Genomic DNA, 144,179 nt, shown 5'->3' on the forward strand with positions numbered 1-144,179 from the left:
TTTTCAGCAAACCACGCGTGTTCAAGACCGTAAAACGATACAAAAAAATTATAAATCGATTCAAATATGATATGGATTAAAAGAACATAACTAAAAGTTTCTGAAAAAAAAAATTATTAAAATACTACAATATTTAAATAAAAATTTCGATGTTCAATAAAATTCAAAATTCATAAACTTATAAACGAAATTTAAGTACTATTTAATATTATTAAAACAGTGCTAGTTCCACAGTGATAGCTTATTTGGATGTGAAGGTATAGGCTCTAGAACATAGGCTGTTTTTTCATGTTTTTAGCTATAAAAATCTGGTTAAAAAACAATAAATAAAAAATAATAATATAATTTTTGCTGTCAATGACCTTTAAGAAGTTTATGACATACATTTCTGAACTATTTCAGCACACACATTAGGTGATTTCACATGGAATGTCCCTAGAGTGGAACGAAATATTGAAAATGTTGATAATTAAATTCTAATAGAAAAAAAAGTTGCAGTTTAGTGTCCTGATTATGGGTAAAGAAAAAAAATTTTTTTTTTTTAATACTTCAGGTCAAGAGGATTGAAAATTTTACTATGAGGTTTATAGTAAAAAAATTTTATTTTGCAAATTTTAATATATCTAGAAAGTTGTGGTCCATAATCAAATATGTGTATAAAAAATTACAATCTCAAAATTATTATAAAATTTTACGAAATTTACAGAACACATTACTGATTAGTTGTGAATATATGTTTGGTTTATTGTAGTGTATTAAATTTGTATATAAGTAAAAACATTAACTCAATTTAATTGAATTGGAATAATAACACCATTCCTTCTAGCTTGTTCGGTACAGCTGCAGAAGCTTCAATAGTGTTCGACACTGCAACAATGTTTACTTCCGTCCTTTATATAATATGGACTAACATTTGATACCATAGGAAAATTGTAAAAAAAAACAAAATTTAATAAACTTCAAAATGCTGTATAAATGTAACTACTAAATTAAAATAAGAGTTTTTTGTACTAAAATTTTTCTTTAAAACTTATCTATAAAATGGCTACCTTTAAATCATAAAAAAAAAATTGGTCGATAGCTTACGATATTTTAACTTTTGAATAAAAACACTTTATTTTTACTCTATAATATGGACTGTATTTTTATTTTATATCTTTTACATTTTATATACGAAAACTGTAGATGCGCGTAAGTGAGGCGGACTCATCATTCGCTGTCCGGTTTTCGATTAACTTACAAACAAAACCCTACGCTACACCGCCCCCCACCAATTCTATAACAAATATATCTAGCGTTTTTTCCCCAATATCAAACATGTTAATAAAAAAATTAACTTTTGAAATATTTTTTGTAATTACGAAAAATAACATAAAACACATTTTAAATATAGTTCTATATTGAAAAAATTGATTAAAAACAAAAGTATAAAATGTTATGTAGATCAAAAGTTATATTAGTTATTAGATCTGTTCCACTCTGTATATAACATCTGAATATATTTTTAAGACCTTATATTGTAATATAGTATACTTATCATTACAAGAAAACAGAACAATTATACATAATAAATGTATAGTAAATAAATTCAGTATTCCAATCACATATATGTGATTATTATGGCTCAAGTATTTGTATAGTAAAAATTATAAATATTTATAAAGTTTATTTTAATCATTCCGAATACATCGATGATAAATAGATATTTGTGTTTGTTTTTTTAACTCTAATGAATGTGTATTAATTAGAAATTTAGTTATGGAAGGATTACTCCACCCTTGAAAAAAAATATTCTTGTGGTACAGTATATACTTATGATAAATTTCATAAAGCGCCTCGGAAGTTATCCAAACAAATTTAATCAATGAATTGAACTCTAAACCCTAATGTGATTATTTACTATTTGGTAATTAAGTATAATTTGTTGACAACACTTAGATAATAAATATTTAATAATATAAATATTTCGAAAAGAATATGTTTTTTTCGAAAAAAATCAAATGCCTTGTTGCTCTTTTATAGTGTTATCCCGGGACATTATTAGATTTACAAATTTTGTATTATTATACATTTTATAATAATCATTTTTTTACAGTGTACATAATAAACACACGATGAAGCAAATTATTACAATTATAATACTAAATAAGCACCAAAAATCCTCTCGTATAATGTCTCCGAACTTAAAATAATTAATTTAAATTTTTTGTCAGTCCTTATCTTTCAAAAATATTTAGTGTGATAATAACTAGAAAAAATAAATAGTTTCAATAAATTTTTATTTAAAATATACATTTTTCCAATGAACATTTATACCAAAATGTGGAATTAACAGTAAACAGATAAAATTTGAACAAATGTATTTGGATAGATAACTTTTACACAAATGTTCATTGGAACAAATATACTTTGATTATAATATCTGTAGGAACTAACTGTTAATGTACAACGTTTATATGGAGTCGCTAAACGTTTTAAAACTTTAAATAAAGTGAATTCCTTAAGAAATAAAAACGGAATTGTATTATGTAAACAGTATGAAACAGTATTGAAAATAAAACTTTAGTAGGTGGTTTTTAATTATAAAACGTTTCAATTATTTTAAATAGGTTATAAATTAGTTACGTCAATAGATTTAATAATTTATTATTTAACTATAAACCTAGCTTTGTTTAAAACGTTTTAAGTTATATTTCTTACAAAAATGGTTATTAAGAATTTATACATAAATCCTTAATTTCTTTATTTTATTAAACTGTTTCAAAACGTTTTAGCAGTTCGTTATAAATATTATAATGATTAAACTGTTAATTGAAACCATCATTTAAGGAAACCAATTTTAATTTATAAATCCATTTCGGGAGATATTTTTTATCATACTAATAGCTCATTAATTAAGTAATTATTCTCCGGTCCGAGTATACACTCCATATCAATTATACACCTAGACATTATATTATTATAAATTGAACAATAAACATTTATTAGTTGAAGAGACAAGCCAAATAAAGGCTAAGTTAGTAGCACAGTTATTACCTAATTCATTATCTAAAGCTATTGAATATGGCGTAGAAAAAAAAATTTGAGAAATATTACTGGAAAGAAGTAAATTAAATAAGAAGTAAAATATTTATGTCGTTTTAAAATTTTTTATTCAAATTTTAGACTATAAAAAAATACAGATATTATTTTCACACTATACCAATTGAAACTTCTTTGTAGGAATTTTGGTTACCAATTCATCAAAAATTATTATTAGATGTAAGATACTTTTATGGTCAAGAATATATTATGACTACAAAACTTAATCAAGATATATTAGAAAAGTTATTTAGTTTTTTAAAAGGACTGGCCGGAAGTGCAAGCTACAATATAACTGCATTGTATTTAAAATACTGGTTAGAATTTATTTGTTTATAAGTTTAGTAAGATTACAAGGTATCATTTATAATTCAATACATTTCCTAGTTTAAGGTGGTCTATATTAGTTGAGAATTCTCACTTAGTATTCACTAAAAATACCAATACAGAAGATGATTATGAAGATAGACTGTTAAATGATTCAAATTGTATCACATCAGAGTTATTCAATAGTTCAGAATTTTCCAAGGATATCTGTAATGATATTGTTGATTCAAAAAACCGTAGTATTTGTGTAAAGGAAACAAATATTTCAAGATCAAATTTTAACTTTCTAGAACAATTTGAAGTATGTATGAGCTAAAAATGTTTAATGAACCATAAAACAACAAATACATACATTTTTTTTTTAGTTGCACATTAAAGAACCATTTGATCAAATAAAGGGAGAATATGTAGAATTTGTGGCAGTTGATGTAGCTAATCGGTTCTTAAATAAACATCCAGATTTGATAGATTAAGTTGCAGAAGAAAAAAAGTGTTGGACTAATTATATATTAAGAGACAAAAGCTCCTAAAATTTTTATTACATTAACAAATAAATTAATGTTAAGTAATGGAGAGTATAATATACCCAAAGAAGTGATAGAATGTTTTGTTAGAACAAGAACTTATATAAGGCTAAAAATTTAAATAATCAATTAATTTGTCAAAAATTAAAAAAAAAAATTTGCTTCATAAATAAATGTATATAGTAAGTAAAACTAAAACCAAGTAACATTAGGCCAGTTCACCTTAGGGTACTGTGCTGACAAACCAGCCTCTAGGCTGTAAAAAAAAAAAGTAACACTAATGTGGAGCAAATTATATGTCACATAATGCATATATACAATGCAATGCAATGAAAGCACTTCTAAATATTACGTTTACTATACACATAATTTTTCATTAATCCTCTATCCGTTATTAATTATTTTTCCACGATATTAAATATTCACGCATAAATGATAATATTATCACTATATTTATGGAAATTTCCCATACAAATATTGGGCCAATGCAATGAGGCAAATCAGCTATAGATGGGGTGAGGAGTAGGTTGAGTAGTATCACAAAGTTGCTGATATATCTATGCATTTTGTCATGCTCTCTGTATCGTTTGTGGCGGGTTGTCGTCGGCCGTGCGCCACTTGTTGGACTTTGCACTGTGGCGTATGGCACGCGTTGTTGTTCAGTCAAATACTCATAGTAGGGTGACGGCTGATAAAGATGGCACGAATCGCGAGGCATCGTGTATTACGAAACGACGATGGATCGTGTCAAATGTTGTCATTTTAATTATATACAAAAACTTTTAAAGATTTAATCATAATTTAAACTGCTTGTTATAATTCATATTTGTTAAAAAAAAAATCTCTTAATCAATATCATGAAACTTTCTTATTACTAAGACTCCTAATTAATGCATTAAGACGTTTTTTTCTGGCTCAATTAATAAATATTAATGCAATGTATAGTTTTTAATATTAATTATTAAATTTTTTTACTCGAATAATTTTTCTCTGTACAAAAATTTTAAATTCCCAATAGATTCTAAGAAAATATATGTCTTATTCTTAATTGACCACTCTCTATAAATTGGCGAAATTTCTATATTTTATAGTGCACATGACTTAAGTGCAAAGTATGAAAAAAAAATAGTTAATACTAGATTTAGTTAGTAAAATTCATAAAAATTCGTCCCTTATACTAAGGGCTGAATTTATAAATATGAAGGTCATCCCATAGTTGGACAATAAAAAAGTTAACTTGATTCCCCTTCAATTTATTTTATGTGACTTTTTTTTATGTATTACGAGCAAAAAAAGAACATATACTTATTATTTGGGGGCCTTGATCCTCACCTAAAATTGATTATACTACACAACATTTACTTACTTTGATTTAAAAAAAATATAAAATTTATTGTCATATTCTATTAATAAAATATAATATTGATGTCATATTTATTTTTTGATACAAGCAAAAATAAGATTTATTTTTACCTATTAAATATTCACATTATTTTTCAACAGCGGTGAATCCAAAAATGTAAATAAATTCTTTGGAAATTAGATGCATCAATTTTCTTGTATAAAAATTTTACCTGCTATTAAAAAAAAAAAAAATTAAGTCTTATAAATTTAATGCTATTTTGTAGTTAATTATTCTTACCTGTTATAATATATTAGTACTTTTCTATCATCTTAATAAGCTTAAATTACTATTTATGAATTGTTAGATGGTAGTTAAACAATGAAAACTTAATAATTAATAAAAATATATAACCTTATGGGTTAGTAATATCAACGTCGAATTATCGTTTAACTAAATGTAATTTAAAAGGTTATGTTAAAACTTAACATAATATCAATCAACAACTGTAAAGATTATTTTTTTTGGTCATATCACAGTAAGATTATTGTAATATAGAATTGTATCGGATCATTACTTTACGGTGAAAAGAGGATAGAAAAATTAACCAACCAGATGGACTGTGCTATTTATAATATAGTTAAGACCCGATTTGAATATATTATTATTATCTCTCAATTAGTGTGTCGTAAATTATTATTGCTATCTTATTTGTCATATATTGGTCAATATAAAATTAGTTTATGTTACACCATAGAAAAATAGTGATTTGTGTATTTAAAAACATTAAAATAACAATAGAAATTTAGTCCAAAATCATTTAACTTTAATAAGCTGTAACAGACGAACAGGCGAAAAAAAAAATTAAAACAGCAAAGTTGTTTGTATTTTTTTTTAAATCATAATATCAAATTCAAAAAGGGGTTCCAATTTAAAAAAAAACAAGTTAAGGTTTTTTAACATTGAAGATATGAAAAAAATTATATTTTAATCATAGATTTTACTGCAAAGATTTTTGAATCGTTAAATTTTTAAATAAATTCTTCAATCACATTAAATCGAATACGATAGAAATAGTAACTTGAAAGACAACATTCAAATAAAATCGTAGAAAATATTTTATCGTTTCTAGACAAATTCATCACAAAACTATTATATTTTATATTTTATTGCTAATATCATTAAAAAAAATGGCTCAATATTGTTTTTATAACAATATTTTTTAATAAATTCATAAAATTTGAAGATATTTTGATATAAAATCAATTTATTTAACTTTAATAAATTTATTTATTTATTTAACACTTAAAATTACATTAAATTTTTATAAGCATTTCGAAATTAATATTACCTAATTTAGAAAATATATATGACTTATTATAGTTTACTAATTAGTTACTAATTAATTAATTCTTAGATATGTTAAAGCTCTATCAATATTTTATTATTATTATGTTTCTTAGCAATTAACAAACAAAGTAAACAATCGGAACTAATATCATTTGAAATATTAAAAATTGAACTTATCATTTTAGTTTACGTGTTTTGTATAAATATGGCTAGAAATCTATTTGGAAATCTGATTACTGTTTTTGCTTCCATGATATATGACCCAAATGTGCAGAATCGTAGCTCTGAAATCAAATGGGAAAATGTTATGGTGCCAGTTAAGAGTATTGAAAATTATTCCATTGGACTTACTGAATGTACGATAAATTCGTCTTTACCGAAAGATATAATGACAACAATGACCAGCGATCTTTCAACTACTACTTCTTTATATACTGATTTAACTAAGTATAAGCAAAATTCATTGAAACACAAGTTGACGAAACATCGTCAGGTTAAGAAGAAAAATAAGTCTAAGATGAGGACGAAAAAGAACAAGTCTATGAAGAGGAAGAAAATCAAGTCATCTACTGTGATGTATCAGTCGGTTAAAAAAACGGTACGGCATATGTGCTCCTATTTATAATAACTAAATGATATTTTACCTATGGTCCTCATATTTTCTTGGTCGAAAATAATATTCATGTCAAATACGACAACATCATTGGTGTTGATGAAGGCCACTCCAAACAATCGCAATAACTTGTAAATTAGAGATTGACCTTGTTTTGAAAAATTTTAAAGTAAAGAATTATCCATCGAATTTTTACATTTCTTCTTTTTGTATGGTTTTTTCTTGCGGCGTTATTCGGTCACACTCATTATAAATAACCATTGTTTGAAATTTTCACTAGAAATAATTGGAGTTGTACTATTGCAACTAAAATTTAAATAATAGAAATTTTAAATTGCTCAAAACAAGGTAAATCGTCAATCTACGAGCCATTGCATTTGTTGAGTTAACCTTATAATTATGTCGTATGTTCATCATATTTAACATAGTAATTAAGGGGACCATCGTTATTAGTGTCACCAATCACAGCAAAATTTTGAGATACAGGACTCTGATAAATGGTTGTTTCACGCTATCAGTTTGGTTATCATAGTAGTTCTGGTTAGTCTATTGTGTGTTATTGTGTTGATGTTATATGTAATAAAAAAAGGATATATGATACATGGGAGGCCTGTTGAATATATCTTAAGATATTTCAAGGGTAATAGAAGATCAAATATTAACGATGAAATTCCACTTTACGATGACATTTGGATGGTTTAGTATAAAAAAATACTTTTTTCACTTTTATTAGTTCAATTTAAACTTTAATATATTTATAGACCCTAGTTTTTAGTTATATTTATATAGGTTTATTATAATGAAATTTTTTAATGCAAAATATTTTATTTATAATAATGAATTCATATGGAATAAAATATTTGAATTAGCTTTTTATGAAATCACTTTATTGTAAGGTAGATATGTGCTAGGACATTTTAATATGAAAATAAGTATAAGTATTTATTAGAAGAAATTTTATCGATTGTTCTCAATCAACTAATAAGATCTATATATTTGCTTAATATTAAGTTATAAAATTCGCATTACATTTCTGTTATAACCATTATATCATTTATTGTCAAGTCCAATACGGATCATTTAATCCGCTTTGAGTCAACTTAATGTTTTACTTCATATTTTTAACTGTGCATTAAGTTATCAACCGGAGACGGACTAATCACATGTCCCGAAATATAAATGGTTAAGAAAACCTCCCAAGTTATCAAGGTAAGTTTGACTATTCCATAATATATATAAATAGCTAAATTTACCAAATTTTAATTTGAGAAGTCATCTATTTTTCATTTACACATTTATATATCTTTTTTTTTACAATCAATCGAAATTAATTACACATAGTGGCGCATCTAGCGGAAAGACGGAAACCCTGTTTTCAGAACAAGCTTTAGGTACGGGTAAATAATTAGAGAACTAATGAAAACAAATATTCTTATATATATATATATATATATATTGTTATGCACACCAGCTTAGTCTTGTTTTATTTGATATTACTGAATCTGTTAAACAGTCGATGACGCTATTGGATTATTAAAAGTAATTTATGTATTTCGACTTTGCGTCATTAAATTTTATGTAATATTTTTCGAAATCCAAAATGATTATCACAAAGTTTTATAAATTCCTCACATATTTATGCAAGATGGGCCACTAAGTATAAATATATTCATTATTTTTTTTTTAATTTGAACCTGTTATTAAAACAATTGTCAAAAAGTTTGAAAAATAAAAGAGACCGCAAAAACCAAAGGGTTATTAAATTAAATATTTTTTTGATAAACTCTTTAATCTAACACTTTCTGATAAAATTGTTTATTTATTATTATACTTTCAATGCACTCACATAGTCTTGACATATCTAAATATTTCTATAAATTATGATAAAAAAAATACAATACAATTTTAGAAATATCTTTATATTTTATGAACCGTTCATCATACGTCTAATTGTTTTATACCAAAGATATTAATTATTTTCAATATAGATACTACTATAGAATAAAAAAATTCACCAGTGAAAGTTCACTTGATAAGGTTTATAATATTAATTATGTCAAAGAAAATGATGTATATGTAACACCAGGCCCCACTGAATAAACGCAGCGCCCGGTGGTATTCACGCGGGTTTGTTAACGTTCGTGGTTTTATTTTGTCTTAAATCTTTGGCTATATCGAGGATAAGGAATAATGTGAGTGCACTGTATGAGTGAGTAATTTTACATTATATATTTATAACAATTAAACGTATTATACAAGAATTACAAAATTTTATATACACCAATGTGGACAGAGGGAACACTTAATACTAAAGCCACAAAGGCGCTGATATAAACAAGTAATAAATTATAAAAGTGAGTAAGTCTTAAAAAGAATATAAACTAGCATTATACTTATCAGCTAATTTTAACGGCTGGTGTTAATGTTGATTATTGAAAGAATCAATTGATATCAAATGCATGCAAGTAGCTGACCATCGTGTACAATATGCTGTGAACGGTACTGTGATGTATCTCAGAAAATATATAGACTCAGCGGCGATATACTGAGTGCACAGGGTGCGACAATCGCAAAGGTGATATTTTTCTTTTTACAACAAAACGAATACAAAACTACTGACTAGCAAGCACCATAGAGCTTATAGCTAAAAAAACGCTAAGATGATGGCGACAATTCAGACATAGAGAGGACCGACAACAACTCGATGTAGCACAATAATAGCATAAATAATCACAACACAATTTCGCGACAGCATATTGATGTGTATCTAAAGTAACCAAACCCTCTAAAGTATAGAGAAGATGTACTTCTTATATCTTAAATTATAATTTGTTAGCTACTTTGGACAAATATAAGCTAAATGAAATTAAACTTATTATATTTTTCTTAAATAAGTATAAATAAATTTTTTATGACAAAAATAAAAGGATCATTAAATCGTTAAAAATACTGGACTTGACTTGGATTTAGTATTATGTTTTCTATTTATTAACACAATAGCCTGATGGCAAATTATCTGATTATGGCTGAGTATTAAAATATAATTTTCTAACACAATAAGCATCATCCAGAAAAATTTTTCGGGTGTCGGATTCCTCAAGCGGCAGCGGTATTGGTAGTGACGTCATGTCTGTATGTACTGTTACATATATTCAGACATGATGTCACAATTAGTATATAAAACATTTTATCAAAAATTGCTGTACACCGTTGCGATAATTTTATTATTATCATGAATATGATAACAGCGTTTTAAAAGCTATTAGTATTATTAGAGGTTTTTAAATAATTTGATTGAAAATTATTAAGTAAGCAAGTATGTACTTCACTCGGTTTTTGGAAATGCTTTGAGTCAAAATTATTATTACCTGATAATAATAATTTATTACATTATTCAATACCTGCGTACCCTTAAAACGCAGCGTCCTCTGGTTTTCGTATCATTCAGTTGGTTCACGATTAAGGTGTTTTATAACAACAAGAAGACAATATTAAGAAAGACATTATGACTAACGTAAGTGTTAATTTTGTTGACTTATTTAAAAAAAAATTATTATTATTATAATAATACACCAGAATACGGCGGCGAGGAGTTTTTTAATATTTTGAATAATATCAGAATTGAAGAAAACAACTCGCCAATTTACCGGGGTGTTTTCGGTAACATAATGGTTAATCCTGACAACGAATTACGAATTCAGCTGTCGTATAGTGAATACGGTGCAATAGCGAGTATTATTTAAAAAACAAAAAAATTGTATAAAATAAATGTAATAAAATAAATATTTAAAATTAATTATAGACCCAGAACTCTAATTATTCAATTTATTTTATCGATTCAATCTCGAATCTAGGCCAATAATTGAATCATGTGATACGGTAAGCGGTGATGATGAACATATCACCTCTTGAGCTCGAATATGTTTCCTGAGCTTATAAAGGAGAGACAATAAATAAACCGGTATTTTCTGATATAGGTAAGTTACTTAAATATATATATTAATAATAAAAGTACGTGTTAAACTAAAATTTGCTTTATTATTATTATTACTATTATAGATTCGGGTGGGGTGACTAGTTTAAGTAATTATACCGATTGTGTCGTGGACCATGCACCACTATTCATTCATTCGTTGAGAGAATTAAATGAACCGATTGCCCACTGGACTCAAAACAGCAACCTGAACTTGTTCGCGAGAACATAATAAATGGTAAGACACTTAAATATATGGATACAATCATGCGTGTGTTAAATTAGATGTAATATTTATTATTATTTCAATAGCCCCTAATGAATGGGGTGAAGACAATGACTGCCACACAAATTCATTCCTCATACAATCTGCAGAAACAGGGAAATGATTTGATTTCATGTAATTTTTTTAATATTTATGGATATATAATATTAATAAAGATCATTTAATCTCGACACCTTTCTTATTTATTTATAAAACATTGAAATAATATAGCATAAATAGAGAAAAAATACTTTTTAATGGTGATGTACATAGAGAATATTGTGTAAAGGTGATGGTGGTGGTGGAGGAGATGGTATTCGGTCAACACCTAATGGCCATGAGTCAACTATAAAAATGACCTGAATGTATATGATAGATTTTTACTCTAATTCATAGTTATCATTTATCGTTGAACACACATATAAACAGACATAATTTTTTCTGACTTGATATTTATTATACGTTTTTTTTAAGTTACTTATTCAAGTAATATCTTAGTAATAGTTTAATATTATTTAAGTTATTAATAGTATTAATTTTAATTATAGTAGTCTTTAAGCATTTATATGCGTTTTGTTAAATTAATCTTCCCGCTCTTATATTAGTGCTAAGTTTTTCCATTAATAGTCTTATAGCTTCTAACATAATAATAATAATATTTTAGATCTAATTTTTAATTGTTTATTTTAATTTATAACTGCTTAATTTAATTTTAACTGCTTGATTTTAAATAATCCTGGTTAAAAATGTATTCCTGTGGTAAGTGCACGAATTTTTTTACTCTAATGCAAAATTTAAGACATCACCAGAGAACCCATATCTGTCACCCATGATCAGTTTGTCAAGTGGATTTCAAGTATCCAGAAGATCTAAAAAAACATTTTAACAAACACAGTAAGTAACTTTTTGGTTCATTTTACTTAAAAAACTATTCCAAATTAAAAATGATGATATAAATATATCTTCTTCTTTCTCACCTTAATCCCAACTACTTTGGGTTGGCCACCCTTATTCTAAACTTCCACTTGGCGCGATCTCCCACATCCTCTACATTTACATCAAGTGTCCTCATATCACATTCAATAATATCTCTCTATCTCTTTTTTAGTCTTCCTCTACCTATTCTTCCTTCGACATTCATTTCTACTACTGTTCTTACGGCTTCCGATTCTTTTGCCCTCATAACATGATCAAATACGATGATATATATATATATATATATATATATAATATTTTTTTTTTCAGTCGCTAATTATAAAAAAAATTAAATACTATTACGAGATTAACAACAACTGTGACTAAGTATTATAACCTATACATCGAATTACGATAATAATCTCCGATACATACCCTCGACTTCTACATATCAAGGTAATTTAATACAAAAAAATTATCACGTTCTAAATACTAGAATATAATATACTTATTTATAGTAATAGTACCCCGAGTTATTCCAATAAATAATAATAATAATAACTTTCTTAATGAAAATGTTAAGATTATAAATTTTAACCGTTTAAAACCAATTATTATTATGTTTTTAAATTTATAAATATGTTTTACCTCATTATTATGAGGTTGTTTTAAAACTTATACAGTTTAATGATTGTTTTATATAAATACATAAATGTAATTTTATATTGCTTATTAAAAAATTATTTATTTTTTCAAAGTGGTATCCTATTGTAAAAATTTTATATGTCCATATAAAATTACAGCAATTTGAGGGAAATATAATAATAACTTAAAACCAATATTATTTTTTAAATGTTAAATAATAAATGTTGATGTATTATTTTTATTTGTTCATTGATACATCATTATTTCGGTGGCCAAATAACTATAGGGTAATATTGTTATAATGTTTCTGTAATTAAAATTAATAACCTCTTAAAATTAAACTAATGTTATTATTATAAAATGCATTTTATAATAATATTACTTTAACATTAAATTGATGTGTGGGGTATTGAGTGCGTGTACGCACTTAGTTTACTAAGTTTACTCGCACAATAGAGAATATAAACTTAAATTAAATTTTATATGAGCATTTCGAAACTCAATTTTTCTTTTCATCTTTTCAATCTAAAATAAAATTTGCTTTATATTCTCAGAAAAAAAAAGTATTTACTCAACGACGGCTCGTAGATTAGACGACGAGACCCCTTACTAAAATAATATGTATATTCTTAATTCTAGATTTTTATTAAAAATGCAAATTTTTAAATAGTACAATAGTTGTAATACATTTGTCGTATGCGAACATTTAAATTGTTACCCTCAGTATATATGGGTACGAATGCACACACTAGCAGTGTTTGGACGACCGGCAGCGTCATTCAAATAATGGTAATTTATTTTTAGAACTAACTGCGGTACGTTCGTCGTTATCTCCCTCTATATCCTATTTTCGTAAGTCCCTCAAAATATAGCCACCTGGAAGAATTTTTGGTTTTCTGGGCTTTAAAGGTAAATTATACTTAAATATACTAATTATATAAAATATAATCAAGTTTTAAATACTAGAATATAATATATTTATTTATAATGATGATATTGTAGGACCTGGAGTTATTCCAATAAGTATGGGGTGGAGAACAAGCTGATGACGAAACAAACGCCTACGGTTAAATATGGTCAAGACACCGGGATTTAATTTAATTCAAACCGCTTTCAGAGGTATGGCTAAAATATTTTATAAAAAGAATATGAATTTATATCAGCAATTTCTTGACGAGACAAAATCCGAATTAATTGACTTATTGATGGATTGTTAGTCTCTGAAAATGTGATTAAATTCGGGCTCCAATTTGAGGGTACATACAGCGTTCCATACACAATTAATGAAGAAAATAGGTCTTTTAAAACGTCTGCCCATTCACTTGTTATTGGTAATATAAACGATTTGAGTAGTATAATCGACGAGGAAATGTCTAAATTATTGTATGAAGAGGAGGTCTACTGTGGTAAGGGTTCAAATTTCACAATGGATACAGTCGATGGATTATTACTATGTGTATATAAGTTCATTCCGCTTAGCGGTTCTTTATTTATAAAGTTACCTGAATGTGTTGAAAACCGTAAGGCAATTAATGTAATGAATAATGATGATTTATGTTTAAAATATAGTATAATGACAAATAATGTTAATGCAATAAATGCTAATCTTGTTAATAATTACACAAACGTCGATGAAAAATATAATTTTTCAGGATTGACATACCCTGTGCCATTAAAACAAGTAAGCGAATTTGAAAAAAATAATCCTAACGTGTCAGTCAACGTTTACGGGTTGGAAGAAAAACGCACTGGAGAAAACCACAGAAGATTAGATTACATCGTCGTGTCGTATAGGATTAGTAAAGTGGAAGGCCCTGACCATGATTTGCTTCTTTTCACCGACGGATCAAATAACAATAGCGATAAGTATCATTGGTGTTATATTAAAAAATTTTCTCGTTTTATTAGACCTCAAATCACTAAACATTCAATCTCATTGGCCATATGCAAAGGTTATTTTAAGGGACATCATGATAAACAGGTATACCCTTACGTTTAGCTGAACATAAGAAATGATGTTTTTTGAATAAACCTCTAACACCGATTATGCCAGACCCCAATACAATGTTAAAATTAAAAAATTGGGATAATATAAATAAATTATATTTTGTTATTTATGCCGATTTTGAAGCGATGTTGATTAAATATTCGAACCAAACGCATCAATCAAAAACCATACATAATCATGAAGCAATGTTCTTTGTGTACATAGTTCAAGTTAGCGATGCTGTACCACGGGTATTACTAGAAGAATTTCAAATACAGCTTCACCCTGTTGAATATTGTGGAAGTAATAGAAACGACAATGTTGGTAAGAAGTCTGTTGAATGTATTATAGATGTATGTAAAAAAATCGAGCGATTACTGGTTTACATTATCCTGGATTACACGCAGGCGCGAATCCAGGATAATTTTTTTGGGGGGACCATTGCATATCATATAATTATCTTGGATATATATATATATATGTGTGGCGCATTCCATACCAGAAAAGGTTTTAAAGTCGACCTCTCCAATTTTTTTGAAAACTTATCATGTTTTTAATACCGCCAAAAAACACCTTCATGAATTTTTACAAATTTTTTTGATCACTCGTTTCTTAGATATTGATTATTTCCAAAATTCAAGGTTTTTTTTCAAATAGCAAAAAATACAGTTACCGGGGTTCTGTTTTTTTTCAAAATTTTTGTTTTTTAATGTTCTTTTAAGAAAAAAATGCTTCTTTGATCTTTATTAATTTATTTATAGTTTTTTTTAAGTTTTAAGCAAAAAAACTACTTTTTCGAAATGTATGGCCCTTTTGATTTTTTTAAAAAAATTCTCAAAATAAGTTTGACGGTACAGATAATAATTTATGTTTTTGTTTATTAATTAAATTGATATATCGAAATAATATATATTGTAAATAATAAATATTTCTTTACATTTTTTAGCTAAATCAACTTTCTGACACAAAAAAACTTAATAATCAAGATACATAAGTAATGCCATTTATTATATTTTTTGTATCATGCAAGTTATACATAAATTATAAAGCGAAATCTAATTTTCTATTGGATTTTGAAAATCTATCAATGACTTTAGTGACCTCTACATTAATATCACGATGAATGTTCAAAAGAGCAAGTTCAGTTAATCTTGTCTCTGACATAGTTGACCGGAGCCATGTTTTTAGTCTTCGTAGTGTGGAAAATGTCCTCTCAGCACTTGCATTACTTATTGGAAGAGTAATAAAAACAGTTAAAAGACGATTAATTAATGGAAATATTTCTTCGTCACAATTTGCCAGAATTTTCATTACACATATGGAATTGATCAAATTGTTTTCAATTTTTTCTCGATTCCATTTTTGTTTCCATAATTTAAATTCGAAACGTAATAAAAAAGAAACATCTTTTTTTTCATTTGAAAGAAGTATCTGAAATTCGTCTGCTATTGTTTTAATAATATCGTCTGATTCATTTATTGAATATGAAGTTGAATTTTCCTTTAAAAATTTTCAGGAAGTAAATATGAAAGATTAAAGCAACTAAGTGTTTTATGAAAGAATTTAAATGTTGATGACCGACATAACGACGTGTCTGTTTTCCTCCTTTTATATGTTTTGAATAAGGAAATATGTAATCTTTCGGCGGTCACCAAGGATTTTCGAGAAGCTGATGTTTTGTAAAATCATCAATAGCCTTCCCAATGTATTGACCTATATCATTAGAGTAAAATGTTTGTGGTATTTGAGTTGAAGATAGTAATGATGTCTGGGTTGAAGAAGTACATGAAGATGATGATCGACAAGGGGTTATAAAAGATGATATTTGAGACATGTTTGATGTATACAAATCGACTGTTAATTGAAAAGACGGTGTATCATTTTCTAAATTAGATTTTTTGGCAAGTAAAAAATATGAATTAATTGTCCTTTTTAATTTATTTTTCTGAGATAATTGCGCCTGTGAATAAAATAAGAGTAATGACAACTATAATAATTTATGTTAATATAGATAATTAAAATAAAATATATCCAAGTAAAACATTGATTGTTTTGTTTAAACTTTGAGGAATCGTCATTGTCACACTATACGTTAATAACTTATTATTACCTATATACAGTTTTATACAGTGACCACATGTTTGAACCTTATAAGAAAATTTGATTACAAGAATGTATTTTAAGTATTAATATCTTTTTTGTCATTTTTTAAAAATAATTATAAGGTGTGAAAGCACAAAAAATAAAATGATTTGAGTGCGTGCTGAAAAGGTTAAACTCAGAATATTTTAAAGTGGCGTTCAAGTGAAAACCCACAGAGAAGAGACCAAGAAGACATCCAAAGAAACGATTGGAAGGAAAATGTACAAAATCGAGAAGAAGAGTAGAAAGAGGTGTTAGAAGCGGCAAAAACTCTTAAAGAGCTGTGATTTAAGAAAAAATGTTAAAATTTAAAATTTTATGTTTCTCCAAATTTTTTGATTCTAAATTGAACATAAAGATAAACTATTCAACAATACTTTAATAAATAAGTTTATTATAATACTTTTACCATAAAATCATGAGTACAAACTTAAATGATATCAGGCAAATTAATATATTAGTGTATTATTTAACTCTATGTATGATTTATTATGATGATAAGAACATTTTTACCAATAATTTATACTTCGATGATATTGAAGTATAAATTATTATAGGTAAAATATACATAATATAGATTCTTTGAGTGTCATATTAATTAAAAAATAATTAATTGTATATTACTTAAAGATTTGTTTGCATATATATATTTATATAAGATAATAAAATAGACTTAGATATATTATATGATTTAATAATAATAACTTAAATGATCAAATTATAAATACATTTTGTATATTCTACAAAATATTATAAAACTACAAAAAACGAACCATTTTTAAAGATGATAGATTATACTTTAACGTTCGTATTACAAAAACATTTGTATAATGACAATGCCAAACGCATTGAACGCGTGTAAATCCAAAAATATAAAAACAAAGAAAAAGTACTAGTGATAACGAATCGTTATTAACGATTTTCGCCTGCATGTTATCAGTAGATGCGAATAGAAATTACCAAACTATAAATAAAATTATCTACTAAACAATTTATCTAATTAACTATACTAATATGTTATAGAATGTTTTTATAAATTGAAAACAATTTTCAAATTTATATAACATTTATGACTTATTATTTTTTCGCAAAATAATATAATTGCTGAATTTTATACTACAACAATAAAATTTGGGGGGGGCCATCGCCCTCATGGCCCCCCTTGTATACGCGCCTGAATAGACGGATACATATGACACGTGATGATTGAGACTTTCGTAACGAATTTCTTTGTAGCGGGTTTTGTTCTCTATGTAAAAGTACTTTTCCATCAAGAAACCCGACAGTACGAGATCTTCATCGTTTAAGCGGAGATTATCGAAAAATGGTTTGTAATTTATATAATTTAAAAATAAAGACTCCAAACTTTGTACTGGTATATGCACATAATAGTCATATAATAAAAGCTACATACTTAGAGAACTGAACTTTAGTGCGGTTGGTATAACTTGCGTTCCGAATTCCGAAGAAAAATTTATTTCATATTCTAAATTTATAAGTAACACATTTTCAGTGCGCTTTTTAGATACCCTAAGATTCATGTCTGCTAGTTTAGATACGTGAAGTTCAAATCTTTTATAAGCCGATAAATCTAAATTTGAGTTTGTTTTTTCATCGTATTAATAGAAAGATTTAGATTTGGCATTTAGAAAAGGTGTAGTTTGCTATGAGTGGATAGATGACTGTGGTTAACTCTCTCAAACCTCTCTACCCTTAATTGAAGAATTTTACAAGTATAATATATTACTGTAATTAATTAATTGAAAAAAAAATAATAATAATAAAATATATTTATCATTTTAGTTCACTATCTGAAAAACATAATTCTACGCAAGATTATGAACACGCTCAAAATGTACGGAAACGGTTCAATCATAAAACAATAAGCACAGCACCGGGTTTGTCATTTGATGCAATGTTAAAAATAACGAATGTCGAGCTAGAATTGTTAAGCGACTACGATATTACTTACTTTTTATGAAAAACAGAATTCATGGTGGTCTTACGCAAGCTGTGAAGGGATACAGCAAGGCGAGTAATCCACAACTGTCCGATTAACGCAACGAACTTGTAAGTTAAAAAAAAAAAAATCTGTATTCAAATTTATAACGAATTTTATTATGATTATAAATTATATCACATAGGTTGGGCAATGTCACAACCACATTGACTACCCCGAATCACTACATGATGCACACTCAGACTTATTTTATCTGAGCGAAAAAATTTTACCGCCGTGTTCTATCGTTCCTAAATTATGTGCTACTCTAATTAATAAAAATAATTTTATAGTACATTATTCCGTTTTGAAACAAGCGACATACGTCATAACAAGGGACCTAGGATATTGCAATTCGAGCAGAGTGCATGGTTGTCAAAATACATTCAACTCAACATGGACAAACAAAAGATAGCCACTAGTGAATTTTTATAAATGAATGAATAATGCTGTATTTGGTAATTAATAATAGTATTGTTATTATTTAATAGAAGAGAATGAAAATGAATTTAGTTATAAATGAAAAAACATTCAAACGGTTGGTTAATAAAGCAAATTTTAAAAACGTAACGATCTATGATGAAACATTTTGTGCAGTTCACCTAAATCATGATGTTGTTACTTTTGACAAACCAATATATGATGATTTTTTTTTTCAGAAAATTAAGGACCGAAGGAAAACTAGCATTTAGTAATTAAAAATTATTATTATTATTGATTTTTTTAATAATTATAAATGATTATATAATTCTATAAAAATACCACCATTGACAACTACGAGATTAGTAAAGGTTATCAATCCATCACTCAACCACCTGTTGCACACAACATATATCACATTAGATTTAATTATTTATTATTAAAGGATGGGGGGGTTATAATATTATTATTTCTGAGATTTTTTTTTAAATTACACACATATATATATATAATATACACTAACACACTCTCAGTACTTACTACTAGATCACTGGTTTTGTGCAGGCGATCCCTCCCACCTCCAGTGACTCTAATTACACTCATTACACACCAATAGGTTGGACAGTTCTCAAGTGGTATATATTAAGTTTTTTTTTAACTTAAATTTTTGTAAATTGCATTTATAACAATAATATATGTAATTACCTGTAATATGTATTGTAACACAATTTTTTTTTGTAAACTATATTCATAAAAATAATGTTTCTATAAAAATCTCTAACAATAAAATAATTTGTATAATATAATAACAATAATAATTTTTGTATTTAAAATTGTTTATTAAATTTATTTGTAAAGAAAATAATAAAGTGCAATGAATAAGTAAAAATATTTAAGTAATGAATTTTATAAAAAAAAATTATATTGTACATAAAATACATGAGTAATATATAATTAAGTATTAATTTTAAACCAATTTCTAAGTTGAAATATTTCATTAAATGTACAATGTTTTGAATTTTAACATTGTTCTCACTGGTCTATACGTCGCATACCCAAACTTTCCAAATTAAAAATGTTCGTGGTTGGTATAAACTCTGAAAGTATTTGTTGTCTTTTTACATAAATGTATTCAAATGGCATTGAGTTTAAAATTTCCTGAATTAGAGAACTTTCAAAATGTCTAACATTTTCTGACATAAAAAGTCTATGTCTATATTGTCTATTATATATATATATTCCGCGATAACCATTTATTCACATTTTAACTTTTTTCCAATTTTTGTATTGTAAATGTATGTTTAAAAATCCATTGTTGTTTTACCAAAGAATCAACATCTATTACTGATAGTTTTTTAATTAAGTAATTATTCTCCGATCCGAGTATTCACTCCACATCGATTATACACGTAGACATTATATAATTATAAAAACACACACACAAATAACAGATGTGTTTTAAGATTCACTGTACATTACTTATTATTTTTAGTATTTTGAGTTTACAATGTGATATTGTAGGTTGTTCATTGTTTATATAGGGATTGTGATGGTGCCATGTTACCATTACCGTGAGAATTATTTTAATAAAATACAGACAGCACATCGGCTTCCTGAGACTGATGAATTAACAAATAATATTTCTTGCCAAATTGACAATAGTTCTAATTATTATAAAAACCCAAAAGACCTGACCATCGTGGTCAGTCGACTCCAGTGACTTGTGTCATTCATCAGTCTCAGTACTCGGTTGTCGCTGTCTGGTTTACTACTTAAAGTAAAGTCCTTGTATTTTCCTTTTTAAACCTATCTATTCTCTTTTACAATATTTCAGAGTACTTGTGTCTTGCACTTCGTCTGCACCTCATACCTAGGTGTTACCCTTATTCCCTTCCTATAACAACAGCCTTTCGACACCCACAGCTAACCCGGAGTGTTAGCCGAGCACGGTGACTGCTGTACGACAACACGCACGTGAATACCTAGACAGCAGGCACCACATCCTCATCTTCATCTTCGTACACATTACATTTACACCACACCTTTCCATTTTATTGTGTTGCGACAGGATCTTGAATACCCTCCTCAAACTATGAGTGAAGATACATAGTGTAAATATTTTATTCACTTTTGATATTGTAAAAATTTCTGTTGACCAGTTGGGGAGATATTTTTTATCAAAATAATCCTTATGGATACTCACTCGTACTTTATCGCCGATTTTATATTTTATACGTGATTGAGGTATTATTCATTCTTTTAGTACAACACTAAATGGATTTTGTTCTGCTTCACTTGGTGTCATTGAAATTGTTTTATGTTGTATGTTATATTTGTCCGTTATAGTCTGTATAATTGAAAGCCAGTCGTATGATCCTCTCGAAGTAAATTCTTTAGTGTTCTATTAAATAGTTCTACAATACTCGTTTTCAAAGAAGAAAATATTGAATATCTTTTTACTTTATATTTTTTTATTAATTCATCGAAATATTTGTTATAAAATTTACCCCTCCATCGCATTGTAATAGAGATTGGGATTGTATTTTAAATATTTGTTCCATTACTAGAGCCACTTCTTTACCAATTTAGTTTTTAACAGTTTTGTATTAGCGAATTTCGTGAAACAATCAATAACTGTTAATAAAAATTTATACCATTTATTAACACTAGAACAAATAATGCATTTCGACCAAATATGTTTCCCAAAAATTATTTTTACTATATACATTTACTTATCTTCTTACAAAGTTACGTCTCGTACCTCTATGAAGTTCGAGGGTGATATCACGTTTCGTCTTGAGAAATTTGTTTTATAATTTTTGCTTCTAGTAATTCTCGCCAAATGTGATATAATTTTGTACGCCTGTATTACCTGAATCTTTCGAAGCCAACAATAATTTTAATTTTTTTTCACTAATTCGTTTGGATTATCCCAAAAATCGTAACTTTTAAGGGAATTATAATTATTTTGCACCGTTAAAATAAGACCTTCTCCATTGGAAAATAACGATGCAATAATCATCTTATACTTCACACCACCCCTTTTTAAACTGGTCTTTCGTTTGTTTAAATGAGTCGATGAGAGAATTTTATAATTTTTTTATCATCTTCAGTATAATTTTCAGGGTCTTTAGAGAACAATAATTGAATAATACCATTTGTTAACGGAAACTCATTATCATTTACATATATAATAGATTTTTGAACGTTAAACTCAATGTATGAATCACCAAATTTTATTTTACCAAAAGATGATTTTTTTGAAGCATAAATTTTATCTAATTTAGATGATTGAAACCATGAATTAATAGATAAATTTTCAGGAGAAATATATTCTTTCTCGGTGTGATAAACATCTTTGGTATTATTCAAAGTCTCAGCGGTTTTAATGTTAATATCTTATTTAGTCTTATAATATTAATTATTTATACTAACTAAATTTTCAAGTGGTTCTAAATTTTGTCTAATATATTTTTCTGTGTTAAAATCATTTTGTTTAATTCCGTATATTTTCGTCTAATGTTTTCACGGGCTTGTATTAATTCAGTGAGTAATTCATAACTTTTCGCTGCCATGTTTAATGGCAATAATGGATACTTTGAATAATAAACATAGTCTATATAGTTATAAAAGTGTCAACAATTAACCTAAAACGACCGTTGTCCCGTGGACAATCTTTACTTATAACAAAAAAATTATATTTCACCATGTTCCACCATTTCATACATAATTGATTGAATTCCACGTAGCTGATATCACTGAATAAATGGTCGTTATAAACATGTTTTAAATTAGTCTCGTCTTGTTTAAATGGTATTATGAAACTCGCATTGTCTTGTAATAATCGCTTATCTAAATAACTATTATGTATATATTTGTTATATTTTCTGTTGTAACTCATATTAATTGTTGAGCCATACTATTTTTAAATAAAGTCTATTTAAAAAAAAATAAAAATAATAACTATAATTTTGTGCTTAATAAATTAAATCAATGTTATTGTGTGTACCTCGAGTAAAGTAAGTTTTCACATTATGTTGGTCATTGTGTCATTTATTAGAATGAAAAACTTCTTTATTTATTGCCAGGAAAACAACTAGTTGAAAGGTTAACATTAGTTGTGTCATATAATAATGTAAAACAACTAATCGATGAGCCTGAAATTTCTTTTGGTTCGGGAGAATGTCAAGCAGCAGCTGCCTTTTAAAATTTTAAGAAGCTGCAATTAAAATGGGCTATAACTGAAAAAGTAAAATCATTGTGTTGTGATTCAACAGCTTCTAATACAGCTAGATTTATAGGTTCCTGTATATTATTGGAGCAAATGTTGGGGTGTGATATTTTGTATATATCGTTTAGAAATCATTTATTAAAAATTGTATTAAAAAGTGTTTTTGAAATCAACAATATTCAATATTAAATAAATTTCAAAAGTCTTGGCAAAATATAAATAAAAAAAATTATTTTAAGTGGATTGGAAGATATTATTATTTAGAAAAATTACAAATAATAAAAGATGATATTTTGAAATATAATTTTGATCAATTACAACAATACCAACCTCAAGATGACTATAAGGAACTTTTAGAATTGATCATAATATTTGTTGGTGAAACACCTCTGAATGAGATTTATTTTAAACTTCCTGGGCATATTCATCATGATCGATGCATGGCCAAAGCCCTTTATTGTTTAATAAAAATATTTTTGTTTAGAGACCAATTTGTATTAGCAATCAAAGAATTTAACGATATTCGTTTGTTGTTTATTTTTATTATAAGTGTATATATTAAACAATGGTTTAGTTCATCTAATGCTGCGTTAGCATCAAGAACCCCTGAATATTATTTTAAAATTGAGTAGAGTATAGAATACATAGTCGTCCGACTGTCATCGGACACAGGAATGTGCTGACCAAGGGATTAAGGGCAACCATGGGCAAAGGACTCCCACTGTAGGTACCCTACAGTCAGTCGTGATTTAGTATGCGCTAGTTACACTCATTCTACTTCATTCTACATCATTCTATATCATTCTATGTCATTATTCTATTCATTTGTATTAATATTAATAATTAACGTGGTATTGTATTATTTACTGTTCAATCAAATTTTATATTCTACATTTCTATTGAAAAGTGAGTGTTTTCGTTTTTTTTTTTTATTAAGTTTAATTCCTTTACCACAACAATATTAAACAATGGTTTAGTTCATCTAATGCTGTGTTAGCATCAAATTTAGATATACAATTTATAGAAAGTATAATTGAATATGAAACTATAGATATAGTTGTACGCACAAACGTGTACTTTTAAGTTTAAATGGAATTTATGAATATAAAAATAAAAATATTGAAGACTTCATTTCAGCGGAATCAAAAAAAAAATGTTTGAAAGATTTGAAATTGAAACTGATTTTTTAGATTTAGATACTTTATTATAGAAAGACAACAATCAATATAGAAAAGGAAAAGAAATTGTAAATAATTTAAAAGTCGTTAATGATTTGGCAGAGAGGGGTGTGAAGCTCATTGAATAATATAATAGTATTTTAACAAAAAATGAAGCATAAAAAAAATATCTACTACAGATTGTTACACAATATCTGCGTTGTTTTCCTAATTGCAATAAGAGTATTTTAAATCAAAAACGAGAAATTTTCTGAATATCTAGTTTATTTTAGCTTCGATGCGAAGCTGAAAAGGTATTGGTTTTACTATGATGTTTTTTTTTTGTCTGTTACCACTTTTTCTCAGGTCTTACCGAACGGATTTTTTTCAACGATACGTTAAATGATCACAAATCGTATCTAGTCGAAGAAATTACTCTCAAAAATTTTAAAAATTTCCCTCGTTCCCCGTAAATGGGGGAAACCTCCAAAAAAATTACAAATTTAAAAATCGCTAATTGTGGAAATTTTTTCAATTTTTTTTACTAAAAAGTGCCATAACTTTTTTAAAAATAACTAAATCAATATAATTTCTTTTTTGTAGATGCATGATATCTTTACCTATTATTTGGTATATTTTTTTTGTAAATATGACACTTACTTGCCCAAAAGGGGGGATTTAAAATGACAACTTTTTCACAAAAAATTAATTTTTTCAACTTGACTTTTGAAAATGTTCCGGAAGGTCTGACACTTTTATATATATCTTAAATTAAAGCTGATGTAATATACTTTATCATGAAAAATTTCGGACTTTATTTTGTCTTCACGGTGAAAATGGCTACCGAATGCTATTTTTGTGTGAAATTTCTCGATTTTATATATTACATTTTTAACTTTATAATGCTATAACTTATTGAAAAATGTATGGATCAACACAATTTTTTTATGAGAAATAATATTTTTTAATAATCCCTTTTTCATTCGACATACTTTATCTTAATCAGGATATTAATAAGGAACTAGTAGATCATGTAGCTTTTGGAATAATACACAAATTTTTTTAAAATTCAATACTATCTAAAGATTTGCATCGAAGCGTTTTATTTTGATAGTAATTTTAATCACTGTCAGATATTATTATACTTGATCCAACTATGCCACGTCACCACTGTGTTGGGTTTTTTTTTTATTTCTAAAGTAGTTTTTAGTATTTTATTTATATGTAGGTCTGAATATTTAATTTAATTTTTTTTACTATAACTATAAATTATTCAATGTAACCTGTAAATAGCAAATGGTAGAAAAAAATGTTAGATAAAAAATATATAGAAAATTTAATTTAAAACAACTTTTGTGTGAACATTTTTTTTCTGCATTGGACGGTTTATAAAATAAATCATTTTGAATCATACGACAATGTGAGTGCTAAATTGTTGATATAATGGGTTGGGTTTTCAATTAATATTAATTTATTAAGTAGTACAACATTATATTCAAAGATATTCCTACACTATTTGCATTATTTCCATTTATGATATATATTAACACATTTATAATTTGTATTAAAATTATTATTTATGCATTATTAATTTTATATTACTCACTATTATATCTATTAATCATACGCCTAAAATACTAGTTGTATTTTTTTATATTGTACAAATGATTAAATATTTTTCTTTATTTATTAAAAATATACTTTGTTAGGTAGTCTCTTAAATAAACTGAAATAGTTATAATGAAAAAAATATTGACATGATTTATTAAAATGTTTTTAATTATTATCACCAGTAAAAACACTCATGTTATTATGTATTTAAACTAAATATAATATAAATTTTAATTTGTAATCATTTTCATTAAAAATTGACAATTTTCAATTTATTTTGTTAATAAAAGGCAATTTTAAGATTACTAATGATTTAAAAAGTAAGATTTTACTTTTTCAGTTAAACCCCATTTTAATTGCTGCAAAGACAGCTGCTGCTTGACATTCCCCCGAACCAAAAGAAATTTCAGACATATTGAGTAGTTGTTCTACATTATTATATGACAAAACTACTGGTAACCTTTCAACTAGTTATTTTCCTGACAATAAAGAAAGAAGTATTCCATTCTAATAAAGGCGCAAGGACCTACCTATCTAGTTGAAGACATTATCCTCAAAAATTGAGGATAACGTCCTCAATTTTTTATTTATTTTGAAAAATAAACGATGTAATAACGTTCGAGTATAATCGTTTCCAAGACGAAAACCGAAACTGTGAAAAGAATACATGAAAGTGTAGGTATTACACCAATCTAATAATCTGATAAAACTTCTTAACAGAAGTATTATAATATCCGATATTATTATATTTCTGTACCTACACACTATTGCTTTCGGGTGGAACTTTATAAAGGCTATTACCTATTAATAATTAATAGACACATAGTATACAATGGAACTCGTCAAAACTGTCGACACGAGCAGGTCGCTGCCGAAAATGTGTGACGAGAATTCATCGCACTGTGCACATCGTGAAGCCCACAACAACAGTTGTCATTGATTATAGTTACTATAATCAATGATATAGTATACAATGTCCATTAATATAAAAAAGTGGGTTTTTCGTGTGCTCTACGGACTGTCGCATCTAACATGACGATATCGGTTTGCGCCTTTTGGCGTACGCGGTAAAACCTAATCGCGAAGTAGCGTTGATCGGTCAGACGGCCAACATTTTTTATCATTTTTTGAAATCGGAAAATAAAACTGAAAAAACAAAATTTGTCTTCAATTTTATTATTTTTCATTAGAATCCTTTATATTTATTTATAAAAAGAAATATTACCTTTTTTTAATGACCACTAAAAAGTAAATTTGCAATTAAATGTTATTTTAAATTTTATGTAGGGAGTGCACCATCCTCCACTTCCATTACGTGTTGTTTATACATATATATATATATATATTAAATTAAAGCTAATGTAATGCACTTAATTATGAAAAAAAAAAATTTGACCCCTGGACTTCGTGGTGAAAATGGCTACTCAATGTTATTTTTGTGTGAAAATTCTTGATTTTATTATTTACTTTATAATGCTATAACTTATTGAAAAGTGTATGTAACAACACAATTGTTTTATGAGAAATAATATTTTTTAATAATCCCTTTTTCAATAAGGATATTAATAAGAAAATAGCAGATCATGTAGCTTTTGGAATAATCCACCAATTTTTTTAAAATTAAACAGTATCTAAAGATTTGCATCGAAGCGTTTTTTTTTTTGATAGTGATTTTAATCACTGTCGTATATCATTGTACTTGATCCAACTATGCCACGTCACCACTGTGCCGCGACCCCTCTGTGCTGGTTTTTTTTTTTAAATCTACTCTACAATAAGATATTTTGAATTTTTCATAATTTTTAAATTGTTATTTTTTTAAAAATAAATTAAAAGAATATGATACCTTATGTTATTCGTATAGTTCTTAAGTATAAAAATTATTTAGAAAATTAATTAATGGAAAATATTAATTGGATCAAAAATTACTGAATTTGTCATATCTTTATGCCTCACTCTGTATATATCGATACATACATTTTAATATTAATTCAATAATAAATAACATAATATTCTTATGATATGATAATTAAAGATTATTGATTAAGATAAGATTAAATGCTGCATTTTTTTTTCTTTCATTTATTTATAATTAATATTTAGCATGAAAAGATTTCGTTTTCTTCTATCCTTTTCTAAATTTATATTATGTAATTCAAATTTTTATAAACTTTAAAATTCAACAGATAATTCACTATTTAACATAAATAAAATATTCTTTGACTAAATTTTAGCTTTGATACGAAGCAGAGAAGGTATTTGTTTTACTATTATGTGTTTTTTTTTGTATCTGTTACCACTTTTTCTCAGCTCTCACCGAAATGATTTCTTTCAACGATACGTCAAAAGATCACAAACGTATCTAGTCGAAGACATTACCCTCAAAAACTGAAAAATTTTCCCTCGTTCCCGGTAAATGGGGAAACTTCCAAAAAAATTACAAATTTAAAAATCGCTAATTTTTTCAATTTTTTTTACTTAAAACTACCATAACTTTTTCAAAAATGAACAAATAAATAAAAATTTTTTTATAGATGTATAATATCTTTTCCTACCATTTGATGTATTTTTTTTATAAATTTAACTCTTATCTGCCCATATAAGGGTATTTAAAATAAAAACTTTTTCACAAAATATTAACTTTTGCAACTTAACTTTTGAAAGTGTTCAAGAAATACTGACACTTTTATATATATTTTAAATTAAAGCTTATGTAATATACTTTAATATAAAAAAAAAAAATGTTGGACTTTATTTTGTCTTTATGGTGAAAATAGCTACCGTATTCAAAAATATGCTATTTTTGTGTTAAAATTCTTAGTTTTGTATTTTATTATAAGGGGATTACACTGATTTTCATAAATATTATTTCAATCTAATTGATATAGTATAAAAAATGAAGCATATTTTAATTTTTTTGTTTCTTTGAAGTCGAGAAAAATAACTTTAAAATTTGAACTAGCTAAATTTTCATTTTTATTAAGTGATGAATGAAACGTTCAGTTTCTGAGACGGTAACACTTCGGTCTTTCATGCCTGTGGCACTGAATTTTTTCTTCATTCTTTTTGAATTAGAATAAAATGTTTAACTCATTTGATTTTTATCTCATTTAGATTCAATAACTTCAATAAATATCAAGGATCCAATTACTGTAGTCTCCTCTCGTGAGAAGAAATTCATAATAAATATTATTTTAGTATGTAGTTTTTCTTGTAGCTATCATTTATTTTCTCAGCTCTCACTTGACCTACATTTTTGACAATTTTTTTTTTTTAAATTAAACACTATCTACAGTGAAACAACATTATTAAACATTATTAAACTGACAAAATGTGATAATATTACTTAGTGATGACATCCCTGGGTGATAAGGTCACTAGGGGTATATAAGGGAGTTTTTTCTAGTCGGGGTGTCAGTATATGTTTAGCGTTGATAATGGTAAAATTGTTTTCGAAATACATATCCACGACTTTTCATTAATTTTTTGTGGTTTTGAGTTTAATATTTTTTAGTTTTTTAAATTTATAATATTTTTAATATAGTTTTAATTTTACACTATCTACAGATTTGCATCCAAGCGTTTTTTATGATAGTGATTTTAATCACTGCCAGATATCATCTATACTGAACCCAAGTTGGGTTACCCAACTATGCCACGACCCCACTGTGCTGGGTTTTTTTATTTAAAATTTCCTAATTAGAATAAGACTTAAATTTTCAAATCATTTTTTTTCGTGATGATTTTCTTTAGCTGTCGCAATAAAAATGTTTTATTTATTTATTCACACCCATGTTAAAACCACACGCTGTAAAAGAACAATATATCATTCTTGCAAAAAAGGACGTTTAAGTGCGATTTAAAACAAACACATGTGATCATTTAAATTATTTTCGAAAAATTTGTCTTTGTTTAGTGAGTATACTAAAAAATATTTTGATTAAAAGTTCGCAAACATTACTATATTTTTAACACGCATACAATAGTTTCACATGTATGTTGTTTGTTGTTTGTAACTCACCACTCGTCACTCATCATTATCTCGCCTATCCCGTCGTCTATGGCTTAGAGACTATCCTGTCGTAACGTATTCACCACTCACCGACAAAACTATTTTCCTGTATAATTTTATTTTCGGTTTTCGTACCCGTATACGCGTGCGAGTCATCAATTATATATATATCAATTTTTTTTATTTTTGACTGACAAGGTCCCGCGTTGCTTCGTTATACACGACTCGTGCCACTTTTATCAGCCGTCGCCCTATTTTATAAGTATTTGACTGACCAACATCTCGCGTTATACGCCGTGGTGCAAAGACCAGCAAATGCCGCACGGCCGTCATCGTCCCGCCGCAAATGATACCGTAGTCTTCTTCCTGTTGTCAAAGTGACAACGTCGACAAACTGATCCGCACTCGCTCACCGTCGTCATCTACGCTGCTAACCTTTTGACGCTCGAGGATCACGCCGGACATCGCGTTGTTGACGCCAGCGAAAGTGCCGCGATATTATGCCAAGATTATATATTCCTACCGCCGCCGCTAATATTAATATATATATATATATATATACATATTAATATTTATATATACGTATATGTTAATATTCATTTATATATTCCTACAGCCGACGCCGCTGCCGCCGTATATGCCTCGTGTATAATGTTCCCCCCGCCCATAAAACACGGCTATACCTCATGAATGATACGTTTACGAACTTAAGTTGCTTTACTTGTATATATATTCTAATTACTATTAAAACTTATATATTAATACGCTTTATCCTCATTAAGAGATATGTAGTGTATTCATTCCGATTGCGGGGGATGATCCCCGTATCGTCATTTTTCGTCACTACCTCCACGTTCCGAGAGTGGGTAATTTACGCGCCTGCTGCTTTCCTTAGATGTGGTAGCCGTTTCTCAGTCTCCCTCCCCGGAATCGAAACCTGATTTCCCGTTACCCGTTACAACCATGATATTGATAGTAACTACAATCATAACATGAAACTAAAAAGTGAAAAATAAATATAACTAAAAAAAACTAAAAACACGCTTTTTAGCTATATTTATTTTATGCTATATTTCATTTCAAAATGAGTAAATAAAATTTTTCTGCGATAATCTATGAATAATTTTTATTGACGTACATCATGTGTAAACGTGTCAATTGAATTTGATTAAAACAATTACTATATTTAGTGCTTACAAATAAAATATCGTTTTTGTAAATAGATTGTTGTTCTACCATATTTAAGATTACTCAAAATTGACTGAATTGTTCTATATAAACGCAAATTATTTATTAATAAAAATTATTATTCGCGTTTTAAAGTTATATTGTCAGTTCTAGATTTTCATTACTGCTGCAATTATTATAATCCTTGAAAATGGATTTCTATTTTTATTTTGTGTGTGTAATTATCATACCTACGTTTTCAACTGGAAATGATGATACAAAAAGACTAGTATTTATAACTACTGATATTATTTTATTCTCTTATTACAATTATTTAGTTGCTTAAGTATCTTCTCTTATACCTTAACAGATTATTAGCAATTACTATTTTTTATTATATTATAATTATTATTTTATAATTAATAGTTGCTTGAGTACCTTCTTTTATACTGTAATAGATAATTAACAATTACAATTTTATTGTATTTATAATTAAATAATTATGATTTCAATAAACACCATTCTACGGGAGATTATAGATACAAAACACCAAGACCGTTATATAAAATTAATTTAAATCATAAAATAATAAATAGGTTACGTACATGTCTCTTTAAGTTTAATTGATTAACCTATAAGAATTGTCTTTAAATTAAATCCAAAATCATAATTATCCCCATCAGACACAGGCCTATAAAAGAGCGGTTTCTAAATTATTCGACACGTTATTTTTTTTTTTCTAAAAATCTGGTCATGAAGCGTCTCTGCACCAGACTTTTTCGCGATTGTGCCCTTCTCTGACATGGAAAGTTTTACACTTGGTGTCTTTTATCTGACTCTCTCAGTAATATTGTACTTTAAAAAAAGATTATTTGTTACAAATGATGAGAACAATAGAAATCCGTTTTCTTACTTACTGAAAACTCTATATATTTTACTTAAACACATTAAAAATTTAAAGATTATTAAAAATATTTAAATAACATGTATATTTATTGTTTTTCGAGTAAAATAGCACTTTAAGTAATTATTCTTATAATATCATAAATTTAATGAATTAAAATCAGTGATTTTACTTTTAAAGGAGTGTATACTAAACACGATTCGCGACGATAACAGCAAGGTATGAAATTATACTCTAAGAATGTCATAAAATATTAAGGATAGATTTCAAATAAATTATAAGACAATTATTTTTGGGAATTATGAAATTATATTGCTATGCAAATAATTTAAAATATTACCGTTTAACATTATTGATTGTTACCCTAGACACAATTAAATGTGTGCAACATGAATTTTTCATTTGAATTTACCATCGGTATAAAAATTGTTAATTGAGCTAATAAAGCTTGGCGCCCAACAATCAAACAGTCTAATTTTAAATAAACCCCCATTATTTTTTATATATAGTACAACCAATAAAAAATAACGGTAGTATAGTGGAGTCACGGCACAGTTTGGACGTGGCATAGATGGGACAAGTATAGATGATATCGGAGAGTGATTAAAATCACTATTATAAGAAATGCTTGAATGCAAATCTGTACATAGTGTTTAATTTTAAAAAAATTGTAGATTTGTAGATTCAAAAGCAACAATAACTCTTATTCCCTTAATTTTATCCCGGTTAGTTATATGATTTATAATTATAATATATGAATAAATAATAATTATAGTAATTAAATTCAGTATGAAATTGATATTCAATAATTTAATATTGTAATTTTTATGGAGATATTATAAAAATAATAATGCAGTTGTATATTATTATAATATTATTACATATTATTAAAAAATAAGCATTTGCATATAAAAAAATAATTAAGAACAAAAAAAAATTGTTTAAAATGAAAACTGATTTTGATTATTAATATGTTAAATATAAGGAAAATGACACAATTAACCTATTTTTATAATATTTTAAATTTGATTTTTATGAAAGTTTATAATAAAAAAAATTAATTTACTGCATAACTTTTAGCTCAATTTGCAAGTTTGAAATTATGTCAATTTAATACATTAAATAGACAATTTTATGAGAATTAAAAGAATTGTATCGTTATGATTAATATGCAGTCAGGAAATTTTGTAATTACTATTTATGGTAAATTTATCAGAAAAGTTCGATATTTTTGCATTTTTATTGTAATAGATCACTCAAATAAAAATCATAGTAATCATTTCCTAGTAACTTTTGGTTTTTAAAAAGATTCTACAATTGAAATATGAACTGAATTAATTTTAATGATTTATAGTCTAGAATAAATATAATATTATAGTCTAGTGGTAGCACACACAAATAGAGTAAAAAAATTATTAAATTACAAAGTAAAATCATTTAATTTTGTAATTGAAACCTATTATATCAAATTATCATATAAAACTTGATTCGTCAATAAATACTTTGAAAACATTAGAAATGAATGATATTAATTGTCTGTATGGAGAACGTGGGATAAGTAACTGAAAAAAATAGGTCAAGTTAGAGCAGAGAAAATAAATGATAGTCACAAAAATATACCCTGTCAGCTTTGCATCAAAACTAAAATCAAGAGTCGTAAAATCTTATTAAATTGCATAACTCCTGCAACTGCACTCGCGATACATGTCCCTGGAAGTGAAACTTCTTTCATAGTACTAATAGAATATAAGGTTTTTATTGGAATAAAATAAAAGAATTAAACATTTTATTTTCAATTAAAATTAATTAAATATATTATTATAATTATTAATTTTCTTATTTTACTGTCACAAACGATATAATAGGCTTATGATAACTGAAATAAATTATGTAAATTTTTGATTGAACATTATGAAGGTATCGTTTGAAAATTGTATCTATTGTGGTTGTTTAAAATATTTGTATGCACAATCAAAATCATTTGAAATCAAATGGTCTAATGCATTTTAAATAAAATTACTTAAGTTTTCGAAAATGCAGTGCTACATTATAATATAAAATATGCTTTATTAACTATTACTATTTATTAATAAAAGTACAAACAAATTGATCGGTTTATCATAAACTACTCGATTGCTCGCAAAATAAATACAATATTGGAAAAATGAAATTTGATGGCTTTTATTTACATATCATTCTTTATTTATCAGCTAATAATTACTTTTTAGAATCATCTTTTATAACTTAAAGGGGTGTTAACTTAATGTTTTTAAATGGCAACATACATGTTTTACTAGCTTACAAAATAGGAAATCATCTAATTATGAAAATTACTGATCGATAATAACTTTTGGATTAAAGAAGTTATTAATAATTTTAAGTAATGACTGGATGCGAGGAGTAGGTGCTGCCATTTTTATGACTAGTCTTTTTCCTTCCGTACTCTTCATCCCATCTAAGTATAAAAATAAGAATTAAAGCTAATGTACTTGTCCAGAAAAATTGTTAAATTTTTAACAGCTTTAACAATAGCTTATGTAACAACATACATTTAAGTTGAATTAGTTGTATGAATTTAAAAATACAAATTATTTATTTATTTTATAATAAATTACAAACAATCGTGGAACGTAAACGTTTATGGAATACTTATTTTTATCAAATTTATACGTGTTATTGGAATTATTCGTACATCGAACAATCGCTTTTTGACGGTATTCCTAATAAAATAATAGAATCTGTCCGTGACGGCCAAATGTTACAGCCGACCGCGGATCCTCTATAAACAAGTTTCACTTCAAAAAGTAGAAATAATATTCGCTGTATCAAAAGTTAATAAATTATCAACATTTGGTGGGACACACTATATACTTTTAATTAATTTATTAATTTTTATAAATATTTATTAATTTATTTTAATAATTATTATAGACAAATAAATGACTTATCATGAATTTTTGTTAGTTTCCCTTAACAGCTATTAACGCACATTTAGTAGAAATAAAATTATATGAGAATGCTGTTAATGGACTAATAAGGCTTGATACCTTGAGAAAACTCAAAAGTGATTTTAATTTAGAATTTACGAAATTTGACAATAATTTGAAGCACTATTCAGGTGTTATACCAGGTAATTAAAATTTAATTTTTTTAATCATGAATTCATACTATTATACGAATTAATATTTATATATGTATATATATAAATATTAGAATAGAACTTGATAACTTACTAATTTATCTGAAGAACTTGTTAATTCAGAATATTACGTAGTATGCGGTTTTATGAGTATGAATTGATAAAACTCATACTAATTTCACTGAATTGTAATGATAATTATAATAATTATTATACGTATATCATTTTTAATTAAAAGAATTTGTAACGTAACTAAACGACTCTAAAAGTATTATTATACATTACAGTGTAGGTTTAATATTTTATTATCATTGGTTTCAATAATTTTTGACCTGACTTTAACACTTCTTAAAGGCTCAAGACATTTAGTTACTTTCGTTAAACTAGACGGTCTGATATGCCGGTTGTTTGTAATTGGCATTGGATCTAGTCGTGTTAATTTTTTTTGTTGTTTGCACTATAATTAGAGATGTGAGTGTGAAAAGTTTTCATTGAAAACATCTACGTTGTACTTTTTTTTATAATTTTTACAGTTTTTAACTATGATAAAAGCATATTTTTTTATTATTTGACTCAAATAAGAAATATAAGGAAAATTTTTTTAATAAATTGTTGAATAAAAACGTATTTAAATGTGTTTTTAAGAAATTAGTATTAAATGCATAAGCGTATTAAGAAAGGGGTGGTTAGAGAGTCATAATTTTTTTTTTGAAAATATTTATTTTGACTTTAAACTTTTATAACTTTTAAAAAGCAATTTTTTTTTAATTTTGTGCGTTTTCTGAAGTTATGATAAAGAGATTGAGAAATCTATAAAAATCTAATTAGAAACTTTCTTTGTGCACATTTTTTTCAATTTTAATTTTACACTGTTATTAATTTCTAAAAAATGTAAAACTAGGTGATACAAGTGGAGGCCACAGTGATTAGCACACCGATACACATAAGAGTTATACAAATGTGATGAATGCCGGACCAAACAAAATAGACTTGTTTTATTTTGATAGATATAAAACTTTAAATTCATCTAGAGAATTAATTATAAAAAAAAAACGATATCACAGTAGTGGGCACGCAACAGTTGGGATAAGTATAGATCAGTGTCGATGAAATTTTAAATAATACTTATAAATCAAAGAACTTCTAATCAGGATATAATTAAAGAAATAGGTGTTAATTTTGGTTTTGGAATAATCCACCAATTTTTTAAAATTATACACTATCTAAAGATTTGCATCGAAGCGTTTTTCATGATAGTGATTTTATACTTGTCCCAACTATGGCACGTCCATAATGTGCCACAGCCCCACAGTGCTATCGTTTTTTATTGTTTGTTTTTATAAAAAAAAGTTTTTATTAGCTGTTTATTAGAGCTTTTTATACAAAAAAAAATGTAAAAAATCAATAACAATTTTAGTTCTTATTGAGATACAAGTATTTTAATACATACAGTGGGGTATGTAGGACGTGTGGGTACAGCTCATGCTGATGTATATAAGTGTTTGAATGGAACGGCCGGTTATAATGTGCGGGGTAGTTATCGTCCGGTTGGGTTGTCTAATTATGCCGGAGAAAGAAATAGGGAGTGGACTGTATATAAGAGGATGGTACTTACACTAAATAAAATAATAAGAATTACAAGACAAGGAGTTATATATTTAAGTAATAATATATATATAAACTATCATAGAATTGTGGTGGGGGGGGGGGTCACTTAATACTAAAATGGCCGACAAGGCATCTCTGAACAAAATAGATAAAATCTAATATAATAATTACAAACAAATAAAAACTTAACTGTGTAACGTACAATAGATGAAAGATGACCGATGACGGTGAGAAATGAACAGTTGGAATACTTTACATTAAAATGTTGAAGACTACAAGGTAGTCGATACAAACGGAGGCACTTGTTATGTACACAAAGGGCACACAATGGCGTAGACTGGTATAGTAATTATACACCCACGACGAATCACCAGGGTGATTAATCCATTAGTGGGACTATGAGCTAGGTGAACCATAAAACCACGTAGCAATGGTGGCGAGAACGCAAAACTCACCAAAGGGACCGATAATAGTTCGGCGAGACGCAATAATCACGTACACTAGCATCCAACGCAGTGAATCGCTCACACAACCGGTGGTGGTAGTGCGAGAGACGTTTTCGGTCATAACAATAAGATGTAGCAAAACGCCCTCTCGTAATGCGTACCCAACAATGAGAACCATGAAATTGAGACACGACCTTGGTGTGTTGCGTTGAAACTGAAATTTCTCAATTTATGTATTCCATGAGGTACATCATGTTAATACAAAAAAAAAAAATAAAAAATGGCCCTATTATAACTTAAGAAGACTATGACTTTCTAGAATACATGAAATTCTGCTATAAATTAATACATTAAGTTTATATCTAAAATTTTCATCAGACACTAGACATGTTTAACCGCATTATTGTAGAATATTTTTAGATTTACAAACTTATTGAGCTTTTAAATAATTTTATAAATCTTTCTGTAAATACATTTTACAAAATTTAATTTTCAAATTTTGTGACTTATTTTGTATTATTAAATAAGTGATTCATTTAAAACATAGTCTAAAAGAGAAAAGCTTTAAAAACAGCAATTTTTGATTTAATTAATTTTTTATTAAAAAAAAAAAAATAAAAAAAAAATATGATTTTAAGGCACTCTATGATTGTATAAAATTAAAAAAATAAATAACGCAAATTATTTAGTAGATCAAAAGTTATTAGATTTTTATGAACTTCGTGGACTATGCATAAATGTATTCATGCATATTATTAGATTTATTAAAGAGCGAAACATTTTTTTACGCTCTAATATTATTTTACCGCGCAGATTAATATTTTATATTAACGACATTTTTTTGGTAATTCCTTAGCTGGTACTAAGTATACTGTAATCGAAATTATAGAACTACTTGTTGAATCATTATTACTCCATGAAGATGATGTTTATAATGAGCTTTCTAATGTTGATGTAACAAAAACTGGAACAGTAACAAAAAAACAAGCAGAAGAAATTATATCGAAAAGCGGATTGTTTAAAGATGAATTATCAAACATTTTTATTGAAAAAATACTCAATAAGTATTCAAATAACCAAAATCAATTCAATTACAAAGGTAATTATCATAACTTTTTTAAAAAGTTTAAAAGTACTTATTAAAATTTTTCAATAATTACAATGGTAAAAATGTTATGTTTTTTTATATCGCTTATTTTTTAGACTATTTTCTGAAAATTAATAGTATATAATTAAAATACTTATATTTAAATTAATTAAGGATTTTTAGTTACTTTAATAGGCATAAACATGACGTTTGTAATAGAAATAATGTAGAAGATTTTAATGTTAGGGAAAATTTTGATAAATATTAATAAAATTTATAAAAATTACCATGGATATAATCTAAGGGTTTTCCGGGTTCACATTTTTTAATTCTGAATATTTCTGAATCATAAAATATTTTAGCTTCGATGCGAAGATGAGAAGATATTAATTTTACTATGATAAATTTTTTTTTTGTGTCTGTTATCACTTTTTCTCAGCTCCCACCGAACCGATTTCTTTCAATGATACCTCAAAAGATCACAAATCGTATCTAGTCGAAGAAATTATCCTCAAAAATTGAAAAAAATTCCCTCGTTCCCCGTAAATGGGGCAAACCTCCAAAAAAATTACAAATTTAAAAATCGCTAATTTTAGAATTTTTTTCAATTTTTTTTACTAAAAACTGCCGTAACTTTTTCAAAAATGAACATATCAATATGATTCTTTTTTATATAGATGCATAATATCATTTGGTATATTTTTTTCATATCAATAAAATTTTTTTTTTATAGATGTTTGATATTTTTAACTATCATTTGATATATTTTTTTTGTAAATTTGACCCTTTATCTGCCCACAGAGGGAGGATTTAAAATGACAACTTTTACACAAAAAATTAATTTTTTTAACTTAAATTTTGAAACTGTTCTGGAAAGTCTAACACTTTTATATATATCTTAAATTTAAGATAATGTAATATACTTTATCATGAAAAAAAAAATTTCAAACTTTATCTTATGTTCACGGTGAAAATGGCTACCGAATGCTATTTTTGTGTGAAAATTTTCGATTTTGTATTTTCCATTTTCAACTTTATTATTCTATAACTTTTTGAGAAATGTATGGATCAATACAATTTTTTCATGAGAAATAGTATTTATATACATCTTTCATTCTACATACTGTTTTTTTAAATCGGACCATTTCCCTATATACGAGGGGGTTTAAATCTAAAAAATGCATATAGAAAGTAGAACTTTTTCAACTAAACTTTTGAAAGTGTTCCGGAAAGTCTGACACTTTTATATATATCTTAAATTAAAGCTTATGTAATGTACCTTCTAATGTATCTAATGTAAGCGTTTTATTTTGATAGTGATTTTAATTATTGTCAGATATCATTATACTTGATCAAACTATGCCACGTCACCACTGTACCGTGACCCCCCTGTGCTGGTTTTTTTATATTATTTTTTAACAAATTTTTTTTTTTTTTGGTATATTTTATCTTAATATTATACTTACTTTTATCAACTTTAAAAACCTTTCCCTTATATTGACAGATAGTCATGAAGGTGGCAAATCAACGATTGTTACCTCTCAAGATTTGTCATCTTATTTTAATAAAATATTTAACTACTCTTTGATCAGGAAAACTTGAAAAATATGGCATATTAGGCGTATACAATTAATTTAGGAATAAAAATTATTATAATAATATACTTAATATGTGTTTACAAATCATAAGTATCTGTTATATATATATATATTATATATATATATATATATAGATTATATGTATACTAACTATATGTTGTGACATGTAAGATACACATTAATAATAAAGCTAGTTGCTCAGTGACAGTTTATCAGTATGATGTTATTAGTAAGTTCTACCCAACTCTACCTCAAAAATAACAAAACAATGTTCTTACATTTAATAATTTCCAATCACAATCTTTTAGACCTTATGTTTGCCAACTTATCGATGTAACTTCTATGTGTTTTCAATTTTATATATTTATTTTTGGGAATAAAAGCAAGCTCGCGTTATGTTTATATTTTTACAATTTTATTTTGTTTCAGAGATGATTGAAAACTTATTCAAAGATTATGAAAATGAACAAATTTGATACTTCGTGGAGAGTATAAGATTTTTTTTGATCTAAGATATGTTTTTAATATATCAAGAATTAAAATAATTACAAAATTGATTTTTAAATGATTTGAAAAAATAAACAAAATATTTTTTAAATATTATATACAAGAATATTATGTTATTTCTTATTGCATAAATATTATAATGTATGTATCGACATATACAGAGTGAGTCATAAAGATATGACAAATTCAGTAACTTTTGATTTAATTAATATTTTACATTAATAAATTTGTTAAATAATTTGTGTAATTGAGGACTATACAAATAACATAAGATACCATATTCTTATAATCTATTGAAAATTTATCCTCCACCGACACCGATAGGTGGGTGAGTGAGTGAGATAGAGGGATGAAACCCTTTTCTTTTTTTTTCCCTCCTTCTCGACTTTAATGTGGACCGCCCTGGAACTGCCGTTGGGCATTGCTTCAGGGCGGCCCACGTCGCCTTCGCTACTTCTTACCACCGCGCTGTGACCTGGCCCAAGTTTACACTAGGGCCGAATCCCAGCACGGCGTAGCCTCCCCCGTTAGCCGGACCCCACTAGAGGGTCCGTTGCCCGGGTTGGACCACGTGGAGGTGGGGGTAGGCCGTCTTCTTCTTTGCGGTTTCTGGTCGGAGTCCGACCTTCTTCCTTTTTCCTGCTTCCGGGGCAGTCCTTGGAAAGGTGCCCCTCCTTCTTACACCTGAAGCAGGCTTTTGACCTGTCCGGGCCTTTGCACGCGTGGGCAATGTGCCCGCGTTCTAGACACCTGTAGCACTGAGGTCCCTTGTCGAGAATCCTCAGCCTACAGGACGTCCACCCGACCCGGACTCGGCCTAGGCCTGCCAGGCGATGAGCCGTTTTGAGGGGCACCTCGCACCTCACATACCGCCCTTTACCGCCGACGTTTGTGAGGACCGTGATTGGTCCCACTTGCGGCGGCAATTCTCCATTTGGATACTTCAGGGCGGCATTCAGTGCTCGCTGGACATCGTGTTCCTCCTGCCACTCCTCCACGTCCAGGAGGAGGACGGTGCAGGACATCGAAGGTCGGTGTACCCGCTCATCCATTTCCTTTAGGCCCGCCCTTAGACTGGCAGACAGAAAGTCAGCTTGTTCAGCCGACCCCCAGACCTACAGGAGAACGACACGCGTCTGCGTCCTCCGGGTCCCGGAAACTTGAATGCCCAGGGCCTGGAGGTCTACAGCAGCCATAGCTATGCCCATTACCGTAGCATACTTCGGCCCCTCTTTTAGTGGTCCGATCACCACGGCTTCCGTGCGTGGCACTTTTGCCCGCAGTTTCACCGCTTTCTGGTTTCTCGTCGACGTCGTCTGCGGAGGTTTAGACTCAGCCGCCGTATCCTCCTTCTTCTTCCTGGTGCCCGCCTTGTGTCCTACGACTTGGGCCCACAGTGATGGTTTAGCGGGAGCAGCTCCCACATCCCCCTCTGCAGACTCCACGCCGTTTTCCCGGTTCACCACCAACCGGTCGGTTAGCGTCTCGGTGGGCGCAACGACCGAATCGGCGGCAGTACCCACAGCAGCGGGCCGTTTCCTCTTCTTCTCCGACTCCTCGAGTCCTTTTGGTATAAAGGCCGGTGGGACCTCGACGACCGTTTGCGTCCCGACTTCCTTGGCCGTTTTCGGGAGCGCTACTTCCGGTGATCGCGGCTCGGCTTTGGACACCGCTGAGGCTTCCTGGTAGATCCTGGACGGCAGAGACGCTCTTCTGCGTTTCTCCCCATCCAGGATCTCCTCCAGGTGCTTCGTCGCCATTTGCACCTCCTTGTGCACCCCCATACCCCGACGTTTGTCTATAACCCCTCGAAGCACAGCCACTTGCGCGGCTATGCCTTTGAGCATAGACAACGTGGCAGTCGCCACGTCCGCCGAGTTATGCCACTTCTTGCGGCACGGCCGCACAGCACTTCTCAACTCGCTGAGGGCCTGACACGAGAGGGAGATCTGCTGAACGAGGTACTCCAGGTGTGTGCCCGGGACCTCGTTCATCAGACTCCCCTCGATCTTAGCGGTTCTGGCGAGAGCGACAACATGGTTGAGGCCGACATCAAACGTGGCCTCGTCGTTGCTCTCCTCTTCTTCCCCCAGAGGCGCCCTCCTCTTGCCAGGATGGTGCAATGGGGGAGAACTCTCCGGCAGTGGATTCAGCGCGGGCGAGTCTGCTCGCTGGCGAGTCGATGAGCCTTCCCCAGGGGAGGATTCAGCGCTTCCACCACGGTCGCCCGTCCGCATCATCTCGTCCTCTTCTGCCGCGGCCGCAGTATCAGGAGATGACGAGACTTCCTGCTTCTCAGCGTACATCATGTACTCTGCGGCCTGTTGAAGCCCGCGCCCCATGGTCCTCATTATCCCGATGTCGTTTTAGCGGGATAAGAGCTCAGAGGCGACCAGGCGGGTGACGCCAATAAGACATTCCGCCGCAGCTTCCCCTCGACGACCAGCAATGCATCCATCGATGATCTCCGCTCTCTGCTCGATGTCTTCTACGCCTTCTAACGGGTCGTATTCCTTGACCCTTTTCGGGGCAAAGGAACGCCCGTTGTCCAAGTCCTTCTGCATAAGCTTCAGGATTGTCGACACTGAACAACAGAACAATTCGGCCGTCCTGAATTGACCACAAGGAAACGAGTCCAGCGACACTTCTCCAGCCTTCATGTCAAGCAGCAATCCGCTCCATCGAGTGAACTCCGAATGGGTCAGCGGCACGTCATCGCGGAAGCGATCGCGCACGCCTTCCCATTCGGTCACCAACTCCTAGACGGTAGCAAGGCCACCAGCAGTTACCTCAGTGACCCGAAGGTCACTGGAGGGTGCCTGCTTGGCACACTCTCCGACAGTTACTTGGGCGCGAACGCCCCTGGACCCTGCCTCACCAGTCCCACGGTTCTGGTACAGTCGCTGGATGACGACCGGGTTAGGCCTGTAGCGACACCTTTCCCAGCCAGTCCGATTCTCCTGGAGCGGTAACCGTTTTTTTTTAATGGTTTGCTTCCATGTTTGGTTTTACGGGTGTCCTTCCCTGCGTTTTACCCTTCCCGCTCGTAGAGGGATGAAACCCAACGTAAACTAACCTAATACAATGATTAATGGTGGAAGTGTGAGGATGACACCCAACGTAAACTAACCTAAGGCGAGAAATGTGAAAGGTATCCTATCGAGAGTATAAAAGTCTAATACATAAAAACACACACAAGATGATAATGGCGCCACAATACTATTTGAAACACTCCCTCTCCAAGGTTGGTAGACTTATCAGGTTTTTTTTTTTACTTTAAATTAGGGTAAACTCTATATTTTAGAGCTCAGTCGATTTTGTATACTTTATGAGTACTTACATATATTGTGCAAAATAAATTTTATAATCATTAACGTTAGAGTTGTCTATTATACATCATCATTTCTACGATAAAGTAATTTTTTTTTTTTTTTGATTAAACCAATAAAATCAAATAGTTTACGTATAATTGTTACTGTAGCACATACACCTACATGTTATGGATACTGTAAGCAAGTTTCTCGCCGGAATGATTGTTGACATACAGGGTCTATGTCTACGAATCATTCATTTTTGGTTAAAGAATTGTCCGTCATCGCCCTGGACTCTACATGTCTCTCTCATTGGGTGTTCAAACATCCAAAAGCTGTCAAGGACGATAAGAAAACCACAAACTGGCTCAAAAAGCATCATCATGGTTTGGATACCACTGTTGGGGATGTTGAATACGATGAATTACCGAGAATAATGCGAATGTTACGCTGCAATACTATTTACGTAAAGGGTGCTATCAAAAAAAATGTTTTGGAAAAGTATTTACCTAACCAGAATGTAATCGATATGGAAGACTTGGATTGTCCACCGTTATACAATCTATTCTGCTCTACGAAACCATGTTGTGTTCGACACATGAACAACTTAAAATGTGTAGCTTGTATAAAGCATTATGCTTAAAACAATGGTTGATTTACAACTCTTAAATGTATAAATTAAAAAAAAAAAAAATTGTTTGTAAAACTAATACATTTATTGTATATCACAAAAATAAATAATTATTTACACATATAAATAGAAAATTTTTAAGATTTTCTTCTATCCTAGAGCTAGATAATTTTCATTCAGATAATATTAATAACATTGTTAATATGTTTGGCCAAATTTTTGGTTTTGTTTATTCAAATTCTAGTAATATTACAAATTATCTTTTAGTAACATATCTGAACGTATTGATATAAAAAATTGTTATCTCTCAATAACTGAAGTTTTTGAGGGTCTATCGAATTTGAATATGAATATGACCGTAGGTCCAAACTTAGTTCCTGAGATTTTTCTCAAAAACTGCCGTTACTCCCTTACTCATCCAATCCATTTTCTTTTATCTTTATCTCTATAATCTGGTATTTTTTCTACGACTTGGAAAACTAGTTATGTTTACCCTACTTTTAAGCCTGGGATAAGATCTAACATACGTAATTACAGACCTATAACTAAAATAAGTATTGTATCGAAATTATTTGAAAAGTTGTTAGTACCAAAATTGTATTACACTTTTAGCTCAACACTGGTAAACAATCACATGGATTTAGAACTTCTAAATCTATAGTTACTAATTTACTTGTCTACTATTCTGATTTAATGTCTATTATTTCTAAATGTGGTCAGGTAGACGCTATCTACACTGACCTTAAAAAAGAGTTTGATAGTGTTAATCATTCTATATTAATAAGTAAATTAAGTGCTATGGGAGTCGGTAACCCTATAATAGATTGGCTTTCGTCTTATCTCAGTGGCAAAAAACAAATAGTCAAAATTGGTGATGTAATGTCTTTTACTATAGATGCTATATCTGGTTTACCCCAAGGTGGGCATTTGTCACTTCTTTTATTTATAATTTTTATAAATGGTCTTAGTAATGTTTTCAATCACTGTAAATGTTTATTATTTGCGGATTATTTGAAGTTATACTTACAAATTAACTCACCTAGAGACTTCTTTAAATTACAATCAGATCTAGAAAAATTTATATTATGGTGTTTTGAAAATGGTTTACAAATAAATAGTGACAAATGCTCACAAATCACATTAAAGTAGAGTTAAATCTTTTTACAATCATCAATATGTAATTAATGGTTTTAACCTTTCAATAGTTAATCATATAAAAGATTTAGGCATTTTTCTGTTTTATGATTTATCTTTTTAATACATATTAGGTATATTTATAACAAAACGTCGCGTACATTAGGATTCATAAGACAAAATTGCAATAAATTTCATAATATAGATTGTTTAAAAACTTTATACTTTTCTCTTGTAAGATCTAGCCTGGAGTACGGTTCTATTATTAGATTTCGTAGAACTGTTGTAAAAACTCGCCTGTTAATCGCATATTAAACTCATGTAATTCATTAATTAATTTTAATTTTAATCATGATTCGTCAACATTATTACTGTCAATATGTTGTAATACTTTCAAAGTATAATTTTAAGTGATCTTTTAAATGTTTACTTTATATTTATTTACATTCATCTTGTATATTTTTAGTTTAATATTTATAACTTCAAAGTTTTAAGTTTTATAGTTTGTAATTGTATTGATTTGTATTATTTCTGTACTGTCTGCCCAAATGGGCGTAATCATCATTTTGAATGATGAAATAACAATAATTACTTCTATATTTTTTAATTTTATATATTTATTTTTGAAAATAAAAGCAAGTTCGCGTATTGTTAATAATTTTACAATTTTATTTTGTTTCAGAGGTGATCGAAAACATAGCCATCAATTATGGAAATAATGAACTTTAATACATCGTTGAGAGTATACGATTTTTTTTTTAATTATGATATGCTTTTAATGTATCAAAAATTAAAATAATCACAAAATTGATTTTTGAATGATTTACAAAAATAAACAAAATATTTTTAAAATATTATATCTTTAATTATCATATCATAAGAATATTATGTTATTTATTATTGTATTAATATTACAATGTATGTATCGATATATACAGAGTGAGGCATAAAGATATGACAAATTCAGTAATTTTTGATCCAATTAATATTTTTCATTAATTATTTTTTTAAATAATTTTTATACTTAAGAACTATACGAATAACATAAGGTATCATATTCTTTTAATTTATTTTTAAAAAAATAACAATTTAAAAATTATGAAAAATTCAAAATATCTTATTGTAGAGTAGATTTAAAAAAAAAACCAGCACAGAGGGGTCGCGGCACAGTGTGTCGTGGCATAGTTGGATCAAGTATAATGATATCTGACAATGATTAAAATTACTATAAAAAAAAAACGCTTCGATGCAAATCTTTAGATAGTGTTTAGTTTTAAAAAATTGATGGATTATTCCAAAAGCTACATGATCTGCTAGTTCCTTATTAATATTCTGATTAAGATCAAGTATGTCGAATGAAAGTGGGATTATTAAAAAATATTATTTCTCATAAAACAATTGTGTTGAAACATAAACTTTTCAATAAGTTATAGCATTATAAAGTTAAAAATGTAAAAAATAAAAACCAGAATTTTCTCACAAAATAGCATTCGGTAGCCTTTTTCACCGTGAAGACAAAATAAAGTCCGAAATTTTTTTTTCCATAATAAAGTGCATTACATTAGCTTTAATTTAAGGTATATATAAAAGTGTCAGACCTTCCGGAACACTTTCAAAATTTAAGTTGAAAAAGTAATTTTTTTATGAAAAAGTTGTCATTTTAAATCCCCCCTGTGGGCAGATAAAGGTTCAGATTTATAAAAAAAATATACGAAATGATAGGTAAGGACATCATGCATCTATAGAAAAAAAATTATATTTTTTTAAATATATTTTAAAAAAGTTATGGCATCATCAGATTTATTCATAATACAAATTTTTTGTTAAAAGTTTTTTTTTCAACGAGTTACAGATACTTTAAGTTTAAAGGCGATAAGAAAAAAGGTGTAATTATTTTTATAAGACGGCTTCTTTATTAAGTAGTAAATTGATACATAACTTATTGTAATAAGGTGTAGAAAAAGTATAGGTATGGTGTTTTAGACGTTCTTAGTAAAACCAATACCTTCCCAGCTTCGCATCGAAGCTAAAATGTTCAGTACCCTAAAGTACAGAATAATTTTTTATTTTTGTAGAAATTTTTTTTTTTAATATGATATACTAAAAATAATTTGTTGTGAAATCATTTTTAAAAATAATCTGTTTCATAAAATGCATTAATGTCATAGACTTCTTAAAGGTCATTGACAGCAAAAATAATATTATTTTTTTTTTTATTGTTTATTACCAGATAGCGCATTTTTTTATAAATAAAAACATGAAAAAACAGTCTATGTTCTAGAGCCTATAACTTCACATCCAAATAAGCTATCACTGTGGAACTAGCACTGTTTTACTCATATTAGATTGTACTATAATTTTATTCTTAAGCTTATGAATTTTGAATTTTTTTGAACATCGAAATTTTGAAAAAAAAGAAAAGCAATGGAGCTTTCCCGAACTTAGCCATTGCTCCTAGGATTTTTTTATGAGTCCCAATAACTTAATCTACTACAGAACGCAGAATAAATACAAGAAATAAAAATTGAGCGTTGAAAATTAAGTAGTTTGTGGATTTTCCATAATACGCAAATTGTAAATTTTGTAAATTCTAAAAGTAGCGTTAAAATTATTTCTTCATCATCAAATTTTCACCAGACGTTTTAATTACCTAAAGGTAAGTACTATGTAAATTTGAAAAAAAATCGTTTAGTCACTTTTGTGTAATGAGATGATAAAGTTGGCTATTTTCAGCAAACCACGCGTGTTCAAGACCGTAAAACGATACAAAAAAATTATAAATCGATTCAAATATGATATGGATTAAAAGAACATAACTAAAAGTTTCTGAAAATAAAAAAAAAAGTTTTAATTAAAAAATGTTTTGACATTCAAATTTTGCTATTAAAATACTGCAAAATTTAAATCAAAATTTCGATGTTCAAAAAAAATCAAAATTCATAAACTTATGAATGAAATTTAAGTACTATTTAATATGATTAAAACAGTGCTAGTTCCACAGTGATAGCTTATTTGGATGTGAAGTTATAGGCTCAAGAACATAGGCTGTTTTTTCATGTTTTTAGCTATAAAAAATGCGCTATCTGATNTATAATTTTATTCTTAAGCTTATGAATTTTGAATTTTTTTGAACATCGAAATTTTGAAAAAAAAGAAAAGCAATGGAGCTTTCCCGAACTTAGCCATTGCTCCTAGGATTTTTTTATGAGTCCCAATAACTTAATCTACTACAGAACGCAGAATAAATACAAGAAATAAAAATTGAGCGTTGAAAATTAAGTAGCTTGTGGATTTTCCATAATACGCAAATTGTAAATTCTAAAAGTAGCGTTAAAATTATTTCTTCATCATCAAATTTTCACCAGACGTTTTAATTACCTAAAGGTAAGTACTATGTAAATTTGAAAAAAAATCGTTTAGTCACTTTTGTGTAATGAGATGATAAAGTTGGCTATTTTCAGCAAACCACGCGTGTTCAAGACCGTAAAACGATACAAAAAAATTATAAATCGATTCAAATATGATATGGATTCAAAGAACATAACTAAAAGTTTCTGAAAATAAAAAAAAAAGTTTTAATTAAAAAATGTTTTGACATTCAAATTTTGCTATTAAAATACTGCAAAATTTAAATCAAAATTTCGATGTTCAAAAAAAATCAAAATTCATAAACTTATGAATGAAATTTAAGTACTATTTAATATGATTAAAACAGTGCTAGTTCCACAGTGATAGCTTATTTGGATGTGAAGTTATAGGCTCAAGAACATAGGCTGTTTTTTCATGTTTTTAGCTATAAAAAATGCGCTATCTGATAAAAAAACAATAAAAAAAAAATAATAATATTATTTTTGTTGTCAATGACCTTTAAGAAGTTTATGACATAAATTTCTGAACTATTTCAGCACACACATTAGGTGATTTCACGTGGAATGACCCTAGAGTGGAACGAAATATTGAAAATGTTGATAATTAAATTCTAATAGAAAAAAAGTTGTAGTTTAGTCTCCTGATTATGGGTAAAGAAAGAAATTTTTTTTTTAAATATCTTCAGGTGCCCCAAGAGGGTTGAAAATTTTACTATGAGGGTAGTTTGTTCGTTTTTGTCTTTTATCTTTTGATCTATACTATTCACTGGAAAAATTATATAACTAAATGTTTAACATAAAAAATGTTAATAGCAAAAAAGCCGTATCTATAATATTTGTTATTAAAATAAAAAAAAACAACATATTGTTATCTATACCATTGAAATCGTTTTTATTAGTTTATTTAAATATTGCAGAGGAAATATTCAACATACAGTAAAAATGTTTATATAAAAATTGTTTAGAATTTAATTGTTTATTATTTTTGTTGTGTGTATAATTTTTTTTACCAAACGTAGTTGTTCTAATCAAGTATTGGTTTGCAAAAAAAGTCTTTTTTCCTCTAACTTAAAAGTGTTAATATGTTTTAAAATATTGGTTCACATTTTGTTATCGACCGGACATTTTTTTATTTAGATCACCCTCTATAAAAAAAAATAGATTTTCAGGAATATTAATAGTAGGGTGAAACGAAAAAAAAAATTTATTTTCAAATTTCAATATTACTAGAAAGTTACGGTCCATAATGAAATATGTGTATAAAAAATTACAATCTCAAAATTATTACAAAATTTTACGAAATTTACTGAACACATTACTGAATAGTTGTAAATATATTTTTGATTTATTGTAATGTATTAAATTTGTATATAAGTAAAAACATTAACTTAATTTAATTGAAAATATTTTTTGGAATTAAATTGAGACATAATCCTACGAGACTCAATCCTAGCCCTTATAACACCATTCCTTCTAGCTTGTCCGGTACAGCTGCAGAAGCTTCAATAGTGTTCAACTCTGCAACAGTGTTAACTTTCGTCCTTTACATAATATGGACTAACATTTTATACCATAGGAAAATTATAAAAAAAAAAAACAAAATTTAATAAACTTCAAAAAGCTGTATAAATGTAACTACTAAATTAAAATAAGAGTTTTTGGTACTAAAATTTTTCTTTTTAACTTATCTATAAAATGGTTACCTTCAAATCATAAAAAAAAATGTTAATAAAAAAATTAAATTTTGAAATATTTTTTGTAATTACGAAAAATAACATAAAATATATTTTACATATAGTACTATATTGTAAAAATTGATTAAAAAAAAACATAAAATTTTATGTAGATCACAAGTTATATTAGTTATCAATTAGATTTGTTCCACTTTGTATATAACATCTGAATATATTTTTAGGACCTCATATTGTAATATAGTGTACTTATAATTACAAGAAAACTGAACAATTATACATAATAAATGTATAGTAAATAAATTCAGTATTCCAATCACATATATGTGATTATTATGGCTCAAGTATTTGTATAGTAAAAATTATAATATATTTATAAAGTTTATTTTATTAATTTCGAATACATCGATGATAAATAGATATTCTTGTTTGTTTTTTTAACTCTAATGAATGTGTATTAGTTAGAAATTTAGTTATGGAAGGATTACTCCACCCTTGAAAAAAAATATTCTTATGGTACAGTATATACTTATAATAAATTTCATAAAGCGCCTCGGAAGTTATCCAAACAAATTTAATCAATGAATGAACTCTAAATCCTAATATGATTATTTACTATATGGTAATTAAGTACACTCTGTTGACAACACTTAGATAATAAACATTTAATAATATAAATATTTCAAAAAGAATATGATTTTAGAAAAAAATCAAATGCCTTGTTGCTCTTTTATAGTGTTTTCCTGGGATATTATAAGATTTAAATACAAATTTTGTATTATTATACATTTTATAATAATCATTTATTTATACAGTGTACATAATAAGCACACGATGAAGCAAATTATTGCAATTAGAATGCTAAATAAGCACCAAAAATCGTCTCTTATAATGTCTCCGAACTTAAAACAATTAATTTCAATTTTTTGTTAGTCATTATCTTTCAAAAATATTTAGTGTGATAATAAGTAGAAAAAATAAATGTTTATGGGAAAAAATATACTTTGATTATGATATCTGTAGGAACAAACTGTTAATGTACAACATTTATATGGAGCCGCTGGAACGTTTTAAAAATTTAAATAAAATTACTTCGTTAAGAAATAAAAACGGAATTGTACTATGTAAACAGTATGAAAAGTATTGAAAATAAAACTTTAGTTCTAGGTGGTTTTTAATTACAAAACGTTTCAATATTTTAAATAGATTTTAAATTAGTTATGTCAATAGATTTAATAATTTATTATTTAACTACATACCTAACTTTGTTTAAAACGCTTTAAGTTATATTTTTTACAAAAATGGTTTTTAAAAATTTGTATGTAAATCCTTAATTTCTTTATTTTAATAAACTGTTTTAAAACGTTTTAGCAGTTCATTATAAATATTATAATGATTAAATTGTTAATTGAAACAAATATTTATGGAAACCCAGTTAAATTTATAAATCCAATTTGATTGGAATAATAATTTTGTATAATTAATGGCTTTGGAATAAATGTAGAAGATTAAATTAGATGATATTACTACATGGATCACATCCATCTCCCAATATTATTATTAAAATGGGAAAAGTGATATTTTATTTAGACTTATAGGCTACACTGTATAAGATTATTGCTAACATTATGATAGGTAATGATTACGTTATCATATAAGTAAAAGTTCTCACGTCGTGTCGTTAAAACTGTTAATTTTTGGGAACTAAATTCTTTTCATTAAATACTTCGTATATGAAATGTAATTGTTTGTAATTTTTTAAGTTATATAAATCCAACAACTATTAGTTGGTTACTATGTATAAGGGTTCACTTAAACTTTAGAGTTTCAAAATGTTCAAGTGCAGGATCATCACTTGACTCAAAAGAAGAGGTCAAGTGGATACAAGATATTTTCTGTATACATACAGAAGTAGATATTCTCAATTGTGCATGATCGGGAATGTAAAAACAAGAGTGAGTATGCAATTTTAATAATGTCAATTGTTGTAATGGTAAATAGAGAATTTTCATGTATTTTGTTTAGAATATGTGATAAATTACCTAAAAAATACAAATTTAAGTGTTTAACAGTGTTTGTTAACCTACTAAACAATAACAAGTTTTAATTAATGTTTGTTATTATAATATTTTTGTCATTAATAATAGTGTTGTGAAAATTCAAAATACATATCAAAATAGGGTTTTAAATGTTTGTTTATTCAGTTGTATATATGCATATTGAATATTACTCATACTATTAATATATTATCAAATTTTCATTGTATAGTATATGCACAAAATAACTTTTAAAATTAGATTTTATAAAATTCTTTTGTTTTATATTGTATATTATGATTTCTTATAAATATATTACAAGTTAGTTTAATATTTTAATTAGAAGAATGAAAATACAGAACTTCTACTATTATAACACTTGTTTAATTAAAAATAAACATACATTTTTTATTTGGCTTCTTGAGTTATAACAAATGCCTTAAATAACAGCATTGGACAAATTTCTTTTAATTAATATATAGCTTTTAAATAAATATATAAAAGCTTTATATATATATATATATATCTTATTGTGTTAATATATAGGACAACAAATTATGTTCAGTTTTAAAACCTGTCTATTCTTAACTGCCAACTTAATAACATTACTTTTAAACTACTACATTTTGGAATTATTAGTTGAAATTATTTTGTAATACAAATTGAAAATATTGTTTAAAATTAAAAGTATTATTATTTTTTTTAATGATAATTATTTTAACTGAATTTTAAAAAAATTACAGTATTTCTAGTTATGTTCATGTTATTAAGATAGTTTTTGAGCTGTAATTTAACTATAATATATAACTTAATTTGAATAATATTTGTAAATCTGTACCATTACGGCAAAATCTATTCTTTGTAATTATTACAATTTTCGGTTTTTTTTTTATGAATTTAATATGTCTGAAGTTGATTATAAAAATATTATCTTACAAATACTAATATGTAATAAAAAAATATGAGATATTTCTTGTATAAAAGAAACAAAATTATTTAATAAATTGAGATTTTTCTTAAAGTCCTTTATTAAATTTTTAGTTTTGCATTCAACATTTTTAGTCAGTATGGTTCAGAAATTTGGTTTTTTGCTGTATTTAATGTTTATTTTATTTTAAAATAATTCAGAATTTATCATTTTCTTTGTAAGGATTAATACTTTTGATTACACTTTTTGGAAAATTTAAGTGTATTAAAAATATACTTTAAAATAATGTTTTATGATGTTTAGGAAAAGATAAATATGCCATTTAAATTACGTTTAAAGAAAAGTCGACAGTACAATGTTGTTTCTAAGTCACTCTATGTGATTTGTGTAGAACTATTAGACAGTACTTCCATTGAATGTACACTTTCTGCAGAAAGTGTTGGACAGGAATGTTTAGATAGTGTTTGTCAAAGACTAGGCTTGCATCAGGTATTTATTTTATATTTTATAATGATATATAGATATTTTTTATGGACTAAATATTGAAATAATGTAAATATAATGTTAAAATGTTGTAATAAATGTTTGATTCTTATTAAATAAAAAATGATAAAAATTTAAGCTTACTATATCAAATATTTTTTAATTTCTATAATTTATGAAACAAGCATGTTGATGATATTTTTATTCACTTAATACACTTAATACTTTAATACATTAACCATATTGTTCAAAATTTTTGACTAATTTCAAAATTTATACTAAACATAGAATTTTCATCATCAACATTTAAATATATATTACAATATAAATAATAATGTTTTTATAATTTTAGTTGAAATATAGAATAAACATAGAGCAAAAATTGTATTTTCTTAACAAGAAATTTTATCTAAACTTTCACTTTCATATAATATAGTGTATATCAGACACTGACAAAGGTTTAAGACCCATTTACAGAGAGTTAAGCGAGCATTCATCTTGTTTTTAGGAGTCACCATTCTTCTCTCTACTAACAAATTAACCACCTTACTCAGTAAACACATTTAAGAAACCTTCTCTTTAAAAAAATAAAATATGCTTTTAAATTGTCTAAGAACACATATATTATTTAGGTAAAAAATTACAGTAAAAAGTTATAAAAGTTGTCAGTTTAATTTGTATTAAATATTGTATAAAAGTGTAAGTTTAGATAAGATTTCTTATTAAGAAAATACAATTATTGCTTTATGTTTATTCTATATTACAACTAAAATTATAAAAATATTATTATTCATATTAGCTTCCATGCAAAGCTGAGAAGGTATTGGTTTTACTATTATGTGTTTTTTTTTGTGTCTGTTACCACTTTTACTCAGCTCTCACCAAACGAATTTCTTTCAACGATACGTCAAAAGATCACAAATCGTATCTATTCGAAGACATTACCCTCAAAAATTGAAAAATTTTCTTTTGTTCCCTGTAAATGGGGGAAAGCTCCAAAAAAATTACAATTTTAAAAATCAGTAATTTTTGACATTTTTTTCTTAACACTACCATAACTTTTTCAAAAATGAAAATTTTATATAGATATTTGATGTCTTTACCTATTATTTGGTATATTTTTTTTTATAAATTTGACAATCTACCTGCCCACAGGAGGGGGGATTTAAAATGACAACTTTTTCACAAAAAATTAACTTTTCAACTTAACTTATGAAAGTGTTCTGGAAGATCTGACACTTTTATATATATATCATGAATTAAAGCTAATTTAATGTACTTTATTATGGAAAAAAAAATTCAGTCTATTTTATCTTCATAGTGAAAATGTCTACCAAATGCTATATTTGTGTGAAAATTCTCGATTTTATTTTTTACATTTTTAACTTTATAATGCTATAACTTATTGAAAAGTGTATGGATCAACATAATTTTTTTATGAGAAATAATATTTATATCCCTTTTTTATTTGACATACTTTATCTTAATTAGAATATTAATAAGGAAATAGCAGATCTTGTAGCTTTTGGAATAATCCACCAATTTTTTAAAATTAAACATTTTCTAAAGATTTGCATCCAAGCGTTTTTTTTTATAGTGATTTTAATTACTGTCAGATATCATTATACTTGATCCAACTATACCATGTCACCACTGTGCCGCGACCCCCTTGTGCTGGGTTTTTGTAATATGTATTTTAATATTGATGATGAAAATTCTATGTTTAGTATGAATTTTGAAATTAGCGAAATTTTTTAACAAAATGGTTACTGTATTAAAGTATCAATATCGTTGAAGAACTTTAATGATTATTATAAATGATATGTAAATTATGTAAACTATTTATTGAATTTTTATTAAGGAGCATTCAGTTCTAAACAAAATTATAATAATTATATATTATTTGAATAGCCAGAAATTTTGGGATTACGCTACATATCAAGAAATGGTAATCCTCGTTGGGTTGATTTAAGTAGACCATTAAAGAGACAATTGGACAAATATGCTTGCCATTTTAGTCTATACTTAAGAGTTATGTACTATGTATCTAATGTATCTTTTATCAAGGATGAAATGACTAGGTAAGTTATAATCTTATTTATATATTTTAATATTAATCAAATAAAGTTTAAAAAAGTACACATATTCATCAAAAATATGTTTTCATCAAAATTTTATATTTTTTGGTAAATTTAGATGTATATAAAAGAATTTATATAAAAATGCTTTAATTATATTAATTGTGAAATTTTTATTCATATCTATTACTTATTAAATGTTAATCATCAAGTTTTGAATAACTATATGAGAGCAAAATTTAGAACTGTTCTACCAAATTAAACACATTTTTTTCAAAGTTGTAAAAAAAAATATAGTTGAAATTTTAAATATAAATATTTTTGGTTTATTTTATAACTATAAAACTTTAACTAACAAATAGATAATTTTATAAGGATTTAAAAAATATTAACTTTTTTGCATTTTGAGCAAAAATAAAGTGATAAAATTGCTGTTAATACAAAAAATAAATTCAAATTTCGAGAAATCGGATCAAATGCTGATTTTTTTTATATACTTTTCCGGTGTTGTTTCATTTTGAGGTAATTGAAGTAATGATATAATGTAATGTTACATATCATTTAACGATAAATATAATGGTATATTTAGATGTTACATATGATAATTGCATAATTATATATTTATATAATTATTAATATAGGTTTAATAGTGATTTGCTAAATATGCTTTGATATTTGATTTATACTTTATACACATTAGCTTACTGAGAAATATAGTAAAATCTATCATTATGTACCTTAATGTGTTATGTTGAAAATAATTAAATTTTTCTTGTTTATATTTTTAAAAGTAAAAAAAGTTTTATCAATAATTATTTGAAATTTTTTATTAACTAGTAAAAACTAGATAATTTTAATAGTTTTTGTTTAGTATAAATATAAAATTGTAGTAACTATTAAAACTGATGTAGGGGAATGTCTTATTAGTTTATTAATTAATTAACTGGCTATTTATGTTATTTTTTGGTAAAGGTAAGCTTAAATAAAAAAAACAAAAACATAATCTTAAATTGTTGTAGAAAAATGTATTTCAAGTGAATTAGAATTTTTAATTATGGAATAACAAAGATTTTATTCTATTTATTTGTAGGTATCATTTTTTTCTTCAGCTTAAAATGGATGTTATTGAAGGTCGAATAATTTGTGATGCTGATCAAGCAGTATTATTAGCAAGTTACAGTATGCAAGGTATTAAATCTAGCAAAAAAATTAATAATATGATTTTTTTTTTATAACCAAATTTTCTTTGATAGTTTTTTTTAAATTTATAATTAACCTAATTAATATGCATATTAAATATATATTCATCATTAGTACAACTAAGAGAGGGGTCCCAGGTCCAGATCAACCATGGACATAAATTCATATTAGTGAGGGATAGAGGAAGGTGAATCTCTCTACTACTCTACGTTCTAAAAGCTATCTGGACCCCCCATACAAAATTTCTATTTACACTACAGATATTCATGTAGAATGGATGATACATTTATTATGAACCACTGAAATCATCTAAATAATAAAAATAATATTCTGATTTTTTTTTTTTTGGTTTCTATTAAGTACATGTTTTTTCAATTTATCTATTAAAAAGTATTTTTCAAGTTCAACTCTTGTACCATATAAGGGTATCAATTTTATTTATTGAAATGGCAACATACATTATCAACCGGTTTATTTAATTGATAATGAACTAATTATAAAAATCACTGATTGATAACAACTATTCGATCAGTATTTCATAAGTTATTAACATGTTATAGTGAAAGCTTGAAGTCACAAGTATTGTTATTTTTTTACTAGTTGTGTTTCAATTGCACTCTTATTCTCACTTAGGTATAGAAATATCAAAAATTTCCGAAATACTTGTCTAAAAGTTGTTATCAATCAGTTTTTTTAGCTTCGATGCGAAGCTGAGAATGTATTAATTTTATTATAATGTGTTTTTTTTATTATTTTTTTTTTTGTGTGTCTGTATACGCTCAATTTTAGCTCTTGCTGTACTGATTTTGATGAACAATATGTCAAAAGTTCACAAATCGTATCTAGTCAAAGACATTACCCTCAAAATTTGAAATANCGATGCGAAGCTGAGAATGTATTAATTTTATTATAATGTGTTTTTTTTATTATTTTTTTTTTTTTGTGTCTGTATACGCTCAATTTTAGCTCTCGCTGTACTGATTTTGATGAACAATATGTCAAAAGATCACAAATCGTATCTAGTCAAAGACATTACCCTCAAAATTTGAAAAAAAATCCCTCGTTCCCCGTAAACGGTTGAATTCAACCCAAAAATTATAAATTTAAAAATCGATATTTTCAATTTTTTTTTTACTTAAAATTGCCATAACTTTTTTAAAAATAACCGAATCAAATAATTTTTTTTTTATAGATACCTTAGGTATTCACCTATTATTTTATATATTTTTGTGAACATTTGACCCTTTACAAGCCCACAGGAAGGTTTTCAAAAAAGTAACTTTTTCAACTTAACTTTTGAAAATGTTCCGGAAAGACTGACACTTTTATATATTTCTTAAATTAAAGCTAATGTAATATACTTTAATTTGAAAAAAGAAAATTTGACCTCTGGATTTGTCTTCATGATGAAAATGACTACCATATTATACCAAACCATATACCAAAATGACATCGTTTCACCCAAGTGATGTCTGGCCACGGCTGCTTTAACGAGTACTTATACCGTATTCCTAAAGCAGCCTGTTCGGATCACCCGGGAGAGGCTGACGGCGCTCTGCACACCATTTGCCGGTTTTGGAACTTTTTGGACTCTTTGGAGTCTCGACTAGGGTCCACGTTCCGAATCAGGTCCATGGTGGACCTGATGTTAAGGAGCCGGGATGCGTGAAGGCTTGTCCAGGCGTTCGCCGAATCCGTCTTATTAAAGAAGGAGGAAGCGGAACATCTGAGACAGAGGCAGCCACGCCGCCCGGCATAGGAGGACCTGAGGCGCTGGTTTAGGCCGGTGCCTTAGGTATTCGTGTTTATGTTTTTGTGAATTATTTGACCCCCTCGCAAAGTCTTGCCCCCACCTCCACGTGGTGCAACCCGGGCAACAGATCCCACTCCGGCTAACGGGGGAGGCCACACCACGTTTTGAATCAGCTCTTGATTAGTTTTGGGCTGATTCACAACGTGGTGGTGTGAGTTTTAGAGACGGCGTGGACTGCCTTGAAACTACCGTTAGGTATTACATAACGGTAGTTCCAAGGCGGTCCACACTTATGCCGGTCGAGAAAAAAAAAAGGGAGTGCTACACTGATTTGGATAAATATCATATAAATAAAATTGATATAGCATATAAAGTTAAATTTATTTAAATTTGTTTGCTTTTTTTAAGTCGAGAAAAATAACTTTGAAATTTGTACTAGCTTAAATAGCCATTTTTTTGAGTCGACAGTTGCCGAGTCGGTATAACTTGTGTTTGACGCACTTGGGGTACAAGATTCCAACCCGCCTATGGGAAAGAATTTTTTGCATTTTTTTCTTAATTCTTTTTAAGTTAGAATAAATGTTCAACTCATTTGATTTTTATCTCATTTAGATTCAATAACTTCAATAAAGATCAAGGATCCCATCATTGTAGTCGCCCCTTGCAAGAAGAAATTTCTTATTCATATTAAAATTATTTTACTATATTTTAGGTTTTAGCTTCGATGCAAAGCTAAGAAAGTATTTTTTTGTGACCATCACTTATTTTCTCTGCTCTAACTTGACCTACATTTTTCAACGATACATCAAATTACTACAATTCGTATCTAGTTGAAGATATTACCCTCAAAAATTGAAAAAAAATTTTAATTTATCAATTAAACAGTTAGTTATCCCATGTTGTCCATACAGACAATTAAAATCATTCATTTCTAATGTTTTCAAAGTATTTATTGACGAATCAAGTTTGTTATGATAATTTGATATGATAGGTTTCAACTACAAAATTAAATCATTTTACTTTGTAATTTAATAATTTTTTTACTGTATTTGTATGTGCTACTACTAGACTATAATATTCCAAATTTTTTGGTAACATGTTGTTATATAAATAATTTCTAAAAATACGATTGTTAGTTTCTCCTGAATTAACAATGGATTTTTACAATTATAATTAAACTTTATAATACGCTCAATGGAGTAAATCTTTTTAACAACTTTGTTTTGACTGGTTCATTTAGTTAAAGCAAACCATTAAAATTAATTAAGTTCTAAATATTTCAATTGTAGAATCTTTTTAAATGCCAAAATTTACTAGGTAATGATTACTATTATTTCTATTTCAGTTATCTATTACGATAAAAATGCAAAAAAATTTTGAGCTACTCTGACAAATTTACTATAAATAGTAATTATAAAACTTCCTAACTCCATATTAATCTTTAGAAAAGTATATTTTTGTTATTGATGAAAGTTCCATGTAGTCTAGTGTATTTATTCATAAGTAACAAAATTTTTTTATTAAAAAGTATTGCATCTATCCCTTTAAATTTTTATATGCATTAAAAGTATATAAATATACAACTGCTTTTTATTTTTATAATATCTCCGTAAAAATTACAATATAATATTATTAAATATCAATCACATACTAAATTTAATTACTATAATTATTATTTATTCATATATCATAATTATAAATCAAATAACTAACCGGGATAAAATTAAGGGAATAAGTGTTATTGTTGTTTTTGAAATAATCTACCAATTTCTTAAAATTAAACACTATCTACATATGTGCATCAAAGCGTTTCTTATGATAGTGATTTTAATCATTGTCAGATATCATATATAGTTGTCCCAACTATGCCACATCCATACTGTGCCGCGACCACACTGTGCTACCTTTTTTTTTATTAGTTATCATTATCTAATAAATGAACTAGTTAATTATGTATATTACCATTGAAAAAAAAATTATGACACTCTTATAAGATTTAAGGAATGAAAAAATTCTTTATTTTGATAAATTGAAAAAAACAAGTACCTAAAAGAAAATAAATAAAATACTAAAATAAACTGATAAAATATTAAGTTAATAATAATAAAAAAAATTAATTAATTAAGTTATTTGACAGTATATAAATGCTAAGTTTATTTACACAATGTGATAGGTTAGGGTGGACATATATTTTTGGGAAACCTAAATCTAATTTTTTATCACTTCAAAAAAATTTTGTTTAAAACAATTCATATTTTTCTTTTAGATCTTTTTTCTGTGGGGTATCTAAGAATCTATGCATAATATGTATCTAAATAATATAGGTAAAATGTATGTTTTATATGATTTTTAGCTGAATTTGGAAATCATGATTTAGAAAAGCATACTTCTGAATATCTTAAAGATTTTGCTCTTTTTCCTAAGGTAACAATTTATTAACCTTTATTTAAAATAGTGAATAGTTTTTGTATTAAAATAAATTTTATAAAATATTCTTAATCTATTATGTTTGTTACTATTGATAAAAAATATTTTATGTTTATTAAAATAAAATTAAAAATAGCATCTGACACAACAAGGGCGTCTGGAAAGTCTCACAGAAGCTGTTATCTGTCAACATTTAGCATTAGCTGGTTTACCCCAAGGGACTGCTGAAGAATATTATATAGTTGCTGCACAACAATTAGAAGGATATGGGCAGGAAAAATTTCAAGCGAAAGTAAATATTAAAACTAATTCTAAAGAAAAAAACGATTTTTACAAAAATAAATAATTCTAGGATGATAATGGAATAGAAGTGACTCTGGCTGTATGTCTCAAAGGAGTAACTATACTCAATCAAAACAAAACAATAACATTTTATCAGTATGTTTTTAATAAAATTACTTAAAATATATATTATTTGTGATATAATTATGTGTACTTAATATAGATGGGAAGATATAGCAAATGTCATAAACCATAAAAGATATTTTAGTATAGAAGGACGACATGACAATTTTATTCAGTTTCAATTCAATGATGTTGAAACAGCAAAATATGTATGGAATATGTGTGTTTTACAGGTCTTATATTACTTAAAAAATTTTATGTGTCTACATAAATTACCTAATATTATTATTTGTCTTTGTTATTCAGCACATGTTTTATGGATTACACGAAAAAATTGATAATCCTGATGATAATAAAGATGATGCTTTGAAAAAATCTTTAGAGTTGCAAATGGATGTATGTATATTAGTATAGTATAATATTATATTTAGAGCTAAAAGTTATATGCATTTATAAGTTTTGTTTGATTCACTTTGAAGGGTCTTGTTTGTGCAACTTTGTTGTAGGATTTTATAGTATTGTAGAAATATTTTTCGCTTTTAAAGAGGAAAAAACCCCTCATAACTCCAACTTTGTTAACAATAAATAACTAAATTTTTAAGTCAATAAAGATTTGCACTGACTGATGGTGTGTTTGGAATAACTTAACAAATTTTTTTAAATGCATATAATTCAATCATTATTACTGAATTTGGCTAAATAAAACTATAAAAAATTTTAGAACAATATTGACAGTAGTCGTGATGAATTAGATACTGTTGATACGCCTGACTCTAATATTTTAAGGGGGCCATTTCCCTTGAATGGTATTCGTGCACAATCAACATCTTGTTTGGATTTGTCATCAACTCAAACCTGTGATAAGTTTCGATTTGATAAAACTGGACATAAATCTATGTAATATTGAGCTTGTTTTCTAGTACATATTTTTGTCTACTTAACATAACTTACTTTATTAAATGATTGATAGATCTAAATTGCCATCTTATCGCTTGGCACCAGATTATGAAACAGCTGTTCAGCGTAAATATTTACAAGGAAATTATTACAACCAAACTCCAAATTTAATTCCTACCACATCAATAAGTCATCAAGACATAAACCTTCATCAAGTAATATATTTTAATTCAATTTTTATGATAACAATTAGTTAAAGTTTATACATTGTGATATTTTAAAAAAAGTACTGGATAGTTTTAGTTTTAGTTATTAATAAGGTGAACATAATATCAGATAATAATAAACTCAGACCTATTGTTCCATTGTGCACACTTCATACCGAATTGTCTTGATTCGTTTTACACACCTAAGTTTTATCACATTATATATATCATTCTATAAGGGTGGACCATCAAGTCATCCCTGTGGATAATCAAGGAGTCCTGTCTTTCTGTCGAAATTAAGTATCTCTCTAGGTCTTAGGTTTTTAATATCTTCTTTTTCAGGAAAAGGTTTACTCATGTATTTATAGTATGTTTATATGTTTATGTATGTAGTATATTTATGTATTTATTTATAGTGTGGACAAGGCTTCACATTCGCTCATTATGTAAATTGAGTCTTCCTCTCCTATTCCACATTTCCTGCACAATGGTGATTCCGATACCTCCATTGTGTAAAGGTGTTTAAGCAAGTGACTATGTCCTGTCAGTAGAACAATCAAAGTGCTTATTTGATGTTTAGTCATGCTATTAAGATCACCCAGCAGTAGACCGAGGGTCTTGATAAACATTTTAGATTGAGTTTCTCAGGTCTAAGATTTACACCCTCGATTTTGTCCGCTACTTCTCATAGTTGATCTTGCGACTCCTGGTCTGTATTTGTTGACAATGCTGTCTCTTTGTTTGTAGACGGTTCATCAAGTGTCTCGTTGTTCGCATTGAGACTTTCAAGTTTGACAATTGTTCTGCAAAAGCCGCCAGTTCATGTTCTTGTTCCAACAAGTTGTCCGTAGTATCCCTGTTTATCCCAAATTCATTGAATAAAAGTCCATCACAGCAAAGCTCCATACTATGATAAGGCTGTATACTCTATGGTGCACCAGGTGCCATAGAGGATTCCAATGGTCACTTTACCTTTCAGCTAACTACTCTGTGACAAGTTAGCAACTCATTTATTTGATATGGCTGGGTTTGAAGGCCTATTCGCTGTTAGCAAGCAGGTATGCTCAAGCCTACCGTCCCAACTAATCAGAGTCATGACCGGCTAAGAGCAGTGGTACGTGTTACCACCCTCCCCTGAATTAACTTTAATTTTTTGGGTTGTTGAGCCTGTGATCCTAACGAATTCCCCTGCAGAAATAGTACTGAATGTAATAAATAATGTATTCATTGTATTTTGTACAAATGGTGGTAACTTTCTTATTAAATTTTAGTAGAAATGTGATTACTTGTATATTTTTAAAAATAAAAAAAACATACATTTATAATTTGTTAAAGGATACTAAATGTTGTTTAGCTACACTTTATTTTTAAAATATTTTTACTTAATTTAATTTAAATATATTTAAAAAATAAAAAATTACCTGAAGTTGATATTTATTTTTTGTTTAAAATACAATTAGTTTTTGTCGTTTAACAGATATTTTCAAGATATTTAACAAAAATTTCAAAATTATAATCAACAAACACTTTGCTCCTATCTAAATTCAAAGTAGAAAAAAACATTTATTTTGAATAATAATGTGAAATAAATTATATTTTGGTATTTTCTAAAAATTTTTAATCATAAAAGTTACACTTATGACCTAATAACTGACAATATATTATAAAATAACAAAATACAATAAAAAATGTGTGTAAAATCTAATGAATTTTCTATGATTAACTTATGATATTGTTTGTAGTATACCAATGATTTCAAGCAATTTCCTGATGTAACACAAGTTAATATGTCAACAACAGTTCATCCCAGTCATGGGTGTGTACCTATTATTATTATTTTGTGTACAATAGATTAATCAATTACTATATATAATATATCAATATTTTTAGGCAAGCATCAGATTTAGATATAACCAATCGTGATTCTGAGTATGTGCAAGTATATAAACCACCTCCACCATACCCAATTAGCAACAGTACACCAGATTTAGCAAGAGCTTGTCCTTTAGGATACATGCAAAATCCAGTAAGTATTATCACAGATAATTACACATAAACATTTATAAAAAAAAAATGTTAACATATGTTTTATAATTACAACATGAATTTTTTTAGGTTAGTGGATCTAGTCCAGATCTTTTGTCTTCTAGAGGAACACATTTTCATATGATACCAAATCGTTATAATGCTAACCAAACACTATCAAATTCAGATACTCACAGAACTTATACAAATTTAAATGTTTTAGTTGGATCAAGACAAGTAATACAATTACTATAGTATATATTTATTAATCTATATAATTTAATATTTTTTTTATATTCAGAATTTAAATGAATTTCGAAATGGTTTCAATGATAATAATATGATGTATTATATGGGTCAATATGGTCCTATTTTAAATCAACCTTTTACTAGCATGCTTGCTCATGAAAGACCTCATAATTGTAGTAATGGTAAGTTTTTAAAAGCTAGAGTTGTCATAACTTCTAGACAATTGTTTAGAATACGGTGGCCCTTATCTATAAACGCAGAATTTTTTTATTTAATTTTAACCGTTTCACCCCATACTTTGTGGAAACATGTCGTAAGAGAGAAGATTTATTTTTTTTTGTTTATCACAAAAACTAAGACATTCATGACAAAAATTAAAAGAATATATTTGAAGATATAATGTAATTGTATATAAAAAGATATTTACAAATTTTGTTCTAGATTTATTATTTTTCCAAAAAAGTTAAAAACATAAATTTTTTATTTGTATAAAAAAGAAGAGTTATTTTATTAACATGATATATATGAATTACCTTTCGTTATACAAAAAAGTATTTCATACAAAAGTTGTTTAAAATTCTATTCTCCAAATTTTTCAATAAAATTTTTGTATTTTCAACTCATTCCGTGTTTTAATTTAATATACATTAAAACTACATCACAATTTATATTTATAAAACTTGATTTTTTTTTACAATAATTATATAAAATATTTATGTAGTTAAAAAAATATCACTGAGTCATTGTAATATAGTATTTAAAAAATTATAATTCATAGCTAAAAAAAAATACATGCAACTATAAGAATTATTTTAAATTAATACTATTGATTTATCAATATATTTTTTTTTTTTTTTTGTAATCACCATATCATTCGTGATAATCATTAACAACTTGTAGTAAAAATTGCTTCGTGTTTTTATCTTTGGTTAATTATACTCTTGTATTAATTTGACTCCCCTTTGACAACAAGTAATTGTGATAACATATTTTTACCTCTAATATATTCATTATTTTCAATCCAACTGTTAGGATGAAGTTCTGAAAAATCACACGACATTTGAACTCTTGAATTCTAATAATTCTATATTCACAAAATCATTAAATTCTTTTTTTGTAAAAGTGTTTATATTTTTTGATAAACTAATTTTTTTCGCAAAGGTATTAATTTCCTTTGTATCTAGAAGTTCCTTAGTTGCTTATACCAATTTAATTTTTATTTCTGATTGAACTTGATCATCAAATAATTATAGTGCAATATATTTAGGAAAAAGATACCAAAGATGAACACTAAATTTATGTACAATGGCTTTAGAAATTACAGCATCTGGATATTAAGTTAATGATATTAAAAAGTCATAATCATTATAAGAAGATTGAACAAATTTAGGTCATATAAACCAGTACTCAATATATATTTTAACCAAAAAAATACATATATTTATAATTGTATTCTCTTCTTTTGAACTTAGAATAAATTGTTTTCTAAACTAGTATAATTTAAAGAATAAATAGCTTTTGACATCCATCTAACATGACTAAAATCACCAAGGTACTGAAAATTCCATTTAGAGGAGTTGCTCTTAAAAAATTAATGAAAGCTCAAGAATTTCTTTGTAGTCATCGCGACATTTTTGAACTTATAATGTTTTTAAGTAAAAGTGAATCATTTTAAATTAGCCGTCATTAATTGAAGTACATACAAATAAATCAGTTATACCACTATCAAAAATTTTGTATCTCTATTTGGCCAATTATCATACAATTTTTTAAATAAAAGTACATAGAGACATGTTGTACTTAATTTTAGTTTTACTTCAAAAATATTTCTTTATACTAATTCCGATATATGTCTTTTACATTGTAAGTATAGAAGATTTTAGTTTATTAAATGTTCTAATAAAATACAGACATCTTTAATTTTACTTATGTTAGATGTGGTAATGTCACAGCATAATGCTTGTATTTTTTTAGTAATATCCTATTAATTTAATATATCATACATTTCATTATCATATTATTTACCTGTACTGTCTTAAATTTTTGAACATCAAGGTGCTGAGTCTTTTCTTTAAATGACGCTAAAACTTGTAATCTATTCACTTTGACTTTTCCTTTTATCAGAAAGCATTTTACCATCTCAGTATAAAAAAAGATTATCTTTATCAAACAATTAAAAACTTTTTTAATTACCTTTATTTTCTTTAAAAAGTTTTCTGTTGCATTGGATAGATGATCTACTTATTACTAACTTAGAAATATTATTACCCAACGATTCAACAGTTGCTGTAATTATATAAATTACCATACAATCACTAATTTTGCACTTATCCAAAGCAGCTTGTAGTTGAGATAGTAGTTGACAAAGTCAAAAGCTTTGAAGTTCCTCTCCTGCAAATTTTTGATAGACCTGGTTTACCAGAATCTTGATTCACCGGGATACACCCTATATTCTTCAGAATAATTAAGATTACAAACCTCATCTTATGAAGTATCACTGCTGGTCATTTCTATTCATATGGCTTTATCTGATAAAGTAGATCAATTATAAAGTGTAAAATAAAAATTAATAAAATATATAAATCGTTATTAAAACTTATAAATTTTTTCCATTTTTAAGTATGATCGTTTTTTTTTTTGTTTTTCAATTAATTTAAAATTATTATTTTTTTTTTTGATATAATTTATAATCTGTAACAAACATACAACCACTTTCTTTTTTTGCATTAGTAAAAATTGTCTGATACAGTACTAAATAATATTACAATATAAAAGATATAATATCATGATTAATAGTACAATTTTTTTTCTTTCATTATGTAAGAATGTTATTCTTAATTCAAGTCAGTATTTTAGAAAATAAAATAAAGGTACAAAAATTTTTATTGAAAATAAATTTTAGAAAATAGAATGTTAAACAACTTTTGTATGAAACACTTTTTTGTATAACGAGCAATTAGTCAAATATGTGAATAATATAACCTATATTTTAAGTATAAATAAAAAAAAAGAGTATATTTTTTACTTTTTATGGAAAAATAATTAATTTAGAATAAAACTTGTAAATATCTTTTTATATACAATTACATTATATCTACAAATTATATTATTTTAATTTTTGTCATGGATGTCTTAGTTTTTGATATAAACAAAAAAATCTACTCGAGGTTTGATTTTCAACCCTCTTATGTCTTAGAATTAAAATCAATTTTGACTAACTTTTGAAAAACGAATTTTTTTTTATTCCGACATTGTTGGTGAAACGGTTTAAATTCAAAAGTTAATAATAAGACCATCTTAGTATAAATATATTATAGAAACCTTTTTTTTTTAATAATATTTTAATAATTATTATTATTATTTAATAATATGTATATATTCATTTTTATTTAAATACAATTTATATAGAATGATTCATTTATCATTGATCACTTAATTGTAAATAAAAATAGTTTTTTATTGGTTTATTTTAGTTACAAATTTTTTCGATTTTTTAGTCAAAATATTATTTAAATATTTATTTAAAAAATCAATAACTTCTGAAATATTGGTCCAAAATTTATTATCGACTAGTTATTTTAGCATAGTTGTAACTCGTACTGGTATATATTTATAATGTATATGCCACTCATGCTCAATATGAAACTATTATGTATTAAAATAATTGTAATTCAATAATAAAATTAATTTTGTAAAAATTAACTAATTAATTAATTTTTTTTAATACTTTATAAGCCTATTAAAGCCATAGCAACCTCCCTCAAAAGAGGAGGTTTCTTAACCATTGATACTCTAGGATAGGTGGTTAATCCGTTGCCAGAGAGTAGGATGGCTACTCCAATTACCACAGAACTGATTTCTCACTTGGTAAATAAAGCAGAGTAAATATGACTGAGCTTCAAACCTGAGGCAGTACGCATCAATCACTGCCGAATTATCAACTCAGACACACCGTCCCTCCCATATTTTTATTATTAAAATCAAATAATAAAAAATATAATTTTAATATGACTAAGAATGCATAAATTATTAAAAAAAAATTACAACAAAATGTTAATTATTTCATAAGTTATAGGTGTTGTTAGTTAGATCTTTTCTAACCTATATATTGCTATAACATTTTTTTTTAAAGTTGTAGCTAAATTTACTGAGCCTATCTATGAAAATGTGCCGTTGCCATGGAATTCAAAAGAAATTCGCAGTAGAGCTTCAAGTGTGCAGTCTGCTCCAGAAATGATATCACCACCAACTAAGGTTTCATTAAAGTTACAACCAATACAGAAACCTTCAAAAGAAGATAGTATACCAGTAACAATAAAAAAAGGAACTGCTTCAGTAAAAAATTTATCATTAGATATCAGCAATACTTCAAATGTGTCTTCTCAACTTAACTCAACAACTATAAGTCATTCAGCAGAACAATCTTTTGGTATTTATAAACTTGTAATATTTTTAGAATGTTAATTAAATAGTTAATTGATTATTGTAGATTCTTCGAATCAAAGTAGTAATAGTGGAACATTGAAAAAAGAAAGAAAAAATCGTCGGATATGGGCAGGTTTATTAGGTGGTGCTGTTAAAAGTAAAACTTTAGGTAGAAATGGTAATGCTGGTACTCAAAGTGAAGATATCAATCAACGGAATTCTCGCTCTGCTACACCAACAGGACTACCCATTCCATCTACCATATCTAAGGATACAATGGTATGTATTATCCATATTTAAATTTCATTTCTGTGTAGTACTATATTTTATTTTTTTAATTTAGTGTCAATTATTGCAAAATAAACTAGAAGATGCTCAACTGTTTCAAGAATTTGATAAGATTACAAAAGTTAAACCAAATGCTGAATTTTCTACTGCATTTGTACTTGAAAATTATTCTAGAAATAGGTATATTAAAATGTTTCAGTTTCAAAAAAAAGTATGTCCAAAAATAATTATTTTTCTTTTTTTTTACAAATTAGCTTATAACTAGATAGGAAAAACAAAATTATAAAAAATATATTTTTGGACTTACGTCTTTTTGCTACTGGACATTAATATGACCTATTAATTCAAAACTAAAACAGAAAATTTTTGTTTAGACATAAAGATATTCTTCCTTATGAAGAGAATCGGGTGCGCCTATCTCCTAGTAAAGAAAACAGATTTGGATACATAAATGCTTCTCATATAACTGTAAATAAAACATGCAAGTGCTTTAAGTATATCTAAATTTATGTAAATTGTGTTTTTAACATTTCAGGCATCAGTTGGTAATGAACAGAGGTTTTATATAGCTACTCAATCTCCATTACCAAGTACTGTTAATCATTTTTGGCAAATGGCGTGGGAAGCTGGTGTTCACCTTATTCTTGACTTATCTCAACCAAAATTTAATTCTATAGATGAAAGCTTTGGTGATTACTTTCCAACAGTTGCAGATCATTCTGTACAATTTGGAGAAGTATATTATTTAAAATTTATGAATTTATAGTTTATACTTTAAATAATTATTTCTTTTATTTTTATTTTTAAATACAGTACCATGTATGGCTTCAATTTACACAAGAAACTGGTCATTGTATTACTAGTAAATTTAAACTTCAGCATAACTCATCTAGGCGATCAAGAAGTGTATGGCATTTGCAATATAACCAGTGGGCTGAACAGGACTGTCCATTAAATGTGTCACATTTTCTTGGTACTAATAATTCATATTTTATTTATTTCTCCATTATAAATAAAAATGAATATTACTTTTAGGGTTTTTGGAAGAAATGAGTTCAGTTCGTGAACATACCATAACTGAAATACCCACAGGACAAAATCGCAATCCACCAGTCCTTGTACATTGTAGTACAGGAGTTGGAAGAACAGGTCTTACAGTAATAAGTGATCTTCTATTATACACTCTAGATCACAATCAAGTATGTTTTATTGTTACATTTTATTACATTAGGTCCAGAATTTGGGGTCAATTAAAATTTAAACCATTTTAAATTAAACACCAAAATAATTTTTCTCATTAAATAATTAATTTTATTAATTTATTAGTCATTTTGAAATTAGAATTAGCAAATTTGGAAAAACCAATTTTTTTTTGATACACAATAAAGCCAAATATTTTTAAAGTTGATATCATTCGGTATTCACAGTCAAATAGTTGGTATTATTCGGTGCAAAATATTTAACATCTACTATTACATTTATTTATTAGTTTTTTAATTTATTTGATTATTAAATATTGACTAGATTTGATTATCTAGTATAAATATTAATTCTAATATGAAAATGAAAACTATATACATACTATATACATCAAAAACTACTAAATTACTTAATTAAGAAAATTATTTCTGATTTAATTTGAATTTTATTACTTATTTGAATGAAGTGACACTAAATAGACTAATTTAATTTACTTTCAAAATGTAATCTGAATATGCCTAATACCGAATAATTTTTGAATATTCAATCCATCTACTTAAAATGTATTAATTTGTTGAGTTAAGATTCAGATTTATATTAGTACAATGTATAACAATCTATAGTTCTATAATTTCCTTGGGCATCATTTCAGTATTGCATAAGACAGATTAACTTTCTCTAACTATTTTCAAAACTTAAGTTTCTTACTAATTTTGTGCTTAGCTAATCAATTATACAATTAACTAAATGTTATGTTTTATGTACATGTCAAAAATTATATTGTAAATTAAAATATTTTTAATTTTGTTTAAATATATATTTTAGGAGCTGGATATACCAAAAACTATATCATTAGCAAGACATCAACGTATGCTTTTTTTAGAAACTGTTACTCAATACAAATTTGTCCATTCATTGCTCATTTTTTACCTAAAAAATTCACGTTTAATTTAGTTTATAGTTATTATGCTCAAAATGTTAATAAATTTTACAGGGTCACAGTTATTATTGACTTAAACTTAAATATATTTATGTATATTTTACTCGTGTTTATGTTATTTGGTATTTGTTAAATGACATCCATTCATGAACAAATTTTTCTCTTATAGATAATGTAATTTATATTATGAATATTTGTATTGAAGTATTATTATTTTTAGTTTTAATTTGTATACTATTTTTTCTTAAATGAAATTATTCATTATTGTTTTAATTCTCTAACACTTTTTTATAAGTTATTATATGAATTGATAAGTAATAAATTAATTACAAACTATGCCAATGTATTTACTCAAAGAGTATATATATATATATATATATACCAAGTTTTAATTATTTTATACATTAAGTATTTTTCATATCATAATTTAAAATAATTATTAAGTTTATGTTACTTTTTCAATACAGTACTTATTTGTTAGTTAAATGTTTTTTATAGTACTTATATTTCTTAAATTAATATTTACTTTTAATCACATTGGACTTTTTACATGTGTTTAATGATTATTTATTTTCATAATGAATTATTAATATTTAATATTAAATTATTAGAACAAATTTTTACTATCATATCTTAAGGATGATTATTTGATTTTATTATTGTTAAATATTGGTGTCTTAACATTGTTTTACACCCGTTGATTATTAAACTTGTTAACATATTATTTTATATTAATAAAACTATTTTTTCCATTAAATATTATGTATATTTTATGTATTTTGTTAATCAATGTAATATATATATTTATATTTAGAAAGGTAAAATTGCAAATTAACTAATTTTTTGATATAATACATTACATAGTATTACAAGATTTAGCACTTTATTATGCTTTCTAGTTCAAAAGTGATCTCTCCTTTAAATTTAAAACCAATGGGATAGTGTAAAACATTACCTATTATAACCTGTGCTCAAATTTAAAATAAAAAAATTACAAATTAAGAAGATTTAGAGACTCTAAAAGTAGACAAATTATACTTTATACAAATTACTAATAGTACATACATGCTCTTGGATCAGAAGTTTTAGTAAACATATTTCAACTATTGATGTATTAAAATTAGAATTGTTTGTTGATTATAAAACCTTTTTTAAAAGTTTGAAATGAAAAGAATAATTTTACTCATACATTTTTTATATTCTTTTTTTGATGAATTCTATTTTCTATTAAATGATGTTAATTTAGTATTTATTAAATTATAAACAAATATAAATTATTCTATACACATTTTCATGAAAGTGTAATTTTTGAAAGTTTTTATTTGATAATTTATTATTAACATTTTAAAATATAAATAGAAAGTGTTGTTGTCGGCTATCTTTTTATGCGTCTTGTTACATACATACGAAAAGAATTTGTTTTGACTTATTATTTTAATAGACAGCAACTGGGAGTCTACGACATTTCCAAAAATTAACACATTTGATTTTGATGAAAGATTTAAAAGAGAAAGAAAAGCTACCTAATATCACTTTTATAGAACGACATAGTACCAGATAATTATATTTTATCTTAAAACCATTTGTACAAATAATTTTATAACAGATAAATAAAGATACATATATAACTAACAAAATTAAAAAACAAACTCTTACTGAACACTCTGTATATTAAATACCATTTGATAATAATTAGTTGAATATTTACCAAGTTATAAGACTTTTATTAGTTTTCCATTTTTTTTTTTTAATTATTTTCATTTATGCTTGAAGTTAATTGTAGTAATACGAGCAAAAAATTAAAATTCTGGACCACCTATAATCTTACTATATATTTTAAAGGAAAAGACTTAGAAAAGGTGCATATTCTTTAAACATTATAAAATTTTAGTAGCTCAATTTATAATTGGTAATATATTTAGTTAAAAATCTATGAAAGCATAAGAAAGTATAATTGATAGAAATAATAAATACTATAAGATTGGAAATAAAATCAATAAATTCATATGTTCAGCTATATTTTAACAAATATTTGAAAAATTCATTTATATTGATTATATTGCTATTGTATACATATGAAGCCATACAATTATTATCACTTATTTTTAGCGGAAAAGTTTAATTAAAGGATAAACCTGTAATATACAGTGACAAATGATTTTTAATATAATTATTTAAGTAAAAATAAGTGTAGTTGAACTTGTGGCCAATTTTTTTTTTTGAAAACTGAAATTGGGACGCTATTAATTCATATAAAATGTCAATTATTTCTTATCGAAACGTCTTTGATTTAACTGTCGCCAAGAGATCTATGGTCAGAAGGAGTATTATTTTATTATCAAGGCCGGTATTATAATTTTCCAGGGCCAGTGTAATTTTAACCAATAAACTCAAGTTAATCAAAAAACCTATTTTTTTATTTAATTTTTCTGCACTACCCCGAAAAATGTGTATAATGTGCCCTGGTAACACTCCTTAACACAGGTCATGCTCACTGCTATTTCAATATATCTATGTAAGAGTTACTCAACATTAAAAATCTACTTGAAAAGACTTTTTAAGCTCATTTATTTCTACAAATCTTAATATTATTTATGGTTTCAAATATAAGTCAAATAATTTTACTGGTATTCATGACATCAAAAAACTTTTTGAAAAAATAAGATAATAATCATTTGATATAAAACTATTTTGATTAATTTTACTGTAAGTATCATAATAATATTGTTATGGTTACAGAAAAATTTGTCGCTACTTTTATTGTGTAAAATTATTAGAAAATGTCTTATAATTTAATATAAAAGAATTTAATTCTTCTCGTATTATTTTGATTTTTCCACTGGTCTTAATCAGATTGACCGCAAGAATATTTGATCACACTTAACTTTTTTTAATGGAGTTCGATTTAAAATTTTACATATCACTTATGCCCACAACAATGTTTGATCACGATCATTATATAATAGGTCAAAACGGCAGAGTTAAGTATTATTACATCGATTTAATATTATATTAAATTTTACTAATGAATTACGATAATTTGATTACTTCGTGTAGCTGTTACGCCTTAAACCAAATCAATCAAACGATAATCGGCTGCGAGGCAATTGCATTAGACATTTAAATTTTTGGGCCGATGGAATTTTTCACAATTGTTGCCAAACTTTTATAAGTAATATAGTTACTAAAGGATTGATTAAAAAGTATAACAATAATTTGTATTTTTATTTTAGTTCTTAGAAAATTACCTAATAACTATTTAACAACAAAACTATTGTCTAATTTATACTTTAAATAATTAGTTCAATTAAAATTGTATTTATCCGTACAAAAAATATGTATTTAATTATATATATATATATAGCGTTGCCAATTTTTTGTAAGCCATTCATTTTCTCAGAAGCTACAGGAAATTTATTTGGTTCAAAAAATTTTACAATAATATGTGGTTAAATCTTTTCTTCGATACTTTAGGGTTAAACAAATTTTAATTTAATTATCTTAAATAAGAACCCTTACTTTTAACTTGATAATATGTCAGAAAAAAATTACAAACAATTTTGTTCTCACAATTAGTTTGTCCTAACCGTTCAACCGTTACAGTATTTTAATACATAAAGTGGGTACGTAGAGTGGATGGAGAAAACATATATGAATACGATCTTCTAACTCTAAAGGTTTGAAAAAAAATTAAGCCACATATTTATTATTGTCAGTCTTTTAATCAAATATTTATTCTCTTAACAAAAATTGATAGCCTTGTATACTCTAATAATAGACAAAATAATAAGATTTATGTTTAATACTTCTATATTACATTTATTTTCTAAGTACATGTTTCCATACATTGTTTTTCAGTTATCTTATTATAACGAATAATTTACATTATATTAGGCGCGCAACTAAGTTCTGGCTGTTTTTTTTTTTTTATGAAAATGTAACTTTGTTTAGAAAAAATATTTACATATATATTATTCAAAGTATTGTCCATCGCTAGCTAAAAAATTTTCCCGTCTTTCTGGCACAGATCGAATACGATAAAGGTGTTCTTCTTTTGAGGCTATCGACGAATCAAACCGTTTTTCTGATGTCTTCATATGAGCGGAACTGCTGATCAGCCAGACCATGTGCCATCGAACGGAACAAGAAACAATCGGACAATATCTGGGGAATGTGGAGGTTGGGGTAGGAATTCCTATTTGAGCGTTTCTATGTAGGTTTTAACGGGTTCGGCAATACGAGGCCGAGCGTTGTCATGCAGTAGAATCACTTTTCGTGTCTCTGCTCGTATTGTGGTCGTTTTTCGCGCAGCGCTCGGCTTGGTCACATCAATTGAAGTCTATACCGTTCCACAGCGATGGTTTCGTTCGGTTTCAACAGCTCATAATAAATAACGGCAATGTGGTCCCACCAAATACACAGTAAACCTTCGCGGCGTGTATATTCGGCCGAGCCGACGACGTAGAAGGTGACCGGACAGTCCCCATGGCATTTTTTTTTTCAAGCGAAAAAACGTCGATCAACGTCCCTCGGTTTCAAATCATAAGGAACCCAAGTTCCTCGCTTTTGAGTCATTCCTGACGCATGCAATCGCTTAGGAATCGCTTGACGGGTAACTTCCAATACCGAGCAGTGTTCTCGCGTTTGGCACTGATGCTCATCGAGAAATTCTACCAATTCAGCGTTTTCGAAGGCTTTTGGCCTTCCTTCACGCGGACAGTCGTGTCAACACCGAAATCGCCATTTTTAAAGCGTCGAAACCAATCACAGCACGTTGTTTCACTCAGAGCAGCATTTCCGTAAACATTTTTTAACTCTCGATTCGCTTCAGCTGCAGTTTTCTTTGAATGAAATAAGAAAATTAACACTTCTCGCAAATGACGATTATTTGTCACAAAATGTTCGCACGACTAAAAGTATATGATGTTACAATGAAATCATTAACGTGTTAATGCGGTTTGTTTACTACATGTGTCAGTTTGGTTCATGACGTTTTAGATATGTCAAAATCGACTAGCACTTTACTTCTGAAACCATCTAATGACAAACGGCTAGAACTTAGTTGCGCACCCAATATATAAAATCATTATGAACAGGGGCTATTCAGCCCCTCTGAGGGGGTTGAACCTGGGACGTTTTCGAATTCCTTTTTGGAGGACGGAAGTGACGTCTTCATTTTTTTTTTTTTGCTACCGTAAATATGTTTGAGATTCAATACAAAATTTAAGATTTCATATTAAGAAAATCAGAAATCAATTTTTTTACCAAAATATTCATTAAAACCTAGAGACATAAAACATAAATGTAAGCTCCACACATTTTTTTAAACGCTAGTGTAGGCAAGACGACCATATCTATCTCTAAAATATTCTCCTGGGCTTAATCCCTCCCACGAGTTATCTATACTTTCGATCCTGATTATAAATCATACATTAAATAAATAATATATTTTTAACTATAACTAAAAAAGATTTTTGTATAAAAAGTTCTAATACAATCGCGTAAATTAATCCAAAATATTTTTGTTAAGTTTCTTTATTGGTATCGACAGTGTCATTGTAGCGTGTGGCCCACACTGTTCGGGTAAGACATTTACCATTGCCGGAACGGAATATCATGTGAGTAGTTCACATATATGTTTATATGCTGTATACTATATATTTATTTATTTAAACACCCCGTATGATNTTTATATGCTGTATACTATATATTTATTTATTTAAACACCCCGTATGATAAAAATGACATGTCAAATTAATTGATATACTGATAAAAATACAATTAAAATTAGAGTACAGAATGCGTCACGATGATATTAACAAATTCAATAACTTTTGATCCAATTAATATTTTACCATTAGTTTATTTTTTAAATCATTTTTGTATATAAGGGCCATACAAATAACATAACATACCATAATTATTTAGTTTATTTAAAAATATTNCCATACAAATAACAAAACATACCATAATTATTTAGTTTATTAAAAAATATTTACTTTACGAAAAATGTCAATATATCCATTTTGTAGAGTAGATTTTAATAAAAAAATTAATAAAAAAAATATCTTACTAATATTCAGTAGTAAGTTATCTATAGCATTTTAAAATTTATGAAAATTTGAATATTTGTGTTTAATATTTTGATATTTATTCTGGACAGAAGAAAACAAAATATTTAGTTGTATCTAAATGTTAGTATGTAACTTTTCCCATGACAATTATTTATGAGCGCCTGTTAATTACATAAAATTTGAGTAGAAGTATTTTTTAAGATCTCATTGGTATTAATTTATTATAAGTGCATGATAATTTAACTTGGGAAATGCAAAATTATGTTTTTTAACATTGCATTATAGAGTATAAATAATTTGTATATTCTGTACATTTTTTGTTTATTAAAAAAATTATTAACATCAAATTTTCTTTAGTATTAAATATACGAATTGGTCACAGTAAATACGGAGAAGCAATTTCTAATATTAAGTTTGAAAGCCCATTTCTTATAAAGATTTATAATTGATTTCTGCCGCTAAAATGGAAATACTATCAAGCATTACTTACACATGAATAACTTTTAGAATATAAGGTATAATATTATTCTATGGAATATTAGTTGATACAAGTTTTTAATATTAAGGACCTCTTAGTCATTTTAATTTAAGCATTTTATGTAATAAATTATTTACTATATATTTGGGAAAGAAATTATTATTATATTTGATAGCTGTTTTTTAGAATTTTTTACTATAAAAATTATGTATCTATGTTGTGTTAGAGTTATAAAGTTTATATTGTTGATAAATTTTCTGAAAATAAATTTAAACTAACATTATAACGAATATCTTATTATCGAAAAAAAAGTTAATTGACATAGTTGTTGCATTATAAATTTTAATAGAACTAATATACTTATTACCCACAATCACTTTATAACATTACCAATTACACAATAAGCAATATTAAACCAATTATATTTTAATTTGAAACCAAAAATTAATTTCATAACATTTATTAGTCTAGGAAATGTTTTATTTTTCAATGAATAATATAATTTTAAAAGAAAAAAAAGTTTAAACCAATTCATTTTTTTTTTTTTTGAGTAATACAAAATATTTATATTTCATTTTGGCTTATTTTCTAAAAAAAAAAATCGTTGATTTTAGAAGAAATTAATTGTGAGTAATGTTAAATTGATTTTAGCAACTAATATTCTAATATCACCCATATGGTGACTGTTCAGTTTTATCAATATAATAATTTGGAAATAGAAAAGGTATATAATTTATATTTGTCCTATTATGTTAATAAAATTCTTATTTTTTTGATATTTTATATGAATATCATTAGATAGATTATTTGTGATATGAATTCAAAACAAATAATTTTCTGTACATCATGGAGAATTTACTACAAGAATGAAAATGTATTTAATACTATATATGGTACTGAACACCTTTTTTTCTGTTCTTTTCTCAATGCACGATGTAATGTTTACTATCATAATGTTAAACATAAAATTCAAATTTTTATAAATTTTAAAATGCTATAGATAATTTACTATTGAATATCAATAAGATATTTTTTTTTTGATAATTGTCATGGAAAAAGTTACATACTAATATTTAGCGTGAAAATATTTCGTTTTCTTCTGTCCTTTTATCGATTCATGTTTAATATCAAAATATAAAACATAAATATTCAAATTTTTATAAATTTTGAAACGCTATAGTTAACTCACTACTGAATATTTGTAAGATAATTTTTTTACCAATTTTTTGTTAAAATCTACTCTACAAAATAGATATATTGACATTTTTCGTAAAGTAAATTATTTTTAATAAACTAAATAATTATGGTATGTTATGTTATTTGTATGGTCCTCATGTATAAAAATTATTTAAAAAATAAACTAACGTACAATATTAATTGGATCAAAAGTTATTGAATTTGTCGATGTCATCGTGACTCACTATGTATATTTATAAACAGGTGATTTTTTTATCATAACCCACACAATTACTTACAGAATAATAATAAATTAAACATTTTTTTTTTCGATTATCTTTAGTTACACATCATTCATGAGTTATTAACTATGTAATACTTTTTAAGTTCATCCCTTATATGCCTTGTAAGGATGTCAACTTTGTTTTTTTAAATGGAAACACATATTTTGAATTTAATAAAATGTTTGAGTTTTTAATTTAATAGTAAATAGCATTTGAATTTTGCAGATACACAGCATTGTTATTATCTACGGTAGTAAGGTACATTGTTGTGAGTTTATTAATACACTAACTGACAATACAAAAAGTATATCTATTGATAGTCATAATTAATAATAAACAATCCGTGACTGTGACAGCAATGTTATAAAAAACCAATTAGCTACCTGTATTTGTAATCCCTTGTATATTATACCTATATATTAACTCAAAAAATTGAAACTTTAAATGTTTAAATCTAATAAACAAATAGTTATATTAAAAATTCCAATGCCATTTACTATTAAATTAAAAACTCCAACATTTTCTTAAATTCAAAATATGTTTTGCCATTTAAAAAAACAAAGTTGACACCCTTAAAAAGTATGAACTTAAAAAGTATTACATAGTTAATAATTCAAGAATGACGTGTAACTAAAGATAATCGAAAAAAAAAATGTTTAAACTATTATAATTCTTTAAATAATTGAGTGGGTCATGATAAAAAAATCACTCTGTAAAATGAATATGTTGAGAAATTTTTTAAAAAAAATTTCTATGTAAAATTTGTTTACATAGTATGTATATAAAATATACAGAGATATCCTATAAGGGCATGGGGTTGAATCATCTCCAAACCAAAATGCTGACTCTGTTTTATATTTTCACAAAGTATAAAATAATGTTTATTCGTGTTGATTTAATACATTTAATAAAAAAGAAAATAGTATTCTGTAGCTCGCACACTATGTAATGCACAAGAAACACACAGTTTTCCGTTACAAATGCACTCGACTGTTAGCACTTAAAATTTTACTAAATTATCATTTGTTGATTACTCAATTTTCTCTGGGTGTATTTAGTATAATTATTTACTGTATGACTTATGTAACATGAGTAACAGCTGTTTGCATAGAATGAAGGAATAGTCATAAAACTTTTTGAAGACATATTTGAGAGCAAAAAACCGGAAGGATTTATATATAAGATGAGCTGCGTAGAGTTCAAAGACAATCAAGTATTTGATTTGCTTTCTGTTTCGGTTCATCAGCCATCAAAAGTAAAGGTAAAAATTTCTATCTATTGATTGTTTTACCACTGTATAGTAATTCTTTTAATACTTTGTAGTGTTAAATGAAAATATAACATGTGTATGTATACTCAGAACCGCATTAAGAGAATATATTGCCCACACCAAAATATATTTAATACTCCTTTTTATCTCCCATTTTTTTTTAGGTTGATAATTTAATCTATTTTGCCCGTAGTAAATTAAACATCTAGATTAATTTTTTACTGGTACAGTAGAACTCCAATTATCCGAACTCCGATCATCCGAATCGCCGATTATCCGAATCACTTTCAGAAAAAATCAGAAAAAAATTTGTCCAAAGTCCGCGGCGTCAGTGTAGGCACAACACGTGGTAAGAGTTCCCACTCCAGTTCCGGCGCATTGCAGTCACCTGTCATTGTTTATTTTGATTAGTCAGTGAATAGGTCCCGGTCCCCATTAATTCGGATAATTGGAGTTCTACTGTATTCGTATTAGTAACAGTATACTGATACTAATATGTACATACGTGGATCTAGGGTATACTTACAGGAAAAAGAGTGGTTAATGTATAGAAAAACAAAATGTATATTTATATAAAAAGAAATTTTAGAGATGGGAAAGTTACATATAATAAAAAAATTTGTTGAAATTACTCCTATAAATTTTATTATCATAATATTGTATTAAAACGGGGAAATGTGGGCTACGTCGTACGGAGATCTTATCATCCCTCTGGTTCTGCACTTGTGTATATTTTTTATTTTAGGCGACTCCTAAAAATATAATGTTACTATTAACAAAAGATCAGTAAAATGATTTTTTCATTTTATTTTACTGTTTAATAATGTTAAAGGTATCATTTTCAGGATGTGTCCATACGGGATATCGAATCATATGCTGAGGCTGAACAAATGTTTAGAGAGGCTAACTTGAAACGAACTGCTATTAACGATAATGGATTGCTAGTACACATAGGCAGTTTTGTAGTAACAATACATATCCGAAATTTATTGGAAGACAAAGCTACTCACGCGAAGGTTGTAGACCAATAGTATTTTAGTGATTATATTTTCGGGTTTAAAAAAAACGAAATAAAATTGTTAACCTTATATACAGGATGCGTTAAAAATAAAAACGACTGGGTTTTAAAAGTCTGCTAGTCAGATCTTGGTAATGATAGCAGTTCGAGAAGGGTGTCATTGTAACCATCACAACAATTAAAGTTGACGTAATGATTTATAAAAATTAGCATCGTAATTTCCTGAAATTTAGGTAAAAGTTCCCCACAACGAATGATCTTTCCCGGGGGTATTAAGGAACTCTCGCCGGATTTACACACGTGTGATTTTAATCAACGGGGTTCATTTGAGGGGGAATATATGTTTGCACGAAGAAGTAAGCCGAAAAGTATCTGGAATTTTCCAAAATTTACTAAATCTGTATATTAATATACTAATTTACTCAATTTTGGTCATTTTAGAGACAATCGTTTCTGGTAGTTTTTGACTTAATTATATATACTTAATAAATAACAAAATAATGGTATAATCTGGTTTCAGAAAGAAATTAATTCTAAGTTTAATAGTTTTTATTTTATAGCATTTCAAAACCCGGGCATTATTTTTTGCTGCATCTATATAATGTTTATCTTCATTAATTTTTTTCGCCGTACAATGTAACACAGTGAGTTATAAGTTTCATATTTGAAAAACTTATTTTTTTTTTATTTAAAAATCTGCTGGACAATAATTTACAGTCATTACAATATAAATACAATAATTTGACCATTTGACTAATTGAACGCATTAATTAAATTTTTTTTTTTAACAATAGATAACAATAATTGAAATGGCTGGTATAGGTCCGAGTTGTTTTACATTAATGTCTAATCGTCAAAATATTAATGCCAACAGAACTATGTTGGCGTTTAGCCAATTTTTGAATCATATTAGATCTGTCAACAATAAAAGAGAGTATAACTCGGATAATTCCTATAAAAGTGCATCATTGCCGTTGTTAAAATATTTTTATGGTTCATTTTTGAAACAATATACCACACTAAGGTAAGCCGAAAATGTATTTGCAGTATTTTTATTGTGATATTTTTGGCAGTTATATTTTAAAAGGAATAATCTACGTAAAAAGTGTAATATTAAAATGGTTTTGTTATTTCTATTTATTATTTAGAAATTTATTATTTTAATATCGTATAAAAGATTTATCTTGGTATGTTATTTAAAATATTTTCCTCGTGTATTTCACGTATGTTTGCTGCTTAGTATAACATTTTAAATTGATTTTGTACTATGTCTTTGGAGTTATTTAATAAATGTCGTTAACAGAGAATTTGTATTTACACTTGATGTTTAAAAAAATGTTACTCTTTTATTCGCAAACAAAATTCGTGTATTAATTCGTTTATTAAAAAAAAAAACTTGAACAGATTATAGAGCACAAATATCTTTAAAACGAAAATTTAATTTAGTAAGAGCAATTTGAGTAATTTATAAGAATTACGCTAACATTATTCTTCTATACTTTTAAGAAATTCTGACTATGCCACTGATTCTTGAACACTTTTAAGCCAACAAAAATTATGAATCGATTTTTTTTTTTAAACGTCCGTTTTTTCGATTATTTGCCATTTAACTATACAGAGTGTTCAGTAAGTCAGGAAACGGGTTTCTATTGTTCTCATTGTTACAAACAATGAGAACAATAGAAACCCGTTTCCTCACTTACTGAACATCCTGTATAATTCATCAAGCTTAGTTCATTAAAAAGAAATGCGTTTTAATCATTTTTATGCAATGACAAACAAAATATTTGGATCATTCTATTTTTTAATAAACGTGTGATAAATAACTAGCACCTATAAAAACTAGGTAATTTTATGAGTATATAGATTTATAGGCAAACCTTATTGTATTGTTTTTGAGCTTAGAAGTAATTAAAGTAATAAAAAAATAAGTATTTTAAATATATATATTTTTTATACAGTTTAATTTATTTTATAAAATAAATAATAGATAGTTATTTTTTATGATTCAATTTTATAAAATTATAAATTATATATTATACTTTGTGGTGGACTTTCAAATTCTATTGTTTTCATTGTTTGTAACAATTCACCTGTTACCTTAATTTTTGAACAATGGAATAATAGTGACGATTTTATGTTTTCTAATGAAGCCTAAAATTAGATCTTTATAAGTGTATCAAAATTTGAACCCCTTTAATCCCATAAAGACGAACATAAGGCGGTGTAGTGGCATAACTATTGGGGTTTCTAGAGGATGCTTTAGTATACATTGACTTGATTTTAGCACCCCAGTACCTTTTCTGAATACTAATATCTATAGTTACAACTAAATATTTTTATTTAGAAATATTTACTACAAGTTTTTTTCATTAAATTTCCATACTAATACTACTATAGCAAATTTTGCTTTAGTCGCGTTTTTGGAGCTATAGTCGATCTATTAAAATTTAAACGATTAATTAGATTTAAAATGCATTGAAATATATGAAAGATTAAAAAGTGAACATCTAATTGTGAAAGGGTGCATTTTTGGTCGTTTTACCTTGATAAATGACTAATTAATCAAGAAAAAATACTACGATAAAACAAAATATTAGACTTACATTGTTATTAAAATTATTTACCATTTTAATGAAGAGATGAATTAAATAGAAACTATATTGGACACATTTGTAAACAAAGGAATTTTCTCAACATTCACTGTAGCTGAATGTAACCTACGCATACTGTACTAAAAAGTTAAGTAATAATTTTAGTATTATAGTATAGGAAACTTCATTAGTAATATGCGTGTTTTAACAAAAATTTTAAGACGTATATTACACTGGATTTAATGTAAATAATTGAAATATGTAATATGAAATACGTCTCGTTGGATGTGAAGTAAAAACGAGAATTAAATTCTCAAGATTTATTATAAAGTACTAAGACGGCAATATTAATTCATAAGTCTTTGAAGTTAAAAAAAAGAGTTTGGGTAGTCTTTACTATAAGTAAACGGTGTTCTATATTAGAAATTAGAAAAATAGTTCATTAATTACCAAGGATTATTATTAAGTTGATATCTTTTTATGGTAAAAAAAATGAATATAAAAAGTATTTTGTGATTGATAAATTGAGAAAAGTATGTAACTTAAAGAAACAAAAAAAATATTTACATCAATATTATTATTATTTGTTGGTAAAATAAGTGGTTCATTTTAAAATAATCACCTTTTTTAATACTTTTTCCCCGAGATAAATTTTGGACCATCTCTTTTTAAATGTCATAATCGCTGACTTTTCTTCATAAATTTTTAAGAGCAATGTCTTATATTTTGGGTATTACACGCATATACTAGTACGTATATTTATGAGGGTCTAAAATACCCGAGGCTACGTTTTATGTGACCTTAGTTTCATTCTAAAATAATTGTTGTCTAAAGTTAACTATCAAATTTCTGTGTAAATCTTCATGATAGTAAACCTTCTACTTACTACACTTTTTAAAACCTTCGAGTATTGAATGATTAAACATTCTCAAGGGTGGGATGATATTAGCAGTAAGATAGTATAAGTCTTATTTTACACTGTTGCCACTTAAACTTAAAAAACGATAAAAAAAAATGAACTAGTGATTAAAATTAAATTTTTAAGAATCATTTATTAAAGTAAATATTTGAAGGATTTGAGCCAAAATTAAAAAATGTCAACATAAATCAGTTATTCAATTTTAAAAATAATTCAAAATCTTAATTAACAGTGGTATAATTAGAGCAAGAATCTGGGTAAAAAGTGTGTAAGGTTTTTAAAGCTGTGGAGTAAAGCTACCCCCAACATTTCTCAACCCTTATAACCCCTATATCATCTAAATAATATGATATACAGTTTTATTAAAAGAAAAAATATTATCAATAAAAATTATTTCTTTCAAATAATAGTTACTATTATTTTAAATATATAATAACTCATATTTATCTATAAAATATACATTATATATTAATTATAAAAACTGATTATATATCTCTATAAAAAAAAAAATATTCACAGTTGAAACTATAGTAATTTTACATTTAGATAAGCCCCTGGAGCCTGAAGTTACTGAAGCACCCTCTTAGTTACGCCACTGTAAAAAACTCCATAGTAAAATTAATAATTTTTGGTCAAAACGACTGTCCGTGTCAATTTTTAATAAATACAAAGTATTTCTTATTGATTGAACAATTTTTTTTTGCTAATTTAACATAATATTTGTTTAATTTTTTATTTTTCAAACAAAAATAATGGCAAAATTAGAAAATAACTAACAAAAAATATGGAATCGTCTGAAAAATAGTTCATTGGACGTATTTTGATAATGCATTTGTTGATTTTATTGGAGAATTATTTTCAGTGTGGTAGTTAATCATTATATATTATTGTTCAGAAAATTAGGGAAATAAAATAAAGTAAGGGATGTCAGTTACATTAAATATGTTTTATGGATTACATAGATAGTGTAGTATTATCGGTGAATATAGACATTTGTAATCAATGTTGCTATTAATATATGATAGTCTACAAAACTTAAGGCGTCTTTAATTACTCAGTTGTTAACACATTGTATCTAGAAGTTCAGGTTTTTATATTAAAAAAGGATATTCAATATAATAAGTATCTAGGAGGGTCATGGGGATAGACTCTACTTGATAATTATAATTATACAGCAAAAATGTTTATTTTTGCTTTGTAGGACCTGATAAAAAAAATTTCTTTTACATATTATAAATAAAACACTATGAGAACGCCACTAATAATAATTTTATCTAAGATTAATATGTCATGTTCGACCGGAAATCAATTGTCTGATATCAAACATTACGACATTGAGATTAGGTGAAACAATTCGCAAAGTACCAAGTACTGAAACAAACATTCACTCATCACATCTTAATGATCAAATAGACTTAATAGTGCGTATAAGTATAAGAATTTTACCTTTTATGTTGGGGTTGAATAAATATAAAATATTTGATAGGAGAAAATGACAAATTTACAAAGTGAATTGCTCATCACCGAGTTTTTGAAAGGCAGCACTTCTATGAATTTTATGACTGATAATGAAATTGAAAAATTAAAAAACATAGCTCGAGAATTTTTAAATTCTAGCGATACAATCAATGAACGGCAAAGAAGTTATGCAGAAACTTCAATACTACTTTCTACTTTTAAAGAAGAGCTAAACAATCATTTTGAATTAAATAGGTTAAAATAATACCACAGCGTCGAAAAAAAAAAGATATCTTTAACAAAACTTTTTTTAATTTTTAGACATTCCAAAATAGATACAGTGCAGTTTGCTAGTGGTAACATTATAAAGTTTGAAATCTACTTTTCTACACAATTTTTTTATTTCATTTATATCGATAATTTTTTTTCTTTTCACCATTAAAAAATTGTGAATAGACTGAAAAATCTTGTTTCTTAAAATATTAATTAAGTTTTCTACAATTCTCATTTGTTTCATTACAATTTAATACTTGTTAACTTTTAAATTGTAGAGCCATTTAATTTAAAAGGGCAGCCAGTAATGGAAGAAATTTCGGTCAGACAAATGGTAATAATAAAACAATATTATTATAAGTTAGCATCGAATGCCATTGTAAAATAAAATTAAATGATATATTTATTGATGAAAGAATTATAAGCAAATAGTGTATTGATGAGATTTTTTATTAATTGTTTAATGAATAAATTCGGCGATAAAATATGTTCAAACAATTTAAAATGAAAATTATAATTTTTGCTATAAGTTTACAGAAAAAATAGTTTGTAGAAAAAATTCTAGAATTTAATCAGGATATATAATAATTAAATCTCTCTCTTTCATTAGAAAAACTACATAAAACGTTTAAACGCTACACTTTTACTGCTTGTTATACAATATTTTTCATTTTTTACTAATGATAGATTATATTATAAAGATGTGTACTACGATTACATTGATAAGAAATATATTTTAGATCGCTGAAATGGAGATTTCTATAAAGGATGTTCTTGCACCTTACAGCGATTTGTCGTTAAGCAAAGAAAAAATATGGAACACGTTTATAGTTGAAAATGAAAATCTACTAAATGAACATGAAAAAATGGTAGACGAAATCAACGCAGTTTTTCAGTAAGAATCCGACATAGATCTGGATTTTAAAAGGATATTAAATAAATATTCGACTCAAAATGTTTTTTTAAATTTTTTATTTTTTATTACTACTAATTATTCTACGAGTATAACGAAATTAATAGATTTGTTTACGATGTCAATGTAGGAAATGGACATCTGTTTTAGAAAATATTTTAACAACACAAGACCGATTCTTTGCTTGTCGTATTGATTTATACAAAATTCGAGGTAATTAATCATAAAATATATGCGTTTTATGACTCATTCATAATTGTTTACTTTGTTTTTGTTTAGAACAACGTCATAAAATAAAAATCGAAGTATATGACGATAATATGAATGTAATTGTTCCGGACAAAGAAAAACAATTGTACCGTAAAGTTAGTCAACTTGAAACGAAATTGTTGGAAGCTTACAGAAATGTAACGTTAAGCAAGAAAACTCTAAATGAAATACTTGTTAAGAGCTTAAAGTTCAAAAACGACATAAAAAAAAAATTTGAAGTAACTAATAAATATTACAGTAGTATTTAAAAATGTTTAGTTGTGTTATAAAATAATAATTTTGAAACTCTACTTTTGTAATAATTGTCCTTGAGATTAGCACTTCATGTAATAAATTCTTTTATAAAAATATTAGAAAATACGAAATTCCATTGGAGTAATTAAACTTACATTATTGAAATTATTACAGGTTTGTTAATAATATTATTAATGATAATATTTTGATTTTGTTATTGTAAGTCTGATGCGTAAATTTGAGTGAATTATATTATATTTTGTGAAACATGATTTGTACACGAACTTGTAATAGACATTTAAAACTTGTCTTTTATCTAAAAATATAACTTAATTTTTTGTAAAATATTCGATTAATCATGAAAAACGGCTATATTATTCATCGCGCGTCACTATTTTTAATCAATCACCGAACATAAACCGACAAATAATTTGGGCTGAGAGGTGTTAAACGATATTCTTCCATTTTTAATCAATCGGTGTGTGGCGAATTTATACTCATAGATTACAATGATATTTATTGTTAACATTTTTTTCATTCGGATATATTACTCTTATAAATTGTAGTATACTATTAGGACATTTAAATACATCTACATTCTAGTATCTTTATTATCATTATCTTTTAGTATTAAAAGTTAAGTGGAAAAACTCAAAGCCTGCGGTTCAAAACTCATTTAGTTTAAGGAAATTAAGCATTGGTCTGGAAAAAAGGTTCATTTTAAATGGTATCTACTTAAAATAGAAATTCATTTAATGTCAACAGGAATATGTTAACATCCAAAAGCGAAAAGAAAGAAGGGAGAAAATGAAAGCGTCGATGAGCGTGAGAATCGCAAAGAGTGTGAGAAGTTTTGGACCATCAATGTCTAGATACTTAGGTATGTCCAAAAGTAATCTACTGAAAAAGCAATCAATATCAGATGAAGATGGTTTATCAGTTGTGAGTGTATATAAATATATTTTAAAATTTTTATTATAACTTTTTTTTTTAAGGAATTTGATGCTGTATCTACAATTTAAATGTTAATGAAAGTCTCAAAAGTTTCAAGCACATGATATATACATATAAAAAAAATCTAAATTGAATTTTTAAAAAACTGTACATAGTATTTTAATGAAAAAAATTTAGTTCTTATGTTATATTTCATGTTGTACACGACCATGATTTCATTGTTTTAGGTATATTTTTTTGTCTAGTTAATTTTATTGATTTTTATCTTCAGTTCAAAGATACTAAGGTATTAATTTTACTATAATGTATTTATATACATATTGTTTTTTTGTCTGTCACCACTTTTTTCAGGTCTCAAATTTATTGAACAATACATTAAAAAAATCAAAAATCTTTTTAAAGACTCATAAAAATTGAAAAAAAGTCCCTTTTTTCCAATCAATGGGAAAATCCCCAAAAATTACTATTTTAAAAATCGGTAAATTTTGAAATTTTAAAAATTATTTTTATTTTAAACTGTTGTAACTTATTTAAAATAAGGAAATAAAAATAATTTTTTTATGCACCATAGATATTTTCTATTTTTTGCAAATCTATCACTCTACAGTGTGGACAGGTCACAATAGAGTTTCAAAATAAAAATGTTTGCATAAAAAATTAACTTTTTTAGCTCAAGTTTTGAAAATACTCCGCCCTTTAATTATACATACTATGATTTAAAAAAAAGTTTGTCCCGACACCTTAAGTTTTACATGCAAATGGCCTCCGTAGTTAAAACATATTATTTCTGCAATAAAATTTTCGTTTTTATATTTCCAATTTTATATTGTTATAACTTTTTAAAAAATGTATGGATTAAAAAGATTTTTTATATAAGTACTGTTTACATGTTTCATTTATCCTTTACAAACTTGAAACTTACGTATAAAACAAGAACAGCGATTGTAATTATTGTCATCTACACTAGTCTTAACTACACCCAGAGAAAAACCTCGATCTATATAATAAATTCATTGTTCAATTTGATAAATATATCATTACTATTGAATCAATGATATATTTATCAATATGATATTTTTTTTTCTTGTCTTGAACAATAATTATTTATAAGAATAGTTATTTTGTTCGTATTAATAAAACATTATCATAAACCCTTGATAAAATTTCTCTTTCAATTTTGATTGAGGTTTTTCTTTGGGTGTATGACGCCCGTAATTATGATTAGTGAAGCAATTATGCCTCACTGTGCTGGTTTTTTTACAATGGAAAACATTTTCACATTTTATTGTTGATAATGTTTGTAGTGTAAAAAAAGTGTTTATTTAGCAAATATTATATTACATTTAGCAAAACTTAACGCTCATCGGGATTAACCCAGAAACATTATTACTTATTACTAAAATGTTGATAAATTTTTTAATCAATTCGTTAATTTTTTTGAATTTATTTAGTTTCGTAGAGAAAATAACTGATATTTTTTACTTTAATTACTATATATTTATTATTAATTATTAAAAATGGATTCGAAAAAATTGAAACTATATATAATTTTTTTTCAGAAAAGTTTTTTTAAATTTGATTTTGTTGAAAAAATATTTTTACAATACGTTTTAAAGTTTCTATATGGTATTTTTGTGTTCTTTTTTGAATTTTTTTGTAGCTAGCTTAACAATAAAACCAGACTTCCTCAGTTCTCATCAAAGCTAAAAGTTATGAGAAAAAAAGTCTCCTAAATATTATGGTACTCAATAAAAACATTTTTTTGTGTCCTATCATAAATTCCTCAATATGCTCTTAGAAGTATATTAATGTTATTACTGAAATACTCAAGCAAATCACAATAATTTATGACGTTTTAAAAATGTTAAACGACCTTGAAAAGATATATTTTTTAAATGTTATTTTAAAGACCGATATTTGGTATACTTAAGTCATTAAACATCGTTCAGAGAGACACATTGGTTTTTTGGTAATTCCCAATCGACAATCGCAGTAACAGTTATTCTGAGCCTCTGAGATGTAATTTTTATGATAAAATGATGTGTATTGTACTATTAATTTAATTAAACATAACGTTTTATTAAAAAAAAAATAAAAAACATATAAACCTTTTATTTTTTTATATTTTATCTATTTATTGATAAAAAAAAAAAAATAAAATAAATTTTATGCAATAGATAGATCGAAAGAAACAAACTTATTAAATTAAAGAATTTTTTTATGTTTATTTTATGGTAAATTTAATTATGTGATGAAAGGTTACAGCAAGATTTTTAATTACGTTTGAGCTGTATCAAAGGATGAAAATCCTGCATCTTTTTTTAATGAGTCTTGCCGTCCATCACACGCCTAAGCTTTTTGCTGATAGAAGAGCAGGTAGATGTGACATAGTATAATCTGTTTAAGCAACAAAAACGTTGAACATTTAACTTAATTAAACAGTATAAAATTAACGAGATTACGTTTCGATGGTTTGAGGTCGTAGGTCGTTCCTAAGATTGCTGTATGGTGAAAATTGAATTATAATTTTCGTTGAACTTGTTCAATGAACCTAAAATTTTTTAAAATCAGAAAAATGTTGAGATTTTAAATTACAAATAAATATAATATTTTGAAATCTTAGATTTTTTATACATTTTTGAGTCAACAAGTACATTTAGAATTTCACATATTTTTTTAAACAAATTCATGTGTAAAGTATTTTACTAATATTTAATTAGATTTTTTTTTAATTGTAAGTTAAATTGTCTTTTTTTAATTACACTAAAGTATTGGTTGTATTAAAATGTGAAAAACTGTTCGATAATAACAAATTGGTAGCTATGATATCTAATTAATGTTAATTTGTTCTGGGTATTTTTTCCAACTCAGTCCTTGGTTTTCCCATTAAGAGTAGGGAACAATATAAGAACTGGGTAGAACACTAGAACTACATCAGTAATTATTTAGTTTTCGTTTAACTACGGATAGTTTGTCAAGTATTTTGTTCATATAAAGAATCATGTTACAGACTGTATTCAATATGAGAGTAAGTAGACAGTGATTACTTTTTTGTTTATATTAAATTAATGAATCAACTGAAATATTTTGTGGCTAAACAAAACGGCACAAGAAATAAATATAACGACGTGTCTTTAATCTTTAATTAAAAAGCTAAAAAAAACATTTCTCGTGTATACCGACTCTAATTTTAACTTGCCTTTTATATTTAAGTGAAGAAAATTACGCTAGCAATAAAACAGTTAAATAATTTTGCATTTTTAAACTTAAAAGTAAAAAAAAAATAGTTGCTCATAAGATGTAAAATTTAATGCTTATAAAATTTTAGAGTACAGTCTTTTTACAGTTTTATGTACATTTTTCAATTTAAATTAAGTAAAACAAAAAAAAATTATCGCTTCTAGAAATTTATTCAAGAAATATTTTAGTATTGTTTATACTTTAAATATTAGATGAATAACTGTAATTACGTTAAGAAAATTGTTAGTTGATTCCCGAAAACAATAATTGATAACGTTATTTCATACTTAAAATTCTGCCATAGACAAAAATAAAATTAAAGCTATAATTGTGAATCACATCACAATTATATTATTTGAAACGTAGCGAATGACTGTTGGATTTTCATAACGCAGATATTGTTGAAAATATTGTTAATACTGATAAAAAATATTAAATTTTGGTAATGTATTTGGATGTTTGATATTCAAATAAATGGAAATTTTGTACGTGCTCGATCAAGATTAAATTGGTGTTATTTTGATTGCAGTTATAGTTGGTAAAATATTACTAAACGTCATTAGTAAGTATGTTTTATTCATTTCGTTTTTACCGATAAATAGTATTTCCGAAGCTGATGTATTATTATAATATATAATTTTTGGTATCATCGAGTTTACATTGGCGGATGACTTTTCGTGGGATTTGTTTATTTCATTTCTAATATGAGCGTTGGAATCGCAGAAATAATATTTATCGACTTAAATGAAATAATTTATTTCGCCTGAGAAAAAAATCGACCGAGAGGCGCGGGTGTTTTTGTATTTATAATTTTTCTTATTGAAAGATGACGTTTTCATATTAACGGCTGAGGTTTTGGCGCCTCCTCTCGCGTAAATACTCCACACTCGCACAAGCGGCCATTATCCCAGACGTTATAAAAACGTTATTGGGTTAAGCCACTTTCGGTGTTTTTAAAATTGAATTCTGATAAATATTGTAGAACCGGCAAATGGGGTAAGTTTACCTTTCAGCGTTGGCTTTTGCCGGCAATCTTTTTCCGCATCGCGCACAAAATTACCAAACGAAAAAATTGACTCTTCCAAGAAAAATCGCTGCAGGTGGTAGACGGTGCCGTCAATTTTACGGGTTGAATCATACGACAGATTTCGTACGTTTCACTGTCGGAGGGCAATTTCATAAATTCATATTTTTCTGCTCATAAATCGACGCTCATTTCGGGGCCTGCAAACCGATACCAATAACGCCCTCCGTGCAATCATCATTATAACGCAGTAACGTGTTCGCATATTTATTGTGCGTATGTATAAAATGCGCTATGACAATACATTAATAAAATGGCGTGGAATTAACAAAATGGCGCAGCACCTACAAAACGATTCAATACACCGAGTGTATGTGACATTTTCAGGCATAAACGATTGTTTTAAATTTATTTCGTAGAGAAAATCAAATGGAGTGGCAAAAAATGTCAATCATAATTAAATAGTTGTCGGTTCAAATACAATTAAGCTAATCGATTATAAATGAATATTTTATTTTGCGTTGTGGTAGTATTATGTTCAAAGAAAAACAACAATTTCTATACGTTTTCAGTGGTTCCTAATGATTTCTAAAATCGATCGGCAATAGTAAAAACCATGTAAAACTTAATAAAAGCAACGTCACATTTAATCGCATCGGCGTAACATTATGTTTGATTGAAATGTTACTTTATAGAGTTCGGACAAATCTTGGGCAGTTTTCATTTTTTTAAACGAGTAGATTTTTAGAAATTTTAAAATGAAATTTCAAAATAAGAACAGATTTACTCTTGCCGTTTATAAAAAAAACCAACCTTAAAACGTTTATTTATAAACTTTCAATTAAGGCAAGTTAGAGCCTGGGATGTTTTTAGTTCATTCCTATTCTGGTCACTAATTTATTACCCCAAGTGTTGTTGTACATCGTAAAAGAATCAAAAGCACGCGTGTTTATCATTTACATTACTTTTTTTTAAAGAATTCATTAAATTACTTTGAACGTGGAATATTTTAACAATAAATTATCAGCTCTCGTTTATGAGTAGACTAGTTCTCAATATACTTATTGGCGTACAGTCAAATTGTAGACAAAAGGTCTGCGCCGCATAGACAGACGTCCTACTCCGTTAAAATTTAATGGACGTATAATATTTCCGATTCGCGTGGGAATTCCGTAAGGTTATAAATGCCAATAGTCATATGCAAAGCGAATAAAATTAATTAAAAATCGTTTGTTACACTTGAATTGATAATAATTGCTATATATTCTATGTTTAAAATTTAATTCTTACAGGAAACACCAAAATATTTTATTTTTATTCAATAGACTGATTACACGAGATCAATTTACTAATCATTTAAATTACAAAATGTATTTTTAATTAGAAACGTATTAAATAATGCTTGTTGTTTTTGTTATGTAAAATTTATAAAAAATCATCAGTTGCGTACTCGTGATTTTTCAATGAAAGCACATTTCTAAAAAAATGTAATGATTATTTTTATTGATTTTCTTCTACAAAAGTACGTTTTACATGGCTAATGGGACTGGCATAGAACTTTTAGTTTCTGGTTTCACTAATATTGCAAATCATTAACTATGTGTAATATTACTATGCGTACATACATGCAATATATATGTATTAAAAATTTATCAATTTTTTACAGGTAGAAATCTAGAAAACATTAATTTATAAATACATAAATACTTACATCAACAATATAGTTACTATAAAAAATATTGTTATAATTCGCATCACTAAGTAATAACAATAAAAAAGATCATACTATACTATAAATATTTCCACAACAAAGTAATCGAAAAGAGGAATTTTTGTGAGCGAATAATATGGGCAGTGTCACATCTAATTTTCTTTAAATTTCAACCCCCCCCCCTAAATTTAATTTCTGTGTACGCCACTAACTCACATTTCTTTTGTATAAAATATTGATTGATAATAATACTAACAGATATTTGTTATTTATACGAACTGTTTATTTTTTTATAGGTGATTATAGCTGCACTTTTCGTGTGTGTTGCATTGGCTTTACCAGATGGCGATGATAAAAAACCATTGTTCAAAAGGGCTGCTCCACCTAAATCTTCCCAAATTTCAGCCGCAGGACTACCCATCGTTTCTAACGATTTTCTCGAATCTGCCCTTAGAGACCGCCGTTTTGTAGAAAGACAGTTAAAATGTGCTACAGGCGAAGGACCTTGTGATCAAATCGGCAAAAAGTTAAAAGGTACTTAAACACTATCACGGTGGAATGGCAAAGACACCTATGCACTTTCTTAGGCACGACGTTTCAAAAGTCTTCATATACAAAAATAAAAAGGTCTCCTTTACTAAAAAAAAAATATAAAAGGACTCGCTGAAACGTTTTTGCATTGGGTTCCGCAACATCTAGCGCCGGCACTGATTATAATAGATTACATGTGAAACTTATTTAGAGTTTTAAGGTTTAAATTTTTTTTGTATTCATAACATAATTTAATTATATAAATAATTTAAGCATAACATAAAGTCGATTGCACATCTTTATTAAATAGTTGTACTGTATTTATGAAATTACAACTTAATGTAAATTTCATGAAAATATGCTCTACTTAAAATCCAAAACAAAATATCAGAAAATATCCTTAAACATTCATTACTATATTATAATTTATTGTACCAACAAAAAGTGACACGGCCAATACAAATTCTGCGAAGGTGTTGTAACATTAAATAATTTGTATAAATATATTTTTATTTTTTTTAAAGACCTTTAAAAATTGAAAAATGATCACCAAAGATTAAAAATAAAAAAAAATCTTTATTCTTTTTGGACGGGGGAACTACAGTCTCCACCTCATTGATTACACCATTATTAACAAAAATAATTTTTATTTTAACTCGGATTATTCTAAATGAGTTATTTTTTATTTTTTCAGAAAACGCACCAGCAATTTTAAAAGGAAATTGCTCCAAATGCACAGAGAACGAAATTAAACAGACTAAACGCGTTTTGTCGCACATAGAGAAGAACTACCCCAAAGAGTACGCAAGATTACTTAAACAATACGACGGACTAGCTGAAGCCTCAGACACAATACGTGGGCTGTAAATCTAAATTGCATGGCTGACAATGGCTCTGGAGCATAAATTGTTATTAATCATAGTTACTTGTAACTTATTTTATAGAATTTAATAAAAAAATTCCAACAATGTTAATTTTATTTTTAATTTCTTAAACTAATTTTTTTTGTATCTAATAAACATTTGTATGAATTAAAATGTGATTGTGAAATTTAAATATGTAATTTTATTATTGTTCCGATTGGGACTATCTTTATACTCCTTTTTTAATAATTAATTAATATTATTAAATAAATAATCGTAATAGTGCGAAGTACTTGAAATACACTGTGAAAATAGTGCATCTAAAATTTGATGTGAAAGCGGTTGGAATTATTAATGTATAGTATATATTATATGCATAAAATATAAGTATTCATTAATTCAAATAATTATCATTATTTGGTTAATACATTTAAAAATATTTTCATGAAAAGATCACAAATTTTAACTAAATATTTTTTTAATCTTAGATCATTTTGTCCTAAGGGTCAAATTGTTCCGCTTTTTTTATAATACATTAAACATGTCTAAAAATTTAGAAATATTAACGAAAAATGTCAAATCAAATAAATTAGATATATTAAAAATAACGTATATTTATGGATTACGACACATTTATTATTAAATTACTTAAAATTTAACAACGCCTATTGCGCAGAAATTATTAAACAAACATTACGCACTGTGAACATTTTATTTTTAACATATTTGAATTAATATATGAACGTAGTATATTTTATTAAATATTAAATTAAAGTAAAGTGATTCTTTTAAAACTTTTTAAATACTTAAAGTTTTTCATGAAAATGCAATTTAATATTTTTATTGGAATATGTATTATACATATTTCCAACCTTACTTTAGTCATTGTCGAAGCAATCATTTCAAATAATGAAGTATGTCATGAAAATTTGATTGTTATTGTTTATTAAATAATAAATACTTATAAGGTATTATTCATTTAGCATTCATAAAATTAATTGTTATATTCTTTTATGTTTATCTAGAGTCAGAGTACTGTAAAAAAAGATTACCAAAAAAATGTAATTATGTATTTATAATAATTAAGGGATTAACTTTCAATGTAAACACAACTTTCAATCTGTTGAGTAATTTTGCTGAAACATTGTAAGCGTGTTACTTAGATATAATAATCAAAACTTATTTTTTTAAATTAGCTAGTAAAAATATCACATATATTTGTATTAAAAATAAATATGATTATTGATGTTTGAACTGAACCGAACACAACTTGGTGTGTTCGGTTCGTTCAAGTTCGATTTAAATTTAATATTTCTGTTCAACCTTAAATATCAGGGTTCGTAAAATCACTAATTACAATTAAACAAATAATATTCGAATATAAATATAATGTAATACGAATATTAATTGATACTATTTAAAAATGGTGCAAAAATCGTCTTATCCGCATTAAAAAAAAAAATGGACATAATTAAATCAATATCCAGTAGACGCTGAATGTATGTAATTCGACAAAATATGAGCTTTATTTGGTATTTTGATATACGTAATTAATGTAATAAAAATATTTTTATTGTCAGGCCCNAATATGTTTAAATGTAATTCGACAAAATATGAGCTTTATTTGGTATTTTGATATACGTAATTAATGTAATAAAAATATTTTTATTGTCAGGCCCGAATGAGTAGGCCAAAGGGGAGAGTCGAACGATCCATTTTTAATTTTTCTAGATTAGTTTATTCGATTAGTGACAAAGTTTTTCTAATATTTTTTTTTGCTGATTAATTTTTTTATGGAATCGATAGCGAAGCCAATGTTTAGGTACTACTCCGGGGCTCATATAGGTCTTAAACCGGCCTTTCTAAAATTGACGATTTTAATTGGCACATATATGTGATACGTAAAAATTACACTTTCAATAACCGTAGATGTTATATATTATATAACATCTACGGTGATCACATTTAAAATATTTAGCAGTCAGGTGTTCTCTATGTAGAATACAATGAATAGGTATAAAATCTGGGAAATAAGTATCATTTTTTAAAAGTCCATTTTTACAACCTAGCACACTAAGAGCTGCATCAGTTGAAATGCTTATAATTTTGTTTAATGGGATTTTACCTTTTTGTAGTATTTCATCGAGAGCAATCTTAATGTCAATATCCCAAGTGGTTTCCTTTAATGAAATTAGATCTAAAAACTCTTCTTTCATATCTAAATCACTCGTAACATAACGAACAAATATGGCTAACTGAGGTTTATCTTGAATATCGGTAGATTCATCTAAAGCTAGACTAAGAGACAAACAATTAGCAATGCTGTTTTTTAAATTAGTGAAAATATCAAAGCTAATTATTGAAATACGCATTTCTATTGTATGTTGGTACATTTTCAACCATTTATAAAAGTTTGTGATTTTCACGATTTAAAACAGAAATTACATCTAAAATATTTTTTTCATGTACTCGCCGTCCGTATACGTACGTTTAGCTCGACTAATAATTAAGGGCAATTACAAAAATTGCTTCTACACTGTTGTCTGCCTCATTAGTAACAATTGTCATAACATTAGTTAATTTAGCAAATTTCAATTTCATATATATAATTACTCACATATCGTAAATATGGAAATAAAATAAAGTATAATCGTTATTCAAAAATATTTTTTTAAGAAAACAGGTTGGATTAATTCACGAATATTCTAATGGCGAATAATTTATTGTTTAAAGCATCTTTTATTAGATTTATGTAGCACAAATAGATACAGTGGCACTGTTGTATGTGCTTTTCCCCATCGATACACACCCCCCACGCTATTTATTAAAACACTTTTAATTCAATAAGTACTTATTCTATAGTTTTTGTCAATCCATTGAAATTTTTTAAAANTAATAACTTATTCTATAGTTTTTGTCAATCCATTGAAATTTTTTAAAAGAAGAGAGCTAAAAAATGGCTATTTTAGAATTTAAATTTTAGATTCTGTTGAAAAATAGAATAAATATGTTTAAAAATCAGAATGATATTAAATTTTTTTGAATTAAACTGTCTAAAAATAATTGATTTGTCTAGTATGAACCTGATTTTTCGGCTGAATTGAAAAAATGCATAGAAGTGCTTGATGAAGAATTATTTACTTTAGACGTTCTGAATGAGATTGACAGATGGTAATAAAAAATTGCGAATAACTGAAAATAATTTAATAATTATAGAATTTTTTTTATCACAACATAATAACATGTTTATATTTGACAGACATTATGAAACCATTGAAAAGAAACCGTTGTAAGTATTTTATTTATTATAAAATATTAGAGTTACGTATAAATATCTTTATGTATAGATTTATTCATATAAGGATTTAATTAAAAATAAATTGTATTATTTTTAGATATAAAATTAGTAAAAGTAATAGACGTGTATGATTTTGCTTATAAAATTGGAAATAATGACCATAAAGAGATTAGAAATATGGTAAAAAATTATTTAAAAAAGATCGATGATAGTAAAATAATATTAAATTTTGCACGCGATTTCTTACATACAATTAACCAAAAAATTGTTAATAATTTGGACAATTTGATTACCGTTTGGGCTTTTTCTCGTCAACAATTGATATACGGTAATTAATATTTTACTTAAATTATAAAATAAAATTAATTTTTATATTTATACATAGGTTTTTAAAATAATTGAATAGTAAAAGCTATTTCTTTATGTTACACATAGGTTCACATGAAATTATTTAACTGGAATTATTAAAAAAAGGATGAAATAGCTAAATCACTAACAATAAGAACACAAGTCATATAAATGTCAAACTATATTTTTCGAATAAGTTTAATTAATTTTTTGTCTTTATTTTTGTCAGATTGTTAGAATCGTATTAAATGAATACGACTATTATTTTTATTGTATTAATGTAAAATAATTGAATAATGTAATGATTTATTTTCCCGATATCAAATTTAATGTATTTTACATTTATTCTTACTGTATTGTAATAGTTCATATAGTACTTATAAAGATTTAAATTTCTGTTTAAAAATTCAAACTTCTTAATTTACTTATGCCCATTTTAATTTGTAATAATTTATAATAAAATTTTAATTTTAAATGATTGTACTTTTTTTAATTATTTTTAAGCTAAAATAACTATTATGTGTAAACATTTTTTTAATTAAACAGTTACATAGATTAATGAATTTTGTAATTAAAATGATACATATCAAATGATAAGTATCATTTTTTACATTAATGTATATATTTTTGCTTTTAAATAATCTTATTGAAACTAAAATAATTGTTCAATTTTCAGAAGGAATTGTGAATTATTTCACAAGCAACTTTAACATATATTTTCTTAATTATATCGTGATTACTAGTTTAATGTTATAAAGGTATAAATACATTTTGTAGAAATTAAATTTAGTATGAAATTGATATTCAATATTTTGATTTGTAATTTTTACTGAGAAACTACAATAAAATTATAAAGTAGTTTGCATATTTCATTATCTCTATAACAATAGTGTATCGATAATGTTAATGTGGATTAATCAAAAAAAGGGATAAAGTTAAGTTTGTTAATTCGATTATTGTGGCCTACATTAATTCATTAGTTGTGAAATTGAAACTGTATTTATGATAAACTATTATAGCTAGAACGTTTTTTTGGAGAATGACAGCCTCTTCTTTTTAATATACTATTTGGTTGAACATTAAAAACTGCAAAGTATTTATAACTAACACTCAACCGTTTTTTAAGGGAGAAAAGTTAAATTGGTACTTACCGTTCCCTCCTAAATTACTAAACTGCTTGACCTAAAATATAAACATAAATAATTGTAAACAAAATTTAAACAAAAAATTTTAATATCACGAAAAATTGTGATTTTCTAATCCAAAATAACATTTTTTTTAACTTTGGGACCGTTTAGTATGACAATTACGTCTGGCTACCATTTAATTAGCAGTAGCCTGAGATAATAAACTGAAATTATAATTTTTTGGATATTTAAAAGTTTTGTAAACATTTTTATAGAGAGAAAAATACTCTACTTTTCTGAAATAATTGTTAGAAGTTTGTTAAGTTTGTTTAAATTGTTAAGTTCAATAAAGCAATTATATTAATTAATTAATCAAATGGAGAAAAATAAAAATAATAATAATAATAAGTAGAAATAATAGAATAGAGTAAATAGACAGGGTAGTGTGATCATCACCAAAAAAGTATATTTTCATATAATTATATTAGATTTAATATCATTATCTTTTAATGATAGTACTTGTTCTTAATTATATTTTAGCTAAAATGTCTATTATTTGTAAACATTTTTTTTATTGAAGAGTTAAAGTTGAACTTTTCTCTAAGACTTTTTTGTTGCGGCTTTACTTAATGAAATAATCAATTCCGCATTTATTCTTATGCAAATGACAAATCTTTATTAATTAATTTACGTATATTTATTTTTGTAATTTGTGCGTCAGATATACTACGCGTTTGGATGTAAACCGGTACTTTTATTAATAAAACGCGTTACCATCTGAGATACACGTACGTGTGATTTATAAACGATAATACAGATTATATATAATAAAACTATTGGTACATAACATGTCGCCCACAGTTGAACAAAAAATTTCAACCATACTATATAAACCAATTATGCCTTTACCGAGAGTAATAATAAGATTACAAGATATAAAGATCAATTAAATTTCAGGCGTAGTAGTTGATTCGTCACGCTCTGGCCATTCGTTTAAAGAGGCGCCAACAAGAAAATGACAGACAAGTTGGGTTTTTAAGAAAGATCTTCGGAGAGGGGTGTTAGTGGCCGTGTATTTAATGTAGCCTCCACTAACACAGTGTTGAGGTCTTCAAAAGCCCATGACGCGTTACTCAGCGTCTTAAAAAAATAAGATTTTATCGATTTGACCGCAGACTCCTATAAACCACCGAAAAGGGTACCAAAGGAGGATCATCCCCCTTTAGCCTCCAGGGGGCATGGTTTACCACTGTATGACGAATATAGAAAGATGATGGTTTACTTGTACCTAATGTTCATTAGACATAAACAAAGAGCTACACTCTTCAAGCTGACGTTTTTTACCAATAAAATTTGTTCCATTATAACAAAAAATATCTGTACAAAGACCACGACAATCGCAGAACCGCTGAAGCGCACTGAGAAATGCAGAAGTAAACAAATCGCTCACTTATTCTATGTGAACGGTTTTAATGGTAAAACATTCAAATATACAATTGTATTTACCGGTGCTTTTCGTCGTTGATTGGACTTTATATAAAACGGTTCCTCAAAGTAAATTCCAGTCTCGAGGAACGAATTGTTCTATTCGCTATGCGGGAAAATCTTCCACGATCGGTTGGGTTATATATGCAAGCGCGTAACACTTGGCGCGCAATATTGTACCTATTTAGTGGTCAATATTATAACCCTACAAGCGCCAACATTGACTGAGGATACACAAACCGACGTGAAAATACGTTGTAATTTTCGTAACGATGAATATTTTTCTAAATGGACAACTCGTAGCTAGCGGCAGCCACCAAAACTTGTGACGTTGGCCGCTCTTCATTTAGTATTTAATCTTAACGATTTTTGTTGAGGTTTGAACGTTTTCAATTCGCCACTTTCTTTGCTAACCAACTATTTTACCTAACTATTTACTATTTTATAGAACCGTAACAGCCGCACTGGTGCAAACATTGCACATTGCAGACCAGCACGACTGGTGTATACAAATTATAGTTAATCGTATTTGGACACTAAAAACTCAAGTATATAAGTTATTAACTCTGTATTTATAATATGAATGGGAATATATTTTTATAATTTTTTTTGTATTTATTTATTTAAGTTGTGACATACATCTTAGCTATAGATTATTAGATTGCCAACGACCATAGTTAACTAAAACTATGGCACAATACAATTTTTATGTTGTCTTAACGTGGTGACTGCGCAATGCTTAGTAAATATAATAATTTTTTACAATTTTAAAAATGTTTTTAACAATGTCAATTTTTAACCAATACATAAATTTTATATTCTATGTATAGAAATTCTTGTGGGGTGTATGACTACTTATTTTAGTTTTTAGAGGACTTAGTCCCCCTTAACCTCCTCTCAATGTAAATATTTATCAAATAAGTTTTAGAGAAAAAAATAATTTATGTTGATTACATTTTTGTTTTTCTTACTGTATTATATATTATCAATTCGTTCTGTATGAGGGATAAGCCTTTAAATAAAGGTTCTCCAAAATATTTTTAAACAAGGGTGGGTGAACATTATTTTAAAATCTCAGTAAAAGAACAGTGTGTTTAGCTAAAAAAATGTAATCCCTAATTTCTCATTTGATTATTTCTGTAATTTTCTCATGGTTCTAATTATGTGTTATATTTGATGTGAACAAATTTTTCAATATACTTTTTTTTATTCTTAGATCATTTTATATATATTTAAATAGCATAGGTTGATTTTTAACAGCTATTAAAATCATTGCATTAAAAACTGCAATGTAAATTATAATATAAGTATAACGAAAATACTTAAATTTATTTTCCATTTCGATTCAAACATTTTTCAAAAATATCTAACAAAATAAAGTTATATTATACAAATTTGCCGATTTCAACATATGTAATTTTTGTCTTTCAAATTAACACAGTTGGCAATCTTTAATTAAAATATACAACGAAAAAAAGGTGTGAAGTTTAAATTTCTTGGGGATGTTTTATTTCATAGGATTTTGGGAATTCCAGTCGGATTATTATATGCATTATTTAAATTAATATAATAAGTAGATAAATTCTAAAGATTAAATACTTTAACGTGCCTAAAAATTTAGAAATATAAACGAAAAATGTCAAATCTAATAAAAGTAAATAAATTAGGTATATTAAAAATAACGTATATTTATGGATTACGACACATTTATTATTAAATTACTTAAAATTTAACAACGCCTATTGCGCAGAAATTATTAAAAAAACATTACACACTGTGAACATTTTATTTTTAACATATTTGAATTAATATATGAACGTAGTATATTTTATTAAATATTAAATTAAAGTAAAGTGATTCTTTTAAAACTTTTTAAATACTTAAAGTTTTTCATGAAAATGCAATTTAATATTTTTATTGGAATATGTATTATACATATTTCCAACCTTACTTTAGTCATTGTCGAAGCAATCATTTCAAATAATGAAGTATGTCATGAAAATTTGATTGTTATTGTTTATTAAATAATAAATACTTATAAGGTATTATTCATTTAGCATTCATAAAATTAATTGTTATATTCTTTTATGTTTATCTAGAGACAGAGTACTGTAAAAAACGATAACCAAAAAAATGTAATTATGTATTTATAGTAATTAAGGGATTAACTTTTAATGTAAACACAACTTTCAATCTGTTGAGTAATTTTGCTGAAACATTGTAAGCGTGTTACTTAGATATCATAATCGAAACTTATTTTTTTAAATTAGCTAGTAAAAATATCACATACATTTGTATTAAAAATAAATAATTTTCGAATATAAATACAATGGAATACGAACAATATTTGATAAAAATACACTCTGAATAACTATAGACATCATGTCCAAATAAACGATATTTTGATATGGATTCTTTTATTTTGATATTTTTTATATATCTATATATTTGTAAAGAAATTATGTACCAAACGTCCACATTCTAAGTTGAATACAATAATTTACACAAATGGAATATAAAATATATAAAAAAATATAGAAATAAAATAACATATAATCATTATTCAAAAATATTTTTTAAAAAAACAGGTTGATTTAATTTACAAAGATTCTAACGACGAATAATTTATTGTACAAGTGTCTTTTATTAAATTTATGTAGCGCAAGTAGGTACAGTGGCACTGTTGTATGTGCTTTTCCCCATCGATACACACCCCCCACGCTATTTATTAAAATAATTTTTATTCAATAAGTACTTATCATATAGTTGCTGTCGATGCATCAAAATTTTTCATAATAAGAGAGCTTAAAAATGGCAATTTTAAAATTAAAAATTAACTTTTAGTATTTTCTTATTAGAAACAAATAATACACAGTGTGTTTTTAAAATAGTCCAAAACTGTTATTAAAATAGTGTGAAAGTGGCATAATTGGGACAAATCGTAATTTATTACAAAGTGTCGTCGTAACCTTTACGTGTGTTATTATTTTACAAAATGTCAAATTTTTTTACTAATTTGCTTTGCATTATTTTAAAGGCATAAGACAGTTTTTCTAGTTTTTGTTGGAAATTAAAATAAATATTTTTGAAAATCAAAAATGTTCGGAGTTGAACTGATTAAAAATAATTGATTTGTCTAGAATGAAGCTGATTTTTCGACTGAATTGAAAGAGTGCATAAAATTGCTTAGTTCTAATGTAGTTACTCTTGAAGTTTTCAAAGCTGTTTCAAAAAAATTGACTAATGGTAGTAAAAATCTACGAATAACTGAAAATAATTTAATAATTATAGAATTTTTTTTTATCACGGTATAATAACGCGTTTATATTTGATAGATATTGTGAAACCATTGAAAGACATCAAAAGTAAGTATTTTAATTATTATAAAATATTTAAGTTCCATATTTATGGATTTATCCTCTATAATAATTTAATTAAAAATAAATTGGGTTATTTTCAGATTTACAATTGGTAAATAAACATGAAGTGTATAATTTTGCTGATCAAATTGGAAATCGAAATCCCGAATACATTAGAGATGTGTCGTTGTATTATTTCCTCGATTTAGATGATCCATACATAAAATTAGATAATGCGCGCGATTTCTTAGTTCATATTAATTGTAAAATTGTACGTAATTTGGACAACACGATTACCGTTTGGGCTTATTCTCATCAAAAGTTCAGTAACTATAATGATGATGAATTTCCATAATTCATATAATAAAATAAATTTTTATACTTAAATAGAGTTTTACAAATAAATTAAAAAAAAAGTTACTATTGTATCAGCGGTGGACTATTTTTGCTCGCCAATTGTACTTTAGCCGTTTCTTTATGTGACACATATGGTTTTTCAAAGCACTCAGTTGTTGTGAGTTATATATTCACACCATTAGTCCACCCTGATTGTAATTATTCAAAAGAAGATTAAATTACTAACAATAAGAACACAAGATTTGTAAATGACAAACTATATTTTTCTATTAAGTTATATAAATTTGGTGCCTTTAATTTTTTCGGATTGATAAAATCGTGATAAATGAATATAACTATTATTATTTTTGTATTAAGGTCGATTCACACTGTGTATATGTGAACAATACCATAGAGATACATGATGAGATATTTTAAAGTGACATTGACAGTGTGAATGGACCTTTGATGTCAACGAATTGAAAAATTTCACGATTATCCCGATTTTATATCTATCTGTGTTTTAATAATTTACATAGTACTTATAAAAATTTCAATTTCTGTTAATAAATTCAATATTCTAAAATTACTTGTGCATATTATATTTTGTAATAATTAAAAATAAAACTTTAGCTTTTAATGATTGTACTTGTTTCTAATTATATTTTAGCTAAAATGACTATTATGTGTAAACATTTTTTATATTGAACAGTTAATTTGAACTATTCTCCAAATCTTTTTGGTTACGGGTCTACTTAATAAAATAATTGACTTTACATTTATACTTACGCAAATTACAAGTCTTTATTAATTAATTTACGTATTTTTATTTTTATTATTTGTGCGTTAGATATACTACGCATTTGAATGTAAACCGGTACTTTTACTAATAAAACACAATACAGTCTACGATAACTCGTATAGGTAATATATACAGGGTGGGGCGTGGTTACTTTCTTATTTTAAATAAACATAACACCAAAAGTATTAGTAATATTGATTAATTTATTTTTTCTGTGTACAGGGGTACATTTAAACTTTAATTTTAATTGGTTTTGAAAATGACATCTCTAAGGTGGCCACCATGCTCGTCAATGCACTGAGATAGCCGAAATTTGAAATTTCTGTCCACTTTTTCCAGCATATCCGCGCCTATGTTGGCAATAGCATCACGAATATTGCTCTTTAGATGGCGCAGGGTCTTAGGGCGATCTGCGTACACCAAAGATTTTAGGTAGCCCCATAGAAAAAAATCACATGGGGCTAAATTTGGCTATCGCACTGGCCACTGATGCGCCAACATTGACTGAGGATCGCCGTACACAAACCGACGTAGATGGGCTCAAATACGTTGTAATTAATTTACAACTTGATGTAATTTTCATGAGAATTTTTTTGAAAATGTACTCTACTTAAAATCTAATACAAAATATCAGAAAATATCCTTAAACATTCATTACTAAATTATAATTTATTGTACCAACAAAAAGTGACACGGCCAATATAAATTCTGCGAAGGTGTTGTAACATTAAATAATTTGTATAAATATATTTTTATTTTTTTTAAAGACCTTTAAAAATTGAAAAATGATCACCAAAGATTAAAAATAAAAAAAAATCTTTATTCTTTTTGGACGGGGGAACTACAGTCTCCACCTCATTGATTACACCATTATTAACAAAAATAATTTTTATTTTAACTCGGATTATTCTAAATGAGTTATTTTTTATTTTTTCAGAAAACGCACCAGCAATTTTAAAAGGAAATTGCTCCAAATGCACAGAGAACGAAATTAAACAGACTAAACGCGTTTTGTCGCACATAGAGAAGAACTACCCCAAAGAGTACGCAAGATTACTTAAACAATACGACGGACTAGCTGAAGCCTCAGACACAATACGTGGGCTGTAAATCTAAATTGCATGGCTGACAATGGCTCTGGAGCATAAATTGTTATTAATCATAGTTACTTGTAACTTATTTTATAGAATTTAATAAAAAAATTCCAACAATGTTAATTTTATTTTTAATTTCTAAAATAATTTTGTTTGTATCTAATAAACATTTGTATGAATTAAAATGTGATTGTGAATATTTACATATGTAAACATTCACAATTTTCATATTTTTTTTTTTAATTAAAAAAGTTCAATTTTTTACTTTCAATAAATCTAACATGTACTCCAAGTTTAAGAGCGATCTACTTATATAAGTATGTCATGTAAAATTTAAAATTACTTATCAATCAATAAAAATCAATAATGTCAACCGTAAGATTATCTCGGAACTAATTATTTACATAATTTATCTACATTAAAGAATATAGTGATGACATGGGCAAGGGTGTCGGGTAGCATAGGTGAAGTTAAAATAAAAATAGTACAGACGGGACCCAACATATTGGGTCTAGTTGAATCCACTATTTAGTAATAAAATTTAATTAAAAAAATTTAATTCAATTATTTAAAACTCTTTGATGTGAATATGCATGTACTGTAGTGAATTTATTGGTAGGTGGCTCTATATAAACTAAAAAGGAGTCTAATTATCTGTATATACCTAAATTATAGACATTGCATAGTATTATTGTATAAGCTGTAGGGTCAGTGTTTTATAACTTCAAAATAGAAACCCACGTAAGCTTTAATTTTATGAAATTTCTAGGTTTCAGGTTGTGAGAAAAATGTTGAAATATTATATATTTAAGTTTATGTTGCGACTTTTAAAACACATAATGACAATTTTAATAGTTTCTGAGCTTCGCATCTAAGTTAAAGTTGAAGGGTTAAATTTGCATAGTATTATTAGCAATTTTCTTATAATTGTTTTCATTGACACACAGGGAAACACAATAGCTCGTCTAACTGACACGTTGAAGGAGGCATGCAAGGTACTGCAAACGGATATTAGGCCAAGTAAAGAAAAATACTGGGAAGAACTAATACAGTCTATGCATCGGGATCCCCGGGGTAGGCTATACAAGATGGTGATACGAAAACTCCTGGGGTCACCAACCACCGCCAACATGGATCTAAGGGACATTGCTCAAGGGATTTTTATAATAATTTAGGCGTTATGCTTGTTGAAATACATTCTTCATAGCAGGACAAGGTCAAAGAATTCAGCCAGTTTGAGATTGATATGACGATGGACAGGATCAAAGAGAAGAAGAAGGCACCCGGTCATGTCGGCCTGAGCTCTCATCGAAGTTTATGCAGTCCATCCGCAATAATGACTGACGTTAGCGGTTCAGAAAATCGAAGCTTTATCGTTCAGAAGGAATTACAAAGATAAGGCATCAATAATATACAGGGTGATCGAAATCTGGTAAGACACTTATTTTCTCAGAAACTGTGAGAATTTAAAATTTTTGTAAAAAGAAAAATTATCAAGTTTATAAAACTCTACAATAATATGAAGTTAAATAAATTTTTTTTTATCCCTTCAGGGATTAAAATGTTTATTTATAATTTTTTTAAATGGGAATCACTAATTTGGATTTGATAATATGATAGAAAAAAAAACAATTTTGTTCTTATAATTTTTTTTNTAAAATGTTTATTCATAATTTTTTTAAATGGGAATCACTAATTTGGATTTGATAATATGATAGAAAAAAAAACAATTTTGTTCTTATAATTTTTTTTATCCGAATAACCGTTTACGTTTTATAATTGTTTAAAGAATTTGACTTTCAGAATCAATATTGTCATTTATTTATAATGTTTCATAATATCGGTAGTGCAACCGGTATTTTTGTTAGATTCTGTAGTCTTACAAAACCATAGACTTAGCTATTAATAATACACAGAAAACCCGGTTTGGATCTATTATTGTTATCACTCATTTAGTGCGTAGTAAATTTTTATAGCTAATTTATATGTCATAACTTGATCAATAAAATTTGGTTTATGCAGCAGCAAATAAAAATAATGACATCTGTATTTAATACAGTATAATGATAATAGAAATTTGGCCTAAAATCATATAACTTTAACAAGCTGTACCGGACGAACGGTTAATCGGATAAAAAAAATTATAAGAACAAAATTGTTCGTAATTTTTTTTTTTTTTATCATAGCATAAAGTTAAAAATAAGGGTTCCCATTTAAGAAAATTATAAATAAGGGTTTTATCCTTGAAGGGACGAAAAAAATAATGGTTTGACTACATATTATTGTAGAGTTTTTTTAACTTGATATTTTTTCTCTATAATAAAATTTAAAATTCTCGATATTTTCTGAGAAAATGAGTGTCTTACCAAATTTTAAACACCCTGTATATTTATAGGCGCAAGCATTGTCGTCAGTAATCACATGAATTACCTGGTTATATTGGTAGATAAAAACATAAGGTTCAAGCAACACGTAAGGACAGTCAACAAAAAAAAGGCAGAGAATACTGACAAAGTTGTTGCGACTCATGCTGAACATGTTGTTGGATAGGAAGGTTCCATGGCCAAATAGATTTTCATTTAATTTAAATCCTGATTAATTTAAAATGTATCTTGACAAGATAAAAAAGCACCTCGTCAAGACTGTCATTATTTTAAAAAGTTCTTTAAATAATGTTCAATTTTCAAATAGTACAATTGATCAATACTTAGACAAGACGCCAGATAGTACTACGCTAATAAGATTTGGTCAGTTGCCTGTACTGGTGCAATACTTCGCAAGTAACAATACTGGTGTTATATATATTTATATATATAAAACACATCTAAGTTTGAAATTAAATTAAATTTTCTAAAATTATTTAATATTATTTTCAATAATAATACAACTTTTGTATTGTATTATGCACATGCAATGCGAAAATAATTCTAAATTATTTATGTTTATGTTTGATGGGTAAATACTATAGTAAATCTAGTGTCCTATAGATAATTAAATTGTTTTATATGTTTTTTTGCATCACAAAAATGCTTTATTTTAGGAAAGGATGGAGCAAGTTGATAATCTTAAGAATTATAGGAATCTTTTAAAAAAAGTATTTAAAACTTGTAATTTGTTAAAAATACTACGTGGAAAATAAGAATGGTTGAAATATCCGGTTATATAGTTATACCAACCCGAAACATAGAGTTTGCATTGTATCAGCCTATCAATTTGGCTATGCAACATGGTTACTATAACTAAATAAAAAGCAAACTAAATGAAAAAAAAAAAACTTATTAGTAAAATAAATTGTAATAACGGCTATTTTTTAATTTAAAGTCTCTAATTTGGTAAAAAAATAAAAATTCAGTAATTTTTATTTTGATATATGTATTTTTTGTAATAAAAAACTATAAAATCAGAATTTGAAAATTTCAACTATTTAATTAATTATATTGAAAAAGAACATTAAAAATAGTAGAATTATAACATAAAATTAAATAAAAATACATAAATATTGTACAAAAATTATTTTAAAAATATCGTTTTAAACATTTTCTTTTGTGAATAGTGTTCACATTTTTATTTGAAATTTAAGTCCATGGATCACCTATGGACCAAAGTCACCCATCATACTTTTGTTTCATTTTCCATAGTATTTTTACATTGAGGCGATATCCTGATGGCAATAAAATTATAATTAAATTTTTATTATATTTTAATATTTATATTGTATTGATTATATTATTGATATTACTACAAGTTTTATTATAAACATCACCTTTTATGTTCTTTGTTAAAAAAAAAATAAGAAATAATATTCCATTTATAATGTTATACTTTTAATAATCAGTATATTTAGTCATTACAGGAATTTACAACATAAATTCTTCATGAATGTTTAATAGTTATTAATTATTCATTGACTTCAAATCGAAATTATAAAACAAACTTTATGAGTCTTATTGTAACAATAAATGTAAAATTGTCATTATTCAATAATATTATGATTTGTCTATGTCTATACTTTTCGCAAAAAATAACCATAGAAGAATTCTCAGTGGTTCAGATAACAAAAGCATGGGACAATTAACCCAACTATGAGTTTTTTTGCGAGATACTAACACTTAACATTTTAAAATACATTTCTCCGTCACAACCGAAAATTGCAATTTTAACACATCTTAAATTTGGTAAATCATAATACCATTTATGATATTATGTTAACGCCATTTTCTTGTTGTAATTCCATTGGTTTTACAGCTGAACTATAGATTCAATATTAATATAATATTTAATATTATATTGTAGTTTATAGTCACAATATAGCTAATAATCACTGGCTATATAAACCATATTGTGCAGATGCTTTAACCGAACATGTTGGTAAATGCTATAATTATATATAGACATTTCATGTATAGATAGCGGAAAAACCAAAATCCCCATTTAATTATCCTTTAATTTAGATAAGACATAAAAATTTCAAATACATTTTATTTGTAAAATTGAATTTTTGTTATGTGTTTTGTATTACAGAAATGTATATTAGCACAGTTGTTTGTGTTTTATTCAGGTATAGAAATTGTTTCAAATAACAAATACCAAATTACATTTGTTTTTTAGTTTTCAAGTTAAACTAACTATAATCGAAGTGTTTTATCTAGTTTAAAAAATACTGTTGATATTATAGAAATTTCATGTACAAATATTAAAAAAACCAACTTTCCCCATTTTATTTTTATTCAAAAATCACCTCTAGTACTACTTTAATTTGGATAAAACTTAAAATTTCAAATACATTTTTATTTGATATTATTTAGCTATTGTCAAAATTTATTAATTCATGTTTCAGTTTAAAAAGGTCTATGCCAAATTTTAAGGAGTTTAAAGATCTCTATACACTCCTGAATTTGCACCTATGAGTATAATGGAGCCAAAACAATCATATGTCCATTTAAATAATTTTCAATAGATTTGTCATTATATGGATAATATCTTTAAAAATATTTTCATAAAAAGCTCACAAATTATAACTAAATATTTTTTTAATCTTAGATCTTTTTGTCTTACGGGTCACATTGTTACGCTTTCCTCTGCGCGAAAAAACTTAACTATATAAATAATTTAGGCATAATATAAAATTGATTGTACAACTTTTTGAAATTGTTGTATTGTGTTTATTAAATTGTAACTTGGTGTAAACTTAACGAGAAATTATTTAAAAATAAATTCTGAAAAATTACTTTAATTGACATAATTTTTTTGGTAACTCAATATTGAGCATAATGAATATCGTATAAGGTTACAAAGGTGTGAGAATAACAATTACTATTTATTTTTATTTTGTTTTATATCTTTTTCCAACTCAAGCCAGAGACTGGGATAATTTAGGATCATAAATAAGTAGAAATCAGCATAAGTTTAAATTTAACAGCTATTAAAATCATTGCCTTAAACACTGCAACGTAAATAATAAGACTATTAATAAACTGTATTGTTATAATAATGTATGTACAAATTTAAATACTTTTAAAAGATAAAAAAAATAGCTGTTTTGAAATTTGAAAAAAAAAAAATTTTTATTTTATTTTTATTAGAAACAAATAATACAAAGCTGTATTTAACATATTTCAAAAACTTAAAAAATTATTGCAAAAAGTGACGCAAAATATTACATTATACATCGTCAACCACTTTGTATAATGTTGAAAAAAACGTCATTCACTAGATCTAATTTACTTATAAGTTGTTTTTAGAAAAAATAGAAGACTATTCTAAATAGACTTTTATTATTATAGTTTATACTGTACAAGTATTTCATATTTTATTTAATTAATTATATAATAATTACAAATTGAAAATTGAATTTGTAATATATGTAAATTGTAGGATTTAATGAAAATGTTGAGTTTTTTAAATTCGTGGGCGCGAGACCTAAACAAGAAGTCACGGCCTAAAGATAAGCCTGTTTAGGTTTACACTAGCTGCTAGTAAAACTCTACCTGAATTGGCCTAGCACCTAACGAAAATTAATGTTATGAGAAATGTACATGTATCTCAACACGATAAGGACTGTCGTTACATATATGAATGAATTCATATGTGTAATATATAATATAATTAAAAGAATAAAAATTAATTAATAAATATTTATCGAATGTGTTATGAAATACGAATATTATTTAGAGGACATAAAATGTTTTTTTGATATTTCAAAAAATTCAAGTAAAATTTAAATTTGGATATTATTTATTTCGCATTCATTGTATTAATTATTATTTATTTTTTGCTTATAAGGCATTTGATGTCTTCCAATAGTGAAGTAAACACATAAATATATATACAGGGTGATTGATTAACTATTTTTGGTACAATTTAAGTACATCGTGTAACATTTACTATTTTTTAACCTTTATTTTTTAACAATGCAGTTTAGATGCATTTAGAAGAGGCTTAGGTCGCCTAATTTTTCATAAAACCTCATTAATTATGAAATTTATATAGAAATATTAAGAAGGAGAGAAGTTTAGTTGGACTCAATACATATTTTGATCAAATCGCATTAATGTTTCTCAAAAATACCTTTAGTATTGACGTGATATGCTCATTTTTGACACGAAAAAAACAAGGGCGATCCTGTCTAGATCTACAATATTGGTTGTTCATTCAATTTTGTTTAAATGTTTTATCTACGCCAGTAATAATGGGGTGGTTGTTTTTGTAAATAGTTATTTTAGCTGTACTCTAAATATGTATGCTAATCGTTTTATTTATTTCATATATGAAATATATGCGAGATGTGTATACATATCTCCCACAAGAACTATAATAATGTCAATTAAATTAGCTTTTTAAAAGACCCTTATATTAATAATCATTTTCTTTATTAAAAAATGATCATATTTCATTTATGATTTTTTTTTTATTTCGTAAAAAAAAAAACATGTCAGTTGTTTGGCCGCCGATTAGGTGTAGCGCCACTTGCCTATCACCGGTCGACGCGATCTGAGTTGTTGCGCGTCATCGTGGCCGGCGATTCAGTCTGGCGATTATGCAAAAGCGGTCTTATAACTGGTGGTGGTGTGCCTCGATTTTGAGAGTCCACTTCTGAAGCCTGTGATTGTGGTTTTTGGTACAAGGATAATTTTGGGTATCCATCAGCCGATCAACTTCAGGAGAACGTTTTTCTTTTTGTAAGGACGGAATACAAAAGGAACATAACCAAGTAGCATATCAACCACACAATATCATTTGTATATTAACATTTGAAGAATAGTGTTATTAATTATTTTCTCTGTATTAAGATAATAAGTCGTGTCCATTAACAGGCAAAAATGCTGTATGCCGCGACAACGACAGATATTGTTGCCGCCTTGGCTGTTCTAAAAAATCCCAAATATAAATGGGGAACAGAACTTGACCGTACGGATTAATATAGGGGCAACTATTAATCAACAAAAATTTCCTATACAATTTAGAATTTGTTAAAATACAAAATATTTTTTGTTTATCCGAAATAGGATTGGTTAACTTAATAAATATAAAGAAATAATTTAAATAACAACACTAATTTTTATTATTGACGAATTAAATAATTAATAAATATAAACACCCATATTACTTACATTCAGTTTTTAATTTTGTTTGAATAACTTGAATAAAATGAACTACCATTTATAAAGGTGATATGCCACCTGTAGCTTTATTGTAATAATGTTCTAACCAATAAAAAATAAAACAGAATACAGCTATATGAATTTACAATAATAATATAAACAATATATTTTAAAACGAAAAATTGAGCAAAGTTTTTACTGATTATTACCAAAACAACAATTACTTCAAATGAAAACCAATGTAACTTAAAAACTAAACTGTATAATAATAACAACAGGTACACATAACATTTTGAATAAAAAAAACCCAACCGAACCAACACGGGCCGCTGATAAGGCGTCCTAACAGCTGACCACACCCAACCAGTGCAGCTCTCACACTTGGCGCGAACAGATATACTTTAAAATAAATAAATAGTATCTACAATTGTAAAAGAAACAATCAAAGACATGTAAATTATATATCAATATTTGTTGTGTACTATTTTGATAATCTCAAAAAATTAAACTTGTACTGACTGAATACTAAAGGTTATACAAGGACGATAAATTCCTTATAGACCAGTCTGTTTGATTGTGGTCTCATCTCGAATTGCAACTGTCACTTTTATTATTTGTCTTTTAGAAGTGTTAAAGTGTAAACATTAAAATAATATCGTATTAATCTTTTTTTAAATAAAACATTATCGATCTGTGGTAATTACCATTTAATGCAAAATATTCAGTATGTAAGAAAACAGGTAAATTGTTACTGTGAGAACAATAGAAACTCGTTTCCTAATTTACTAAACATTCTATGTAATTACTGTGTATGAGGAGCAGTGTTTCTAATAAGATTACATAATCGTCGACAATACATCGATATTCAAAAAAGCAATTAAATAGATTTTAGCGATAAAAAAAAACCCCGTTCATTTATAAATTTCACTCTCAATCATACATATAATTATGTAAAGAATAAACTTGGGATTAATTTATTTTCGTAGCGGTAAGAATTAAGAAACGAGCAAATGTTTTAGTTTCAATGTAAAGCTGAGAAGGTATTACCTATTGACATTACCATGATATGTTTACTTAATTTTTTTTGTGTCACAATTTTTTTTAGCTTTCATTAGACCGATTTTTCTCAACGATACGTCAAAAGATCATAAATCGTATCTAGTTGAAGACATTACCCTCAAAAATTAAAATTATTTCCCTCGTTCCCCGTAAATGATGAAAATCCCCCAAAAAATGACGATTTTTAAAATCGGTAAATTTCGACATTTTTTTTCTCTAAAAATTGCCATAACTTATTGAAATATTAACAAATCAAAATAATTTTTTTTTAAATTGAAACTTTAGATACTTTCCTTTTATTTGATATAAATTTTTTGAAAATCTGACTCTACCTTCCCACGGGGAGATTCAAAATTGCAACTTCTATACGAAAATTTAACTTTTTCAACTTAAGTTTTGAAAATGTTCCGGGAATACTACGTCCTTTAAACAAATGTCAAATTAAAGCTTATAAAACACATATACTGCTTTTATCAGACATATATTTTTTTTATCGGGCAATTTCTTCTCATTCAGAGGTTGTTCAAAACTTAAAACATACGTATAAAAAGTAGAACTTTTTGAACTAACTTTTGAAAATCTGTGTCTTTAAAATATTTATTAAAATAATGATTATTTTATATACTAAAAGTTAAAAAAAAAAAAAATTATATCGACGACCTATTTTCTATGTTCAAATTGCAGTCGAAGTAAAACAAAAAAAATAGGACTTAATTTTGCTTTTGGAATAATCCACCATTTTTAAATTAAACACTATCTACAGATTTGTATCGAAGAGTTTTTTATGATAATGATTTTAATAACTGTCAAATATCATCTATACTTGTCCCTACTATACCACGTCCACACTATGCCACGACTCCACTGTACTACCGTTTTTTAATAATATACTGAAGTTCATTAACTGGTAAATTCATTAACACTTTTTAATCCTAAAATCTAAATAGCTAAATAATTAAGTATGGTAGTGTTATATTAATTTCTAGATTCAATGTAATTTTTTTTCGTCAGATTCTATTGAGGGGGCATAATGATACTTTTGCCCCCCCCCCCCNTAGCGATTTTTAAATTTGTAATTTTTTTGGAGGTTTCCCCCATTTACGGGGAACGAGGGGGCAATTGCCCCCCTACCCACTGGTTCCGGCGCCACAGCCTCCGAACAACAATCTCCGATACAATCAATCGTATTCTAAAAACCCAGAAGTATTCAATATTCTCCCTTATTTTTAGATTTACTCTCATATATTCATTGTTTGACTATCTTAATGTATATAAATTAAATTAGCTTTCATTTTTATATAGTTGTTCAGTAAGTAAGGAAACGGGTTTCTATTGTTCTTATTGTTTGTAATAACTAACCTGTTTCCTTACTTACTGAACATTCTGTATTGCCCAAACACAAGATACTGTTAAAAAAAAAATTGTAATTGACTAAATTAAAATACGACAAATAATTAAAAATGCATTATTTTATTTTAGAAATCAAATCACAATGCTTTGTAAGCTATTTATTCATAAAAATTTAATAATAAGTATACAAGTGTTATTACAGGTGATACCAATATATGAATCAAGCAATATTTTTAAAAATATATAACATTATATCAATTTTTTTTCATTTTAGATGTTAAATGCTTCTTACGTCATACAATTAAAAAAAAACCCAGCACAGGGGGGTCGCGGCACAGTGGTGACGTGGCATAGTTGGATCAAGTATAATGATATCTGACAGTGATTAAAATCACTATAAAAAAAAAACACGCTTCGATGCAAATCTTTAGATAGTGTTTAATTTTAAAAAATTGGTGGATTATTCCAAAAGCTTCATAAACTGCTAGTTCCTTATTAATATCCTGATTAAGACAAAGTATGTAGAATAAAAAAGAGATTATTAGAAAATAGTATTTCCCATAAAAAAATTATATTGATCAATACACTTTTCAATAAGTTATAGCATTATAATGTTAAAAATGTAAAAAATAAAATTGAGAATTTTCACACAATAATAGCATTTGGTAGCCATTTTCACCTTGAAGATAAAATAAAGTCCGAAATTTTTTTTTTCCATGATAAAGTATATTACATTAGCTTTAATTTAAGATATATATAAAAGTGTCAGACTTTCCGGAACACTTTCAAAATTTAAGTTGAAAAAGTCAATTTTTTGTGAAAAAGTTGTCATTTTGAATCCCCCCCTGTAGGCAGGTAAAAAGTCAGATTTATAAAAAAAATATACCAAATGATAGGTAAAGACATCATGCATCTACAAAAAAAAGAATTATATTGATCCATACATCTTTCGAGAAGTTATAGCATTATAAAGTTAAAAATATAAAAAAGAATTTTTTTACAAAAATCGTATTTTTTTTATTAAGTTTAATGTCTGTTTTCACCATGAAGATAAAATAAAGTCCGAAATTTTTTTTTACCATAATAAAGTATATTACATTAGCTTTAATTTAAGATATATATAAAAGTGTCAGACCTTCCGGAACATTTTCAAAATTTAAGTTAAAAAAATTAATTTTTTGTGAAAAAGTTGTCATTTTAAATCCCCCCTTGTGGGCAGGTTAAGGGTTAAATTTATGAAAAAAATATACCAAATGAAAGGTAATGATATTATGCATCTATATAAAAAAGAATTATATTGATATGTTTATTTTTGAAAAAGTTATGGCAGTTTTAAGTAAAAAAAATTGAAAAAATTTCGAAAATTAGCGATTTTTAAATTTGTAATTTTTTTGGAGGTTTCCCCCATTTACGGGGAACGAGGGAATTTTTTTCAATTTTTAAGGGTAATGTCTTCGACTAGATACGATTTGTGATCTTTTGACGTATCGTTGAAAGAAATCCGTTCGGTGAGAGCTGAGAAAAAGTGGTAACAGACAAAAAAAAAAAAAAAAAAAAAACGCATCTTAGTAAAACCAATACCTTCTCAGCTTCGCATCGAAGCTAAAACGTGAACTCATCCATTTCCTATTTCCTTAAAATTTTATCAACTCAAGTTTTTAAAATGATGTTTAACTAGCTTAAAAAAAAGTCATTTTAAGAATATAACAACTTTTGAATGAGTATTTTAAAATATATATTTAAATACTTATTTTAATTCTAAAAATGGTAATATATTAGCATTTTTATATCAAGTTGGTAGGAGTAAAATAATTTCCCGAAATGTCAAAATATTTTAAAAGATTCTTCAATTTTTAGTAAAATCAATTTCTTATATTTAAATTAGTTAAACATTATGATTTTTTATAAATTTATAAAGAGATAGCAGGAAGATAGTTAAAATTTTTTTTTCAAAATTATAAATTGCAGAATACTATTACTTTGTAGTAGTATACTGAAAATGGTCGATGTAATCTATAATTAAATATCGATTGGTCATTCTAGCTGCTTTTATTTTTTCACAAGCCTTATATAATAAATAATTCGTATGATAATTGAATATAATAAACCAAGAGGATATGGTAGCTATTTCAGATAATATAATTCTTTCCATTTTATGTGTATTACGAGTAGGAGCCGCGTTTTCCTATTTGGCGTCGTTTTCCATTTCGCGAATCGCAAAAAACGAGAGCGCCGAAAAATTCGAAACCGCGGCTGTCGAAGAATAACTCGAATTTTAAAGCCCAGTCCAGCTTATTTTGAGGGGAAACCAAAAACAAGTGTTAGAGAGATTATCAACCTGTTTTCTTAAGGATATCAATAATACACAGATTGGGACATAATGATCACTATCGCCGCGTAATAACTTCATTGCGGTAGATAACAAAACGTTTTCAGGTATTATCGCGACTTGTGTTATAACTGACGATTTATTGTCTGTACTCGGTCTAATTATCACTTGTATACCTGCTGTTGATGGCTGTTCACTACTTTATTTAAGATCATGTATTGTATTCCTTGCAGGGGACAAATTAAGCATAGTATTATGAGGCCTTGTGCAATTAAAATAAAATTCGATGGTAGGCTTTTTCCTGTCTTGAGACAGCAACCATAAATTATATAAACTTAAATCGGTTATTCGTTTGATTATCTCAAGTATCGAAAGCAGCCTGTAGAAATCGTATTCATTGGAACTCTTAAATTTTTATCTTTTACCGCTTCGATAGATTTTAAACCTGTTCTCTAAAAATTCTATTAACTCAGTAATTTTTGGAACTTGATTCTTGCTTAAACTTCTTTTTCCATTCCCTTTGCGTTGTCCTGTCCAATTTGATTACAATTAAATGCACCAACAGTGTAGATCCCCACTCATATGGCTTTTTATCTAATGTCTCCAAATGTTTTATGTGGCATGTTAGGCAATCACAAAATTGACCCAACCTAGCAGTCGATTTTCTCTTCACCGTCTTCAAATCGTAGATTGTCTTTACATTTTTTTGCACTGTTAACTTTTTATTCTGATAACTGTAATCAAGTCATTTTAATGCCATTATATAATTTTCCTCTGTCAACTTTAAACATGTGATGCAATTCAATGCGCCGCCTGCGAGTGCTGACCAAAAATAAAAAAATTTCTCTACTGTACACAATATAACATGTTTATAAATCACTTGTACGAATATACTATAAAAAGACCATTCATGATAATTTCCATTAAATGTCGGGACGTCTATTGGTGCTAATCTTACCTTAGACATAATTGGTGTTGACTTTTCGTTTGTATTAGTTAAAATACCAAAATTTAAGCTTTCGTTGGACGTTGTTTAATTATTTATATTTTTGCTATTTATATCTATATCCATGACTACTTTAAATATCATATCTACACCTTCTCATAGAGATGATATGAGTCTCACAGCTTTAGCAACATATTTAAAGTACAGATCTTCCATTTCATATTTTGTGTGTGCTTCAATGTTAGTATTCTCCTCTATGTCTATCGCTGCTTGAAGATGTTCATATTTTGCCCAATTTTTTTCACATTTTTTTTGCTGCGATTTTTTTTCAAATGAATCAACTTTTATCTCTTGAAAAACATTCTAGAATCTTGTAAATGAGACTTTCAGGATTCTCTCTTAAGCGTCATATTCTCAGGACTCCTATTTTGGTAGTCCAAGAAGTATGGATGTTATTTAGTATGTTTAGTAAGAGAGAGACCTACTTGTTTATAAATAAACTACCATCTGCTACACAGTAAAATTTCTATCTGTTAAACCGATTATAAGATAAATAACAATAAAGAAAAACAATCACCTTTTTTGTGACAAGAAAAAAAATTTTTATTTTAAAACTTTCATTCACAAAAATTTTTGTTTGTTTATTTGATTGAAGCTTTATCTTTGTTTTCGCTAGTATTACATTTTCTTCTTTTTTTTTTTAACGTACTGACTCACAATCCGGTTCGAAGATCCAAATGTTGACATGGGTCATGAAATAATATATATATTAAATACTTTGAATAATTTACTTTAAACGAATCATTATTTTATTTTATTTTACGTGTGTAGGCGCTGTGTTTTACAATCTCATAGGTTTACAATTTACTTTTATTACAACATTTATCGGTAACCTACGAATTCCACAACATTAGAAAAATTCACAAAACATATCTTAATCTAAACATTAAAATTATTGAGAAAGAAAAAGGTGCCTTATGTATCAATAGGTACTATGTATTATTTTTAGAATATTTAAGAGGGAAAATTAAAAAAATATTTTCTAGTTACCTTTTGTTACATATTATTCTTGAATTATTAACTATATAATACTTTTTTAAATTCATTTCCTAAGTCTTGTAAGGGAGATATCAACATTGTTTTCAAATGGGTTAAAAAATTTTGAATGTAATAAACTATTTTATTTTAAATTTTAATAATAAATGGCATTTAGTTTTTATATAACTTTATTCATTTATTCAATACAAAGATTTATAGTTTTAAATTTTTGAGATAATGTGTGTGGTATGTATGTGTACAACAAATACAGGTAGTTAATTTATTTTTTATGACGTTTCTATTCGGAGATTTGCAGTGTTTATTGATACTTATGACTTTATCATTTATCATTCTGTATTGCCAGTTGGTGTATTTATAAGGTCTCAAAAATATGCCTTACTACTATACACTAGGCATATGTGATTATGTATATTAGTCAGAATGAATGGAAATAACTAAAAAACTTGGTAATATTATTTATTGTTGAAGAATCTATATTAGTTTAAAAATTGTTTAAATAAATAATTCTTATTAAAAAGATATAACAGTTATTATAATTTTCTGAAGTATTCGATTCAATCTATAGAAAATTTATCTATGTATTAAAATGTGTATACTTAACAATATTTGACATCAAATGCACGCTTAATTAATTATTTTTTTAGTTTAGTTTTTTAAAAGCTGCAATATTTTTTTTAAATGACAAATCAAACTCATTTAATTTTTTTCTATTTTTTCGTAATATTTATTTTTATTTATTTATTAAATAGCTATAACACGCTAAAAAAGTATAGATAAAACTTGATAGAATTTGAGTTATTTTGATGTTAATTTTATCATTTAGATTAGTCATATTTTGATATGGTAATTTTTTTGGTACAAAAACTAATAAATGTACTTCTACATTATTTTTATAATTAAATTAAATGTGAATTGATGGATATCAATTATTCGCATCTTTTTGTAAAAATTGAACATCCAATATAAATATTTACACTTTTTTTTGTAGAAAAGGATTTTTATAAATAGTTTTTTATTTAAAAATTCTGACTTTAATTTGAAAAAATACGAAGTTCAAGCTATTATTTTACAACATTTTTTGTGTGTTAATTTTAATTATATTTCATATTATTCTTATAGTAACGGTCAAAAGTTTAGATACACCTCAAGATTATGATAAGATGACAAGAAAAAACAAGTGTTTCTTTAAAAAATATCATTTTATTGTATTTTTTGGGAGAATGTAATAATTCTTTAAATAAATTATTTCAAATTTTTATGCAAATATTTAGCTTTTTCCATCATTTTTAAGATTCTTTGCTTGCATATCCAATATAATTCTCTAAAATTAAAAATTACGCAAAGAACCTGAGATCATAATCTGTAGCGTTTAAAATTAAATAACAGTGTTTATTTCTATTAAATACCGTTCTAATAGCTTTAAAATAAAAGCATGGTTATTGGAAAATAATTTTGTTTTTATTTATTTACCATGTTTACGTATTTAATTACTTTGAAATCAAAAGATTTAATTTCTTTTTTTTTTTTTTGATAAATACATTTTTCAAAATTATTAAACATGTTCGATGATTAACTATTGAAAGTAAAAACATATACTCGAATAAAAAGATAAATAAAGATTATATTCATAGGTGTGATTAATTTCATAGAATTTTGGAAAAAAACAATAGGGAATATTTTTTTAATGTTTAAAATAATAAAATGAAAATATGAATTCTAAATTTTAAATACATTAAACATTTTTAAAATTTCGGAAAAAATTTAAATCTTAAAGAAGTAAATATATTCAATAAATCTTACATTAATATATTATATCATATTTATTATACAACTATTTAAAATTTTACAACGCCTATTGCACAAAAAATATTTAACAAACATTATATGCTGTAAAAATTATATTTTTAAATTAATATTTGTATATATATATATATATATAATAAAGATTTGTAAACGTTACTTTTTAACTCTTTGAAGTACTAAAACTTTTAATGAAAATGCAATTTAATATTTTTATTGGTATATGTATTATACATGTTTTCAACCCTACGTTAGTTATTTTGGTGAACACTTTAGAATATAAAAATTGTTATGACAAATTGATGGTATTTTATTTACTAAATAATAATAACTACTTGACTATATTTTATATAAAATATTATTAATTTTGATTTGATAATTAATTATTATTATGTTATTTTAGAATCGCATAAATTCAGAAAATAAAGTAAACAGATATAAGTATATGTATATAATTAAGACATTATATTATAAAGGAATTATGAAAACATTAAAGGAATAAAAAATTATTAAAGAAATGTTTATCGAATGTAAAAATTATGAAATACCATTTGTAAAAATTAACAATTAGTGATTTATATCAATAAATGTTCATTAAATATTCAAAAAATCAATTAATATTGAAATTTGAATAGACATTTACATTAAAATAAATAATAAATAATTTATTATGACACATATTTTAGATTACCATGTATTCAGAGGCTATAGATATGCTCTTCTAGAGTTTAAAGATACGACATTACAATGTTCATTAATAATTACTTGCATAGATATTTATAGGATAATATTTGAATTCATTATATGAATTATTATTTATCTTTTATTTATATAGTCTTCGATGTCTTCCGATAGTGAAGTAAACATATATATAATTATATTTATATAGGAATTAACACTAAGAGCATATTTAGTATTAAATTTTGTAAAATATTATCCTAAAACATCTTATAATGTTACTTATATATTTAATTTAGAACATTTATTTAAACCAGATACAAATAAAGGCGTTTATATTAAAATTAAAAAAAAAACTATTATTTTTAAACAAATCAATTTCCTAGTTAAAGACCTAATGCTACCACAATACCTAGTGTACGCCCATAAAGACTTAAATGGATGTGGATAAGGATTCCAGGGTAATTTTATGTGTTCACCAAAGTTCTGCTTTAAACTCTTATCTATTTGTGATAGAAATTAATGGATTATTATGTAAATACAAGAAGTCATTCCTTTAATAAATGTTGTTTGCTAATGATCTAATGTTAATTACAAAAAATAAGGAGGAATCTAATCAAAAGCTTGCCATGTAGATGTTAGCATTTGAAAGGAAAACGATAAAGGATTAGAAAGAATAAAATGTAATATATAAAGTGTGAGTATGACGAAAGAGGACACGAAGGCAATGTAATGAAGAAAGTAAGGACAATCAACAAGGCCATGATAGTTGACATGGAAAGTTACAAATATTTAGTATTATATATACATATAAACAGTAGTATTGACAAAGAATTAAGGGCAAATGGGTAAAGTGAAATTAAGTTACTAGTGTTGAACGGTAAAACGAGATGAAGATAAGAATTAAGAAAACAGAAAAGGAAACAGTTGGATGTATTTTGTGGTAATTTGACGACTGTTAGTATCTGAATTGATGATGTGGGGTAGTTTAGTCCGAGAGAGAAGATAAAGAAAAATAGTATTTCATATTTCTTAATTAAAAAATATCAACTGCAATTCATAAACATTTTAAAATTATTTATAGGAAATTTATGCAATATATTTTTTAGGATACTAGTCGATATGATTCATATTAAATTCATAGTTTACATTATATTTTATCTTTATGTTTGCTTAGCAATCTGTTATATTGGGAGAAGAAGTAATCATAAATATATAAATATACAATTTAATAAATAAGCTCTCATAAGAAACTCACAATTATTTTTTTTTAAATAACTTTTAATTAAATTTCTTAAGCTTGCTACTTAAATAACCAAAGAAAAAAACATTTTTAAAAATTAGCTACAAATAAAAGTAATGCAAAAATTATCTTTAAATAAATATGAAATTAATAACAGTGTCTCTTCTCATAATAATTATTTTAAATATCAAATTATCTAATATACTTTTTGTGCTAATTATTGTTTAAATTAAATAACGAAAAAAAAATTAAATAAATAGTTATAATAAATGAAATCAAAAAATATAAATATAAATGTAACAGGAATGTTACGAAATAAAAATATTATTTTATATAATTTGTAAAATTAAATAATAAAATTTGTGTTATTGTGAAATATCTTATTAACGAATTTTTTAAATATTTTAAATTATTCAAATGAAATTTTCGCATTAATATTTATTTCACAATCATAGTATAAATTATTATTTATTTTTGATGATTATCTAATATTTTATGTGTTCTGGTAGTGATATCAATATATATGTATTATTTATATAACTCCTATTGTACAAAAATTATTTACCAAACATTATAAAATTTTATTTTTAAATTAATAATTATATATATATATATATATTAAATTAAAATTTGTAAACGTTACTTTTTAACTCTTTGAAGTACTAAAACTTTTAATGACAATGCAATTTAATATTTTTATTGGTATATGTATTATACATGTTTTCAACCCTACGTTAGTTATTTTGGTGAACACCGTAGAATATAAAAATTGTTATGACAAATTGATGGTATTTTATTTACTGAATAATAACTACTTGACTATATATTATATAAAATATTATTCATTTCGTATTGATAATATTAATTATTATTATGTTATTCTAGAATCGCATAAATTCAGAAGACAAAGTAAATATAAAAACGTATATATTAAAATTATGTAAGGGGATTAAAATTATATTTAGTAGAATTTTTATTTTTAACATTTTTAAACTAATATATATNACAATTACTGATGTCTGAAGCGAATCGAACAACTATAGTTGTATTGGGTTCTGTTCATACATCAGTAATTAAATAAATAATATTAACCGACGCAGATAATAAATAAATGTTATTTGATGTGTACTTGTATCGCTATACGATAAAGACTTTCGGTACTTAAATACTTATGCTAATATATTGTTTATCTGTAACAACACCATGTTACTATTCATGTTATATTATTATATTATACATATTATTTTATCTTATCTTATATGAGGGTTAGCTAATCTAGTTTTGCTAAGGCAATACTGAGTCAGCACGCATCTTAGGGGGGTGGCACAATGATATTTTCGTATCCTTACCTAAAAGTAAATCTAAAAAACGTCAACACGGCGTGAACGTGGCATAGTTGGGACAAATATAGATGATATCTTACAGTGATTGGAATCACTATCATAAGAAACGCTTCGTTACAAATCTGTAGTGTTTAGTTTTAAGGAATTGGTGGATTATTCCAAAAGCAACATCAACTTCTATTTCCTTAATTATATTATGATTAGTATTTCTTTGATTTATAAGTATAATATATAAATACATACTTACTATAGTAATTAAATGTAGTATGAAATTGATATTTAATAATTTAATATTGTAATTTTTATGGAGAAATTATAAAAACTTTTAAAGTAGTTTTATACTTTGTTACTTTTATGATAATCGTATATAAAAATTGAAGGACTTTATGCAATACTATTCAGAAAATAATTATTTGTTAAATATGAATAAATACACTGGTCTATAAGGAATTTTCATTAGAGACCGAAATATACATTTCTAAACAAAAGTAGAATAAAGAAAGGAGGCCAGGTAGTACACTCACTAGCGCGGGAAAGAAAAAGTAATTAGATCGCTTATTTTATATTATCCGGGCATCTCAAATGGACTAGCTTGAATTTTTAAGAATTTTGGTATTACTTTAGTAACATCTAAAAGTAATAATTTAAGAAATATATTAGGTAACCCTAAAGATAAAGTAGGAGGGAGGAAATCAGATATTTATAAAATACTATGTGAAAGTTGTAATAAATGTTACATAAGACAAACAAATAAAAAATATAGATGTCAGGTTTAAAGAGCACTTAAGAAACAATCAAAAAGTTCATAAATCTCTGGTGGCTGAATATCTATTGATACATAATCACTTTATTCAAACCATAAAAATAATTATAAATAACTTAATATTAGGGAGGCAATAGATATGTTTAAAAATAAGAACAATTTTGTTAATTGGGATTTTGGCACACTGAAAAATTCATTATTAAACATGTGTAAACTGGCAAAATAAGATAATACGAGGTGTGACAATAAAATAACGAGACTTTTTTTAATAAAAGTTATTTATTTTGAAATTTTACAATTTAATGATTGTCACCTTCAAAGTACCTTCCCTCAGAATCAACACACTGTTGCATACGTAGCTGCCATTCTTGAAAACAATATTGCCAATCGCTTTCAGTTAGCCCTTTTAGAAGTTCTGCCGTTTTCATTTTTACGTCATTAAACGTTTGAAAATGGGTTCCTTTTAAAAAACTTTTAATTTTTGGGAATAAGAAGAAGTCACAAGGAGCAAGATCTGGCGAGTACGGAGGATATTGAAGTATAGAAATATTTTTTTCAGTTAAAAAACTTTGAATTGAAAATGCACTGTGAGCTGGAGTATTGTCTTGGTGAAGAACCCAGCCATTCTTCCACAGATCTGGTCGCTTTTTTCTAACACGTTCTCTTAATTTAATTAATACATATTTATAATAATATTGGTTGACAGTTTGCCCATTAGGAACCCATTCAACAAAAATTATTCCCTTAATGTCAAAGAAAACAATGAGCATTGCTTTGAATTTCGACTTGCTCATTCGTGCTTTCTTCATTCTTGGGGAAGTTGATGTCTTCCAATGCATAGATTGCCTTTTAGTTTCAGGATCATATGTAAAAATTCACGTTCCATCACACGTAATAATATTATTTATAAAAGATGGATCATCTTTGATAATTTTTAAGGTGTCAGAACAAATTTCTTTGCGATTGAATTTTTGATCAATCGTCAAATTTTTGGGGACCATTTTAGCACACAATTTTTTCATATTTAAATTTTTAACTAAAATTTTACGAACACTATCTCTATCAATATTTACCATCTCTGCTACAGCTCTTACACTTAATCGACGATCTTGCCGAATAATTTTGTCAATTTTTTTTACTTTTTCGTTTGTTGAACATGTGGTACGACGTCCAGAATGATCATCGTCTTCCACGTCCTCTCTTCCATTGTAAAATCGTTTGTGTCATTAAAAAACGAGAGCTCTTGATAAACATTCTTCACCATAAACTTCACATAACATACGAAATAATTCTGCGGCAGTTTTTTTTAATTTAACAAGAAATTTAATGTTAACACGTTGTTCGATTTTTATATCTAACATTTTTCGGCAGTATAGTCGAATTTGCACTAATAACAAGGTTACTAACGTATAAGAAAGTTAACCGATTTCAACATTGTTTATAGTACTTTTAGATAAGTGTTTCCTAATCATATTTCAATAATAGTTTTATAGATAACGTTAATAGTTTAGGATATATTTAGAAAGTCTCGTTATTTTATTGTCACACCTCGTATAACTTATTGATAACATCACTAGGCGATAAGGTTTTTTTTCTGCTGGGGTGTCAGTATGTGTTTAACGTTGATAATGGTAACATTGTATCAGAAATACGTATCCGTAATTTTTTTGTTGCTTTTTGAGTTTAATATTTTTTTAGTTTTAAATTAATAATATTTTAAATTTTAAATATAACTATTAATTAGTCAAAAACGAATATTTATATATAAAAATATTATAAATTAATTTGTATAATAAAATTAAAGAAATAAAAATTATTAAATAAATATTCATTGAATGTGTTATGAAATAAGAATAAGATTTCATAATTATTATTATATTATTCCATTTTGTATAGTATAAGGGGCAACTCACCTCTTCTTGCATAGGCAGTATTAATGTATCCACGAACCTTAGGATGGTGGTACATTGCAAAGGGTAGCAAGTTTCAGAGGGTAACTGTTTCAGAATAAAGTCGATTATATACAAATTTATTAAAAAATTATGAAATACAAATTTTATTTCATACAATTTATAACAATTATAACTTAGAGTAGAGGGCATAAAATGTTAATTTTATATTAGAAAAGTCAAGTAATATTGAAATTTGAATTGACATTTACATTAAAATAAATAATAAATAATTTATTATGACACATATTTTAGATTACCATGTATTCAGAGGCTATAGATATGCTCTTCTAGAGTTTAAAGATACGACATTACATGTTCATTAATAATTACTTGCATACATATTTATAGAATAATATTTGCATTCATAGTATTAATTATTAATTATTTTTTGTTTATATAGCTTTCGATGTCTTCCGATAGTGAAGTAAACATATATATAATTATATTTATTAAGGAATTAATACTAAGAGCATATTTAGTGTTAAATTTTGTGAAAAATTATCATTAAACATCTTATAATGTTACTTAAAAATTTGATGCAAAAATTTTTTTTTAAAATCAGATACAAATAAAGGCATTTGTATATTAAAATTAAAAAAAAAAAATACTATTATTTTCAAACAAATAATTTTTCTAGTTAAAAATCTAATGCAACCACCACAATACTCGGTGATCAACCAAAAAATCTTAAATAATAGTAGAGAAAGAGAATTCAGGGTAGCTTTAGGAATTTTAATTAATTAGGTTTATTTGTACATATAAACGGTTGTATTGACAAAGATGTTAGACAAAGAATTAAGAGCAAATGGGTAAAATGAAATGAAGTAACTAGTGTTGAACGGTAAAACGAGAAAAAGCCAAGAATTAAGAAAACAGAAATGGAAATGTTTGGATGTATTTTGTGGTAATTTGACGACTATTAGTGTCTGAATTGATGATGCGGTAGATTACTGCGAGGGAGAAGATGAAGAAAAAAATATTTCATATATTTAAGGATACTAGTCGATGTGATTCATATTAAATTCATAGTTTTAATCATTATTAATATTTTATATTTGTTTAGCAATCGGTTATTTTGGAAGAAGAAGTAATCATAAATATATGAATATACAAATTAATAAATGAACATTATATTAACTCAAAAAAAGAAATATAAAATTTAATTAATGATAAAAATGATTTATTAAAATTGTTGGTCTTGTATGAGTATGAGAGTAATTGAGTTACTATAATATTTATTGAATAAAATTATATAATATAATTTTCTCTCGGGATACGAGTACGAAGGTTTTATGAGAAGATATAAAATATAGAAATTGATGTTTGAAAATTTATTAATATAATAATAATTTGAAATAGAAATTATTGTGATTAATTATCATACATAGATTATCAAAAACGCCACTCGTACCAGTAGTTATCTAAGTTTGTGTTGACTGTGACTTATGTCAATAGATACCTCGAGTAGTATAAGAACCACAAGTGGGTTCTCTATCTTCGCAAGAGAGTTCTTTTTAATATTGACTATACAGTTAACTCGTTCAAAGATTGGACTAGGCTGGCTAACTTCGTACAGACGTTATTGATTCTCTCTATTTATTTAGACAATATTTTATTTTAGAGATCACTTTATTTTTCTGGTTTCTTACTCAATTTATGTACTCATTTTGCTTAAGTTTAAACCTTATAAGTGTTTCTACGAAATATGAATTTGCCTTAATGATGTCAGGAGTAAGGTTGAAAAAATGAATATACATCAATTTTCTATGTAAAATCGTATATTGTCAAGCCACTTCTTGCATTCGTTGAAAGTTCATAAGGTGAAGTAGTAGTGAGAGAGATTGACAGTTTTTATGCCCTTTTATATTAAATTTAATTCATCTATATGTGCAAGAAGTGTCACGACCTTTTACTATTATCTATTTATTACTCAATTGTGTAATTTATTACATATTATTCTACTAAAAATAGATGATTTGTCACAACTAAAGAATTTCTTATAGTTATTACATTAGATTTGGATCAATGTATTTTTAGACATATTTCTCGGAATACTTTAAAGGATTGACATAAATATTTTAGATTTAATTTAATGTCTAATAGACAATAATTTATATACTACTGTATATGAATTTTAGAATATATGAATGTAATAAGTGGCATGGGCGCCCGTTATGGGGGGGCAAGAGGGGGCATTTGCCCCCCCTGGATTTGGAAATACATTTTTAAAAATTATAACCAATCTGATTTAAATTTGTATAATCTGAAAATTTTTATTTAGTAATGACTCATGAATATATATAATAATTATATATATTTTGCAATTTTCAGTTAATAAACACTTTATTTAATGTTACTTTTTGGTATTTAATATTTTTTGGCCCCTCCTGATAAATTTCCTGCGGGCGCCAATGATGAGTGGTGTATGTATTATAAAAGACTCATAACAAACTCACAATTAATTTTTTTAAATAACTTTTGCTTAAATTTCTTAAGCTTGCTACTTAAATAGTCTAAAAAACCCCGTTTTTAAAAATTAGCTATAAGTGAAAATAATGCAAAATTTTTCTTGTACGCGATAAAAAGAAAAAATTAACTAAATAAATGTGAAATTAATAATAGTGTCTCTACTCATAGTAATTATTTTAAATATTAAACTATCTATTATACTTTTTGAACTAATTATTGTTTTAACTAAATAACAAAAAAAGAAAAAGTTATTAAAAATATTAAATAAATAGTTATAAATAGAAATGTAATATGAATGTTTAGAAATAAGAATATTATTTTATATAATTTGTAAAATTAAATATGTGTGTTATTGTGAAATATCTTATTAACGCGTTTTTTAAATATTTCAATTTTTGCATTAATATTTATAGTACTTTAAATATTTAACTATCATAGTATTAATTATTATTTATTTTTTATGTTTATATAGTATTTTACGTGTTCCGATAATGAAGTAAATATATATATATATATAGATATGCATAATTTATACTAATTAAGGAATTAACCCTCAAAGCAAATTCAAAGTTAATTATTGTGTATAATTTTTGCTTTAACATTTTAATAATGTGTCTTAAATAGCTTAAATAAAATTTATTATGAAAATTAGCTATACATAAGGGCGTTTATATTTAAATTATAAAAATATAAAATATTTTTTAAACAATTCATTACCTTTATTTCCTTCTTATTCGTCCTTATTTTTTTATTAAAGACTATTAAATAATCCAACATTCTCAGAAATCCCGGGGATCCTCCGAAATATTTAAGTGTCTTTAAAAATAAACAAACTAAATATGTGAAATCAATAATAGGGTCCTTAGTTGGTGGCTCTTTTGTTCGAAAGAATCATGTCATATATCAAATTATTTGATTTTATACAAATATTAATCAATGTAAATTTAAAAAAAATTATTAAATGATGATAATCGAATATAAATATTATATAATAGGAATAATGATTCAATTTGTAATTATATAAATCATTGTGAAGTATATTAGTAGATGACAAATGTGTATTATTAATGTGTATATTAATTATTTTAATTAATTCAAGTAAAATTTTAATTTTAATTAATATTTACATAAAATTATGATTTATTAATAAATTATTTTTTACCCGTAACTAGTTCAGTGAAGTGTAACACACCGTTTGAATTTTTTTTTAATCATGTCAATTACAATGCTGATAATATTATAATGAGGTACATATACCCCTGTATGGAGGTATAATAAAATTAGATTATTATACCTTTTAATATCATTATAAAATCAAATCAGGGATCACTCAGCACTGTAACAGAAAAATTATATTTTTTCACTGTTCCAGTTATAAGTTAATATGTTTTAATCTGTATTTAAGGTTACCTTTTAGTTCTCTTTAGATTTAAAAGATAATAAAATATAAAGTTAATTATAAATAATTCATTAATACTTAAAGCATTTATTCATATTCCATCCATAGTATTAATTATTCATTATTTTTCGTGTTTATCTAGCCATCAAGTTATTCTGACAGTGAAGTAAAAAAAAAATATATATACATATAATTAAACTAATTAAGGAATTGACACTCAAAGCAAATTTATAGTTAATTATTTAAACCATTTTGCTTAAACATTTTATGCATCTTTCATGAATCGATTAAGCAATATGTGATTTTTAAAAATTAGCTATAAATAAACCGTATATATATTGAAATTAAAAAAATTAATTATTCATAAATTCATTATTACACTCAGTACCGCCACATTCCTTTTTAATCATCTATAAAAGATCACACATTGACCACAATGTCTCTGATCCTCCAAAAATAACTTAAATGAAATTGATGCAAAAGTTTTTCATAGACTTTAATAATTATTTAACAAAAAAAATGTATTACCAATAAGAGTGTTTTTCAGTATATTTATGTCAATAATGTAATACTTATTGTACTTATTAGTTTTTAGGTTGTATTATATAAATTAATTTGTTTTTTTCCATTATGACTATTATTTCAACGTTATAAGATAGATTTTTCAAATATTGCTCCAGTCCTTGTTAAAAAATAATAATAAACAGTAATTTTAAAAATCAAAGAAGTATTATTATTTTTTATTCTTAATATGTAATTTATTTTGATATGTATTACTAATCACACTTCTCAAATCTTGATGATTCAACGTCATTAAATATTATTTAATAAATACATTCATAGTTTTAATTACTATTTATCTTTTATGTTTGTTTAGCATTCGGTTATTTTCGGAGAAGGAGTAATCATAAATATATAAATAAATTCTGTTTAATAACTTTTGCTTAAATTTCTTAAGCTCAACTTAAATAGCCTAAACAAAAATCATTTTTAAAAATTAGCTTGAACAATATATAATTGAAAATAATGTAAAAATCTTTTTGTCCGCGAAGAAAAGAAAAAATTAACTAAATAAAGGTGAAATTAATAATAGTGTCTCTTCTCATAATAAATACTTTATCATGTCAAATATCAATTAAACAATATAAACAAAGGAATATAAATTGTTCAATAAATAATTATGGAATAAGAATATTATGAATACTGTATCATACCTATGGAAAAGTTAATAATTAGTTATCTATATTAAAATAAAATAACTTAGTAGATGGTTTAGTGTTTTAATAAATATTTCAATATTTTTATAAATTCAAATAAAATTTAAAATTTATATAATATTTATTTAAAATAAATGATAAAACCTCATTTATACAATTATCATATAAAATGTTAAGGTCAAATAGATATATCATATATTTGGAATAGTAATTGAACGATAATATTAAGTATAAAAACCTTTTTTTTTTTTTTTAACGTCGTTTTAAATGTAATTTATTAAAAAGTCTTCGAAAAAACTTAATGTGTATTATGATTTCCTAAATTTAAAATTTTTTACTTATTTGCTTTCCATTCAAGTGTATAGGATTTTTTTTAATTTCTGTTGAAAAATAAAATAAATAAATATTTAAAAAAATTAGAAAGCTATTAAATCTTTTTGTAATTAAAAATGAACTAATTTGTCTAGATAGACGATGAAATCAAAAAATGCGAGGAGATACTTTGTTCTAAAATAATTAATACAAGTGATTTGATAAATATTTCAAACATATTAACAGATGGTAATAAAAAGTTACAATCAACTGAAAATAATTTAATATCTATAAAATTTGTTTTTTCATAATATAATAATATGTGTATATTTAACAGATTTGATGAAAGTATTTGTGGAAAGCTTAAGTAAGTTTTTTAATTATTACAAAATATTAATGTTACATATTCATGTATATTCCCTTTATAGATTTAATTTAAAATAAATTGGATAATTTTCAGATGATCATGAAAAATTTGTAAATATGTATGATGTGTATTATTTTGCTTTTAAAATTAAAAAACCTGATTCGAACTTTGATAACATTTTACAAGAGTCAGTACAGTATTTCAACGATTTCAATAATCTAGACGTAAATTTAGCTAATGTACGCAAATACTTAGCTAATATTAATGGTAAAATTGAAGATAATTTGGACAATATGATTACCGTTTGGGCTTCTTGTCATTAATAATCGCTGATTCTCTGTAATTAATATTTTCATAATTTATAAAATATATTTCATTTAATACTTAAACAGAATTTTTCAAATAAATTTAATTAAAAGTTATTATTGTATCAGTGGTGGACTATGTTTACACGTGAATTGTATTTTAGCCGTTTCTTTATGTTACACATATGGTTTTTCAAAGCACTCAGTTGTTGTGAGTTATATATTCACACCATTAGTCCACCCTGATTGTAATTATTCAAAAGAAGATTTAATTACTAACAATAAGAACACAAGCTTTATAAATTACTATATATTTTTATTATGTTATATATACTTTTTATCTTTATTTTTTTCAGATTGATAAAATTGGGATAACTGAATAACTATTATTATTTTAGTATTTATGTAAAATAAATGAATAATTTCACGATTTTATCGATTTTATATTTATTCTCACTGTGTCGCAATAGTTTAAATAGTACTTATAAAGATTTTAATTTCTGCTTAAAAATTCAACTTTCATAATTTATTTAAGTAATATTGTAATAATTATAATAACTTATAACAAATCTTTAATTTTTAATAATTGTACTTGCTTTTAATAATAATTAAGCTGAAATGACTGTTATGTGTAAACATTTTTTGTTTTGAATTGTTAAGAATTTGATGATCAATAAACTTTCTTCTAAACTTTTTTGTTACGGCCTTACTTAATAAAATAATCAACTACGCCTTTTTTTCTACGAAAAAGACAAATCTTAAAACAAGTACAGTCATTAAAGATTAAAATTTTAATTTTTAATGATTGTACTTGTTTTTAATTATTTTTAGCTAAAATGACTATTATGGAAATTATAAATGATACTTATTAATTGATAAGTACGTTTAATATTTTAAATAATTAATTAATTTCACATCTACAAAATCAATTAATAATACAACTGATTTAAAATTTAGTTATTTGTTCAATATTATAATTTGTTTTTATCTCATTAATAAAAATTATTTATTGTTTTTTTAGTATCTAAATTAATAATATAAATATACAAAACCAAAAGGAGTACATTAGTGGTGAATTTTTGTAAAGTTGGAACATAAAAGGCAGTGTTGGGAAAATCTAGATTATCATCTATACTTTTTTATCTAAATAAAATTATATTATATTCTATTTTAGCGAAATATTTTTATAATTAGATATCTAAAATAAGTTTTTTGTTATTTAGATAATATTTATTTGATATAGGTTAGATGTTGTCAGATCACTTTTAAACCCTTCCTGTACTTAGATTTTTCATTGAATTATTTGAAGAAGACTATTAAAAGAAAAAATAATGTCTTTTATATATTTTATTAAAATTTAATTGGATCAGTGCCTAAAAAAAAATATACCCGTTTTAAAATGTAGAAAATTTGTTTTTAAAATGCTATTTTTTACAGTAGCGTAATTTTGCAATATTTTATACATTTATAAAAATGAAGAGGTTTTGAAGTTTTTGGCGATGATAAACAGATGTACCATCATCTGTATTAATTTTGGGTTCTTTTGACAAATTGATCATTAATATCGGTTACATGAGAGTTGAGAATTGCCATAAAAATACCATATAATTCCGTAACGTTGCACCTTTGACATGGACATTGAAATTAAGTTTTACAGCATTTTCTAGAAAGGTGAAGGTGCAATTTTCTTGACAACTTTTTTTAATTTGTTTTTATTTATTATACCGGTAGATAATATTGCAATAATTAAACAGTACCTGACTTTTTATCTGTCATAGCTATATGTATAACGGCCATGATCCTACTTAATACATATAAGCCACCAAATGTTATGTGGCCTATTTCACTCCTACCAACCGCTTCTCAACCATCGAAGCTAATCGGCGATTTCAATAGACATCATGCAATTGGGGTTGTGAATCGAATGGAGAGAATGGTACTATTTTGAGAGACTGGATAGAAAATATGCAAATTATAATTAATGGTAAAATAGGAAAACACTCCCTTCGTGTCGATGGAATCGAAGATAAAATTTAGACTTATGCATAGTTACAAATAATAAAAGTTACATGGCACTACAAGTTCCCGGTACACTTCTCAATAATTTTAATAAGAGCTAACATAGATTGATACTTATAAATGTAGAAATCTAAATATCATTAGCGCAAAATATTAAAAAACCAAGATGGATTTTACAAGACAAAATTCAGAATAAAAAAAAAATAATAATACCGAGTCATTTTAAAATTATATAAGATACTTTTTTTACTTAAAACTTTATAACTTTAAATGTTTTTTGTAAGACACTTATTATAATAATATCGACAGTATATAAAAAAATCGATTTTTTTTCTGATCGCTAATTAATTGTATAAACACTTTTAAACTTTACACGTTAAATGACTGACAAAAAAAATTATATGTAAATACATTTTGATAGAACATGTTTAGAGATATAAACTAGTGTCTGATAATTTTTTTGCAGAAAATGTTATTAAAATATTAGCAAAAAAACAACTTTATAATTTAATTGTAACCCTCTTACGACACTGGAGGGGATTGACCAGTCTCTATGAAACGTCACCTACATTTTTTGTCTGTAAAAATAAAAAAATTAGGGAGCATTGCAAACAGTAAATATTAACTTTTTTCCTTTATCTATAATAGAGGACCGCCGTATTAACATTATGTTAATGAGCAGTGTTCATTAATATAGTTAANCATGAAACGTCACCAACATTTTTTGTCTGTAAAAATAAAAAAATTAGGGAGCATTGCAAACAGTAAATATTAACTTTTTTCCTTTATCTATAATAGAGGACCGCCGTATTAACATTATGTTAATGAGCAGTGTTCATTAATATAGTTAATAAGTAAAATACAACTGTATCAAGATAAATCGTATTAGGAATATTTGATCATAAAAACATTATAAGAATTAGATATAATACTAAAATTATTTAGGATTTACAATTTCATCATTCATGGATTATATGCTTTTGCAGGTATTAATCCAGATTGAAATCCTTCGTCATTTTTAAAGGCTTATGAGTTAATTTAAGTCAAATTACTGTATTAATTAATAAATTTATCGATTTCTACTGGATATTTTCTGGATACTCGGAAAATATTCTTATAGTACTTTAAATTATAATTCTGATGATAAAATAAATATTCAAAATTGTTGGTCAGTATAAAAATTATCACTCTTTTTTTAACTATATTAAGCCATTATTACAAAAATAGTCATACATACCTTATACAAACCTATATTTTATAATTGGACGAACAAAAGTCCAAAAATTATGATTTTCGGATTGAGTTCGGATTATAATGTAAACTTTAATTTAAAATATGTTTAAAGGACGCAGTGTTTCCAATAACATATCCAAAATAATGTTGCAAAAGTTGTTATTGTAGTGAATCAAAAAAAAAAAATAATAATAGATTTAATTACTTTAATACTTTATGTGTTAATTATGATATAATAATTAGGGGGGTTATTAATTTTAGGGGAGCTACTTTGACAGTTGCTCAAAAGAAATAAGTTAAATAGAATATGACGGGATTTTGATTCTTATTTGATCCACTACTTTATTGTATTAATAATATTATTACTCGGGATATGAGTACGAGGGTCTGTAAGAAAGATAGAAGATGATAGAAAAATAAAGTGATCTTTATTTTATTAATATGGGATTTATTATAATTAATCGTCAATTCTTAAATATCAATAATGCCACGAGTTTTGACGGTTATCGATGATAGGTGGGATTGAGTCACCTCGTGTGTCTACCCAGAGTGGTATGGTGGCTATACATATGAACCTCCAACCTAACTCCTGAAATAGACACGTATCAACGATATAACTCTGCCAAGTAACTCTGTACAAACATTATCGATTTATTAAATTTACTTGGTATATTTATTATTATTGATAATCACTTGATTTTCCTGTATGCCTACTTAATCTATGTACTCATAATATTTAATTCTAAACCTTATTTATTTTTGGTGAATTTATTAGATTCCTACCTTGATATTGTCTGCTATACTCTTAAATAAATAGATGTTGTATTTTGTGAACAAATATAACTGTGTTGACGGCGGATCACTTCTTGCATATGTTTCGTAGTGTGGAATGGTCGAGCGTAGTGAGTGCCTCTGTAAGTATCTGATTGCATCTGTCTTAGAATGCTCTTTATTTTTGGCTTTTTATATTAAATTTGACCGTAGTTCAAAGGCAAGAAGTAATCCCCGACGTCACCGTTATTTCTTTATTAATTGTAATTTATTACATGTTATTTATTACATTTTCATCAATAATGATCTACATATTATAAAATACAATCATATCTCATATAATAATTTAGACATAGTTTATTACCCTTCATCTTATGTGCTACCATTACATATTGTTTATTATTTCCTGTTTGTTTTATATAATTAATATATACTCTTTTTCTACGAAATTTCATTAATATTTTTAAACATTTAAAAGGTACATATATATATATATCTTATTTTTATTGGTATACATTTTATTTTGTGTAATTGATTGATTGAAGTCTTAAATAATACATTATGACATTAATGATCTATTGTGTATACAAATAATTTATTATAATATTAATGATGTACTATGTATATCATTACATTATCGACTAACAACTTTCTTGGTAAAATCCTCTCTAGTGGGCAGTTAAAAGGTCAAATTTTCAAAGATATTATATCAAATAAAAGGGAATACCTAAGGTTTTAAAATAAAAAAAATTATTTTGATTTGTTCATTTTTCAATAATTTATGGCGATATTCAGAAAAAAAAAGTGAAAAAATGTCAAAATTTATCAATTCAAAATCGTGATATTTTGGGGAATTTTCACCATTTAAGAGGAACGAGGGAAAATTTTTTATTTTTGAAGGTAATTTCGTCGACTAAATACGATTTGTGATCTTTTGATATATCGTTGAGATATTTCGTTCCAGTGAGAGCTGAGAAAAAGTAGTGACAGCACAAAGAAGCTATATAAAAATAAATAAATAAACACATAATGGTAAAATTAATACATTCTCAGCTTCGCATCGAAGCTAAAAATTTGGATTAAAACATTTTAAATTACAATTATACATAACCACTAAACAACTAAAGTTTAGCTCTGCCATAAAAAATAAAAAATTTACATAGTACAATGAGGTCCAAACCCAACCTGGTGATGAGGATGCAGTAATAGATAAAGATATGAATATTATGGACTTGTCGGTAATGAGAGTAAACGGAGAATAAAAAAAAAAATTTTTTTTAATTTTTTTAAAATTTCAAAATAGCCACTTTTTTTTGTTTTTTTCAAAATTTTGATAGGCCAATAACAACTTTAGGATAAGTACATATTACAGTAGAATTACAAACATTTTAGCATTGAGTGAATGTATAGCTCGGAGGGTACAGCTCGCACTGGTATATTTATAATGCATACTCCATCAGTAACTTAATAAGTATTTGAGTTAATAGTTGTTATTAATCCATTATATATTTAATGGTAAAAAATGTTAAAATTTTGAAAAAAGGCATTTTTTAGTTTACACTTTATTTTAACGTATCTTAAAACAGTTGAAATTATTAAAAAAAAAAAAGACGAAAAATATTCACTGGATCAATAGTTATTGAAAATGTCAATACCTTTTGGGACACGCTGTATATATTAGTTATATTCATTTATACTAAAATATATGTATTTGCATTAATTGTTATTGAAGCGTACAAAATTTCAAGATTTATCGAATGAAATTCCATGAAAATATACCTGAATTTTGTAATATATTTGTATAGTTCAAATAAATATAGTAATAAATTATTAAATATAAATATAATTTACATTGTTTATGGTGTTTTATTACTTTGTAACAAGTATCGTTAATTTTAATTTGTATAAAACATTGTATATATAATGTATGTATTGAAATCATAATTATAAATATATTTTTGATAGGTTTAATGTTGTATCAAGTATTTTTTGTTTATTTAAAAGAACAATACCATTTAAATTTTATTTATTAGAGTAATATTGACTAAACAACGACGGAATCAATTTAATTATATCCTTTGTCTTATTTTCAATTTTGAATTGGAA

General features: G+C 26.3%; 4 protein-coding genes and 3 long non-coding RNA genes across 33 annotated transcripts; 6 read left to right on the forward strand and 1 right to left on the reverse strand.

Moving 5' to 3' along the window:
* The first annotated feature begins 8,095 nt into the window (after positions 1-8,095).
* LOC126896791 (uncharacterized) lies at positions 8,096-12,062 on the forward strand. Its single transcript, XR_007701951.1, has 5 exons — positions 8,096-8,446; positions 9,226-10,751; positions 11,092-11,214; positions 11,297-11,448; positions 11,523-12,062. It is a non-coding gene; the product is annotated as an uncharacterized LOC126896791 (long non-coding RNA).
* Positions 12,063-13,322: 1,260 nt separating this feature from the next.
* Positions 13,323-20,374, forward strand: LOC126896789 (uncharacterized). Of its 5 annotated transcripts, XR_007701949.1 has the most exons (5): positions 13,324-13,944; positions 14,038-14,154; positions 14,688-15,346; positions 18,968-19,234; positions 19,309-20,374. It is a non-coding gene; the product is annotated as an uncharacterized LOC126896789 (long non-coding RNA). The 5 variants fall into 5 exon arrangements; XR_007701948.1 differs by having other exon boundaries at positions 13,323-13,944; positions 14,038-15,346; XR_007701947.1 differs by having other exon boundaries at positions 13,325-14,154.
* An 11,481-nt stretch (positions 20,375-31,855) lies between these two features.
* Positions 31,856-73,043, forward strand: LOC126896758 (tyrosine-protein phosphatase non-receptor type 14). Of its 4 annotated transcripts, XM_050669807.1 has the most exons (27): positions 31,856-32,050; positions 32,846-32,884; positions 35,630-35,795; positions 37,620-38,103; positions 38,715-38,957; positions 54,453-54,638; positions 56,544-56,713; positions 57,801-57,898; positions 62,017-62,087; positions 62,227-62,382; positions 62,443-62,528; positions 62,596-62,728; positions 62,802-62,891; positions 63,217-63,392; positions 63,466-63,607; positions 65,341-65,414; positions 65,489-65,624; positions 65,714-65,860; positions 65,925-66,054; positions 70,005-70,301; positions 70,362-70,576; positions 70,641-70,765; positions 70,960-71,053; positions 71,121-71,321; positions 71,399-71,558; positions 71,621-71,784; positions 72,611-73,043. In XM_050669807.1, exons 5-27 carry the CDS (start codon positions 38,883-38,885, stop codon positions 72,737-72,739), a joined length of 3,255 nt encoding a protein of 1,084 aa, XP_050525764.1. In that variant the 5' UTR covers positions 31,856-32,050; positions 32,846-32,884; positions 35,630-35,795; positions 37,620-38,103; positions 38,715-38,882; the 3' UTR covers positions 72,740-73,043. The 4 variants fall into 4 exon arrangements, with proteins under 4 accessions (XP_050525764.1, XP_050525762.1, XP_050525763.1 ...); XM_050669805.1 differs by lacking the exon at positions 37,620-38,103 and having other exon boundaries at positions 31,858-32,050; XM_050669806.1 differs by lacking the exons at positions 31,856-32,050; positions 32,846-32,884; positions 37,620-38,103 and having other exon boundaries at positions 35,608-35,795.
* A 6,878-nt stretch (positions 73,044-79,921) lies between these two features.
* Positions 79,922-90,789, forward strand: LOC126895547 (uncharacterized). The gene is made up of 13 exons (XM_050667536.1): positions 79,922-80,001; positions 81,849-81,998; positions 82,853-83,023; positions 83,820-84,049; positions 87,818-87,959; positions 88,025-88,251; positions 88,318-88,352; positions 88,548-88,603; positions 89,010-89,164; positions 89,313-89,395; positions 89,462-89,670; positions 90,452-90,628; positions 90,682-90,789. Exons 1-13 carry the CDS (start codon positions 79,954-79,956, stop codon positions 90,706-90,708), a joined length of 1,710 nt encoding a protein of 569 aa, XP_050523493.1. The 5' UTR covers positions 79,922-79,953; the 3' UTR covers positions 90,709-90,789.
* Positions 90,790-92,845: 2,056 nt separating this feature from the next.
* On the reverse strand, positions 92,846-97,029 carry LOC126896787 (uncharacterized). Its single transcript, XR_007701941.1, has 3 exons — positions 96,895-97,029; positions 93,103-93,191; positions 92,846-93,037 (listed from the first exon to the last, which is right to left on the reverse strand). It is a non-coding gene; the product is annotated as an uncharacterized LOC126896787 (long non-coding RNA).
* Positions 93,526-109,981, forward strand: LOC126896779 (putative odorant-binding protein A10). 7 transcript variants are annotated; one of them, XM_050669868.1, is made up of 6 exons: positions 98,766-98,923; positions 106,367-106,402; positions 107,408-107,513; positions 107,603-107,632; positions 107,728-107,947; positions 109,702-109,837. In XM_050669868.1, the coding sequence occupies exons 1-6, from the start codon at positions 98,828-98,830 to the stop codon at positions 109,757-109,759; spliced, it is 546 nt and encodes a 181-aa protein (XP_050525825.1). In that variant the 5' UTR covers positions 98,766-98,827; the 3' UTR covers positions 109,760-109,837. The 7 variants fall into 7 exon arrangements, 4 of the variants coding, with proteins under 4 accessions (XP_050525827.1, XP_050525826.1, XP_050525825.1 ...); XR_007701934.1 differs by lacking the exon at positions 98,766-98,923 and adding an exon at positions 106,097-106,255 and having other exon boundaries at positions 106,367-106,487; XM_050669867.1 differs by lacking the exon at positions 98,766-98,923 and adding an exon at positions 106,098-106,255.
* A 16,176-nt stretch (positions 109,982-126,157) lies between these two features.
* LOC126896776 (uncharacterized) lies at positions 126,158-138,702 on the forward strand. 14 transcript variants are annotated; one of them, XM_050669848.1, is made up of 12 exons: positions 126,158-126,307; positions 126,406-126,429; positions 128,809-128,832; positions 132,382-132,405; positions 133,045-133,068; positions 134,923-134,946; positions 135,992-136,015; positions 136,727-136,750; positions 137,534-137,627; positions 137,716-137,745; positions 137,839-138,084; positions 138,407-138,702. In XM_050669848.1, the coding sequence occupies exons 1-11, from the start codon at positions 126,194-126,196 to the stop codon at positions 138,066-138,068; spliced, it is 636 nt and encodes a 211-aa protein (XP_050525805.1). In that variant the 5' UTR covers positions 126,158-126,193; the 3' UTR covers positions 138,069-138,084; positions 138,407-138,702. The 14 variants fall into 14 exon arrangements, with proteins under 14 accessions (XP_050525805.1, XP_050525809.1, XP_050525806.1 ...); XM_050669852.1 differs by lacking the exon at positions 126,406-126,429; XM_050669849.1 differs by lacking the exon at positions 136,727-136,750 and having other exon boundaries at positions 138,407-138,701.
* Positions 138,703-144,179: the final 5,477 nt, after the last annotated feature.

Source organism: Daktulosphaira vitifoliae, unplaced genomic scaffold (assembly GCF_025091365.1).
Source record: "Daktulosphaira vitifoliae isolate Bord-2020 unplaced genomic scaffold, ASM2509136v1 Scaffold_1, whole genome shotgun sequence".
In the NCBI taxonomy this organism is placed as follows: Eukaryota; Metazoa; Arthropoda; class Insecta; order Hemiptera; family Phylloxeridae; genus Daktulosphaira; species Daktulosphaira vitifoliae.

Coding starts and splice junctions, on each gene's coding strand:
- LOC126896758 (XM_050669807.1), top strand. CDS start 38,883: ATGAATTATCAAACATTTTTATTGAAAAAATACTCAATAAGTATTCAA. Junction 38,958..54,452: donor AAATCAATTCAATTACAAAG/GTAATTATCATA, acceptor TATGATGTTTAG/GAAAAGATAAATATGCCATT. Junction 62,529..62,595: donor AAAACAATAACATTTTATCA/GTATGTTTTTAA, acceptor TACTTAATATAG/ATGGGAAGATATAGCAAATG.
- LOC126895547 (XM_050667536.1), top strand. CDS start 79,954: ATGGTGACTGTTCAGTTTTATCAATATAATAATTTGGAAATAGAAAAG. Junction 80,002..81,848: donor ATAATTTGGAAATAGAAAAG/GTATATAATTTA, acceptor CTGTTTGCATAG/AATGAAGGAATAGTCATAAA. Junction 90,629..90,681: donor ATGAAGATGGTTTATCAGTT/GTGAGTGTATAT, acceptor TTTTTTTTTAAG/GAATTTGATGCTGTATCTAC.
- LOC126896779 (XM_050669868.1), top strand. CDS start 98,828: ATGAAAATGCAATTTAATATTTTTATTGGAATATGTATTATACATATT. Junction 106,403..107,407: donor AAAACGATAACCAAAAAAAT/GTAATTATGTAT, acceptor TGATTTGTCTAG/AATGAAGCTGATTTTTCGAC. Junction 107,633..107,727: donor ACCATTGAAAGACATCAAAA/GTAAGTATTTTA, acceptor GGTTATTTTCAG/ATTTACAATTGGTAAATAAA.
- LOC126896776 (XM_050669848.1), top strand. CDS start 126,194: ATGAAAATGCAATTTAATATTTTTATTGGTATATGTATTATACATGTT. Junction 126,430..128,808: donor GCATAAATTCAGAAAATAAA/GTAAACAGATAT, acceptor ATGTTATTCTAG/AATCGCATAAATTCAGAAGA. Junction 136,016..136,726: donor CAAGTTATTCTGACAGTGAA/GTAAAAAAAAAA, acceptor ATGTTTGTTTAG/CATTCGGTTATTTTCGGAGA.